This window comes from Dipodomys spectabilis, unplaced genomic scaffold, assembly GCF_019054845.1.
Source record: "Dipodomys spectabilis isolate Male_0828 unplaced genomic scaffold, ASM1905484v1 ptg000324l, whole genome shotgun sequence".
In the NCBI taxonomy this organism is placed as follows: Eukaryota; Metazoa; Chordata; class Mammalia; order Rodentia; family Heteromyidae; genus Dipodomys; species Dipodomys spectabilis.
Genome location: NW_024871001.1, coordinates 2321388 through 2465566, shown reverse-complemented (window position 1 = coordinate 2465566; position 144179 = coordinate 2321388). Strand labels below are relative to the sequence as shown.

At 37.3% G+C, this 144179-nt stretch overlaps 3 protein-coding genes and 1 non-coding gene across 6 annotated transcripts; 1 reads left to right on the top strand and 3 right to left on the bottom strand.

The window, feature by feature from the left end:
• Positions 1-5290: 5290 nt before the first annotated feature.
• LOC122128183 (ferritin heavy chain-like) lies at positions 5291-5851 on the bottom strand. The gene has a single exon (XM_042702466.1). It carries the CDS (start codon positions 5849-5851, stop codon positions 5291-5293), a length of 561 nt encoding a protein of 186 aa, XP_042558400.1.
• A 7460-nt stretch (positions 5852-13311) lies between these two features.
• On the bottom strand, positions 13312-14613 carry LOC122128181 (protein FAM47A-like). The gene has a single exon (XM_042702465.1). It carries the CDS (start codon positions 14611-14613, stop codon positions 13312-13314), a length of 1302 nt encoding a protein of 433 aa, XP_042558399.1.
• A 10540-nt stretch (positions 14614-25153) lies between these two features.
• Prrg1 (proline rich and Gla domain 1) lies at positions 25154-125685 on the bottom strand. Of its 3 annotated transcripts, none has more exons than XM_042702473.1 (4): positions 125664-125685; positions 72631-72680; positions 48573-48733; positions 25154-28413 (listed from the first exon to the last, which is right to left on the bottom strand). In XM_042702473.1, exons 2-4 carry the CDS (start codon positions 72638-72640, stop codon positions 27928-27930), a joined length of 657 nt encoding a protein of 218 aa, XP_042558407.1. In that variant the 5' UTR covers positions 72641-72680; positions 125664-125685; the 3' UTR covers positions 25154-27927. The 3 variants fall into 3 exon arrangements, with proteins under 3 accessions (XP_042558407.1, XP_042558405.1, XP_042558406.1); XM_042702471.1 differs by lacking the exon at positions 125664-125685 and adding an exon at positions 125319-125406; XM_042702472.1 differs by lacking the exon at positions 125664-125685 and adding an exon at positions 125237-125308.
• LOC122128194 lies at positions 54626-54732 on the top strand. Its single transcript, XR_006151384.1, has one exon. It is a non-coding gene; the product is annotated as a U6 spliceosomal RNA (small nuclear RNA).
• Positions 125686-144179: the final 18494 nt, after the last annotated feature.

The window sequence follows — 144179 nt, the reverse complement described above, 5'->3', positions numbered from 1 at the left end:
GGAAGATTACTCCAAGGGTATTTACTATCCATCCTTAAATTTCCTCCTGCTGTGACAGGGATTTTTCTGCCTCTGTGAAGTCCAAGTTTGCTCTAGGCTCTTTGGAATTCCAGACTCTTCCCTGAAGGCAGCACTGTTTATGCTCCATTTCTCCAGTGCAAGCCTCCCACATGGCTGACTCCTGGTTCCCTGGACACCTTCACTGCGCTTGCGTGGTTCAGTCTCTGCTGCCTTCTGATGTTTCTTCATGTGCTATTTATCCCCTCAGCTTGATCATGCCCTCCTCTACTTTGAGGACCACACCCTTTACCAGGTTTGCAGGTCCTCTGTGCCCAGCACAGCAAGGAACGCACAGTGGTTGCTCAGTAGATATTTACACATTGATTCACTTGGGGAAAATAACCTCACAGCTTCTCCACTTGAGCCCTTTCCTTACTTAATCACTCTGGGTGAATCTTTAAAACTTACATTCAATCTCTTGCTTCCTTTACGTTTCAAACATGTGCCTTAGGCTTTAGGCTAAGCCATCTGTGTAGAAATTTGAGCACCCCCAGTTCCCTGCTGAGTGAGTTTGGGCGAGGTGTCCATACTGCTTTGTGACTGGTTCCACAAATGGGAGCCCCAGGGTCTCAGCCAATGGATGTGAGAAGTCCAGGAGATGCTGAATGTATATGCAACCGGCAGATTCATGCCAGCCACCCTGTCCGCAATCAGTAAGTACCTGTCAGCTACTAAGAAACGGAAGGTGCTTGCGAGACCCCTGCTCCCTGTAGTCCCAGCTACTTAGGAGGCTTTGGTGGGAGCATGGGTGGATGCCAGGAGTGCCAGGTGGGGCTGAGCAACAGCCAAACCCCACCTCACGGCAAGCACCCCACAACCAAAAGTGAATGCATGCTCCTCGTTATCCGATAAGCACCCTTCTCCCGCTGCATTGTTTCTGTGCAGCACGTACGGATGTGTCCATGTTAAAACGTATCACTTTTCGCTCTGCCCACCCATTACATCACGGTTTCCTGACTTCACAGTGATTTCCCAACGGATCCCGGCAGTCCTATTCCATGTGGCCACCAGGTGGCTGTGTCGGCCCAGCCAGACGCCTACTCTGGCTGGTTCCCTAAAGGCCAGGGCTGCTGGGTTGACAGTTGGTCTGGGTCCCAGAGGTATTGGTCACGTGGCTTACCCGGGCGGGGCTCCCTTGACTCCACTGCCCTGGGCTTCTGCTGCTCTGGCCTCTGCCTGGAGCGCCTTCCACCCTGAGCGCCCCAGGCACCATGGCGTTCCCGTGGCTGAGGCGGCTTAGCCACCGCCCTGCCCAGGTGCTGGCCAGACATCAAGGCTTGAAAAGAGCCACCTGGGATTGATGGGTCACAGGGGAGCTCTATGTGGAGTCTTTTGAGGAGCCACTACACTACTTTCCAAAGTGGTTGAACAAGTTTACACTCCCACCAACAATGCAGTAAGGTTCCCTTCTGTCCACATCCCCTCCAGCATCTGTTGTTATTAGAGTTCTTGATTATAGCCATTCTACCTGGGGTGAGGTAGTATCTCAATGTTGTTTTGACTTGCATTTATTTTATGGCTAGGGAGGTTGAGCATTTCTTCATGTGTCTATTGGCCATCCTTCTTTCTTCTTCAGAGAAGTTTCTCTTTAAGTCTTTAGCCCACTTACTTATTGGGCAGTTGTTTCTTTGAGGATTTGTTGTTGGGGGATCCAAACAATCACAAACAAGACCATACTAAAGCTACCAGCACAACTATGTTTATCACAGCATTATTCACCATAGCTAAGATATGGAACCAACCCAGATGCCCCTCAGTAGATGAATGGATCAAGAAAATGTGGTATATATACACAATGGAATTCTATGCCTCCATCAGAAAACATGACATTACCCCATTTGTTAGGAAATGGAAAGACTTGGAAAAAATTAGATTAAGTGAAGTAAGTCAGGCCCATTAAACATAGGTCCCATGGTTTCCCTTATTTGCAATAACTAGTATAAGTTGAGAACAAGTAGAAAAAGTCAAAAGCTATGTACATATGATCATATAAGATGATGTTAAGTGAATGAACCCGAAACATTGGGACACAACTTGTTTTTTTTCTTTCTTGCTATTGTTTTTAATGTATCTAAAACGTACTATGTGAATTTTTTTTTGTTTGTCTTGTATGTTCTTCCCCCACCGTATAACCCCTGTTTTCACTGTATTTGATGTCGGTGCCCTGCATGTTGGATATGCATTTTTCTAATTTGGGGAGGGGAAGGGAAATAACAAAATGCTGAAACAAGGATACAGGTTGACCCATTGTAACAATGACATGTACAAGACACTATGTTGAAAGCGAAGTTTACAAGGGGGGGGGGAGAGTTGGGGAAGTGGGGAGGGAAGGGATGGATGGTAGGGGAGAAACAAAGGAGGGGGTAACAATGCTTGATAGGGAATGTAGTCATTACCTTACTCATGAACCTGTAATCCCTCTGCACACTATTTTTACAGTAAAAAACATAAAGAGTCATCTGTTCTGGTGCAGCTGCCTCATAGAGTTGGCTACTCAGGAGGCTGAGATCTGACGCGGTTCAAAGCCAGCCTGGGCTGGAAAGTCCGCGAGCGTCTTCAGTTAAATACCAGAAAGTATGGCCATGGAGCCTTGACCAAAAGAGCGTGGGACAGCTCCCAGCCCCAAGGTCAAGTGCCAGCGGATACCAGCACGAAAGAAAAGGGCAAAAGAAGGCCATCTGGAAAGGCCTAGAAAACTGAAGCACAAGTCGCTCAGCATTGGTTCCTGAAGAGACAGGAGAGGGCGGGCGGCGTGCAGGGCAGTCCATGGCGGCCAGAGCCACGGCGGCCAGGTCCACGGCGGCCAGGTCCACGGCAGCCAGCGCCATGCAGTGCGGCTTGCGAGTCAGCGCAGCGGGCCATGCAGTGTGAGGGGAACAATGGGCAGGCGAAAGTGAGGTCTTTGTCCGTTTTGGGTTAGGGCCCCCCACGTGTGCAGCCCCCCCGAGGCCCACCCTGTGTGTAGGCCACTGTGGGGTCCGTCACAGACCGCGGCTCCTCTTCCCCACGCGGACAGGACAAGCCCCGCCACCAGCAGCGGTGGCTGCAGCAGCCCAGCTCCCCGCCAGGCCTCTAGGGATCCCCGGGCATCACCCCACTTCCCCCTCTGACCAGGACACGCGGAGACCCCAGGGGACGTCACACAGTGCGCGGGGCACACAGGCTGCACGTGGGGAAGAGCTGGCCCTGTGCGGAGGCGTCCGCCTTCAAGCCCTCGCCCAGCCTCCAATGCTCTGAGCAGCTGGAGGCCGTCCATGCCCGACTTCAGCAGCTGGAGGCCATCCATGCCCGACTTCAGCAGCTGGAGGCCATCCATGCCCGACTTCAGCAGCTGGAGGCCGTCCATGCCCGACTTCAGCAGCCCAGAGGAGGCTCCGTCAGCCCGCACGCCCCCAGGCCCAGGCGCACCCCCTCTTGTCATCCCAGCTCACAGCCACAGAGAACCCACGCCTGGCAACTTGGCCTTCCACGCTGGGAAGGTTGGGGTGTTCTAAGCTAGGGCCCATCAGAAGCCACTCCAGGAAAGAGGCTCCATCCCGCCCAGGCAGGCATGTCATCCCAGGACCAGGCCATGTGGCCCGGAGTAGACGCCATCTTTGGGGCTTAGGAGCAGCCTGTACTCGGATGCAGAGCTGGGGTACCGTTCCCATGGGTCCTCAGTAACCGTCCACCGTGAATGGCCAGCTCTGTAAACGGTCCAGGAAGAAATAGATATTCTCACCTGAAAAGAGACAGGAGAGGAGAACAGGGACGGCTCTTCTGCAAGGGGTGGGGGGAGGTAGACATGCTATTTATGGGACATGAGTGCCCCACAAAGTCTGGCTTTGATCCTCAGAAAGCAGTGTCCACAGATTCTCCGTTCCTGCTGCTGCCACTGTAAGCTTCACCCCAAGTTCTGAGGAAGAAGACGCAGGAGCACACTGTGGTGATAGTTCCATGTTACTGCATGGTTTGCAGCAGTGAAAGCAGCAATTGGCCCTCCAGAATGGCCATATTTTTGCTGCTCACATCAACTAGGGACATCAAATAACTGATTATTAGTTGAATAATACCTGGGTGATGGCTTTTATTACAGGTCTTCAGGTTGGGACTATGATTGCTTCATTAGGCTTTCAGGTTCCCAACTTGTTGGACTGAGTAGCTACTGATTTCTACAGCTCATCAGCTTCCAGATGACCATTTTGGCACCATCCAACCTCTGACCTTACAAACCAATCTAGTCAATGTCCTCTTATATCACTCCTAAATGGTTCTCCCCTTCAACTGTCTTTACCTGTCCACATGATTGAAAGCAAGCAAGTCATGTGTGATAATTCATTCTTTTTTGTTCACAATTACAAATATGAATGTTGCCCCAAAGCTTCATGTTTTCCAATCGTTCTAGTAAGATAATGTAGTTTTTATGTGTAACTAATGGGCAAAAATCACACATTTAGCAAAAGTAGAAACAGAAGTATTGTGAAGGCAATGTGCATGTCCCCAGTCACTGTGAGCACCCTAGGTCACTCTGTGTCTGTGGGGAAAAACTAGCTAAAGCTCAGTGGCATTATCATTGTGGCTCATGCCACCTGACAAAAAAGGTTCTGTGCTGTGTTATATGCACATTCACATTTTTGTAAACTAAAAGTTCTAATACGCTTGAAGAAACTTTTAACTATGTTGTGTGTTGGGGATTCATGGACTCACATGCCAGACAGCATCCTATCACTAAGCTCTACAGGCAGCCAATGATCCCTTTGCTTCAATTCTGCCCAATGGACTTTCCTCTCCAGTGCTCTTAGACACACATTATGGTTTGGCAGTTTTACCATGCAGACACCAGAGCCCCAGACCACCTACCCCATCATCCCCCTTTATCTCTCACCATCCATAACTATCTTGGTTATAAGGAAGGAGTAGTCTAATTTTGTATATCCAGGGGCCCATGCATTGCCTCCCCACTCCTCTTGCTGGGGAGGCTGAGTCCCAAGAATGTGGGGCATAGTTGTGGAGGGACTCCTGGATACTCATTTTTAAACATACCTGAGGCAGTGCCATCATTCATTAAAGGTTATAGTTTTGTCCATGAGTTAAGAAGAGACACGGTTTTGCTCAGAACCAAGTAACTTTATTGGAAGTAGTGTTTAAACAGAAAGGAAAAGGTAGTGAGCATCAGGCCAGAATAAAGTAAGTGTCTGGCCTTGTGGCTAGGGAAGACCCTCCTCCTTGGCATTAAGAAGAGTCCCACAGTTCAACCTTTCTGGTCTTTGTCACCCAGGGTGAGGCGGTCAAAGAGGTATTCGCCAATCTTATCTCCCAGAGAGCAGACTTTACGCAGGTTGATCAGGAAATGCTCCAGCTTCAAGAGCATGTCCTGCTGCTGGTTCAGGAAATTTTCCTTAATGAAGCTGCACAGATGCTTGTCACCTCTGCCGTCGGCCACATGGTACAGATCGAGGAGGCTCTCCGCGATGGTCATCTCCAGATGGAAGGAACTCTCCAAGGTCTGGAGGCCACCATGCCAGTTGTCGCGATCCGGCTGGGCGATGTCGCGCAGATTCATGCGGCCACCACGATCATTTTGCATTTTCAGGAGCTTCTCGGCGCTCGCCTTCCATCTGTGTGACTGGCGCAGGAAGAAAGAGCTAAAATGTTCCAGAGCCACGTCGTCGCGGCCACAGTGGAAAGCCATGGACAGATAGACGTAGGAGGCGTAGAGCTGCAGCTGGATCTGGTTGTTGACCGCCAATTCACAGTCAGAGTGGTAATTCTGTCGCATCAGCACAGGGCTCGATGGCCCTGAGGTGGCCATGGGAGTTGGAAGGAGGACAGCGAGGAAGAAGGCAAAGGGGTCTTAAGCTCTGTGGCCCTAGGATGAAGTTTTGAACAGCAGCTGGAGGAGCTGGTGGTGGTTGTACCAGGGGGCAGTTGGCGAAGGAATGGAATGCGTCACAAGCCCAACCAGAAGTACGTAATTCCATCCGGGCATTTGGCAAACATGGCGGTCTGGGATTTCGTGTTACTGGCGTTCGTAGGCTCAGCCTTGGGTTCTGATTTCCATGCACAACCTTTACAGTCTAACCTATTTAATAAATGGAAAGACTTCGAAAAAGTATTTTTGGAAGTTTTTAATGAGAGCTGGGAGCCACTGCCTCACATCTGGAATCCTAGCCATTCAGGAGGCTGAGATCTGACAATCGCCTTTCAAAGCCATTCTGAGCAGGAAAGTCCTTGAGATGCTTTATCTCCAATTAACCAGCCAAACGCTGGAAGTGGCGCTGTGGCTCAAATGTTAAAGCTCTAGCCTGGAGCACAAAAAGCTCAAGGACAGCACCCAGGCCCTGAGTTTAAGCCCCAGGACCTGCAAAAGAAAATTATTTTGAATAATCACTTGTTTGATTTCGTTAACTAGTGTATTGGAATACTGATCAAATGTGATGATTTTATTAACTGATGATATTAGCTCTATTTCATACCATAAATCTTTTCTTTTAAAAATGACAGCTCTGTTCTGTCACTTCTATGAGAAAACTAATGACATTTCTAACGGAGGGCTCAGGTTTAGAACCAGAGATAAGGGTTATTGGCAAAAGTGCTGAGTTCCATTAGTAACCCAGGTCAATCTTGGCTGAACTTCTGAACTTTCTGATATTTAAAAGTTATTCATGAGCATAAATAAAACCTCCTCCTTGGTTCCTCTGAAAGCTTTTGATGTATTAGTAGAGAAAATACCATCAGCCATGTGGATAAACAAATCACCTCCAACCTTCATTTTACTTGCAGTAACGCACAAGACCTTTTTTCTTGTGCCAATTCTGGGGTTTGGACTTAGGGCCTGGACACTGTCCCTGAACTTGTTTGTTCAAGACTAGTGCTCTATCACTTGACCCACAGTTTCACTTATAGCTTTTTGATAGTTAATTGGAGATAAGAGTTTCATGGTCATTCCTGACTGGGCTGATTTCAAAGTGTGATCCTCAGATATCAGCCTCCTGAGTACTAGCATTATAGGTATGAGCTACTGGCATCCAACTATATTTTTGTCTTTTAAACCTTTATATACATTCTATAAATTATATCAGCATTAGTTATCTAGATACTACATTAATAGAACAGGGCAAATTTAATGCAAAACATTGTTAAGCTATGAGCAAAGAACAAGTACACCATGTATATACAACTTGATTGGGTGCTTGATTGGGCTAAAAGAAAAAATGAAGCTGGTTTCTTTCTCCTAGTCTGAGAAAAACAGATACTTACAGCCCACTGCATGGCAGAGCTGTTCAGAGTTGCTTAGTTCAGCGATGATTCTCAGAGAAAGCAGGAAGCAATCCTTTGGGACACAAACAAGACTCAGGTTGTTTTTATCCCAATTTTTTTTGTGTGTGTGTGTCAGTCATGGGGCTGGAACTCTGGGCCTGAGCACTGTCCCTGAGATCTTCAGCTCAAGGCTAGCACTCTACCACTTGAACCACAGTACCACATCCGGTTTTCTGGTGGTTAATTGGAGATAAGAGCTTTTCCTGCCTGGGCTGGCTTTGAACTATGATCATCAGATCTCAGCCTCCTGAGTAGCTACAGTTACAGGTGTGAGCCACTAGCATCCAGCCCCAATGTTTTTTATTAACACACATTAGTTGCACAAAGGGACTTCCACTGTGACATTTCCATAGATGCAGATGATAGGCCCCATAAACCTCCCCCTCTATCATTTTTTCTTATCACTTTCCCCTTTCTTCAAACAATTTCAACATGTTTCATTGTTCTGTTTACATAAATGCACAAAAACTACTTCAGCCATATTCACCCTTACCTTCTCCATTCAGCCTTGCCCCTCCTGTTGATACCCGCGTCCCCCAGATCCTGCTCTCCTCTCCTGTCATTTTTAATGTATATTTAATGTATCAAGAAATTTCACACAAAAAAGAAATTTCATCATGAAGAATCTAGGTAACTCTATCATATTATGAGCATATCTATACATACATAACATATGCTATGTTAAGCTAAGGCTAATATTGTACTTGTTCATTGTACTTTGTTCATTGATTGATAACAAAAACAATAGACATACTTTTTACAAGTAGGCTGTCCCTGAGAAATTGTCTGCTCATTATGTAAAACTCACCTTATTTTATTTCTTTTTAATTTTTCCTTTTGACAGTTGTGGGGCTTGAACTCAGGGCCTGGGCGCTGTCCCTGAAAACTCAGAGCAAGAACTCTACCACTTGAACCACAGCGCACTCCTAATTTTTGAGTGGTTAATGGGAGATAAGATTCTCATGGGGACTTTTCTGCCTGAGGCCAACTTTGAAACTTGATCTTCACATCTCAGCCTCCTGAGTAACTAGGATTACAGGCATGATCCACAGGCACCAACTAGTTTATTTTGTTTTTAATTGAGACTTTTATAATTCTGGAGGCACAATGAAACACACATTTTCTCCCTTCTGATTCTGAACTGTTTGATTTTCAGCTAATTACTGACATCTCTTATGTGATGATGCAGTTTTAAAATTACAAATAGCTTTCATAATCAGTAAATTCCAAGATTTGTCTGAGAAAAATAACTGAACTTCAAAATACATCTAGTAACATGCTAGAGATTACATGAGAGGATTTAAACAGTAAGTATTTTTTCTATGTAAGAATTTATTTTGCATAGAAAATAAGTCAAATTTGTTAGGAAAATGGAGGAGAATGGAAAAGGAATAGGCTAGACTTGATAGTCAATAGACTAGGACTTTTTATTGCCAGCAAGGAGGACAGACCTTCCTGAGGGTTTGGAGGTTGTGCAAGGGACTAGATTTTGGGGTGGACTTATATAGGGTTTAACAAGGAAGCAGAAAATAAAAAAATGAGCTGTGGTCTCTTGGAGGCCCAGGGAGGTATCCTTGGGCAGGCCTAGAGTGGAATGCTTTATCTGGAGTGAGGGGCATTTTCGGCCAAGCCTAGGTTGGAATAACCTGTCTGCAGACAGGCATATGGTCAAGCCTGTTCATGTGTACCTGGGGTCTTGCTTGTCCTGGGGGAATAAGGCAGGAATCAGTCCTTCAAAATTGACATATTGGGGCTGGGAAGGTGGCTCAGTGGTAGAGAGCTTGCCTTGCATGCCTGAGGCACCACATAAGCAAAAAGCAAAAAGCCGGAAGTGGCGCTGTGGCTCAAGTGGTAGAGTGCTAGCCTTGAGCTGAAGAGCTGAGGGACAGCGCCCAGGCCCAGAGTTCAAGCCCCATGACCGGACCCAAAACAAAAACAAAAACAAAAACAAAATTGACATATCTTTCTGATGCTTTTGAGTAAAAATATGTTTCGGTATACATTTTGATCCAATTGCTCTTACTGCATGATTTTATGCCCTATATTTTCATGATTGTAACTAATCAATAAATAATTTATAAATACAATTTGTTAGTGTGTGTGTGTGTGTATGTGTGTGTGTATGTATGTATATTCCAGTCCTGGGCCTTGAACTCAGACTGGACACTGTCCCTTAACTTTGTTGCTCAGATCTTGCACTCTATCACTTGAGCCACAGCTCCACTTCTGACTGTTTAGGTGCTTAATTGGAGAGTTTCATGGACTTTCTTGCCAGGGCTGACTTCTTACCTCAATCATCAGATCTCAGCCTTCTGAGTAGCTAGAGTTACCAGCTTGAGCCACTGGTGCCTTGCCACAATTTGTTCTTATTATCTTTCTTGTCACAGTAAAAAGAAGAAATGTACTCACTGTCTTACTTATATAACTGTAATCCCTTTGTACATCACCTTGACAATAAAATAAAAAAGAATTTGAATATATATAGTGTATAATTATTTTCAAATTACAAGAACATAGGATTATGATTATGTCTTTCTAGGCCACTCCCTATGGACATGTGTTAGTGGATATTGTAAAGGAATATATTTCTCATACCATTGGTCTTCTCATGTTTATTAAGACAATTTTTATCAAGGTCTTATAGAGCTGAAAAAAAACTATCTTATATTGCAAAGTACTATATTCTCCTGGATTCTTGGGAACAATTTTAGTTCTAATTTTCTATCTTGTCTAAGCTAATTTTATTTGAGAAATGACTGAATGGAAGAGGGAATATTCTATTCTTGAACATTTCTACTTAATTCAGCATTTCTTTTATCATATACACTCGATCTAGAATTAGAGAAATCAGTCTTTTCATAATGCATTTTATGTTTTCTTTTGAAACCACAGAAGTATTAAACATTTTCAAAGTGTCACTATCAACTGACAATGTGAAAAATGTGAGATTCATTGATGATCAAAAGTTTAATAAGCATCTGGCTTGATATAATCCATAAAGCCCCAGTGAAGTGAACACTGTTGTAAATTCATATAAGGAAACCATATCTGGAGCAATTTACCTCAGCCCCAGGATGAGAACATGGCAGTTCTTGGGTACGAACTCACTTCTAACTTGCTCCACAGGCCACACTCTTAATGTGCTTCCTAGACTCTCAGAAATAAAATATAATTCTCTTTGTCAGATAAAGAAAATAATTCATCTTACGTGCCCCTAGAACAGAGTTCTAACAGAGATGTTGTTAGTCTTAGAGGCACTATAATCCAATTGAATATTACAGCGGAATAAGTAATCAGTTCTAGCATCTGGCTGATCAGAGGTTTTCACAGCCATGAATATTCCCATAGGAAAATAGCATAAAGTTTATTATGGACAATTTTAAATTAATTCATGGTCCAAACACATGTTTCTTTAAAACAATCTTAATAAGGACATGAGGAACCTGTTTAGAAGTGTTTAAAAATGTGTTTTTTTAAAACAAATCAGAATTGTTGTAAATACAAAATGCCTAACTCTCCCCAAACATAGAAAAAGCTGACATATAATAATTTTCTTCTTTTTTGGGGGAGGGGAGGGTCCAGTCGTGGGGCCTGAACTCTGGGCCTGGGTGCTGTCCTTCAGCTCTTCAGCTCAAGGCTAGCGCTCTACCACTTGAGCCATAGCTCCACTTCTGGCTTTTTTCTTTTTGCTTATGTGGTGCTGGGGAATCAAACCCAGGGCTTCAGGCATGCAAGGCAAGCGCTCTACCACTGAGCCACCTTCCCAGCCCCTTCTTCTTTAGAAGAACATGATGTAACTAAAAAAGTGATGTTGTGGGCATGGATTACAAAAGAAAAAGTAGGAGTCCAGGTGGAGGACATCTGAAATCCCAGCACTCCAAAGGTTGAGTCAGGAGCATAGTTTGGGCCACATAGCAAGAGCCTGTCTCAAACAAACAAAAAAGCAACAGAAAAGAATAATTAGGAAAAATTACAGATTTCTCCTTTTTATAAAATATTAATCAGGTGTTGTTATTTCATTCTATTTTAATTCTTCCATGTGTTATCAAATTCTTCTTGATATAACTCTGCTGGATAAATAGGGCTGTAAATATTTTTCTGCTATGAAGGCACAGTTTTCATTATGAACAGTAGAGATTACTTAGCTAATCTCCCAGTAGATTAAAAAGATGATAATCGGGGCTGGAAGGTGTCTCAGTGCCTTGCATGCATGAGGCCATGGGCTCAATTCCTCAGTACCACATGAGCAGAAAAAGCCAGAAGTGGCACTGTGGCTCAAGTGGTAGAGTGTTAGATTTGAGCTAAAGAGCTCAGGGACAGCATCCAGGCCCAGAGTTCAGACCCCATGACTGACAAAAAAAATTATAATCTCTGTTCAACTGATATCAGAATCACATCACTTAGATATGACCATTCAAACCAATTCCATTTGGTTTGAGGCTTTTATCTCCTTCCAGGGCTGAATTTATTCTCATTCCTACTATATTAAGTTACTATTCCAGGTAAATTGGAAAAGTCAAGCTCCAAACACATGCAGCTATCTATGTTTTCTTTATTAGAAACACCAGGGTATTCTAGTTTCAGTGGAAGCTTATGAAGCCCAAAGTTTTAAAGTGAATAGTTCATTATTCGTACTGCTTAATGTCAGTGTGGAAATATGAGAACAGAATGAGATGTTTAACTCCAGACCTCATTTCTAATCCTAAGGAATTTAGTTCTTTGAGATTGTCTCAACAATGAAATGCAGGTAATCATGTTTTTCAGTCTTTTCTGTTTTGTAAGCATCAATCAGAAAGAAAGACCATAACATAAATAACAGGAGTAGGCTTTTGAAATCTTCATGGTCTAGACACACAATTAATTTAGCTTTCTTGAATTATCTCTCCTTCCAAAAGGAATATATTTGAGCCCATGTCATTTGAAATATCCAAATAGGCAAAATGCTGTGTGTGTGTGTGTGTGTGTGTGTAGGTGTAGGTGTAAATACATGTCAATGTGGCTAATGATAGCATAAAAATCCCCACATAGACCAGATGCTGGTGGCTTATGCCTATAAGCCTCAGAAGGCTGAGATCTGAAAACATTCAGTCTTTTTCCCCCCAGTTTTCTTATTTTTAAAATAATTTTTGAATATTTTTATTATCTTTGAGGAATTGTACAAAGGACTTGCCATTCACCAAAGCAGTTTATGAATATAGTGCATCTTGACCAATGTCACTCCTTTCAACATTTTTACTACCTCTCCCAACCCTCTCCTCCTTCCCTTATTTATTTTAATGTTAGGTTATGTACTGAATTTTTTGTTTTATGTAGTCTCACTATACATATACAAAGAAAATGAATTAAAATATTCGTTGCTTGAAAACGTGCTTTAAAAATAAATAAAATAAGCTTGTAAACACTGAAAAGATTTTGAAACTAAAAATTTTAACGCTAGTACATTTAGGAAGAATAAAAGTGCAAGAGAAGAAGGTGAACTCATTATTTTGGCTAGACTTCCAACTTTTTGTCAACATTGATTGACAAAATAATGACTATAACCATTCCAATAAAATTTTAACCTAAGTTGAGCTATATGTTTCCTTTTCTTCAGCAAAATTACGGTATTTTGAGATTCATCCCAGGTTGTAAATGACATCACTAGATCTCATTAAGAGTACTTTTGTTTTTATTAATTGCTTATCTCTAATTAGTTGTTATAAGATTATGGTATTCTCAATGCTACAAAGATGTGAAAAAGTCTATATGAATGTTGATCTCACAGTTGAAAAAATCCAAAATATGAACACAAAGCAAAAGTTCATTGAGAAATGTTTATAAACATTAGGTGTTTAAGTACATATGCTACCCACCAAAGATGTACATTTATAGTAGGAATCTTATCATATATTCTGATGTTTAAAATGAGGACAAGAAATTACCAAGCAGTGAATAGGAAAAACCATCTAGTTGTTATAAATTATAATAGCCGTAGTCATCAAAATCATCGAAGTCTTCATCGTCATCCTCATCTGCCTCCGCATATTTCAGTTCATGAGCTCTTACTACTCTCGGGATAGGAGTATTAACATCATGGTAATCCCATCCCTTCCTGAAGAAAAACTTCTCAAGGATAGCTGGCATATTGTAGCCTTTGCTCATGATGTAATCCTTAAATGCAATTGTTCCATAAAGTTCATCAATGATATCTGGGGGATAAGGTTTCTCAATGAAGACCTTGGGGTCAATCAGAGGCTCATCATTCACTAGCTTTTTCCACAAACAAGGTTTCAGGTACCAAGCTCCATACCTTATCTTCTCCCAGTGGATTTTATATGGATCAGGTGGCTTCCGGAATTTCTTCTCAAAATTGCTTTCCTGGATGGAAAATCTTATCTGCTTCACTCTGCTTAATTTCCTACACTGCCTGGCCTCTAAAGGAATTCTATTTATTTTCTTAATGCGACAATCTGTATAGATTGGTTTGCACTCATATCCAAGGTCAAAGTGATCCGCCACTAAGTCTTCATCAATGTCCAAGTCTCCAAGTGTCTGAATCCAGTCGCAAAACTTATAGACTGTTTTGGGTATGTATCTCCGCATGACCGCCTCAAATAATGCCTTTGGGACCTTGGTTTTTTTCAGAGGCACAAGATCTACACGGGTGCCAGGAATTGGGGGAGGATTCAGGCAAATTTTCATGGCTTTCGACTGTTTAGATGTCTTGATGGGTTTCTTGGACTTTTTAACTTTCTTGCTACGCTCACAATAATTCCAGGTACTCTCCAGCTTCCTTTCAGGGTCTAACAATTCCAGCACCTCCAGTAAGAGCTCTTTGGATATACCGTCTTCCAGATGCGGGTAGAGAGCCAACGGATGCTTCCGTGTCATTTTGGCTTCGAGGTTTTCCACAAATGCCCTGCGTGCTTGCTGGGATTGCGAAAGTGAAGAATACACATTTGCATTGTTGGGCATCTTTGTGGGACTCGTGGGGGAAGATTTGTGAGAAATCGTCGGGAGAAAGGGCCCCTTGGATCCTTCAGTGGTCAAATTTTCAGAAGGTGGTGAGGTTTTCTGAAAGTGTTCCAGTCCTTCCTTCACAAATACCCATTTTCGGCCATCTAGCGAAGTGGGAATCTTGAAAGTCTCCTTGTCGGGTGTGATCATACACTTAGCAGGCTTATTGTCATTGCGCCAGGGCTTGCAGGGCACTTGTGCCGGCGTTGCCCTCAGTACCCATGGCTGCAAGGAACACCTCTGTCTCCGGTCTCCCATAGTGGCCTTGGCTCAGAGACCACTGGGCCACTAAGAGATCCAAATACGTCCTAACGTGCTGGAATTCTCTCCTTTTCTATTCCATTCGGAGAGATTAGGAATGCCCCACCCCCCACCTTTTTCCATTCTATGACCCATTGTGTGGACATAACTCACTCATTCTTTTTTTTTTTTAATTGTGAAAATACTGTACAGAGGGGTTACAATTACATGAGCAAGGTAATGAGTACATTTCTTATCAAGCATTGTTGCCTCCTCCTTTGTTTCCCCTTCCCATCCCTTCCCATAACTCACTCATACTTTAGTTCCCTATTTACCCTCTTGTCTTTTGAGAACTTTGAGTTGCTTCCTGGTTTGCACTATCACAGAGAATTTTTCTATGAGTATCTATATTCACATCTTTGTGTGCATATATGCTACCATTTCTCCTGGGTAAACTTCACCTAGGAGTCTAATGCGGGGAGGGATCAGGAAGCAACCACCAAAACCTGACCCAACAGGTTGTAGTACTTTTAAATAAATTTGTGTTCATCATATTTAACATGATACGTTGAGGTGCATTTGTGTGTGTAAATATTAGTGAAATGATTAAATATAGGTGTTTTGCGTATGGATTACCTCATGAAGAGTTAGCATTATTTAATTGTACTGAGATTTAAAACCTAGGAAGCTCTCTTAATATTTTTCAAATATATGTTAGCAAGTGTCATCATTTTAGTCAACAGATCTCTTAAACATATTCCCACTACCTACTTGAAATTTTATAATTTTTGACCATATAATTTTACTACTTTGTATTCCCTGTGGAAGTGTATGACAATTTTAATTTCTTTACATACAGTACTTAGTAAGTTTACTCATCTTAATTTAGGCTAGTATAATAGGTTTGTAGTGGTACCTGACTGTTATTTTAATTTCTTACATGACTAGTGATGCAGGTTGGACACCTAGATCTCTCCAATTATGAAGTATGCTTTCAAAGATTTGTACATGTTCAAAGTATGTTGCTTGATATATAGGATACTGGGTTTTTAGTTATTTTGTTCTACTTTTGAGTCCATTATCAGCTATATCTTTTGAAAAAACTCCTCTCTATCTCTTGTTCTCTTATTGACTTATCATAGTTCAAAAATAAGATTTATAAGTGATAGACTAATGTGTTAATTTTATTCTTTCATGGAGTGCTCTTATTATGCTGTTTTTCACAGATTTGTATTCTTCCAGAACGTAGAATTTCAGATGGTACATCTGGACAAACAATAACTCTTGAACTTTTTGTTTGGAAGTGAGCTTTTTTTTCACTGAATGAATTACTTTTTCATTCAATAGAAAACTAGTTATCTGTATTTCACTAGATTCTTTTCTGATCATTAATTTGTCTTTTTAGCAACTGTACACTTCACTGGTTACTCTAGTATTGTAGTAAATCTTGACATTAGGATATATTAGTCAACCAATTCTCCAATTCTGTTCTTCTTTCACAAAGATTATTTGGCTTTACTACATTATTTGAATTTTTATAGGAATTTCAGCATCAGTTAGTGAAGTTATATACAAAAATATGAAGGGACATTAATGGGATTTCTGAATACTAAGGATTGATTTGAGGATTAATTGGCATGATTATAATAATGAGATTTTTTTTTCTGTGAGAGTACCATATCTTGGAACTTAGGGCTCTGGGTTCTCACTCAGCTTTTCTCTGCTAACAGTTGGCACTCTCCCACATAAGCCAAGCCTCCAGCCAAATATTGTTGATGCATATTTGGGGAAGAAATTGCTTACTGGGATAACTTTGAACAGTGATTCTGAGATCTCAGCCTTCAGAATAGCTAGGATTATGGACATGAACCACCAGTGTTTCTCGTAATACTGAGTTTTTTAACCCATGAAAAACTTACATGTCCATTTGCCTACATGTTCTTTCATTTATGTTTGTCATTTTGGTGTATGTCTGCCACATCTTTTTGCTGGGTTTCCCTACATATCTAAAGCTTTTAAAATTAGTATTGTGAGTGACATTGAGTGTATATTTGAGGGAAGGAAAATGCACTTACTGTACCACATGATTGCTGCTGATATTGTTTTGGTAGTACTAGTGTTTCAACTCAAGGCCTTGAGCCTATTAAGCAAGTGATCTATTACTGAGCTGTGCTTCTGAGCAGTTTTTCAGATGTTGTCTCAAGATATTTTTTGGAGTGACATGAAATTTTTCATCCTCTTTCCTCAGCATCCAAGTACTAGGAATATACCCCATACCTAGCTGGTGTTCTTCAACTTAGGGCAGGAACTGTATCTTTAAGCCACACCACAGCCTATTTTACTTCATATACTTTTTGGATAGTCTCATTTTTCTGCTTGGGGCTGGTTTCATACCATGATCCTCCTCCATATGCCTCTTTTTACCTAGGATAGCAAACATGAGTCAACACAACTAGCATGATGGTTGAGATGGTTTTTGGTAACTTTTTTCCTGGGTTTGTTTTGAACTGTGAATCTCCTGAGCTCCACCTCCCAAGTAGCTAGAATTACAAATATGTACCATCATGCACAGTTGTTTTGTTCTTTATATGTCTACAGATCTTCATTGTTTTCATGATTTTTAACCAGTACTGAGTTTTGAATTCAGAACCTCACATTTACTAGGCAAATATTCTACCACAAGCCTTTCTTCCAGTCCTTGTCTTGATTTTTGAAAGATATCTCTCTGCATATAAAATTTTAGGTTAAGACTTTTTCTCTATTTGTAATTGAAAGAAGTGAATCAGCTGTTTTCTCATTTGTAATTATTGGATGAGAAATCTTATGTCACCTTGACCTTTGTTTCTTTGCATTGAGTAAAACAGTCACTTTTACAGCTCCTGCGTGAGTGTCAGGTATATGTTATCTGTAATCTTTCTAGGGGTTCTTTTTTTTTTTTTTTTTTTTTTAAATTTTATTTTATTTTATTTGAGAACATACTGTACAGAGGGGTTACAATTACATGGGCAGGATAATGCATACATTTCTTACCAAGCATTGCAGCCTCCTCCTTTGTTTACCCTTCACCTCCCTTCCCAGCCTCCCCCCTCCCTCCCAACCAATCATACCCCCCCTTCCCCCCCACCGACATTGTAAAGCTGGTTTTGACATGACATTTTGTACTTCTCATTGTTGCAACAGGTCCACCTGAATCCTTAAACGACTTGTTTGTCCCCATCTCCTCCACATGTTATACTGACATCAAATATAGTGAAAGCGGGGGTTACACTGTGGGGGAGGGACATACAAAGCAACAAAGGAATAATCTTATAAATGCGTTAGAAATAATGTTTTTGTTTCTAGGGGTTCTTTTCATGGACCAAGTTGCTTGATTTAATATCCTAACCATAGTGAGACAGATTAGTGGTTTCTGACTGAACTCCCCTCTCTTACTCTGGGAACTCCTTAAGCAATTTGGGGGCAATATTAGGATTCAAATAATTTGTTTCACATTTCTAAGTAATCAGTATTTGCTGCCTAATGTGTTTTGAAAACTATTGTCTTATATATCCCCTCTCGCACTTTGTTTTTACCTCAAAGAATAAAATTGATCTGTTTATTTTGGCCTACACAGGAATATAATTTACTTTTTCTGTTTCTTTTTTGTGGAGATATTAATTACTTTTATTGGATAATGTCAGTTATATGGAAGGGGGATTTCTTTGTTACATATCCACATATGTTTATACTCCCCCCATCACATTCTGAAACCCGCTTTCTAAAAATAGCATTTCCAACAGGTTTCTTTATTCCATTTTCATAGCTTTACTTTGTACTTCTCTGTGATCAAAAGTCCAGTGGATCTGCTTTCCCTAAGGTCCCTGGAAACTCATTCATGGAATAGCTAAGCAAATGCTTATTGACTTGTTATTCAAAATTATCTATTATGTCCACAAACTATCTTATTTCTCAGATTTCTTGGATATGAGAGTGATTCCAGTCATTATTGCAACTAAGTGACCCACTAGAAAAATGTCTGATTACTGTTTCTTATACTCTACTTGCCTAAAAGTCTTCGTACCAGATGGGAGAATGCTTTATTGGGAGACACAATAATGATATATGATTAAAGAGACTATGTGTCAGTACCAAGTTTACAAAGGGTGAACTTAGTATAGAGGAAATTATATAAGCTACAAATCAGAACCATTACATCCAGGGACTTGTCCTCAACCATTAGTATTACAGATAATGGGTCTTAGTGGTCAGTATAGTGTACTTATTTACATTATTTTAAATTGACAATAATTTTACACATTTTTAGGGCAGTGTGTTAATCTGACACACATATGTAACATATAATTATCAATTTGAGTGATTAGCATCATTTTATTTTTTTTTTATCAGTCCCGGGGCTTGAAATCAGAACCTGATAGCTGTCCCTGAGCTCTTTTTGCTCAAGGCTAGCACTCTGCTACTTGGAGCCGCATCTCCACTTCCCGTATATGTCTCATGGGAATTTTTCGGAACTGGATGGCTTTGAAACAAGCTCCTCAGATCTCAGACACCTGGTTAGCTAGAGTTATGGGAATGGTGTCTAGCTATCTGTGTGTGTGTGTGTGTTTTAACATGGATTATTTCTTTGTGTCTTTTCCTTCTACTCCCCCTAGAGTTTTGTACTTTCTTCCTCTTTCCTTCCTTCCTCTCCTCTTCCTCTCCCCTTTCCTTCTTTTTTTCTCTCTCATTATTTTTTTCTTTTCTTATTGTTTCAAAAGACCTGTTTTCAAGATCAGAACATTTTTCTCCTGCTTGATGGAATCTTTTGTTTAGGCCATCTTTCTTTTAAATTTTTATTTTATTGCATTGTAAAAGTGCTATACAGAGGGGTTACAGTTCCATAAGTAAGGTAAGGAGTACATTTCTTGTTGAACATTGTTAATCACCTCATTTTTCTCCCACTGTCCCTCCCCTGCCCACTCTGAAGTTGTAAAGTTCATTTCCAACATACTGTCTTGTGAGTATCATTGTTGCATTGGGTCATCCTTTGTCCTGTTTCACCGTTTTGTTTTTCTCCTTTCCATCCCCAAATCAGATAAAATGTATATACAACATGCAGGGTACCAGACTCAAAGACAGTGATTGCCAGGGATAAATCAAGGGAAAAATGAAATAAAAGAAAAAGAAAAAACTTGATACAGTACATTGATGAAAACAAGGTCAACAACCAAAAAAAGACTTGTTGTTTCCAGGTCTTGGAGTTCATTTTGATTAGCATCATTTTATATGGTCAAATATACATAGATTGGGTTATTGTGAACCACCACTAGGACTATCCTAGACATATACTAATTATTACAAATGAAGGAAACCATGGGACCTATGTTTATTTGGGTCTGGCTTACTTCACTTAATATGATTTTTTCCAAGTCTTTCCATTTCCTAACAAATGGGGCAATGTCATTCTTCCTGATGGAAGCATAGAATTCCTTTGTGTATATATACCACATTTTCTTCATCTATTTATCTATTGAGGGTCATCTGGGTTGGTTCCATATGGTAGGGATGGTAAATAATTAGGCCATCTTTTATATTATTAAGTTTTCACTTATCATACTCTTCAGTCCTAATATTTCTGTTGGGTTCTTTTGTGTGTGCGAGTCCTAGGGCTTGAACGTAGGCTATGGGTGCTCCCCCTAAGCATTTTTGTTCAAGGCTAGGGCTCTTCAACCATGCGCCTACTACTTGATAAGCTATGCATGGCCTATGGTCCCTACATCTGCTGTTATTTCCAGGTACACCATATATGCCTAGCTGAGCATAGCCTAGCCTAGCCTAGCCTAGCCTCACTTCCAGCTTTTTAGTGATTAGTTGGAGGTGTGTCTCATGGATTTCCTGCCTGGGCTAGCTTTGAACCACAATCCTCAGATCTAAGCTTCCTGAATAGTTGGGATTAAAGGCAGAAGCTACTGGCACCTGGCTATTAGATTCTTTTTTTAGGTCCCTTAGTTGAATTTTTCATTCAGAATATACATTGTTCAAATTTATTTTATTATTCACTTATTTTTGTTAGTTGTAGGACTTGAACTCAGGGCCTAAGAGCTGTCCTTGTGCTTTTTTTGCTCAGTGCTAGTGCTCTAGCACTTTGAGCCACAGTTCCACTTCCGTTTTTAGGTCGTTACTTGGAGATAAGTGTCTCATGGACTTTCCTGCCCAAGCTGGTTTTAACCGTGAGATCTCAGCCTCCTCGAGTAGCTAGGATTATAGGCATGAGCCACCTGCACCTGGCTACACTGTTCTAATTTTTCTGAATCATCTGTATTCTCTTATATGATATAGTTTCTTAAAAATAATTGTTTTGAATTATTTAGCAGGTATTTCCTTGACCTTTCTTTATGGTCTGTTGATGAAGAATTGTGTTTTGGGGGTAGTGTCACATTGCCTTTCCTTTTTATGTTTTTTGTGTTTCACAATTGTGGACCTGTTGCAACAATGAGAAGTACAAGTCGTTATGTTGAAAAGGAACTTTATAACTTTGGGGGGGGAGGGGAGGATTGGGTGGGGGGGCGGGGGGAGGATGGGAAGGGATGGGAAGGGGAAACAAAGGAGGAGGCTACAATGCTTGATAAGAGATGTACTCATTATCTTGCCCATGTAATTGTAACCCTTCTATACAGTATTTTCACAATAAAAAAATTTGATATGTGCACATCTGGTATATCAGTTGTCTCTACTAATTTTATAGTAAAAGACTTTCACATGGAGATATGCCCTAGGATGCCAGTTAGGGAGGTGAAATTACATTTAATCTCAGGTAAATGCTGTAGTATAGCATCCATGTACTTTCTTCATCTGTAATGAATGGTAGCAAAGCTTATCAGGGCAGGTTTATATATAGTGTAGCACTTGCAGCTGCAGCATGAGTTGTCCATCATTTTCTCTGAGTATTATAGAGGCAGGGATGCTCTGGCAGCCTAGGCAGTGGAGACGCAGTGTGATAAACATATGAATGAAAAAGGTGCCAACATGGGTGGGGTCACTCCAGAGGGCTCAGGTAGGCATATATGGGGTACCTGGAAATGACAGTAGAACACCCATCACTATCTGTGAGCCATGCAGATGTAGGGACCAAGGACCATGCATAGCCTAGCAAGAAGTAAGCACGTGGTACCCATCAATGTCTGAAAGACTTATGGGGGCCAAATGGTAACTGCAAGGCCAGTATGCCCAGGTGGGCTACCTATCAGTGTCAAAGAGGTGGGGCCCTTCCAGTAGACTTGGGGAAGTTTAGTGTGATACAACCACTGGCAGTGGAGGGACACATATCCATGTCTAATAACTGTACACAGGTGGGATTGCTTTTGGACCTGGGGTGGAGTTATGGTTCACTTGTCAACTTCTGTAGGCTCAGTCTCAAAATGGTAGCATATAGTGCTGGCATACATGGAAAAAGGTACAATGTGGATTGGGATCCTTCTATTGAACCATGCAATACTCATATTCCCTTATAGCTCCTTAAACTGTGCTCAAAGCCCACAAGAGTTGCAGAATTCTCTAATAATAAAATCTTCAGCCATCCATGGTGTCAGTGGGGACTGCTGAGAGTTTTTAATTAACCATTTCCTCACTGTAGGAAGACTCACTCTGTTTCAAGCTCATCTTAACTGGGGCAAAATGGTAGTCACTGGGAAGTACTTTGTTCCTTTTCTTATAAGGCTTTCCCCAGGTGCCATATTTCATAGCTTCTTTGTTGCATCTGTACTGCACACCATCACTCTCCCCCCAAAAGTCTAGCAGCTGTTGTTTTAGTTGTTGTTTGCAGGACAGGAGCATGTCTGTCATCTATAGTTAGTCATCTTGACAGAAACACTTTCTGGGCCTTTGGAGTTGCCTTTGAAAAAAATGTGGAAGATACTTGCTAAATATGTTGTCATGTAATGGACATTTTACTCTATCAACTAAAATAAAAGACAAAGGAAGTTGCTGAAAAAATAAGTTCAAGTATAGTGTTAAAGTTGGGGATAACTGATCCAAAAATAGACCTTACAACTCCAAATAGTTCATAGGTGGCAAAGACTGAGCAGACTTGTTTGGAGTGGCAAGATGAGGAAGTATGTAATTGGATATCAGCAATTGTTTCATTATAATAGTTTTTCAGGTGTGTTCATAAATTTCATAAATTGCTGAGGTTACTTGGACTGACCTAAAGTCAAGAAGATGGATCACAAAGGGATTTAAGCCTCACACTTTTGCAGTCAAGCATAATTATTGTACTGGTTTAATATTCTAAGGTTCTGTGAGAAAATGCTTGGAGTTTATGTTCCATTGATGAAACTGATAAAAACTATACAAGGTTTGTGTTAGTGTTATGCTCACTTTTGGTCCTCAGTTCCACTCAGACCTGGGCCCCCCTCCCATTCGTGGAGTTCCCTTCATACAGCTGGCCCCTCCCTCTCTCCACCCAGACCCACATGAACTCCCATCTACCTCCCTTCCTATCCCTCAGACCCTCCTGCTAACTGGATGGTGATGGAGGCCATGTGCTCCCTCTTGGGGGAAATATGGCTCCTCTAATAAACCTTATAATAATCTTTCTCCTGTGCCTGCCTGCCTCTGCGTGGTCCCCTGGAATGGATGTGTCCAATCCTCTTTCAGTTTGTATGATTTAATGATTATTTATATCATGTGACTGGGCAAGAGGAATCTCTGTGAGCTAGAGAAGGATTAATGTTATAAACCTCTCTAGAAGATAATGATATTGTCATTTCTGTCAGGTTACAAAATTCACCGGATGAAAGCTATGGACATCATTACTTTCTAATGATGCCTTTAATGTCTCACACAAAGTAGGAATTTTGTTAATATCTATCATCTGAGTTATAGAAAGAAAAAAGGCTAGACAAGTTTGCAAGGTCTTATTATAATGGATTTGGGAGGCTATGAAAACCACAGGAATTGATTAAGTAAGTAAAGTTGCTGAGAACAAAATGTCACAGTACAAAGTTTAAGAAAAAGGTAAAATGTTAAGAGAAGAAGCATGAGGTGCAGCTCAGTGGTAAAGCCTGTGCTCAGCACACACAGGCCATGGCAACACTAAAAGCAAAAGAAAACAAAGAAAACCAAAATACTGTACTAGTAACAAGCAGAATGACAAAGCATTCTGTAGACCAGACAGAAAATGCTGATACTTCAGCAATTGAAAGGCTACAGAAAATAAGTCTTTATTTTTAGAGCAATTGATTTATATAGGAGAGGGAGTTAAGAGGATTAAACAATTTTTAAGGGTTAGAGCTTTAGGAATGTAAGAAGATTTAAAGGAAAGATGCAAAGAAGTAGTTGATTCCAAGGAAGGCCAAGAGATAGAAGAAGAGCAAAGAAACATCTAGCTTGAAGCTTTCTAAAGTGTCTTAAGAGCTTATACAAAACAAGGCAAGTCTGTATGGCAATAGCCAAGGATAAGCTTTACAAAAGCAATCTATTATGATAGATGAAAGAGGAGTGTTATCTTAAAGAAGGCATGAGATATTAAAAATATCTTGATATAGGAGTTGAGTCTCATGGCTGTGTTTATAAAGATGAATGTTTTATCGATGGAAGTTTAGAAATTGGTATATATTTTTGAAGTTTGTTTGTTTTTGGGGTGGCGGGTCCGGTCATGGGGCCTGAACTCTGGGCCTGGGCGCTGTCCCTCAGCTCTTCAGCTCAAGGCTAGCGCTCTACCACTTGAGCCACAGTGCCACTTCCGGGTTTTTTCTTTTTGCTTATGTGGTACTGAGGAATCGAACCCAGGGCCTCCTGCATGCAAGGTAAGTGCTTTACCACTGAGCCACCTTCCCAGCCCCATTTTTCTTTTTTCTTTTGGCTTATGTGGTGCTGAGGAATCGAACCCAAGGCCTCATGCATGCAAGGCAAGCACTCTACCACTGAGCCACCTTCCCAGCCCCTTCCCAGCCCCATTTTGAAAGTTTTTAATGCTTCATTAACTCTGAGGAGTTATCCTTTTAAAATGGATACTTATTTATAATTTATGTTTAAAATTTCTCCCAGAATACAGTCATTTTAATTTTTGTGTCATAGAGATCAACTCAACATTATGTTTTGCTTGGTTAATGAAAAGATGAACCAGCTTTTATTCTAAGGTAACTAAAATTAGGGACATGCCCTCGGGTCACAATGCTTTCATCTCGTGTTTTCTTTTTTATCTTCAGAAATATCAAAAGCAAGCTGTTCTGCTAAGCAGGAACAAACAGCTCTTGGGTTTCTGCAGCCACCACTGCTCTCAAGATTTGACAAACTGCACTGAAGAAGGAGATTAATCCATTCCCCTGCAGAAATATTTCTACTTTGTAAAACAAAAATCATGCCAGTGGCAGTCATAGTAGTATAGAACGTTCTCTTTGATGCCAAGAAAATCTTGAAGTTTTCACCAGATGATTTTTGACTTCTGGAGTGGTACTCCCTAACGAAAAGAAATATAATCACTCATTTTATTAAAAAAAAAAAACGATGAGTAAGAACTATGCAGCAAGTCTACCACCCAGCCATAATATGATTAACACAAGTCAAGGGAAATATAAACCTCTTGAGTTTAAAAATAGCTTTATTTAGCATACCAAGAACACAGAAACCTAAGAAAACCATATCTAGTATAAACATAAAAGTTAAATACCATAATTTAATGTAAACCAAGCATTTAAAATGTGAAATAGTATAATAAAATACATGCTACTTCAATAGTTATTTGATCAGGTCATCAATCTTAAAGAAGTCACTATTAGCAATAAAACACAAAATCTCTTATTTGCATTGGTCGATAGAAAACAAATACAATTTCTTGTGATATTTAGAGCAGGGAAGCAAAAGATGCCAGTTATAGAATTCTAGATACAACCACTGCATGTAAAGACTTAGAAATCACTCTACTGGAAGACCAACGAGCACATCCTTTTATTTAAATACAAATAGGTTGATTCAATTTAGTTACTATTTAAGTTACTATATACTAAATATATTTTGCAAAAATAAACCTTTATTAAAAAACGATCAAAAGCGAATGTAATATGAATCAGGTAAGAAAGGCAAAAGCACAAAAATATATATTATTCCAGATAAGTCCCTTAATTATAATAAATGTTCAGAAACTCGGTTTATAAAACCAGATAAGGTAGCAAAAGGGATCTTTGTAAAAAAAATAATAAAACGCAAACCATTCAAACAAAACTAGGATAATGTTTGAAGAAAGTGGTATTTTGTTTATTCTCTCATTACTATGCAAAAGCTGCCATGAGATTGTGGCCAATACAGTTGTTACTATGGAGTAGTGTTTTCATTAGCCATGTTTGTTTAAACTTTAGGTTTTTGCTTCCAGGATTAGCATTTGTTATTATACTGCAATTCAGGTATCTTTAAGATGCAGCATTAACTCAACATCAGGAGTTTAGAAAGTACAATAAGTTGTAATAAGATACTCAGTATGAAGAATTCATTTCTTTGTCTAATCTTGTAGTTTTCAAATTTTTTGGTCTCCTTCCAGAGTCCCTGAATGGCTTTTATGAAGGGTACTAAGGGTTCATTGGCCACACTTTGAAAACTGCTGGTCTTATATAAAGCTTAATATTAATGACAAACTATTGCACACTAAAGGGCCCTTCATTTTTCTTGTAAAAACAAACCATAAACTCCACACATGCCTACATAACTCACTGGATCAAACAATTCTACCTTCAGACTTAATTAGAAACCAAAGATCACCATGTATTTTATGAGGCTATTATTAAGATATAATCATTCTTAGTCTAGGAAAGCTATTAACTGCAAATTTAGCATGCAATCCAAAACTTTTCCCTATTCATACTGAGTTGGTAATCATCTTTAAACTGGCACAAGTCTATACAGACAAGATTATGGCCAAGTAACAGCTTGCACACTCAGATTAGGAAGATATTAGCTATTTTTGGAGCAATCTGCTCAATTCAACAATATAAAGAAATCTCTGGTTAATTTTAGGGAAAGAGAAGGAGAAGCTCATCCCAATATACCATAATAACATAATAATATTAGTGTCTTATACTTGAAAGATCTTCTTACTATACAAAGTACTTGTACACACATTGTCTCATTTCACGCTTTTATTTTTCTGATCCAGTTTCTGTTGGCTGTTCATTCGCAGCCTATTCCCTCTGCTCCAAGAGAAATGTAAAATTCCAACAGTTAGAAAAAAATCTGACAAAAATGCAAAATGAAATAGCTAATATAATGACATTGTTATGTGTTGGATCCATACTTAGATCTAGTGTGCACCTGCTACAACACACTTAGTATTCTTCTTCCACCAATTGAACAATACAAAAATCAGTTTTGAATTTAATGAAAAATTGTCTTCTAATAATCTTGGACAAATATTGCAGCCTGTACAAAAATATTAAGAAAGTAATTAAAAATTTTTATTCTAACTTAAATTCTTGGGTGCTTGAAGAATCTGTGATGGTAAAGACAGAATAAACAGTAGAGTAAAATACAATGAAACAGTGAGAAGAAAATAACTTTTGTCCCTTCCTAGTGAGAAAAAGTGTAAACCAACACTATCTACTGAATATCATTAATCCCTATATCCACTTTAGAAATTATTCCATGCCAGGAAATTCTCCCCATCAAAATGTTAGTACAAATAGTATGGGATGCTAAATAAGCATACTGTTTAATTAGAGTGGGGGAAGGCATCAAACAAGAAGAAAATCTCAAGTATAAAATGAGCGAAATACCATTAGTGACCAATCACTTTCTTGGCTGGAAGGAAGTTTTTGTTTTGAGCACTGTTCTCTTTCTGAGATGTTTCTAAAATGGAGAATGACTCTGAGCAGTTTTCCCTTTGAAAAGAAAAGAATCAGAAGGTTAAACCTGTAAGAATAAGGAAACCTTCTAAAAACAACCTTTTGGCAAATTTCTACAGCATGTTGCTCACTATCTGTTACGTAAGTTGTTGGTGCCTCTTTTTTTCTTCTTCCAAATTTAGTGAGTAATGCTGTCTTTATAGGTAATTTAGATGCGAGTGTTAATGGATGTGAAGACAATTGCACACATACAGGACTGATACACATGTGTGCATGTATATGCATATATTCACACATGAATATGCAGCTCTCATTATGTCACATGAAGATCTCTACTAATTAAGCATGAGTAACAATTATAAAATAGAAAAAAAAATAAGGAAAATCAAACCAGTTAAATGTGAAGTGGTATGCTGTAAGAGTCTAATAAAATAAGTCAATACACATTTATGTAGTGGTAAAGTGCTAGAAAGTTTTTTCATTAGTATTTTAAAAATGATTAAAGTAAAAAGAAGTTTGCACAGCTTCATTTGATGGTGGTTTCCACAGGCACCATAGCAATGGCACTGGCTGAGTTAGAGTTGACTATGTCTTCATACTCTGGGGGTGGATCTAAATGAGGCTCTGTTTCACTTCTTTGCAGGTTCACCTGGCCAGTGGCTTCCTCATAGGTTGGTGGGGGATCACAGTTGGACAGGCGAGTGGAGACAGAATCTGAGCGTCCAACTACATATTCCAGAAAACTTGGAGACAATCCACTGCCATCGAATACTTCATCTGGTGGGAGAGGTGGAGTGATGATATTAAGATGCTGTGGGAATGGAATGTGGTCTTCAGTCACTGTTTGTCTACGAGTTTTGTTTCTTAAGAAACATCTCCAGATTAGAAAAATGACAAGAAGGATAATAAAAAGACCAAAGATTAATGGAAACGTTAGATAAAACTGAAACCAGTCACTTCCTCTGTTAGTCTCTCCTTGCTGCGCTTTTGTGTAGGTGCTCCAAAACTCCCTCTGAAAAATACAAAAAATAAATCCAAAATCAGTATGCTCAAGAGAAAGGAAATAGCAGATGAACAAATGTCTAGGTTCAATGAACATTATGAACCAAGGAGCAATACTGGGTTTGTTGGTTCGATTCACCTACAGTCTATATTTTTCATGACAAGAAACTAAAAATACAGAACCTCCTCAGCTTAGGATGGGCTATATCCCAAGAAACTGGTGATAAACTGAAAACATCATAAAGTGAAATGCATTTAATAAACCAAACTAGTAAACACCACAGCTGGGGTTCACATGGCTGAGTGGTAGCAACAGCTTTCTGCTGCTGCCCTGTGCTCTCCATCTTAGTGCATAGCAGCAGCCCAAGGAAATAGCAAAATTTAAACTCTTAAGTATGGTTTTCCATTGGACAAATATCATTTTCACAATACTACAAAGTCAGAACAATTGTAAGTCAAACTATAATTAGTTAAGGGACCATCTGTGCATCATTGTGTCCATCTTGGATGCTCCCTAAAACAGTCAGAATCCAAGACTCTTTTTCAAGACTTGGGAGTTATTTACACTTTCAGCTATGCTATGTTAAGAGAACAAAACCACAAAGGTTTCTTCCTTTTCAGATCATATCAAATCATTTTCCCTTACAAATAAAAAGTCAGGCCAGACATGGTGGCACCCAGCTGTAATCTCAGCTATTCAGGATGCTGAGGTTCAGAGGAGTATAGTTGTAAGTTAGTCCTGAAAAAAAGTTAATGAAATCCCACCTTAACCAACAAGCCAGGCCTGGTGGTCATACTACATGGAGGCATATATAGATAAATCACAGTCTGGGGCTAACCTGGGCAAAAATAATTGAAAAATAACCAAATAAAAAGGTATAGGTATGGCTCAAGTGGTAAAGCACCAGGTTGAGTTCAAACCTTAGTACTACCGAAAAACCATTTAAATAACAAATATAAGACAATTGTCATTCTATATCTAACTCTGAGGTTCTCACTGCATGATTGCCATCATTATTAGTAGTGTGTGCTAGTTTAGGATACTGTAGATTTTTAATACCCAAACACTCTACAGATTGAGGTATCCTTCCAACAAACATTGTTCCTCAACTTCTCCAACTGCAGTGATTAGTACACAGATATTGGTTGAAAATTAAAATTATATATAATGAACCAGTGGTTCACATCTGGAATCCAAGCTACTCAGGAGACTGAGAGCTGAGGGTTGTGGTTTGAAGCCAGCTCAGGCAGGAAAGTCTGTATGACTTTTACCTCCACTAAACCATCAAAAATATCCAGAAGTAGAGCTGTGTCTCAAGTGGCAGTGAGCTAGCCTTGAGCAAAAGAAGCTCAGGGAAAGCCTCTAGGCCTCAGGACTAGCACTTAAAAGAATTCCATATCATTCCTAGGAGGGAGTTTAAGTCCAAACAGAAAGTGGTCTAGTATTTTAAGTCTTTAATACTTGTAGATAAATATTTAATTTCTGAGGGGTAAATATTTAAAAGACCTTTTGAAAATAATAAAATACTAAGCAAAATACTTAATATTTAGGAAACTATAACGGATTAATTGTGAGATCTGGGCAACTTAATCTTTTAAGCCTTAGTTTACTCACCTGTAAAATGGGGTAATATAAATACCTTATGGGTCGTCCAAGCACTAGATAATATTTACACGTCTAACTAATCATCTGATTATCTAGCATATATATATATATATATATATATATATGTATACTCAATATACATAAGCTTAATATCATTATATATATATATTTTCTCTCTATGTATATATACTCAAATAGTAGTGATTGTGATTAATTTTTACAGATTAAAACCAGTCTATGCTGCTAAATGACTGATTGATTTATATCCCATATCTTGGTACACAGGCCACCCTTAATCCTCAATGTATTGACTCTCTTCCCTTAAATTCTTCCCTTCCAGTGTGATAGTCATGCTTTCATCATTGAGACAATCAGAGATAAACAATTTAAAAAGAAAGAATTTAATGTGACTCATGGTTTCAGAGACTTCAGTCCATATGTTCACATTCACTGGTTCTGTGGCTTCTTAGTCATGTAAAGTAATGCAAAAGAAGGGTGTGGGTGAAGCACAGTTTATCTCCTCGTGGCGGTGAAGAAACAGAAAGATGCTGAGGAAGGTAGGTGTTTGGGACAAGATATAGCTTCCTAAAACAGGCCCCACACCCTATTTCTTCTAATATATCTTTCTGTTTTGAAGTTTCTCCCATCCCTGATAATGCCTTCAAATAATGAATCCTTCACTAGATTAACCCATTGATTAGATCAGAGCACTCATGGTCCAGTTACAATGTTTTTTTTTCCCCATCTTAACTATAAGATACACTAGCTGGAGAACAGGCTTCAACTCAGGAGTTATTTGGGGAATACTTCATATACAAACGACAACTCATTATTTTGTCAAAAAAAAAAGGAGGGACTGCTTGAACCAGGGCCTTGTGAATGCTAGGCAAGTGCTTTACCACTGTGATACATACCCAGCCCTTGACTGTATTTTCCAATGTTTACATTTAGTCAATATATAATAATTACATTTATTTTCAGGTATTACAAGTCATTGATACTAGTTAAATCTCTGGTACGAGGGAAGGAGACAAATTGGCAAAAGAAGAGCTGAAAAAGAGTCAGATCATTATCCAAATGAGAAAATTAAGGGAGTTGGACTACTTCAGAGATGTCAAACTCAGATATCCCATGGAGGTATGACTTTTACATAAAATACAGAATCTTGTCCAAAGACAGACTCTGAACACTAAAACTAAATGTTTTATAGTCATTCAGCTCTTTAAATTTTCAATGACAGAAAGTCCTCAGTGTTCTACTCCCTGATGCCAGATCTTGTCTAAAGTACATTATTCCTTCAATGTTCTTTGATTCTAAGATGTACTGGGATATGTTATGAAACACTATTAATAATTTACTAAACATGTGTACATGGTCATAATGAATTTTATTTTTAAAAGGAAATAAGAACATATGAGAGATTCAGTATTTTAAAAAGCCATAAGTAGGCCTTAGGCCTAGCATGTTAGACAAGCCTTCTACACTGGACTACATCTCAAGTCCAGTTTTTTTTTTTCTTTTGTTTTCTTTCTTTTTTCTTTTTTGTCAGTCATGGGCCTGAACTCTGGGCCTGAGCACTGTACCTCAGCTCTTCAGCTCAAGGCTAGCGCTCTACCACTTGAGCCACAGCGCCACTTCTGGATTTTTTCTTTTTTCTTATGTGGTGCTGAGGAATAGAACCCAGGGCCTCATGCATGCAAAGCAAGTGCTCTACCACTGAGCTAACTTCCCAGCCCCCTTAGGTTTTTTTTTTTTTTAAAGAAAACCCAGCAAACATGTTCTTAAAATTGTGCAGTCACTTTTTGTATTGTCACTAATATAATTAATAATTTTCAGGAAGTAAATCTTAATTATGTGAAAATTCACTAATGAATAAACAACTAAAAATGAAAACAAATCAATTATAATATTGTCACAAGATGTAAATAACTGTTAATATTCTGGCTTACATCATTTAAAAATGTTTTACATCTGGGATTTGTACCAGGGAAAATAAAACAGCAATCTGCTCTTAGTATATTTCAAGCCATTTGGCCACTTTCCTAGAAAATTCAATCTTCCCTACATGCTTAATATGTAATCAAACGCAAGCCTATTAAACTGGCACTTAGGAGACAGAGATAGGAAAGATTATGATTTGATATCAGCTTGTGCAAAAACTTACTGAGATTCTGTCTCAACTTAGCTTAGTGTAGTGGCACACATCTGTCCATCTCCACTTAGCAAGAGGCTGACATCAGGATGACGATGGTTCCAAGCCATCCCAGGCAAAAAATGTCATGAGACTCCTTCTTAAACAGAAAACTCAGGGCATGGTACTGGTTTCCTGTAATTCTATTTACAGTGGAAAGTGTAAATAGAAGGGTTATGGGCCAGACTGTCTTATGCAAAAATCAAGACTCTATTTCAAACTAACAAAAGGAAAGATAACCAGAAGCATGGCTCAGCTAGTAGATGCTTGTCTATCAACTATGAAGCTTTGAATTCAAAACCTAGTATTGCTAAAACAAAGCAAGCCTGTTTATGTTCCAATTAAAATATTTTCAAATAAGGTATTAATGATCTGAATATAGAGGCATTTACAGATTTATTTCTTTGGGAAGTAGACTAATCCATCCTTGAGATCAGAGAATCAGATAAAAACTGATTTGAAATCAACATTACTGTTGGCATTCAAACAAATAGACTCAGTGTATGTATCTACTGGGTATTTGTTTGGGTCTTCATCTTACAGAAAATAGACAAAAGACATGCAGAAAGAGCAAATAATCTCAAGACTTTAGTAGAGCAATTTTTTTCTTTTTGTTTTTCTGGTCCTGGGGCTTGAACTCTGGGCCTGCACATTGTCCCTGAGCTCCTTTTGCTCAAGGCTAGCATGTTCTACCACTTGAGCCACAGTGGCACTTCCTACTATTTCTGTTATTAATTGGAGGTAAGAGTCTCATGGACTTTCCTGCCTGGCTGGCTTCGAAATGCAGTCCTCAGACCTCAGACCTCAGACCTCCTGAGTGGCTAGGGTTACAGGCATGAGCTACCAGCATCTGAAACAGAGTAATGTTTTGTAAGAGAGAATGAATACTAGCTAAAAATTACACTTAAAGTGACAAGCTTTTGCATTACTCAATCAAGAACTATGATAATTAAATCATAGTTTTGAAGCAACCTTAAGCACAACATAAAGGATTTTTAGAGAGTTACTAAAGAAAATACATTGATTTTTTTATGATTCTACATCTTTACTTAGGAACTTTCAACCTGTGCCAAGGAGACTTAGTGTTTCCATTATCCCTTCCTGCCATATTTTCATGGTATTTGGTCTTACATTGAGGTCTTTGATCCATTTGGAGTTGATTCTGGTGCAGGGTGATCTATGAGGATCTAACTTCAGTTTTCTGCATGTGTACAGCCAGTTCTGCCAGCATCATTTGTTGAAGAGGCTGTCTTTTTTCCATTTTGTATTTCTGGCTCCCTTATCAAATATTAGGTGACTATAGGTCTGTGAGTTCATTTCTTTTTTTCTTTTTGTCGGTCATGGGGCCTGAACTTCGGGCCTGGGCACTTTCCTTGCGCTCTTCAGCTCAAGGTGAGCGCTCTACCACTTGAGCCACAGCACCACTTCTGGTTTTCTAGTGGTTTACAGGAGATACGAGTCTCATGGACTTTCCTGCCCAGGCTGGCTTTGAACCGTGATCCTCAGATCTCAGCCTCCTGAGTAGCTAGGATTACAGGCATGAGCCACCGGCACCTGGCCTGTAAGTTCATTTCTAGGTGTGGGCATCTATCTAGTTGACCACAAACCAGGCTACACATGACCACATTCATTGCAGCATTGTTTACAATAGAGAAGATAAGAAATCAACCCAGATGCTCTCACTAAATGCCTGGATCAAGAAAATGTGGTATATATACTCAATGTAATTCTATGTTTCCATCTGAAAGAATGACATCGTCTCATTCATAAGAAAATGGAAAGACTTAGAAACATTTATACTAAGCAAAGTAAGCCAGACCCATAGAAACATAGAGTGCATGTTTTTCCTCATTTCTAATAACTAGAATGTGCCTATAAATCTACAAGTAAATCTAATGCATACTAAAAGCCAAATAATTACACCTGGACATGATTAATTAAACAGTAGTCTAAACATTCACACAGTGAGAACAAGGAGGATATTCTTAGGAGAGGATCACAAGGGTTTAATAGCTATGTGCATAAGATCATATAAAGTGATGCTTATCAAAATGAATTCTAAGAAATGGAAGAGGTTTTTTATTGTAATGTTTGCAGTTCTTTTTTCTTTTCTTCTTTCCTTTATTTTTTGTTTATTCCCTTCTGTCACTATTTTTGATTTCTGTACTTATATGTAAGTTCATCTGATTTGGGGAGGGGAAAAGGAAGTAGAGAAACAGTGGGACAAGGGGTGAACCAATTCAGCTATGAAATCCACTAGATACTATGTTGGAAATGAACCGTACAACTTGGAGATGAGGGAAGTCAGGAGGGGAAAAACTAGGAAAGAATGAGGGAGAAGGTGACACTGTTCAAAAGGAAATGTACTCATTACCTGACTCGTGTAACTGTAACCCCTTTGTATATCACCATTACAATAAAATTTTAAAAAAAGAATTCATAATTTTAGAACAGGCTAAATTCAATTGCATAATAAATACAATTTGCAAGTGTCAAAGAAGTCTCACAACTAATTCACAGGGCGATGCCCCAAGAAGGAGGTTTTTCATCATGAGAGGGGAGTTATAGAACAAAACTCAGCAGGTGCAAGATTCTATAAAAATGTTTTCTTCCCTCTTACAGAATGCATGCTTTTCTGTTTTGAATTGTCTCACTGCTCTGTATGAATAGAATTTCAGTGACTCAGGCCCTAAAGGCCTCTATCCATAATCAGGAAGAGTGGAAATAAGCATGTTTTATCACTCTTAATTAATCAGCTCAGAACCTGTCTGGGACAGTTTCAAAAGTGGGTGATTTCACTATCAGTTTGTATTTTTTTGTCAGTTGTGGGGCTTGAACTCTGGATTTGGGCACTGTCCCTGTGCTCTTCAGCTCAAGGCAAGCGCTTTACCGCTTGAGCCATACTGCCACTTCCGGTTTTCTAGTGGTTTATTGGAGGTAAGAGTCTCACGGATGTTCCTGCCTGGGCTGGCTTTGAACCGCGATCCTCAGATCTCAGCTTCCTGAATAGCTAGGATTATAGGCTTGAGCCACCGGTGCCTGGCTCAGTTTGTATTGTTAAGGAAGAAGCAGGAGCATATATGCACAATATTCAAGAACATTCTCCCTTTCCTTGAACAAGAATGACAGAAAGACATAAGAGATTAGAAGTGAATTCATACTCAAGGAGTTACTTTGTCAAGAGAAGGTAAAAAAGATAAGCAAGTTGCAAATTCAAACAAGAAATTCAAAATTTCTTAAGTTTCAAATCAATAGGGATATCCTAGAGAAAATGGCTGGACATACACAAAATTCACTTAGCAGATATATCTAACTTGAAAGAAAAGAAAACATGTAAAGTGATATGAAAAGTAAGAAATTGCTTTGAAAACTGACTAGACAAGATAGTGAAATGCATAAAGAAATGATATTTATGCTAGGCAGGTTAAGTGTCAGTTCAATTTCTTGAAGACAAAATAGCTGGAGAATGCAGAAAAGAGTTAAAGTTGGTTGTGTTTTATTTAGATTAGTTTAGGGGATTCTTTATTTTTTTCTCACAGAGGCACACATCTTAAGGTAAAACTTCCTTAATTTAGCTGTGATTAGAAACTGTTAAGGCTTATCTTCAGGACACTTTGGTGAAACCAATTAACATGGGACATTTAGAAACTGTCCTGATATAAGAAGAAAAGGAAAGAATTCCAATAAGAAGAAAAGGAAAGAATTCCAAGGTTTCAAAAATATCACTGACCAGTACATAAAGTTGCCTGTTAAAATTTTATTCATTCAGCCAGGTGATAATGGCTCAATGCCTATCATCCTAGCTACTGAGATCTGAGGATGGAGGTTCAAAGCCATCCCTGGCAGACTGTATCTGTATCCAATTACTCACCAAAAAAGCTGGAAATGGAAGTATGGTTCAAGTAGGAAAGTAGCAGCCTTGACCTAAGGCTTTCTAGCATGCTGGTTATGAATTACAGCTTGAAACTGTAGACAGTTTGAAAGAAAACTTGTGTGTTTAGTGACTTATCTGCCAGAGGGTGTTTGTGGTAGGGAAATCCAAGATCAAATTGCAGTGAGAGTATTAAGAGTATAAAAACATGGGGCTGGGAAGGTGGCTCAGTGGTAGAACACTTGCCTTGCATGCATTAGGCCCTGGGTTTGATTCCTCAGCACCACATAAGCAAAAAGAAAAAAGCTGGAAGTGGCTCTGTGGCTCAAGTGGAAGAGCGCTAGCCTTGAGCTGAAGAGCTGAGGGACAGCGCCCAGGCCCAGAGTTCAGGCCCCACGACTGGACCCCCCCCCCAAAAAAAAAAAAAGAGTATAAAAGAGTTGAAAATTTAAAAATATTTCTCAGTTTTAGGTAAATTTAGGAATTTTGACAAGTAACTTATTAAACAGTGCAGACAAAGATTTTGTTTTAAACTAGATAGTAAATACTTTTAGACTTTAGAAGACAAGAAGTCTCTTCCTTGTACATTGAATCTAACTCTGTTGCAGGAACCAGCAAGAGGCAGTGTGTAAATGAATGGCAATGTGTCTGTTCTAGTGAAATTTTATTTACAAGAGCAGATGGGGCTATATTTAGCTGCTAGGCCATATTTTTCCAGCTCATATTTGTGATAAAACAAGTAAGCTGCCAAAGCATTTATAAAACAGAAATATCAAAAGCGTGCATGTGTGTGTGTGTGTGTGTGTGTGTGTGTGTGAAACAAATGGAAATCAGAGAAGGTTGGAAAGTTCCCCAAGTATTTGTCAATCTAATCATTGTTTTCAAATTACAGTCATCCTTCTGCTCTTGTTTAACAGGAATGAAATGGAAGCAGAAGCTTAGGTAGCCAAAGTAGAGAGAATAAACACAAAATATTTCAGGGATGATTTCAAAGGAAAACGGGTGGAGACAGAATGATGGAGAATACTATGGAAAGTTGACTCAACAAAACTCACCTGCTGTCTTGAGCCACACTTGCTGTAGTTAAAGCAGTAATTTGCTCTGGTGGGTTCTGGTATTTGGCAGCCAAAACAGAAAGAAAGGATTTCTCCCTTTCAACATGAAGGATGAAGCCGATGGTAGCAATGTAAGAAATACTCTCAGTGATAAAGTACAGATATTAACTATTTTTTTCCAAAGCATAGACAAATGAACCCAGAAGTGAGTGTAATATGATAATGGCCATGATGATGATAAAGCACATACAGCATTTATACCATGTCAGGCACTCTTAGGTTTTATACATTAGCTCATTTAATTTCAACCCAGTGCGATTGATGCTTTCATTATCTTTATCTTACATATGAGGAAACTGGGTTCAAAGAAGTTAAAGACTTTGTTCAAGTTCAGTCAAGGTGGTAAATAGCTGACCAAGCTAGTAAGTAGCAAAGCTGGGCACTAGTGGCTCACACCTGTAATCCTAGCTACTCAGGAGGCTGAGATCTGAGGATCGCAGTTCAAAGCCAGCCTGGACAGGAAAGTCTGTGAGACTCTTACCTCCAATAAACCACCAGAAAACTGGTAGTGGCGGTGTGGCTCAAGTGGTAGAGCACTAGCCTTGAGCTGAAGAGCTGAGGGACAGTGCCCAAGTCCAGAATTCAAGCCTTACAATCACCACCACCACCACCACCACCACCACCAACAACAACAACAAAAGAAAATAAGTAGCAAATTGCCTTTCCAAAATGGGAATTCGTACGATAAACTGAAAATTTTAAATAGTCACAAAAAGATGATTGCTCTTCCTCATATCTAGCAGAGAATGGTATATTGACATACCTATAAGAACAGAGAGAAATAGAGGGTGAAAGGGAGACACAGAGAAACCCAGAGAGAAGGCTGTTAAAATTTAAATATGAAATGGCTCCTACAGGCTCATCTATTGGGCATTTGCTTGCCAGCTGACTGACTTTTGTCCTCAGTGGATACTGGAAGCTTTGATATGTTGAACAGATTAATCCCTTGATGGAGTCACAGTAGGATGACATTATTAGAGGTGATAGAAAGTAGGAGGTGGGGCCTCGCTGGAGGAAGTGTAATAATGGGAGTGTGCCCTTGAAAGCTATATCTTGGTCCAGCCCCTTCTTTTCTCTATGTTTCCCAGTTGCTTTGAAATGAGCTCTGTTCCACTTCACCTTCTGCTCTGATATTCTGTCTTCTCACATGCTTAGAAACGGCTGACCATGGACTAAACCTCTGAAATCACAAGCCAAAATAAATAAATCTTTCCTCGTTACTCCTTTACATTCGTTCTGTCAGGTATTTAGTCACAGTGATGTAAAGTCTGACTAGCAATAAATGCTCAAAGCAGGCAGAAAAAGGAATATAGTGAGATCATGTAAGAGCAAGGTAGCAAAGGAGTAAAAGCCACTTTCTAAAAATGGAAAGATCCATTTTCATTTAGGGTCAGTGATCTAACATTTATCATTATGTATCAGAAATTCATAAAATTAAAATAATAATTGATTAAAAGGACACCATAGGACTTCACCATATGTTATATGAATATGGTGGAAGGCTGGGCCCTGAGGCCGCTCCTCTAACTCAGAGGCTGCTTGCCAAGCAAAGGGCCCCAACAAAGAAGTGTGTATTGTAAGGTAGGAGCAGGTTGAGAAAGGGGTCAGAAAAGGATAATATAAAGCCATAACCTGTCTTCTTGAAAAGAACTGTGCTGTGTGGAGGCATATTCTGGGTTGAAGTTCAACTGTATCTCCCTTCTTGCTCACAACTAAGCTCAACAAAGAATTATTGACAGCTAAGAAGAATCTATAGCATTAAGATTTAACAGTTAAGTTATAAACATTTACCATCTTTTCCTTCCTCCAGTTCTCAACATACTAAAGTAGAGAGAATTGACAATGTTTAAGCATTGCAAACCAGTGTCCCCTTTCCTATATCATGATCTTAAGGTCAGAGACTAACATCAGTTGGGACTGAGAAGGAAGAGGTAAACATAAATTACATTGAATACTGGTTTTAAATGGGTAAGAGCAGATTTACCATTTTTAATTATTATTTTAATTGTACAAATTTATGGTATACATTGTGATAATTCAATGCATGTACAGTGCGTAATAACTCCTGTTAGCATTTCATCTCCTTAATCTTTCACATTTTCATTAATATATAATAATTGGACACACTTACAAAGTAGTGTGATATTTCAAAACATGAATATAATATGTACTGAGAAAATCAGAGTAACTAATGTTCTCATCTCCTTATCATTAGTTTGTTTGGAGGTTCTGAGCTCCTCTAATCTACTTATGCATAAAATATATGTTACTCAGCCAGGTGCTGGTGGCTTGTACCTGTAATCCTAGCTACTCAGGAGACAGAGATCTGAGAATTCTGGTTTGAAGCTAACCTGGGCAGGAAAGTATGAAGACTCTTACCTCTAATAAAGACATAATATCATTTGCAGCAAATGAATGGAAATGGATGGTTTTTGTAAGATCCACTCCTGGATGGCTAGCAGACTCCACCCTCCTCGCAGCAAAGTCTCCACCCAGTACCTGAGTTACCTAGGCAACTGGCACACCTGGAAGAGGTCACATCTGCATCCGCTGAGGTCACATCTGAATTTGATGTGACCACACCTTTCTCCACCCATACCCTAGATAAGGCCTAGCCCAGGCCCAGAAGCTCTCTCTCTGCTCTTTTCTAGCTCTTTCTCAGTTCTTCTCTTCTCTTCTCTTTCCCAGCTCTTTTCTCTTTCCTAGCTCTCTCCCTTTCCCACCTTTCCCAGATGCTCTCTCTCTGGTCTTTTCTAGCTCTTTTCTCTCTCTTTCCCAGCTCTCTCTCTTTCCCAGCCACGTGGAGTGCCAACCTTGCCTGGTCCCAGCAGGTCTACTGAATAAACCTACCCCTTACCTGAATACCACATGCGCGGTGCTGTTCTTACTGGGCTACCTCTTTTTAAAAAAACCTAACAGTTTTTTATGCCTGAAACTTCCTAGGTAGGTATGAGAACTGCTTGTCTGTCAACAGGAGTTTAAACTATAGAAAGAATACAGATGTTGGGCTCTAGTGGATCACACCTATAATCCTAGCTACTCAGGAAGCTGAGATCAGAGGATCTTGGTTCAAAGCCAGCACGAGCAGGGAAGTCCATCAGACTCTTATGTCCAATTAATCACCAAAAAAGGTGCAAGTGGAGCTGTGGCTCAAACGGAAGAACAAGCCCTGAGTTCTAGCACCCCAGGACTAGCACCAAAACAAAAGCAAAAACAAATACAAACTAATAGTTATAAAAGGAAAGGTCTTCATAGCCACCTGACTCATCATTTAATATAACCTTAAACTTTGGTGCAAGGACCAATATTTCTGTAGATCTTTTAGGTTTCTACCAGATCAATGAGAAGATTTCATTAGCACATTAATTCTAACAAGACAAGACGAAATCTGAAATTCTGTATAGACCTTCAGATCAACCACACATAAATTACAACATCTGGAGGTTCAGCAGGGCATCCTTAACACTGCTGCTTAAAATATAGTTATACTACAGAACTAAAAAAATGGCAAAGCCTCCCATGCTCCTGGATTGGAAAGATTAACATCGTGAAAATGGCAATACTTCCCAAGGCTATCTACAAATTCAACGCAATACCTATCAAAATTCCAACCTCATTCTTCAAGGAAATAGAAGAGGCAATCCAAAAATTCATATGGAACAATAAAAGACCCCGAATAGCAAAAACGCTCCTCAACGGAAAGAACACTGCTGGAGGAATATCAATACCAAATTTCAAACTCTACTATAAAGCCATAGTAATCAAAACAGCTTGGTATTGGCATAAGAACAGACCTCAGGACCAATGGAATAGAATTGAAAACCCAGAAATGAACCTACAGACCTATAGCCATCTAATCTTTGATAAGGGAGCTAAAACAATAGAATGGAAGAAAGACAGCCTCTTCAGTAAATGGTGCTGGCAAAATTGGTTAACTACATGTAGAAAACTAAAGCTAGATCCTTATCACCCTGCACCAGAATCAACTCCAAATGGATCAAAGACCTTGAACTCAAAGCAGACACTCTGAAAACATTACAGGATGGAATAGGAGAAACCCTAGGTCTCCTTGGCTCAGGCCGAAATTTTTTGAATAGAGACCCGGAAACACAACAAATCAAAGAAAGGTTGGACAAATGGCATTGCATAAAGTTGCAGAGCTTCTGCAGGGCAAATGACACAGCTAGCAAGATTAATAGAAAGCCCACGGATTGGGAGAAGATCTTTACTAGCCATACAACGGACAAGGGTCTCATATCTAAAATATACTTGGAACTCAAAAAATTAAACCCCCCAACAACAAATCCTCAAAGAAACAACTGCCCAATAAATAAGTGGGCGAAAGACTTAAAGAGAAACTTCTCTGAAGAAGAAAGAAGGATGGCCAATAGACACATGAAGAAATGTTCAACATCCCTAGCCATAAAAGAAATGCAAATCAAAACAACATTGAGATATCACCTCACCCCAGTTAGAACAGCAAAAATCAAGAACTCTAACAACAACAGATGCTGGAGGGGATGTGGACAGAAAGGAACCTTACTTCATTGTTGGTGGGAATGTAAACTTGTTCAACCACTTTGGAAAGCAGTATGGAGGTTCCTCAAAAGACTTCACATAGAACTCCCCTATGACCCAGCAATCCCACTTTTGGGCATTTACCCAAATGTTTACAAACAAGACCACACTAAAGCTACCAGCACAACAATGTTTGTTGCAGCATTATTTACCATAGCTAAGATATGGAACCAACCCAGATGCCCCTCAGTAGATGAATGGATCAAGAAAATGTGGTATATATACACAATGGAATTCTATGCCTCCATCAGAAAGAATGACATTTCCCCATTTGTTAGGAAATGGAAAAACTTGGAAAAAATTATATTAAGTGAAGTAAGCCAGGCCCAAAGAAACATAGGTCCCATGGTTTCCCTTATTTGCAATATCTAGTATATGTATGAGTGAAGCGGAAAAGGTCAGATAATGTGATGTCAGGAAAATGAACCCTTAGATATGTATTTTAATGTTTTTTTCTTTCATGCATGTGTTTCTAACGCATTTATAAGATTATCTCTTTGTTGCTTTGTATGTCCCTCCCCCACAGTATAACCCTGCTTTCACTATATTTGATGTCAGTATAACTTGTGGAGGAGATGGGGAAAAACCAGTTGTTTAAGGTTACAGGTGGACCTGTTGCAACAATGAGAAGTACAAGGTGACATGTCCAAAAGGAGCTTTACAACGTCGGTGCGGGGGGGGGGGGGGGGAAGGGGGGGGGAAGGAGAAGGATTGGGATTGGGGGGGAGGGGGGAGGCTGGAAAGGGATGTGAAGGGTAAACCAAAGGAGGAGGCTGCAATGCTTGGTAAGAAATGTACGCATTATCCTGCCCATGTAATTGTAACCCCTCTGTACAGTATGTTCAAAAATAAAATAAAATAAAATTTTAAAAAATATAGTTATACTAAAATCTATGGTGCAGCTATTTCTACAAATGATAAGAAATGGACCTGTGTACCCCACCAGTACCAAATCTCTGTGGTAATGACTGAAAAAAGATTCACTGACACTAGGAGAGAAAATCTGCTTAGGTAACTTCAGGTCAAGGTTAACAGACTGCTTATAGGGGCAAAAAAGGCTACCACAGGAGTGAATACACTACTACTTTATTAATGCCACAAAGCCTGAAATCCTTCTAGTTAAGTTAGTACTATAACCTGAGAAGAACAACTGAGATACACAGAATATAAAATCTACAAAGAGCTCAATGGCCAAGTTAATAGTCACCACTATCTTAATAATACCAACAATGATAAAAAAATAATTACCTTAATTGGTCACACAAGAGGCAATGTGATGTCTGTCTGAAGACATTTTAATTTGTGAAGTAGCTCAAATTACCAAAATGATACATTTTGTCCCTGTTTAACTTATTCTCAAGAAGCCCCACATGAAGTAGTAAGAAGGCCTTTGGGAATACTAGGAAGACACCTGCATGAGTCTGAAGGGAACTACTGTATTCAGCTCACCCAGAGAGGTTGGGGATAGGTCTAGGGACAAGGCAGGAAGCTCTGGAAGGAAATTCACAGGATATGGCTGAAAGATGGCCATGGTGATGTTTCCAATTTGCCTGCTATATGTTTGTCCAGACTTAACTTCCACCTCCCGTCTTTCTTGAATTCCCTCAGCCTTCACGGGTGTTTAGTCACCAGGGATCAGGACCAACTTCTAAATATGGATCAAGAGCTATCAGCAGATCCTAAGAGGCTAAGTGAAATAGAAGTTTCCCTAACAGTGCCAGAGAATCTAAGTTCCTGCCTACAAGTGAAATGAGTCATCTCTGGGAACTTAGTGATCAATTCTTAAATATCTCATCTCAAACACTGAGCACTTCTTAGAATCACTTTCCCTGCCCCGAAGTGTTAATGTAGTACCTCTTGCCATGCACTTGAAAAAGTTACTACTGAGTCAGACACTGTTGGCTCTTGCTTATAATTCTAGTCCTCAAGAAGTTTGAGATCTGAGGGTTGAATTCAAAGCCAGACTAGGCAGACAGCTAGAAACTCTTTTCTTCAATTACTCAGCCAAAAGCAGAATTGTGGCTCAAATAGTAGAGCACCATGCCTTTTCAAGAAATTCAAGTAAAACATGAGGCCAGGAGGTTAAGCCTCAGTATCAACACACACACACACACACACACACACACACACACACACACACACACACACACACACACACACACACACACACACACACACACACACCACTATTTTCTTTATGGTAGCTTAAGTACAAAAATCCAAAATGCAGAGAAACCTTATGGTTCTATACTATACAGAGAAGAGAGAAAAAAAATGGTAGAAATTAAATGATTCTTCAATAAAGTAGCTATAACTTGGCACCTAGAAACTGGAATAAAATACACTCACTGAAGGCTTTGTCTATACTAGGCATTTTGTTGTGAGTATAATCCTCCCCCTTAATATTTTTTTAGGGGGTCCGGTCGTGGGCCTGAACTCTGGGTCTGGGCACTGTCCCTCAGCTCTTCAGCTCAAGGCTAGCGCTCTACCTCTTGAGCCACAGCGCCACTTCTGGCTTTTTTCTTTTTTCTTATGTGGTGCTGAGGAATCGAACCCAGGGCCTCATGAATGCAAGGCAAGTGCTCTACCACTGAGCCACCTTCCCAGCCCCCCCTTAACACTTTTATTAGCATATATTAGCTGTACAAGAGTTTCACTGTGACAATGTCTTATGAACCTTGTATTAAAATTGAGGCCTAGAAAGGTGAAATGATAACTTCAAAGCAATAAATTCAGTATGTGGCAGAAATGAGACACCAGATCAGATCTATCTTATTTTCAATAGAGAGGGTTCGGGCATGGCATTCAGATTACTGCTTTACTTTCTCTCCTTCAGCTTTACTGAAGTGTAAGTGAGAAACAGAAGAAACTATTTAACATACACAAGGTGTTCATTTCAGCCTTTGTGTATGTTATGTCTCTATCAGAGCTCAAATTCCATGGAGGAGGGGTTTTCAGTGTCCCATGTCTGCTACATGGCAGGTATTCACTAGATAACATCTTAGTAAATCTGACCCAATTTCTACATGTGGAGAATGAAGAATGTTATGCATGACACCTCTTCTCCCACTGTATAATTACACTTGTGTTTCAAATTAGGTAAAGAATTATAAATAAAGGGTCTACCAAATGCAGACTTCCAAAGTCATATAGTCCACTTTTGAGAGAGAAAAAAATGTGTCAATAAACAAAAATAAACAAAAAAGATAATAAGAATTCTAAAAGAATAAAAAGCCAATCACTTTCTTCACTGCCAAGGTTAAGATGAATCTGTGTTGTTCAATATTCGATCTTTCTTAGCACACAACAAACATTATTCTCTAATACCTGTTCTGAAGCAAATAAAGGATGAAAGCCACTATTTTAATACACCTTATTGCACATGGTATGATTTTAATGGCATAAGCATATCTAGATGACAGGTTTTAAACCATAAAGAATGGAACAAATCCATGCCAACATAATAAAAATCCATTTTTAAAGTCCACATCTCTCAGCCATCTTATGAACAAGGTTTAAGTCACTTCTTCCTATGCATTAAATGTACTTTGTAATATGATAATCCATTAGTCTATTCCTTTATTAAATATTTATTTAGCACCAATTATGTGCCAGTATTACTAAGGTCTGTAGCTATGAACAAAAAAGAATTCAAAATGCTTCTGTCATAGGGCTAATAGTCATGGGAAGAGAGGAAATAACAAATACAACAAATAGATGGCAGACTGTGATAAGTGCCAAGAAGAAAAACAATTCATGGAATGCAGTCAAGGGTGCAATTTATGACAGGATACTTCCTTATTGAGAAGGTAAAGTTGCACAAATACCTGGACCCGAGAGTGATCAGAAAGTTCAGAGAGACCCATCTGGAAGAGCTAAGAGCAATTGCAAAAGCCACAAGATAGCACTCCTGCTTTGTGTATGTGTAAAGCAGCAAAAGAAATCCGTAGCAAAGTGAATAAGGGGAAGTGTCATAGGAGATGTGGTAAAGTAATAACTGCAGGAGCATGCAAGTGTGGGATGGAAATGATTGTGCAGTATTATGAAGGTGATTCTCAGAACTTTGGCTTTTATGAGGGAGATAGAAAGCCATTGAAATGTTGAAGAGTGTGTGTGTGTGTGTGTGTGTGTGTGTGTGTGTGTGTGTGTGTGTGTGTGTGTGTGTGTGTGTATGTGTGTTTTAAGCTTTTCACTAATGTAGCCTAGGGATTTACTCTTTAGCTCAGGCTGTCCTCCAATGCATGATCTTCTTAGCTCTGCCTCCTGAGTGCTGGGATTACAGGTGTGCACCACCACACCTGGCAAGGGCAAAGAGATTTTTTTTTTTTTTTGGTTGGTCGTGGGGCCTGAACTCTGGGCCTGGGCACTATCCCTCAGCTGTTCAGCTCAAGGCTAGTGCTCTACCACTTGAGCCACAGCACCACTTCTGGCTTTTTTCTTTTTTCTTATGTGGTGCTGAGGAATTGAACCCGGGCCTCAGGCATGCAAGGCAAGCACTCTACCACTGATCCACCTTCCCAGCCCCCAAGGGCAAAGAGATTTTAAAACATCCTTGTAGATTATTGTTCTGAGAAATAATTACGGAGAGGAAGGTTCAAGAAATCATATGGATGTGAGGGGTATGGTGATGTGTTTAGTCAGACTTGGTTGCTATGACAGATACCAAAGATAGTTCAATGCAGATAGCTATATTTTGCCTCATGGTTTCAGAGGTTTCAGTTCTGTATCAGCTGGATCTACTGCTTTGTGACTGTGATGACGCAGACTATCATAGCAGGAGAAGTGCAAGGAAGAGGCTGCTTACCATATGGTGGCCAGGAAGCAGGGAAAGAAAGAGAAGGAGAATAAGGGGATCAGGAATAAGAGCTCCTTTAACAACACACTTCCAGTGCCCTATTTCTCTCAGTTCAGCCTCACTTCCTAAAGTTTTAGCACCTCTCCAAATAGTGCCATCAGCTGAGAACAACCTTAACAGGTGGCTTGGATATAATGTAGCAAGTAGACAAGCAGAGAGGTAACATGGTAACTAGGTTTCGATTGTATTTTCATGTTAGAACCAAGCATTGGCAGATGTAATGTGGGATATGAAAAAGAAGAATGAGAGATAGCAAACAGATGGGTGGATGAAATTACTATGGTAAAAGCAGAGTTGGGGGGGGGGGGGAAGAGGTACAGACTGAAAGAAATCCCAATAAAAATACTGGCAAAGCACTTTTTCTGGAGCTAGACGTTAATAATAAATTTTATATGGAAAAATAAGCATGGAAGAACAGCCTGCAAACCACAGAGAAACCATACTATGTATGAGAGAATCAATTTATACTAAAACATGCAACACATCTTCTATAATTCAAATAGTATGGTTTGATCATTTGAGCACAAAGTTGGACCAATGACCAAAATATTAAATCCTGAAATAGAATAAGTATATATTGAAATTAGGTATCCAGAAAGAGAACTTATTTTGCCAGAGTGAAGCGGAACTTTTTAGTGAAAGCCATGTGGAAAAATCAGATCCATAACTCAGACCATATTTAATAAACACCAACTGAATTAGTGAAGCTGATCAAGCTCACATTTTATTGGTCTAAAAACTGATTTTGCACCAGGTGCTGATGGCTTATGCCTGTAACCCTAGCTACTCAGGAAGCTGAGAGCTGAGGATTGTGGTTCAAGGCATGAAAGTCCATGAGATTCTTAGCTCCACTAAAGTACCAAGAAGTAGAGCTATGGTTCAAGTGGTAGAGTACTAGCCTTGAGCTTGCACTCAGGTACAGAGCCTAGGACCTGAGTTCCCAGAACTGGTACAAAATCAACAACAGATTTTGCTATGCTTTGTACACTGGAATCTAGCAATCAATCTAGTAATCACATATCTAACCATCTTTCCTTGAGCTCATTCATTCTTCCCAGGCTTGCAGAACATTTTTTAAAATCTTTTTTATAGCTTACATTAGTTATACAGAGGGGATTTCATTATGACATTTCCACTCATTTATAATATGTTCCAATAAATCTCTTTACCTAATAAAAGATCAAACTCCTCTTTAAAATTCTTTTACAGCTACTGCTTCTATGGAATATCTAATGTCCCTATAGCATATCAGACATCATTTATGTAGCATCTAATATTATTTTTATGGTACACAGAGTGGATCTTTATCTGTATTGTGTAAATGTTTTAAATTTAACTTATGCATAGATTAGATCTGCTCCCAATTTCCAACTGTGGAGAAGATCTATAAAATTGACACCCCTGCTTTGTGCCTTCTTATGCATTATCTCCAAAATAGCATGCTGTCTAGAGAAAGAAAGTTAAAGAGAAATATTGTCATGAAATGTAAAGGAAAATCTACTGGTCTTTCTTTTTGCATTAGAGAGGTGCACTATTTTTTAGGTGGGGCTCAAGCATTCTGAGCAAATATTTTAACATTTTAACACTCAGTTATACCCCTGGCCCAAGAGACATAAGACACATTAAAACACCATCAGTATCCATTAGCCTCTGCCTCTGTTTCTTTTTGATTCAGCATAGTAAAGTAATGATAATATTAACTTTCTAGCCCCAAGTCTTGTGTGAACTAGGTATTTTCCCCTTGCCATGATGGTAAATCTTAACTCACAAGTGTCCTATGGAATGGACCAATACACAGGGACATGAATCTGTGCCTCTCACACATTTCAGACTTCTTTACAAAAGTAATTTTTAACTGAGAGCAATGCACAAACTTTGAGAATGCAAGTTTCAGATAAGCATCAAAAAGGCAGGAAAATCTGTGAAAATGTTTTCAAGTGCTGATATACTTACTGTTTTTTCAATATTTTCAAAAGCTTCTCTGGCTTCTTCATATGTGCAGATTTCCTCTTTGCACTCTCGTTCAATGTTGCCCTGTCTGATTTCTTCAAAAAGGCCATTAGCTCTTGGGTAACGTTTTAAAACTGAATTGGCCCTTTCTCCTGTGAGGAAAACTAAAAAGAGATATAATAATAAGCATAAAACTGCAATAAAAATCCCATGTGATAAGTTAATATACAAGAAGAAAACTGCTAGATGCTCTTCAGAAAACACAGACAACATCCTAATCCTCTTGTCAGTTAAGTCAGAAGTGAAGCAACACTTAGCTCCAAACCAGGCATCTGCCAGCTTACTCATCATGTCACCATGTCCTCTCAGTCAAAGTTGCCCTAGGCAGGGGCAGTGACATACTTAACCATGTTATATTCAGACTTTACACATTCCTGCCTACCATGAATGTTTAAATATAGTAATAATGATAGCAATACTTATATTCACTACTGTAAGTGGATACCCCAAGGCATTCTGCTGTTGGACAGCAACAACCAAATCAAATCAAAATCCAGTCTCTAGACTGCAGAGACAGTCTTTGTCTCTCCAGCTAAAAATAAGTAAAACTCCAATTGACCTTATGAAAAAAGATGACAAAATAATAACGACAAGCTAAATTTGATCATAATTCATTTCAAGGGAATATTCATAGCAGTTATGTTCTAAATGAACTCAAGTTAAATATAATGTGGTAGCATTTTAACATACCTCAACTCATTTCATTATCATTAAGGAAAAAAAAATCCTCTTCCAGGATTTTTGGGCACTGCATATAAGCATTCAAAATGTACTCATGATACTCAGTAAAATACATTAAGCAGTAGTCCTATTTGACGCTACCCTGGGCTCCATAGAGAGACACTATCTCTAAACAAGAACAAAAATAACAAAAATAGGCATTTTTTTTGCTCATAAGGAATTTGTTTTATTTTCATATTCAACTACATTTTAAGCTCTATTTTATGTTTTCTATAAAAAGTGTTTTGCTTGTTTGAAGTCATAAATGTAATGCCACCAAAATCTTTGCTAGTGTAAGAATATTAGGCAATTCCCGAATTTTGTAAAATAGTAACATGTGAGAAGCTGTATTATGTATCTTCCAAGATAGTAAAAAAAACCACTCTATTTTACAAAACATATTCTGAAGTAAATGAAATAACAGTAATTTCTGGTTAAAATTAATATATATTTTAATTTTATTTTATTGTAAAGATGCTGTACAGAGGGAGTACAGTTACATCAATACGGTAATGAGTGCATTTCTTTTTTTTATTCTTTTTTTTGGGGGGGGGATCTGGTCGTGGGGCCTCAACTCGGCCTGGGCGCTGTCCCTCAGCTCTTCAGCTCAAGGCTACCACCTACCACTTGAGCCACAGCGTCACTTCCGGCTTTTTTCTTTTTGCTTATGTGGTGCTGAGGAATCGAACCCAGGGCCTCATGCATGCAAGGCAAGCGCTCTACCACTAAGCCACCTTCCCAGCCCCATGAGTACATTTCTTATCCAGCACTGTTGCCCCCTCCTTTGTTTTTCTCCTATCCCTTCCCTCCCCCACCTTCCCCACTCCTCCCACCCTGCCCCAAGTTGTAAAGTTCATTTCCAACATAGTGTCTTGTGAGTATTATTGTTGCAGTGTGTCATCCTATGTCATTATTTCAAAATTATTATATTAATGAACTCATTTAAATGTGTATTTAATTTTATAGAAGATAAACATTTATTCATAACTCTTTAAAGTATCCAAATTTATACCAGCTAGTTAAATTATCTACACTAGGTTGAAAATTACATATGGTTGGCCTTCCATAAGTATTTCTTCCTTTCTATACATCATGGGAGAAATCATCTATAAAAGGAATCATTGAGTCATACAGTATCATTAGAAGAAACCTTAAAAATACAACGTATGGCCAGACACTGGTGGCTCACATTGTCATACTATCTACACAAGACGCTGAGATTTGAGGACTGAGGTTCAGAGCCAGCTTGGGCAGGAAAGGCTATGAGATCTTATCTCCAATTAACTACCAAAAAAGCCCAATGTGGAGCTGTAGCTCAAGTGGTAGAACATTAGTTTTGAGCAAAACAAACAACAACAACAACAACAAAATCTTAGGGCTAGTACTGAGTTCAAGCTTGGTCCCTGAGTTCAAGTCCCAAGACTAGCAAAAAAATAAAAATACAAATTATGAGTCAGGTGCTGGGGCTCATGGTAGTAATCCTAGCTAGTCTGAAGGCTGAGATCACAGGATAGATCTTGGCTCAAAGCCAGCTCAGCAGGTGTCTTATGTCTAATTAATCACCCCAAATCAATAAAAACCAGTGGAGATCAAGTAGTAGAGTACCTGCCTAGACCGTGAAAGTTCAGGGATAGCACCAGGCCCTGAATTCAAGTCTCAGGATGAGCACAAAAAAATACAAATTATGGTAATTTTTTTCTTGTTTTTCTTTATTGTCTCTCATGGGGCTTGAACTCTGGGCTTGGGTGCTGACCCTTAGCTCTTTAGTTCAAGGATAGCACTCTACCACTTGAGCCACAGTGCCACTTCTGGTTTTCTGGTGGCTTATTGTAGATTAGAGTCTAACAAATTTTCCTGTGGGAGCTGGCTTTGAACCATGATCCTCCGATCTCAACCTCCTGAGTAGCTGGGATTACAGGCATGAGCCACAGGCGCCTGGCTCAAATTATGGTAAATTTTATAAAAGAAATCAACAGGATTGGTTGCATATCTTACCTTTGGTAAACAATGCTGCAATAAACATAGTTATGCTAGTAGCTTTAGTATGGTCTTGTTTGTGATCATTCAGGTAAATGCCCAAAAGAGGGATTGCTGGGTCATAGGGGAGCTCTATGTGGAGTCTTTTGAGGAACCTCCATATTTCATTCCAAAGTGGTTGAACAAGTTTACACTCCCACCAATAATGCAGTAAGGTTCCCTTCTGTCCATATCGCCTCCAGCATCTGTTGTTATTAGAGTTCTTGATTATAGCCATTCTAACTGGGGTGAGGTGGTATCTCAATGTTTTGATTTGCATTTCTTTTATGGCTAGGGAGGTTGAGCATTTCTTCATGTGTCTATTGGCCATTCTTATTTCCTCTTCAGATGCCCCTCAGTAGATGAATGGATCAAGAAAATGTGGTATATATACACAATGGAATTCTATGCCTCCATCAGAAAGAATGACATTGCCCCATTTGTTAAGAAATGGAAAGACTTGGAAAAAATTATATTAAGTGAAGTAAGCCAGGCACAAAGAAACATAGGTCCCATGGTTTCCCTTATTTGCAATAAGTAGTATATATCTGAGATAAGCAGAAAAGGTCAGATAAGATGATAAGTGAAATGAACCCTAAGATAAGCACACAAGTGGTTTTTTTTCTTTCTTGCTATTGTTTCTAACGTATTTATAAGGTACCACGTGATTTTTTTGTTGTTGCTTTGTATGTCCCTCCCGCACAGTATAACCCATTTTCACTGTATTTGATGTTAGTAAAATTTGGGGAGTGGGAGGGAAAAAACAAATTGTTTAAATAAGGATACAGGTTGACCCATTGCAACAATGAGATGTACAAGATGCTATGTTGAAAAATGAACTTTACAATTTAGGCAGGGAGGGTGGGGAAAGGGGAAATGTAGTTGTGGAGATGGGAGGGAAGGGATGGTAGGAGAAAAACAAAAGAGGAGGCAACAATGCTTGATAAGAAATGTACTCATTACCTTGCTCATGTAATCGTAACCCCTCTGTACACAGTATTTTCACAATAAAAAACTTATTGAAAAAGAAATCAACAGGAATATAATGAGCTGCAGAATATCAGTGGAACTTATTAGGAGTGATCTTCACATCTTAGCAGTGTCAAGAATTCTTAAAGACTCATTGTTAAACAGATTATTGGTATTCATTCCCATTTTCTAGTTCTATTGGTCTAGACCAGGTACAGGGCCAAGAAATTGCATTCATAATCAGTTTTCAGTGCTTATCCTAATGCCAGTTCCTTTGAAAATGAGTTTAGAAGTAGGAGTTTATGGAAAGCATAGGTAATTTAGAGACATCTTTTGGTATATGATTTTAATACCTATATATACTTGTGAATTTCCTGAAAAGGAACAAGGTACACATATTTTTTATATTTATTTCCAGGAACCACTTTACTGAATTACAACTTTGCAGCTTTTAGTGTTCACAATTTTTCTGGTGATGGCACTCTGGTTTAAATTCAGGCCTTTCATTTGCTATGCTGGCACTCTACCTGTTAAGCCGTGGCTCCAGTCCTTCTTGTTTTAGTTATTTTTCAAATGGGCTGCTACATTTATGCCCAAGCTAGTCTGGACCTCGATACCTCGATACTCTTATTTATGCTCCTCATGTATTAGGATGATAGGTGCATACTACTGTGCCCTGTTTTTGTGTGTGTGTGTGTTGAGATGCAATATTGTGAACTTTTTGCCTCAGCTGGCTTTGAATCATGATCCCCCAATCTCTTTTTTCTCTATAATTAAAGGCATTAGTGAACTCATCCAGCCCCTTAGTCTTATTTATATCCTCTAAAATGACACAGATATAAACCAACTAACATGAAAAAAGATAGCAACCTATTTTCCTTGGAGAGTCTTTTTTCCAACATAAACAGCTTCTCTTTCTTTATTCATTTGTCATATAAAGTAGATGTTATTTTCTGCATCATCTTTCTCTTATAAAATAGTGTCTTTTACTGAGTGCAAATCTCATTGTGTGCTCTGAATAGTACAAACTTGATCAGAATTATTAGCTTCCTTGTTTTTAAACACAATGCATATGCTAATGTAGTCTACGATAGTCTTGAGTTTTGGATCTGTTTTGCTAAGCATAAATAAAATTATCAACAATAATGTATTTTGAATTTTTTGTATTGGTACTGGTGTTTGAACTCTGGGTCTGGGCATTGTCTTTGAGCTGTTTTGCTCAAGGCTAGTGCTCTACCACTTGAGCCACAGCTCCACTTCAGACTTTTTTGGGAGTTACTTGGACATGAGTATCCTGGCCTTTCCTACCTGGGCTAACTTTGAACCATGATTCTTAATTCTCAGCCTCCTGAGTACCTAGGATTACAGGCACGAGCCACCAGTTCTAGGTTGTATTTTGAACTTTTAAGAGGAAAAAGATAAAATACTATAAAACAAAATTATTTTCTCATATCCTAGCTAAATGGATAAACAGAGTCAAGGAAAGTAGCTAATTCCTAAAACCAGAAATCACACTAATTGAGAAGGATAAGCAACTGGAAGATAATATACAAGACACAGATTTTCTAATCCTGGTCTAATCAAATTACCCAGAGCATTCCATAAATATCTCCTATGTATTTCTTGTTCCAGGAGGCAAGGTAATATAATACTGAGAACTCTAGATGGACCAAGCTGTCAAGTACATTTTATCTTGCTTGCCAAATCTAGTCAATTAGAAGGTACTACATGGAGCAAAATTCTGACCCAAAAGGAAAGATGGTATTAGAGATTAGTTAAGTCTGCTATGCATTAGGAAATAGACAATGATGTCTTTAAAAATTAATTTTCAGACTGGGGCTGGTGGCTCCCATCTATAATCCTAGCTACTCTGAAGACTGAGATCTGAGGATCTCAGACCAGGCAGGAAGTCTGTGAGGCTCTTATCTCCACTAAACTAATCCCCCCAAAAGTTGGAAGTAGAGCTCTGGCTCAAGTGGTAGAGCACTAGACTTGAGCAAAATAAGCTCAGTGTGGGGGCTGGGAAGGAGGCTCAGTGGTAGAGTGCTTGCCTTGCATGCATGAGGCCCTGGGTTCGATTCCTCAGCACCACATAAGCAGAAAAAAAAGCCAGAAGTGGTACTGTGGCTCAAGTGGTAGAGTGCTAGCCTTGAGCTGGAGAGATGAGGGACAGTGCCCAGACCCAGAGTTCAGGCCCACGACTGGACCCCTCGCCCCCCCAAAAAGAAGCTCAGTGTGAATGCCCATGTCCTAAGATCAAGCCTCAGGACCAGCACAAAAAAGTAATTTAGGTGCTCACTTCGACAGCTTATATACTAAAATTGGAATGATACAGAGAAGATTAGCATGGCCCCTGCACATGGATAACACTCAAATTTGTGAAGCGTTCCATATTTTTTTTTTTAATTTGGGGAGGGGAAGGAAAATAACAAAACGCTGAAATAAGGATACAGGTTGATCCACTGTAACAATGAGATGCACAAGACACTATGCTGAAAACGAACTTTACAACTTCGTGAGGAGGAAGGAGTTGGGGAGGTGGGGAGGGAAGGGATGGTAAGGGAAAAACCAAGGAGGAGGTAACAATGCTCCATAGGAAATGTATTCATAACCTTACTCATGTAACTGTAACCCCTCTGTACAGTATCTTTACAATAAAAATATATACTAAAAAAGTAATTTAGAACAAGTTGAAGGGAAAGGTGGCAGCTTTGGTGTATAGCACGAAATCAGATTGTCTGTTCTCATAATACTGAGCTACTTCGAGGCTGCAAGAAGGGGATTTTCCACACCATAGGGACTTTCATTACGACTTTAAAATTGAGCCTAGGGCCTCATCATCATCAACACACACACACACACACACACACACACACACACACACACACACACACACACATGCTCACACACACAACACACGCACATACATGCTCAAAAATTAAAGCAGTGATTTTTACCTCCTTCCCCTAAACTCTGTGAGTTATCCTGTAGCTAGCAGGTCACATGCCTATCTTACTCATGGATTACATGATGTGACAAGAATGCAGAATGTATGTGTGCTTTGAGGACATAATATTAAGATGTTATTTAAAAGTTTTCCCATTCAAAGAAATGAGAGCCAGGTACTGGTAGCTCACACCTGTAATCCTAGTTACTCAGTAGACTAAGATCTATAGCTTGAAGCCAGACTGGGCAGGAAAGTCCATGAAAATCTTATCCCCAATTAACCATCAAAAAGCTGGAAGTGGAGCTGTGGCTCCAGTTGAAGAGCTCCAGATTTGAGTGAAAAAGTTGAAATAGCATCCAGGCTCTGAGTTCAGGTCTCAATATCAACACACAGACACACAGACACAGACATAGACACACACAGCTCTAAACTTAAATTTTGTCTTCAGATTTAGTTAAAAAACATTCTAACTAAAGAAAGGATTTCAAACCTAAGATTGATACATACCCACATGCTCACAAAATAAGTATATTCATTTAAATTCATAATCACTTTTTCACATCTCAGAATAAGGTATCTCATGCTTTTGCTCCCAAATAATAAAAATAAGTGAAGAGGAATTCTCATGTAACGTTAAATTACTGACTTAACCAAAATATTTAGTTGTACAAATAAATTTGTCATATTTAAAACATACTTTAGATATTCAAAAATACTTAAACAGCAACAATTTAAATTGTTTGGGACTAATTCATTAATAAATGTGACTATTTGTTGTTTCTTTTGGCCTTAAATTGCTATGAAAAACATCCTGTGCCAACTAAGTGAATCATCAACTGAGACAGTTTGAAAGCCTATTATCTAGAGGCTCTGGAGTTTGACAGACTCTTGTCACTCCTCTCAAATCCCTTTAGCACTCTAGTCTTGAATGAAGTTACATCTCTGAGGAAGGAGATGGAGATTTTATTTGGAAGTTCAGAGTTATTTTTTATTACTGTGACCCTGAGTGAAGCCATCAGTAAAACAATATAGTATAGACTATTAAATTAACCAGCCACACCATGCAGTTATACGTAACGTTAACCTAGCCTTTTCTCAATTAGTTATTTTAAGTCTATAAGCTTCCTTCAAGAAGAGTCTAGGTACTGTGCTTTGGACATTGTTTACTCCCTGAGGTTCATGTTTTAGAGGCTTAGACCTCCATGAGGTAGTTGGAAATGGTGGATCCTTAAATAGTTGGATCTACTGAGAGCTTGCTAGATCACTGGAGGTCTCTCTGTAGCTTCCCATTTGGGATGTGATTCCTTTTCACATATACTTCTGCCATTGTCATCTGCTTTTACCAGAATCTACACCATATTGTTTTGAGCTTCAAATGCCAAGCTGTGAGATAAATAAACACAATTTCTTTATAAAGTTAGCCTGCCTTAAGTATTTCATTACAGTAACACAAAATAGACTAATAATACATTAGGGGAATGAAGACTTCAGCAACAGGGTCATCAAATACCTGAAATATTGAGAAACCAAGCCTTCCATACTATGGAGTTAGCACACTAGAGGGAAATGCTACATAGAAAGGGTTTTTCACAGCATTATAATTTATATCCAACCTGGTTGGGTACTCTATACCTCAGGCACTGTATTGATTCTTCTAGTGACATTAGATCTATTCTATCCTCAAAAAACCTAGTTTGGATACTCTGGGGTTTTTTTCTATTTATTTATTTATTTTTTACTTTTGGGCAGTAGTAGAGTTCGAACTCAGGGCTTTATGCTTGCTTACTGTTACGTGTACTTCTAACACTTGAGTCATTCCTCCATCCTCTTTTGCTTGAGTTATTTTCAGATGGCTCATTTTTCTTCGACAGGTCCTTGTACTTATGGGATAATAAGCACGCCACCATGTGCCAGTGTATTTTGTTGAGTAGGGAGAGGTCTTGCTAACTTTTTTCCTAGGCTAGCCCCAAACTTGGAATTTTTCCAATATCTGCCTCTCACAAAGCTGGGATTATAGTTATGAGCCACTGCATCCAGCCAAGGGATGTTGTTTATGATGTAAGATTATATACTAGCATCAACAGCGTGAACATTAAGAATAACAGAGAACAGTAACTTTCTACAAATGAACCTAGCATTCTAGTACCATCAATCTAGTAGCCAAGTAAGCCTATTGTGTAATTCAAGATTTCTTGGATTTCCTTTGGGGACAGAGCTGGAAAGGAAAAGTAGACATTTGTGCATTATAAGGATTGTATTTAAGTAACAAATGTGATCTCATTGATCCCAACTGTCAAGTGGTACACAAGTTAGAAAGTAATGCAAAGGGTGGTCAGATCAAAGAGATATATGCAGAAAACAAAAACCTTAGTATGACATCTTCTTCTGTAAATTTAGACTAATAACACTAATAGCAGTAATGTGCATAAACTGCTTTGTTCAGGGCTTGGCAAAGAATGAATTAAAAAGAATGTATAGTAGTATGACTGGTGCACTTATTTTATGAAAATTAAAACAAAGGACATAGAAAAATAAAAATAAAGGCAATTTTGCCAATACAGAATAAATGAGTAAGGGTAGAATTAACTTGAAATAAAATCTAAGTGCTTAACTCCAGGAGTGCTTGTGAGGTTGTTCCCTTTGCTAAAGTCTAAGATGAAATGTATCAGCTTTATAAAGTGCCATTTAAAGTATGAGACCCCCCTTATAGATAGTAAAATGTTTATCAATGCATTTTACTTGGTTCAACTGAATAGACAGCCAAATTTCAGCTACATGACCAGTGGAATATGAAAGATCTTCAGTATACTTGTGCCTTGGCTCTCCTGAAATCAAGATTATCTTCCATATATCTTGGTGGTTTGACAACTAGAAGAAAAATGTGTCGGGCTGGGAAGGTGGCTCAGTGGTAGAGTGCTTGCCTTACATGCATGAGGCCCTGGTTCGATTCCTCAGCACCACATAAGAAAAAAGAAAAAAGCCGGAAGTGGCGCTGTGGCTCAAGTGGTAGAGTGCTAGCCTTGAGCTGAAGAGCTGAGGGACAGCGCCCAGGCCCAGAGTTCAGGCCTCACAACCGACCCCCCCCCCAAAAAAAAACAAAACAAGAAAAATGTGTCCTATTCAACTAAAAATGGCCTTGGAAGCCTTTCTCCTGTTGCAACATATCTGTAATCATTATTAAAGTCTTATAAAATATATGGTGAACTAGGCAATGATGGCTCATACCTATAATCCTTAGTCACTTAGGAGGCTGAGATCCAGGATTATGGTTCAAATCTAGGCCTGACAGAAGGTTCATGAGACTCAATCTCTAATGAAGGAGCAAAAACCTGAACTGGAGGCATGGTTCAACTCAGAAAGAAGAAATGACCAAGATCATGTACTATAATTCATCTTATGACTTACCTACAGGAGAACCAGAGAACCCCAACTCTCTTAAACAAATCAAAGGTTAGTTTTCTCTCTCCAAATCTATGAGCCTGGCTCTGAGACTTGAAAGTCTCAGTGAATATTAATAGTGAGTAGAAGATGTCCAGGTCAGCTGAACTAGATCAATATTCTGACGGCAATAAGAACTGAAAGCTAATTAATTTGAAGGCAAGGGAAAAGAAAGACAGAAGCAGTAGACAGCAATGATTATATTTCATCATGGTGAATCTGAGTCACCAATAAAGGACCATATGAAGTTCAGGGTAATGTTTATATGAGACAGGAAATTTTATACAATCTAATTTAGATCTATTCCATAAAAAATAGTTTTTAAAAAAAATACTCTCATTGCTAGGCATAAAATCAAGGGCTTTGTGTATGCTTAGCAAATGTTCACCCACTGAGGTACTCTCTCAATCCAAAAAGTTTATTTAATACAATAAAAAGGTAAGCAATCAGTAATGAATAAAATATATTTATTCAAATGGAAAAAAAATCTGTTCTCAGATAAGGTTGGATAAATTTTGGTGTAACACAGACTAAATCTGTAATTAGTCCACCAACTAACCAGAAAGTTAACTTTCTTTTCTAAATAAATCTCTAATGTCTGGTTTAGTTGAAAATTTTTCACCCAAGACTATAGTATATGCAAAGCTGTCTGTTTATTCAACCCCTCTATCTGGCAAATGAAAGCTGTCTTTTGAGATATACTGAGAGAGCCAATATCCATTCATCAACCTGTACTGAGGCAAATGGAACTGTAGCATAAGACTAAAGTAGTAAGGTGAAAAGGTCGTGCACTATAGTTGGCATATATGCATTTTATTTTAGCTCTGTCTTGGAAACTGGTTGCATGACTCGACCATTTTTTACTTAACTTAAATATCTGACTAGCTTTCTTAATTTATGAAGCAAAGTTGTTTGATAAAAGTCCTTGGGTACTTTCAGTTGTAATAATAAAAAAGTTTTATCATTGGCAAGATTTTTTTTCTATTGGCAAGAATTTTTCAAATGTTGCAAAGTGGGAATATTGTCTCATATCCAAATCCTTCCAGCCAAAACAAAATTAACAAAACCTACAAATCAACATAGAAAAAGAAAAAATAATCCTATCTAATAATGTGTTTTGTATCTTTTTAAAAATCTTGAGAATGTCACACTCATAAGTCCTTGTTTTCCTCTTTACAAGCCATTGGGGTATTATCACTCAATTGGAACTGTATGCAATGCCTTCAAGTTTTATTTCTGCTGACATAGGAGTTAAATAAGTACTTCTCTGATAGGCCGAGGAAATACCTTTCTCCAGGAAAACAAACTCTCACATCCTAGGGTATTACACTCACTAAAAACTATGCAAACTATAAAGATATTACTTGGATCATCTTTCTGTCTTTACTTAGGATGGTGGAAAAATAGGATATTTCTCATTTTTCTTTCAACACTGTAACTTATTTATGGAAGTTAAGAGCTAAAATTTTCATGGCTTGTATATTTATTATTTAGAATTTATGGTATGATCGTGTACATATACCAGATTAGGTTGGCCAAAAACATATAGTTTATTTAGAATAACATAAAATATGTATTTATAAGGAATGAGGGAGCTGAAATCCACTTGAGAGATCAGGTATTTAAAAATGAATTTGAAGTTGTCATACTGACTCACAAGAGTAGGAAATATAAGGATTTGACCGAAGAAACAATTGTTATTAATAGTTTTAATACCCCAAACCTTCTTCTAAAGACAATGTACTGAAATTGATCATTACCAAAGACATTTTGAAAAACATCTTTGTACTGCTGGAGGCACACAATAAAATGCAGATAATAATACACATATTTCCAGGAATAAGTATGAATAATATGCCAGGAATGTATTTCTATAAGAGGGGAAACAAATAAAGCAATTCATGACTATAAAGCCAACATTTTTTAAAAAAAATGAAACAAGCATGATGTCCCCAGAGTGGTACTAACTACCCCAATATGGTTTTCTTAAAGGTCAAACTTTAGATCATATATTCAGCTTGCTTCTTGTCTAATGACTTTGTTTCATTAAAATATTGTGATACAGAGAAACAGGCTAATAGATTCTCTGACAAAGGAAGGTAAAATGCCAAATTTTCTTTGAAATGGTTTAAAAATGTATAGTTCCTCAATCAATGACAGATGACACCATTATTAGAAATTACACCAATGGGTTTAAAGATACAGCATTCTAATGTGATACTTGTGGACTGTAAGAAATGCCTTGAATAGTAATATAATATTAATAGTAATACAAAATAATAGTAATATAAAATTAATAGTCAATTTTTGCCTATTAAGCCCACAATCAGGTGAAGTTGTAAAGATGAGCCATTCCAAAGATGGCTATTTTCCTGTTATTAGTGTCTCAATTATATCTAACAGCTGTTACAACCATAAATCATCTTGTGTTTATAGATCTTACCTATAACTAATACTTCTATCTTTATAGAAGAACATGAATATAACTGTGACTAATAATGGTTTAATGGGAAAAGGAGGTAGATAAGACTTATCAGTTATAAGAGCTTTAAACATATACATAGTATAGTGATTGCTTCACAAACCAGCAATATAGGCAGTAGAATATGTATTTTATATGACAGCTGCAATCCAGACTCTAAGTGTGGATAATTTTCCTAGTAGGACACATAATATACTTAACTACAAAACCATGTTCCAAAAGTAGCTACCATAAAAACATTCAGCTACATTTCTCTCCAGCCCACAATAGAGCATAATGGATTTAAGAAATGCAGTATCAAGGATGAATTAATGCTTTTGTGACCACATGAATTTCAGAAATGGCTTTTCACTTGTGAAATCAATTTTTTTTAAATATGAGAATTTACTCTAGAAGTAAGTGATAGTATTCAGGTTATACTTGAATACAGTATACATATCCAAAGCTCTTCATAGGAATGGTGGCCAAGATGTGAGTTCTAGAATGTTCAGTACTTTTGATTGTTTTGATCTAAACTAGATAGACTAGTTGATTGTCATTACTAGAATGCTATCACATAAGTTTGAGATGAACTTTTCATCTGAGGTAATGTGTTAGGCTCTAAAAGAAGAAAGAAATGGGATTTTATGGAGCATCCAATGTTGACAAAGATATGGAGCAAGACTCATTGTTGGTGAGAATAGAAAATAGTACAAACATTTTGGAAGACATTTTAGCAGTTTCTCACAAAACAACATATTCATACTACGTGATCCAGAAATTCTGCTCCTTTTATTTACTCAAGAGCAAAAAACTTATCTCCAGAAAAAAAACTTGTACATAAATGCAAGACTCAGTAGTAACCAAGATGTCCTTCAGTATGTGAATGGACAACTTGTAATGCATTCAGAAATGGAATATTAATCATTGGTAACAATAAATAAGGTGCAAAGCCACAAAAGAGGGGGAAACATAAATGCATATTACAAATGAAAGAAGCCAGTCTGGAAAAGTTACATACTGCATGAATATATCTATGTGACATACCAGAAAATATAAAACTTTGGAAAAATAAAGTGATTAATAATTAATTACACATGGTAGCGAGGATGGAAGGATGAACAGGAAGAGCACAAAAGACTAAGCTGTGTGTTACAATAATAGCAGTAATTATGTCATGATACATTGACTAGTTATTTGCAGTAACTAGTATACATCTAGGATAATCTTACTAGACAAGCAGAAAAGGTCAAAAGCAATGTACATATTACCATATAAGATGATGTTAAGCAAAATGAACCCCAAGATAGGGACACAAGAGGTTTTATCTTTGTCACTGTTATTTTTTAATGTACTATGTGATATTTTTTTTGTTTCTTTTCTATGTTCTCCCCCTATAGTATAACCCCTGTTTTCACTGTATTTGATTCCAGTGCCCTGCATCTTGTATATACATTTTTCTAATTTTGGGAGGGGAAGGAAAATCACAAAACATGAAATAAGGGCGCAGGTTGATCCATTGTAACAATGAGACATACGAGGGGGTAGAGGGAGGAGTTGGGGAGGTAGGGGAAAAAAGGGATGGTAGGGGGAAAACAAAGGAGGAGGTAACAATGCTTCATAGGAAATGTATTCATTGCCTTACTCATGGAACCATAACCCTTCTGTACAGTATCTTTACAATAAAAAATACACGTAAAGGGCTGGGAAGGTGGCTCAGTGGTAGAGCACTTGCCTTGCATGCATGAGGCCCTAGGTTCCATTCCTCAGCACCACATAAGCAGGAAAAAAAGCCGGAAGTGGTGCTGTGGCTCAAGTGGTAGAACGCTAGCCTTGAGCTGAAGAGCTGAGGGACAGCGCCCAGGCCCATAGTTCAGGCCCCACAACTGGACCCCCCCCCCAAAAAAAGAAAAAGAAATGCAAATCAAAACAACATTGAGATACCACCTCACCCCAGTTAGAATGGCTATAATCAAGAATTCTAATTAAACAACAGATGCTGGAGGGGATATGGACAACCTTGGGGTGAGGGGGTCTGCTCTGCCTACTTTTGTCCATGTGAGTATAACATTTACTTTGGGGGGGGGGTCCAGTTGTGGGGCCTGAACTCTGGGCCTGGGCGCTGTCCCTCAGCTCTTCAGCTCAAGGCTAGCGTTCTACCACTTGAGCCACAGCACCACTTCCGGCTTTTTTTCTTTTTGTTTATGTGGTGCTGGGGAATCGAACCCAGGGCCTCATGCATGCAAAGCAAGCGCTCTACCACTGAGCCACCTTTCCAGCTCCACGTAAAAATTTTAAAAAGGAAGAGAACTCTAACTTTATAGCTAATAAATCATATTCACTCCCCCTCCAAAAAAAGACTTTTAGGGCAGTTTGACTAAGCTCTATGTTACAATAATAGTGGTAATTATGTAATTATATATTGACACAAACCATGAACTTTGAGTAATAATGATTGTGTCACTGTGGGTTAATGGACTGTAATATATATGTATTACATATGTAATATATTTCACACACATGTATATATTACATATATGTATATATTACATACATATACATATATATACATATATGTATATATTACATATATGTATATATATGTATATGTATGTTATAATATATAATATTATGTTATATATAAAATATATAAAACAATATATTATTCATTGTTTTTTTTTAAATTTTATTTTATTTTATTTGAGAACATACTGTACAGAGGGGTTACAATTACATGGGCAGGATAATGCATACATTTCTTACCAAGCATTGCAGCCTCCTCCTTTGTTTACCCTTCACCTCCCTTCCCAGCCTCCCCCCTCCCTCCCACCCAATCATACCCCCCCCCCCCCACCGACATTGTAAAGCTGGTTTTGACATGACATTTTGTACTTCTCATTGTTGCAACAGGTCCACCTGAATCCTTAAACGACTTGTTTGTCCCCATCTCCTCCACATGTTATACTGACATCAAATATAGTGAAAGCGGGGGTTACACTGTGGGGGAGGGACATGCAAAGCAACAAAGAAATAATCTTATAAATGCGTTAGAAACACATGCATGAAAGAAACAAAAACATTAAAATACATATTTGAGGTTTCGTTTTCCTAACATCACATTATCTGACTTTTTCCGCTTGACTCATACCTATACTAGATATTGCAAATAAGGGAAACCATGGGACCTATGTTTCTTTGGGCCTGGCTTACTTCACTTCATATAATTTTTTCCAAGCCTTTCCATTTCCTAACAAATGGGGAAATGTCATTCTTTCTGATGGAGGCATAGAATTCCATTGTGTATATATACCACATCTTCTTGATCCATTCATCTACTGAGGGGCATCTGGGTTGGTTCCATGTCTTAGCTATGGTAAATAATGCTGCAATAAACATAGTTGTGCTGGTAGCTTTAGTGTGGCCTTGTTTGTGATCATTTGGGTAAATGCCCAAAAGTGGGATTGCTGGGTCATTGGGGAGCTCTATGTGGAGTCTTTTGAGGAACCTCCATACTGCTTTCCAAAGTGGTTGAACAAGTTTACATTCCCACCAACAATGAAGTAAGGTTCCTTTCTGTCCACATCCCCTCCAGCATCTGTTGTTGTTAGAGTTCTTGATTTTTGCTGTTCTAACTGGAGTGAGGTGATATATATTATATATTACATATATTATATATGCAAGATATATAATACATATGTAATATATATATATTACCTATGTAATACACACACACACACACACACATATATATATAAATGTATATATCAGTCTGGTTGGAAGGGTGCTGAAAATGAAGGAGGCTATGCAAGGTTTTATGACAGGGGGTGTCTGGGAAATCTCTATGTTTAGCTCAATTTTGCTAAAAACATAAAAAAAACTCTAAAAATTGAAGCATGCCTTAAAATGATTTATTTATTTAGTTAATTTATTTATTTTTGGTTGGTCATGGGGCTTGAACTCAAGTCCTGAGTGCTTTCCCTGAGCTTTTCACTAGTGGCTAGCACTCTATCACTTTGAGCCATAGCATCCCTTCTGGTTTTCTGGTGGTTAATTGGTTATGAATGGCACACTTTCCTCCCCAGAATGGCTTCAAACCATGATCCTCAGATCTCAGCCTCCTGAGTAGCTAGGAATATAAACACGAGCCACTGGCACCCAGATAATTAATCTTTTTATTTGTTATACAAAATATACAAATAATTCTTAAATCTCAAATGTGAAAATGAAAACAAATTACTGGATTAAAAAGTTGGCCAAAGACCTTAAACAAACACTTCATCAAAAATAATATTTTTAAAATATTCTAATATATGAAGTTTGGCTTATCTTTTAAGATTACTTCTCCTTTATTCAATTTTAGTGATTCTCAATCATGGGTGATTTTCATCTCATCATAGAATATGTGCAATGTCTAGATACATTTCTGCCTGGCACACTGTAAGGGCAGGGGCACCATAATTGACACCAAGAACAGAAAAGCCAAGGTAAGTGTTAAACATTTTACAATGCAAAAAACAATGTCCACTAGAATGAATTATATATCCCAAATGTTAGCAGTCACTTTAGATGTATACTCAAAAGAATGGAAGACAGAGAATCAAATAAGAATTTGTATTTTAGTATTCATAACAGCACTATTGACAATAGTCAAAATATGGAAATTAGCCAAATACCCATCAACTGATGTATGAATAAATAAAATTTGTTATATTCATACAATGTGATATTCAGTTATAAGAAGGATTAAATATGAATACTAATATAACATTGTAAGCCTCAAAAGTGTTATGCTTCTCAGCATGGTTGCTGGATTGGTAAGAATCTGGGAAGATCACAATTTATAGTCACTCAATCACAACAAAAGGAATGCTGGGTGTGGTGGTAATTCCAGCTATGTGGAAGTGTAAGTAGGTGTTTTATGGTCCAGGCTAGCCACATAGCCAAAAAATAAGGAAAGTCAAACAGTACTTAGCAGCTTCTTTCAGTTGATGAAAATGTTTTGAAACTAGATTGTTGTACAACATTTTGAATGTATAGAATAGTACTGAAATATTGTCAGTAGTGTTAAGTTTGGGAGACCAATGAAAACTCATGTATCAAATGTTATATTCTTTTAAAATTTAACTTAAAAAGAGAAGTTATTGCACCAAAGATAAAAGCTCACTATAACGAATTTTTAAAAGTAGTCCAATCCTTAAATATGAGATCATGTTTTTGTAGTGGAAAACACATATGGCAGGAAAATAATGGTAGCAGTTAGCTTATGAAGATAAGTCTAAATAAATTGCTGGTATCATCTATACTACAGAAGCATGAACATGCCACCATAATAAAGAAACACTTGGATCTAATATAGGCCACAAAATAGGATACTTAATTGACTTCAAATGCATGCCTTCCCATGAACTATAAACCAGGGAGCTGTCAAATAAAATCAGGCACTATGTTACAACAATGTCACTTTACAAGAGTTGTCAGTTTGAAACATTCATTTTCTATTTGAAAATATGGAGCTTTATACTCAGTTAAAATTCAGAGTAGGCCTCAAATGAGTAGTTGTTTCACACTAAATCAGAGAACTTAGAGATTTGCTGTGGTGGCTGCAAACCAACTTTATTTACACTAAATCTTCATAGGTTGGGAATATACTTGGGTACTTTGGGCTAAAGAAACCACACAATCCACAAACCTAAAGAAGTTATGTTGTAAGTCCCATGGTTTCCCTTATTTGCAATAATTAGTATATGTCTGGGATAAGCAGAAAAGGTCAAAAGCTATGCACATATGACCATATAAGATGATGTTAAGGGAAATGAACTCCAAGATGGGGACACAAGGTTTTTTTCTCTCCTGCTATTGTTTCTAACATATTTATAACATACCATGTGAATTTTTTGTCCTTAGTATGTACCTCCCACACAGTAAAACCCAGTTTTCACTATATTTGATATCGGTGCTCTGCATCTTACATATGCACTTTTCTAATTTGGGGAAGGGAAGGGAAAAAACAAAATGTTTAAATAGCGATAAATGTTGACCCATTGTAACAATGAGATGTACAAGACACTATGTTGAAAAATAAACTGTACAACTTGGGGGGGGGGTAAAAGTGGGGAATTGTAGTTGTGGAGGTGGGAAAGAAGGGATGGTAGGGGAAAAACAAAGGAGGGGGTAACAATGCTTGATAGGAAATGTACTCATTACCTTGCTCATGTAACTGTAACCCCGCTGTACAATAAAAAAAGTTAAAAAAAAGAAGTTATGTTGCCATGGTTCAATAAGAAAATTAATAAATGGTCACACTTCATGCATAACTATACATTCATTTATATCAGAACACCAAGTCTGTTGTAATTATGTATGGAAAATGAAGTCAGAAGCCGACTTTTCAGATTAAGATTTTATAGACTTAAGTTTTTCTTCCAAACTTTGAACTCTGCTAATTGTTTAACCACTTGAGTTGTTTTAAAAGGATAAACACAAAAGAAGAAACTGAGAAAATGTTATCTTCATCTTTTTAGTTTAATTGTTTCACCAAATAATAACCTGTCCAGTGGCAATGAGTAAGCTGTCCCACATATACCATTTTCTAAGCAACAAAGCAATATGAACCCTTTAGAAGATTCATGACTATTATATTTTTTCAAGTACTAGGATTTGAACTCAGGGCCTCAACTTTGCTCAGAATTTTTGCTTGGCTGGCATTCTTAACATGCCTCAAGCAGAGCTTTGCGAAGGTTAGTTTTGGAGATGAAATCTCATAGGCTTTGCTGCCCAAGCTAGTTTCAAAATTTGATACTCCAAGATCTCAGCCTCTTGAGTAGCTAGGATTATAGGCATGCAATTACTATTTCTAGGTTTATTTTATTTTTATTGTGAAAATACCGTAGAGAGGAGTTATAATTACATGGGCAAGGTAATGAGTGCATTTCTTATCAAGCATTGTTGCCTCCTCCTTTGTTTCCCCTTACCATCCCTTCCCCTCCCCCCCTTTCCTCAACCTCCCCCCTCCGCCCCAAAGTTGTAAAGTTCATTTTTGACATAACATCTTGTACATCTCATTGTTGCAATGGGTCCACCTGTATCCCTATTTAAACAATTTGTTTTTTCCCTCCCCCTCAACAAATTATACCAACATCGAATACAGTAAAATCAGGTATACCATGGGGGAGGGACATACAAAACAACAAAGAAATATCTTATAAATATGTCAGAAACAATAGCAAGAAAGAAAAATATTTGAATACTTATCTTGGGGTTCATTTCGCTTAACATCAACTTATCTGACCATTTCTGCTTGTCTCAGAATATACTAGTTATTGCAAATAAAGGAAACCATGGGACCTATGTTTCTTTGGGCCTGGCTTATTTCACTTAATATAATTTTTTTCCAAGTCTTTTCATTTCCTAATAAATGGGGCAATGTCATTCTTTCTGATGGAGGCATAGAATTCCATTGTGAATACAGGATCTTCCTAGGTTTATTATTTCTATTTTGTAAGGGAAAGTCTGTAAGTATGCGTGGCAACTTGGCATTATTGAGACATTATGATCAACTTCTTCCAGAAGCTCTCTTCTTTTTTTTTTTTTAATAATCTGAAGCTCTGTTCTCAAGTTGAAAACAGTGATTAATCAATACCATGGATTTCTACTAAAGCACTTAGAAGATACAGTGTTATGAGATAGAAGAAGACTCATGAATAGCAGATATATTTTCAATTTGATTCTACTTATGTGCTATAATAAAAGCAATAATCCAAGATGTTTTTAGCAAGAAAACATGCCAAAGTTGCTTTGTGGGTAAAGATAATACTTATTGGAATTACTTAATTTGTTATAATTTATTTTCTTTTTAAATATTTTTTTTATTGTAATGATACTCTAGAGGGGTTAGTTACATGAGCAAGGTAATGAGTCCATTTCTTATGGAGCATTGTTACACCCTCCTTTATTTTTTCCCTACCATTCCTTTCCTCCTCACCTCTCCAATTCCTCCCTCTCCTCTCCCACCCCCAAAGTTGTTAAAATTAGTTTCCAACATACTATCTTGTACATCTCATTGTTACAATGGGTCATCCTGTATCCTTATTTCAGCATTTTCTTATTTCCCTTCCCCTCTATAATTTATTTTCATGAATATAATTCTTGCTCAGGGGAAGAATGGAAGGCTGGAATAGAGTTTTAAGTTCTACCTGAAGAAAATTAAAGATAAATAGTTTACTATTATGAACAAAGTAATTTATGAACCCAAATACATACACACTTGTAATATCCTCATTTTGTTTTATATGTGAAAATGTTAATTTTCTACTGAAATAGATAAAATTGTATTTATGCTTGTCATGATTTTTTTGAACCAGCTTCTAATCTTGTTATCTCATTGTGTTCTGGTTTTCTATGTGTTATACTGTTTGTGTATAGAAAAGGCACAGAGATAAAAGTCACCAGTCAAAAGGGTTGACTTTGACAAAGACCAAGTAAGCAGTGTCAAGCCCTTTCCTTTAGATACCTTCCCTTGTGGAATGTGCAGAGCAAACCTTCTGAATTGAATTATCTTCAAATCTATTTTGACCATTGACAATTGGTCCTGCTGGCTTTTGAATTAGTGCAGCCATGAGTCATTGTTGCTGAAAGGATTTTTATTTTTTGAGGTAGCTCATTGTTTGATATATGTGCTTTACCTTTCACCATACATGCTGATGGAGACTGAGCTATTTCCCTTTGCCTTTCTGTGTACTCCCCCATGATATATGAAAATCCTCATAGATCTTAGAAACCATTTCTTCTCTACCCTTTATAGCAACAGAGGGCTTCTGTTTTTAATCCACTTTACACATTACTAATGATTAGGGTACTCAGAACATGGCTTCTCAAATGAAAAGAAAAACTGAATATGATATAAGATCATCTGGTTTTGCATTTTGGTTCTCCATTTTAGTCTGGAGACTATAAACAATACTTTTTTATTAGTCTCAGTTTTATAATATGTAAGTACAAATAATTATATTCATATTATAAGGTTTTCTTATAACTCAGATTAAAAATGTAAAAAAAAACATACTATTATTTACTTAGGAATACTAAATAAGAAGCCCTAACTAATACTTTATATTAATAAGTTGTTTTTTTCAATGCTGTACACAATAGAAATTGGTGGTGAACTAAGAAGAAATTAAGGATGGGGTACAGTTAATGTGGTAGAGGGCCTGCCTAGCAAGTATAAGGCCCTAAGTTCAAAAACATTTGTTCTCATCACTCCTTTTCAAGATTTAGATTCTGTTTATAATCTTTCATGTCACATAAAAAAAGGATAATTCTAACCTGTTTTTAATTTCATCATCTTCTTCAAAGAAGCCTAAAATATATTTATCTCAACTTTGTTTTAATTTCTTTCCCAAATCACATAGTTCTCTTGCTGTATTCTTTATTTTTAGGGATTTCTAATTTACATAATGAGTCGGGTATCCTATCTTTGCAATATTTCCTTTTGTGTCCCTTTGTATGACACAATTAAATGTACTTGTGAGAATCTTTGCTAAATTCAATTTAGAAAATTATTCTATAGCACCAGAAAAGAAAAATAAGTACATAGTAGCATCTCTTAGTTTATATTCTCTAACAGTGTCAATATTCAACAAATATAATCAGGAAAACTAGGAAAAGGATTGGAAGATAAACAATAAAGTCTCTTTGATATGTATAACATTAAGAATGCTTTCCTAGTAGTCACCACAGCAATCAAAATGCTATTACTGAAGTGAGGGAAGGGCTGTGTTGGGAGATGTGGGTGAGAATACTGAAGGGGTGACATTGATCAAGATTCACTGTATTCATAAACTGCTTTGGTGAATGGCAACTCGTTTGTACAACTACTTAAAGATAATAAAATATTCAAAAATGCTATTACTGAAAATGTCTATGTTTGTTAAAACATCATTATGTGAAGCACTTCCCTTATCTTCTCTCCAGGCTGTAAATACCCCCCTCTTGGCAGATATATTATCTTGCCCTATCCTTTAGCAGAAACTCTATTATATTAGCAGGACCATTTGAGCAAAAACATGCTGAGTTCTCTTTTGAAGTTTCTACCTAATGATGCCATTGCCAGTAGCTGATAATCAGTTCTGAGAACAAAAGAGAAAACAAAAAAGAGTGAGTTGCTTCAGTCAGTAGAGCTCTCTATTCCATATGGCTATGGTTGTAACAACTAGAACATTCTCCAATAGAAGCCTTTGAGATTGACTGATGGCCAAGTCAGAGTGAGATACTCTGGAAGTTTCCATTGACAATTGACTTTAGGGCAGAACATGCTATGGATTAGTCCCAAGAATTTGCTGAGTTTCTTTAAAAGTTTTACTTATGTTTTAAAAAATTCCTAAACCATCAGGGTTTGGCAATTTTTGAGGAGGCTTGGAAAGAACCAGAATCTTTCAGACTAATTTCTAAGAGAAGTTCTGGAGAACAAAAAGTTGACTCAACAGGCTCAGGAATATAATTTTCTTAATTGATATGAGGGCTATGGAGAAGGCACACGGGAAGGCTGGCAAGAAACATAAGGAGAAACTCTCAGTGATTCAAATTTCTCAGAGTCTCAAAACACTAACACAGATTTACTATCAGATCATGCAAAATGCAACCTCCTAATGCTGGAAGTACAAAGACCTGTAATCCCACTTTAAGGATGAACAAAAATGTTTACGGAAGCTTTGAAATTTAACTGAAGTAGTAGATAAAGAACTTTTGATTCTGCCTAATACTTTTTTTTTTTTTTTTTTTACCAAATTGCGCCACACAAAGTTTTCCTTTAAAGTCTTTTGTAGATCTTTGATTTTTATGACCTACAGTAATTAGAAATTACTTGTGAAGTCACTGTGGTAGTTGGTTAATATTAACAATGAAATGACCTTATGTTATTGTCTATTGGTCATAAATAGTCTTCTGAGAAAGCACAAAGAATTCATTTAATGGTTCTTAATACTAGGCTTTCATATTTTCAGAGAAATACAAACCATTTACAAATTATCTTCATATGAATATTTTACTACTGTTAATTTGTTGGACAGAAGAATGTTTTTGATGTGTTTGTTGTGTTACTACTAACCAAACTGAGAAACCAATGAAGCATATGAGTAAAAAGAGGTTTTGAGAAGTTTTTAAGAGTTTTAAAGAAGTTGGGATTTAGGCAGGTCTATGTGGTGTCATATATAATGTCAAGTTTGAGCTGTCTCTCTCTATGCTGAGTTATATGCACAAAAAAATCTGAGGAAATTAAAAGCTTAGTGAACAACATGTGATAGGTATGTTAGTCTTTCTTGAAAATGAAACTTGCTAGCATCAACAGGAAATACAACTGAGGTATCCATAAACTTGGAGTTACAGATTTAATTTTCTGACTGCAGTGGAATTAACATGGAGTGAGTCTTGATCACTTAAAAGAAAGAGAAACTTACCTCTGCCCATGTTTTCTTATGGCCTCTGGCAAGATCTGGATGATGATTGCCTATACAAAACAGAACACATACACAGTCAGATTCACAGAGGCTGAGTCACATCAGATAAGCTCCATTACAGCTGATGTGGTCAATGTAAGCATTTCATCTCAGTGCATCCAAGTGTCGTGACCTTACAAAAATATTTTCTCTAGCACACATTACCTAGTCTGAGGATAGAAACATAGTATTCTGAAAATTATGGGCTCTAGATTAATTGACTGTGACCTTCTTTACCTGGTATTAGTCTCTGCCCTAACCCAAACCGAAATCATAAAATTGGCCACACATGCTTATCTTGTAGGAAAAAAAAAAGCAGACAAAATGCCAAAGGCCCAATGCTAATAACCAGACTAGCATGTGGTGTCCCTGGCTTCTCTTCAAAATCATTCTGTGACAAATCCAATACCCTTTATGATGTAACATTTTCCTGAATGGTGTCAAATAGCAAGGTTCCAATCAAATTATCCCTGAGGCATAGCAGCCTACAGAGTTATTTTAGTATGATTCAATGGTCATGAACTACTGACAGTAGAAACCAGAAGAGACAAAAGAAAAACACAAACTGAAATTGCAGAGTAAGGATGTGAAGGATGAACAGCAATTCTGCTTATAAAAGATGTAAAAAATATACATATAAGGAAACTAATCTATACCATAAGACTTCATTTCCTTAGAAGTTTGAAATAAAACTACCATATGCTTACCAGTCACTTGTCATGTCCCCAATAAAAAGCTATGTACTTTAGCAGTTAAGCTATAAAATAAAAAGCTACAAGTCCAACAAGGAATTAATAACCTACTTGAAGAAAAGCAGGTAGGAACAAATTAAGGGATAAATACCAGACTGAGATCCAATCACTATCTGTGAAACCCTGGATAGATCATTTTCTATTTCACATTCTTTGTAAAAGGGAAAGAACTATATGAATATTTTTCAAGTTATACTTCAGATGTTAAAAGTGTGTTGGCAAATTTATTAGAGCAAGAGAGAAGGACTGTGGAATCAGAGAAAGGGGGACATTAAACTGTGCTGAAAACCGACAAAAAGTTTCTTAAAAATGGCTTGAGTCTAAAATGACAAAAAGAATCAGATGGGAAAGTGAGACAGCACAGGAAACATCACAGCTAGAAAGGCATAAAGGTACATTCAAGAATTGAGTGTGGCTGGGTTCAGCCATGTGCCATGATTATTTTAGTATGCCTTCACTTTAGGCATGTAGCTAAACTGTGAGAGATTCTAACAGTGGTCAATCTTTTCTCCTCCCAACAAAACACCAAAAATTAGCTGGGAGAATTGTTTTACTTGCTGGTTGGGTCACTTTTACTGTCATTCCAAAAGAAAAGAAAAATCAAGTCAATTACTTCTATAGAACAGTTAAGAGCTAAATGTGATTTTAACACTGTAGTCAATGGTATTATAAATTGATAATAATTCCTATAATGAATACTGCAAATAATAAGATAATATTCTGAAATTTAACATCTATTTAAAGGATTCATGCATTAGTCTAATTTAGTCTTTTAACAATAAGAAAAACCATTTGGTTTTTCTTTTTTATTGTACTATTTGGATTCGAATTCAGGAGATTGCACTTGCTAGGCTGGCACTGTACCACTTGAACCATGCTGCAAGCCTTGCTTTTTGTTGGCTATGTTGAGGAAGGAGTCCAGCAAACTTTTCTTCTTGGTTGGCCTTGAATTTGAGGCTGGATTCATAGGCATGTGTCTCCAGTACCTGACAATGTTTAATGTTCAGTGTTTAAGTGCTTAAAGTTCTGTTTCCATCAATTTATTATATTTATTGTTTTTAGGCTTTTACTTACCAACGATGTATTCTGGGGTATGTTCCATTTACAATAATGTAAATGGAATGTATGTTCCTTTACAATGATCTGTACAAATTATTTTGAATAACATGAAAAGGTGTACTATTCAAAAACAAGGATCTTTAAATAAATAAATATAGGAAATGTTGACTTAAGGCTACAAAGTTTTCTTTATTATCAGATTTTTAGAGACTTTAATATGCTATTGAATTGGAGGATATCTTAGAAGGTAGAGCATCTGCCCAATAAGTAAGACTGAGACCCTCAAACTGCAGTAATATCTAAAGTAAATAAAGTATTTTAAAAGTGCTAATGAGTAATTCAAGGAACAATCTCAGCCTATTTTAAGTTTTTTTAGTTGTTATTATATGAATGTTTCTCAGAAGTCCTATTGTTTGGAGTTCATTTTGGGAAAAAATTAAATAGGATAAAGGCACTTATAATTTTGTAATGCTATTATTTTTCTTGCAAGGTGCTAATTATATGGAACAAAATTAATATAAAGTGATCAATAAAGAAGAGGTTTGGACTCGCAGAGAATTTGGGAGCTGAAAGGAAGTGTTTAAGTGTAAACAACGTTTAGAAATCATCTCGTAATTTCTTATTACACATCTTTTACTGAAAGCAGTAGGTAGTCCTCAAAAAATCTTATGCAAGGTACCATGTGATTTTTTTGTTGCTTTGTATGTTCCTCCCCCACGGCATAACCCCTGTTTTCACTGTATTTGATGTCGGCATAATTTGAGGAGGGGAAGGGAAAAAACAATATGCTTAAATAGGGATACAGGTTGACCTATTTTAACAATAAGAACTGTGCAGATTGAAAACACATTGGTATTTTTTTTTCTTTGAGGAAGCCTGGCTATATATTAGACACCCAGTACTACAGAACCTGGCTATATATTAGACACCCAGTACTACAGAACCTGGAACTAAAGTCCAGTCACCCTCTGACCCCTCAGATGAGACTTCTGGGAATGCTTTAAGAAAGAGCTAAAACTTTTACATATAGTTATAAGTAGGATCTTCACTTTACCCAAATATAATCTCATTTTCACTATAAACCCTCCCCAATCCAAAAAATTAAATAATCACTTTGTAAACAGAATTATAAACCCTTGGTTACTCCAGGGAAAACCATAATAAAATCAACGTATTAAAGGGTAATCCAAGTGCAAATGAGAAGACATGAAAGAGTTAAGCAGGGAGGTGATATAGCTAAATTTGGATTTTAGAAGATAGCTGTGGAAATTAAAGGGAAAGGAGACTGGAGAAGTTAGAGGAGCTTGCCTAGGGACAGTGATATACGAAATGCTACCAAAAAAATCTGGCAGGACTTCTGGTATCTTATTTCTTATTTGTTCTTTAATATTTAATCATGTCTGTTTTTGCAAAGAAGTGAGCTTACTTCAGTTATGTTAGTGGGAACCACAAAGGAAAGAGCTGCCAGTAATGGACCAGGACTTTCAAAGAGGAATTGCCTCACTAGATGACAGCATGGTGGAGACAAAAGGTGTCACTGGACGCAGCCATTTTCTGAGGGAAGATGAAACCATAGAGCAACAGTTAAGAGGACTACCTGTAATGCACTTCATGTAGCCTTCGAGGAGTAAACCTTCAAAGATCAGAATCTTGTTTCTAAAGAAGACAATTTTCTTAACAGATCATCCAAAACCTCAAACTCTGCGTCCTAGGTTATCTCCTTGCTGCTTCTGTTGCCAGGTTTTGCCAGTTCTTTTCACTCTGACTCCTACTGTTCTAGTCTCTAGGCTTTCATCTAGTGAGCAAGTGTGTATATTACCGGTATGGGTATTGTATGTGGTGCTTCAGGGTTTATACTTCTCTAGCCCAAAGTATTCATCAGTCTTGATTCTCAGTCAGATCCCCATCCCAAATTAAACATCTAAACACCTCTAAAGCAATGGGAATACACTGGAAAACATCAACAAAGGATCTTTGGACTAGATGCTGAGATGTGTAAATAAAATAATCACTATTGCATGGATTTACCCAGCCTAAAATGAAACACACTCTACAACCAGGCTCCTCCTTTTTTAAAAGCTGTATTACACTCCTGTCAACCCAGCCTCTACTCATCCCTTAAATATGCTTGCAACTGTCACAAAGCTATGCCTTAGATCATTACCTCTATATTATCTACTACTTTTTTACACTATACTTTTTAAAAAATACATACTTTTATTGTAAAGATACTGTACAGAGGGGTTACAGTTACACGAGTAAGGTAATGAGTACATTTCCTATTGAGCATTGTTACCCCCTCCTTTGTTTTTCCCCTACCATCTCTTCCCTCCCCACCTCCCCAGCTTCTCCTCCCCACCCCGAAGTTATAAAGTTTGTTTACAACATAGTGTCTTCTACATCTCATTGTTACAATGGGTCAACCTGTATCCTTATTTCAGCTTTTTGTTATTTCCCTTCCTCTCCCCAAATTAGAAAATGTATATACAAGATGCAGGGCACCAGAATCAAATACAGTGACAACAAGGGTTATATCATAGGGGAAGAACATACAAAAGAAACAAAAAAATCACATAGTACATTATAAGTACATTAAAAACAACAGCAATAAAGATAAAAACTCTTGTGTCCTTATCTTGGGGTTCATTTCACTTAGTATCATCTTATATGGTCATATGTACATAGCTTTTGACCTTTTCTCCTTGTCCTATACATATACTAGTTATTGCAAATAAGAGAAACCATAGGACCTATGTTTTTTTAGGCCTGGCTTACTTCACTCAATATGATTTTTTCCAAGTCTTTCCATTCCCTAACAAATGGGGTGTGTCATTCTTTCTGATGGAGGCATAGAATTCCATTATATATATGCATATATGTGTATATATACATACATACATACATAAATGCATACATACATACATATACACCACATTTTCTTGATCCATTCATCTATTTGGGGGCATCTGGGTTGGTTCATCATCTACTCTTACAAATATTCTATTCATTTTTCCATATCTAGTGAAGACTTCCCTCATTGCATGAACAAGTAATATTTGTACTTTGAACTTAGGGAGCTTAAATCCTATCTCATACAGATGAGTATATCTTACATTATCTATACGACTGTATAATTCTCAAAGGGTAATAAATTTATCTGCTATACCCATAGTTAGTCTGCGCTGAGTCCTAGGTTATTCCCATGAGGGTACTAGGGGCTTACATAGACAGAATTAGAGGAAGCTATGCTACCAGCTACCAACCATGTTCATTACACATTATCTTTGCCTAGTATAGATAAATGCTTCAAATTCCAGTTGTTCACATGCTATTTTAATTCATTTTATGATTTTTTGCAATATATATTTATTATCTACACTTAAAATACTCTTTCAATTAAGTTTTTCTTACTTCAATGTCTACTTTGGCCTCATCTTATAAATTAGTATATAAAGTCAAAGATTTCATGTGTTATACATTTCTCAAATGCATCTAAAATTACTAATTTGAGTAGAAGGAATGTTTCCAAGGTCTATCTAGATGTGTGTAGCCTATCAAACGTATTTCATTTTGTGTAACACTACTTATTCTTGTCTTCAGTCAATCAAAAAATATGTAGTGTCTTTTATTTGCCAGATATTGTTCTATTCTTCAGGGCAGTGATTTTCAACTAGTGGTAACCAAGGACAGTTGGCCCTGTGTGGAGATAATTTTGTTTTCCACAACTGTAGAGGCATGTGCCAAGCATCTAAAGAATTGAGGGAGGGATACTGCAAAAACATCCTACAATGCAAAAGCAGTACCACACAAGAAAATATTAAGTGTAAATATTAAGTGTAAAGGTTGAGAATCTGTGCTTTTGGGAAATAATCGTAAGCAAGAGAAGTCACAAACTTTGGTCTGTAGGTGATTGCACTATAGAATCTTACAGATGATACTTTCATTTAGTATACTCAAATAGGAGTTGTAAGTCTACAGTGCTCAAGAACTTTGTTTAATCTGGGGCAACGTGTATGGAAATCATGCTGGAATATCAGATTTTTTTTTAAGTTTTGAGTTAAGATGTTATTGATTGCTGTAAGAGTCATACAATTTAGAAGAAAACAACTTGACAATTCAGAAATATAAAGTTCAGTACGATACTTAGGTAGACAAAGCTAGCAATCTTGCTGTTAGGAACCCAGTGTCATTAAAACTCTCAAAGAACTATAAAAAGGAGGTGCATAAACACCATAATACAAGTGGACTTTTGCAAAGTGGACACTGCATTTTGTTTTGTTTTGTTTGTTTATAGTACTGAGATTACAATCTAGGGCCTGGTACTTTGTAGGAAGGTACTCTACTGGTTGAGCTATACCTTCAGTCATTTTCATTATTTTTCTAATAAAGTTTCTTTTCAACCTGGGCTAGCATGGAACATGATCCTCCTGTTTACATTTCCCATATACTTAGGACAACAGGTGTTTGCTGCTATGCCCAGCTTTTTTATTGATTTAAATGGGGTCTTTTGAACTTTGTCCCCAGGAGTCATACAATGACTCAAGTAGCTAGAATTATAGGCATAAGTCACTATGCTGGGCTGCTACTATGTTATAGATGAAGGTCCAAACTAACCTCACATCAATGTCTTGTGATCTTTTATTTCAGTTCAGCAAATATCAAACACTATTTTTAATTTTTCATTTATTGTTGTTTATTATATTTAAGTAGTTGTACAAAAGGGTTATAATTCAGTAAGTCAGTCTATGAGCACAATGCATGCATCTTGATCATAATCACCACTTTTTTGGGGGTGGGGGATCTGGTCGTGGGGCCTGAACTCTGGGCCTGGGCACTGTCCCTCAGCCCTTCAGCTCAAGGCTAGCGCTCTACCACTTGAGCAACAGCACCACTTCCAGCTTTTTTCTTTTTGCTTATGTGATACTGAGGAATCGAACCCAGGGCCTCATGCATGCAAGGCAAGCGCTCTACCACTGAGCCACCTTCCCAGCCCCATAATCACCACTTTTTATTATGGATTTTCTTTACTGTTATTATAGAGGTGATGTAGAGAAAGATTACAATTATTATGAGTCAGGCAATGAATATATTTCTTTTCGTACAACACCTTCTGTTCCCTCACTCTCTCCCAGTCCCTACCTCCCATGAGGTGGAGACACATGAACTATCAGTGTCCCGTGATCTCCACTGCTGTACTTTCTACCCTTTTCCCTTTGAGTTCTCTACCCTCCTCTAACCCTTCTAAAGATGCACACTTGAATATACTATACAATGTAAATAACACAGAATCATCAAAAAACTAAAAACTAAAAAAAGAGAGGAAAAAAGATGTCTCTTGTTTCCATATCCTGGAGTTCATTTCAATATGTATATTATTTTATATACATATGAAGAGGCCCCTTTCAACATTCTCCCCCATCCCTCTCAACCCCACTTATTATCCTTCAATTTTCGTATTTCATGCACACACACACACACACACACACACACACACACACACACACACACACACACACACACACACACACACTGAATATTTTGACTGCATTCCCCTCACTCCTCTTCATTGGTCTACTCCCTTCCCATTATCCCCCACATATTTGAAATGATGGCTTCCTGGTATTCATTTTGTTAGACTTACAATAGCTGTTGAAAGGTGTTACACCACTAGAATTCTCCTTTGATTATACCATACTTCAGTTAATACAGGCCATATGACCCTGTATGTTTTTTGTAATAGTAGTTTGAATGTCAGTTGAATTATTCTAGATAATATACTAGGTAAGGTGCTAGATTTTTATGTGCTATTCAGGAAGCTGGCTAAAATTTCCTCAATTCCGAAAAAAACAACAAACAATAAAGAACATGTCGTAGTTTGTCCATGTTTTTACCTTTTTTTTTAATCATTTAAGGTCTTCATCAAGATCTTTTGCTTCCTTTCAGTCTGGCCTTTTTGATTATAGTTATTCAACGATATATAGTTAAGGTATACAATGTGATGTTTTAATATACTTGACTTGACAGATATATAAATATTGAGGAGGTAAACTGTAGTCAAGTATGGCCCTTTAAATAATGACAGGTTACAAACATTCGGAAGAGTTCTAACAACAGGTCAGAGCATAGGCATTGCCACCATGCATAACTGAATTTGAGATCTGGCTCACAAATATTACCTAGTTGACACCTTGGGCAAGTTATTTAATCTTTTTAAGCTTTGGTTTCTTCAAATATATTAGTTATTAATTGGTAATTCTACTTGATAAGCTTTGAGGGGAGAATTAAATGAGAATAGCACTTATAGTTCTTGATATTTGTAAGGAGGACTTTCTTGTTCAGTCTTGTTCTTGTGGTTTTGATTTTAGTTGGTCAATCTGGTTCAACACAATAAGTGTAACTTTTACTACTTAGACAAAAGTTTACATATATATGATATATATGCATATACAGTGAGCTGAATTTTGAAATCTTGATTTGTATCTTTTATGTTCAGCTGAGCTAACTGTTTATGATGTGTATCCACCATTTTTGTATCACTTTCACGCACTCCTTGCTTTCCCTTCTCCTAGGCTTCCTATGACAATCACAGTCTCAATGAAAGCTCCTATTCTTGGTATTCTCCCACTAATCCTCTGAGATTTGATTATAGCTAGCTCTTTTGTAAGTTTCAGAACACTGCAGGCTACATTTTAATTTGTAGAGACACACTTCCCTGCTGGCTCTACTTTTGTGCCACAAGGCCACAAGGCTTGTTAGATAGGTCAATCATCTTACTGTCCCCAACTGTGCTTTAATGCACCATTACATTAACCTCTGACCATCCCAAGCCTTTGCCAGTCTTAATCCCCAGCTGTTCTCCAAGCTCCAAGACCATACTAATTTTTAAGTGTGAAAGAGCTCAAGGACCATGTGGCATACCCTAGATACTCTCTGGAGTCATTCCTTTCGCATGGAAAGGAAAGCCATCTCCTTTTTTTGTGCTAGTCTTGAGGCTTGACTCAGGGTGCTGTCCCTGAGCTTTTAATGCTCAAGCCTAGTACTCTACTACATGAGCCTCAGTTCCATGTCTGGCTTTTTTTCGCTGATTAATTGAAGATAAGAGTCTAATGGATGAAAGTCAACCCAGACTAGCTTTGAACTATGATCCTCAGAATTCAGCCGCCTGAGCAGCTAAGATTACAGGCATGAGCCACCAGCACCCATATCAAAAGCCTTATCTCTCTTTAGCTGCCAGGGAGCTATTCTGTAAGTGAAAAGCATACGCTATTAGGCCTCTGGGAGCTTCACTTGTGCATATTTTCTGATTCTCTAGCCTTCAAATTATAAAGATTTACCAGGCATAGTGACTTATGCTTATAATCCTTGTTACTAAATTTGAAAAGGATCATGGTTGGAGGTTATCCTGGAGAAAAAGTTCATGATACTCTATCTTACCCCCAAAAGTTGTTATGGTTTATATCTGAAATCTCAGATGCCATGTGCTTAAGTCTGTCAGATGATGGTACTACTGAAAGGTTGGAAAATTCAGGAACTGGAGCCTCATTGGAGGAATGAGTTACTGGGTGCATTCCCTAAAGAGTATATGCCCTTGGCCCTTGCCCTTTTTTCATGATCTCTGTTTCTTGAGGTGTGCAGTTTTCTTTTCTTTTTAATTTAATTTTTTTTTTTGTGAACATACTGTACAGAGGGGTTACAATTACAATGGCAGGATAATGCATACATTTCTTATCAAGCATTGCAGCCTCCTCCTTTGTTTACCCTTCACATCCCTTCCTAGCCTCCCCCCTACCCCCCCACCCAATCATACCCCCCCTCCCCCCCCCCCCCCCCGCACCAACGTTGTAAAGCTCGTTTTCGACATGACAACTTGTACTTATCATTGTTGCGAGGTGTGCAGTTTTCATCATGCGCTTCTACTATGTTGCTTTGCCTCACCGCTTGTCCAGAAACAACAGTCAAGTGAACATTGATCAAAACTTCTAAAACTGTGAGCCAATATAATCCTTTTTTAAGTTGATTCTACTCAGGTATTTTATAACAGCAAAGAACAGCAGATTAACACACATCTATGTAATGGGGCTCCAGAGCAAGTTTCAGAATGCATTTGAGATTTTTTTGTTGTTGTTGGTACCAGGATTTAAATCTACAGCCTCATGCTTGTTAGGCAGGTTACAAGAAAAAAAAAAGAACAGAGATTATTTAAATAATAACTGTGTAATACAATCACATCACTTCTGTTTCTTTTTTGTCAGGGGTTTGAACACAGGGTCTAGTGCTTGCTATTTAGGTGCTCTACCACTTGAGCCACATCCCAAGGCCATTTTTTGCTTTATTTATTATTCAGATAGGGTTTTGCATTGTTGCCTGGTACTGCTAGTTTAGAACTACAACCCTCCTACCTTTAGCCTGCCATGTAGCAGGGACTACAAGAGTTGTATTTTTTTTCTTTCTGGTCTTGGGGCTTGAATTCAGGGCCTGGGGGCTGTCCCTGAGCTTTTTTGGCTCAAAGCTAGCACCCTACCACTTGAGCCACAGCACCACTGCCACTTCCTGTTTTTTCTGAGTAGTTTATTGGAGAAAAGAGTCTCACAGACTTTCCTGCCTAGGCTGACTTCAAACCACGATTCTCAGACTTCAGCCTCCTGAGTAACTAGGATTATAGGCATGAGCCACAGGCACACAGCAGTAGTTCTATTTTTTTTTTTTTTTTGAGACACAGTCTCATGTGTAGCACAGGTTGATTGTGAACTTCTGATCCTCCTACCTCAGCTTCCCTGGGACCACAGGCATTTACCACTATGCTTTCATAACACTTGCATTTTACTACATTACTTGCTATATAGTGGTTGGTGTACATCAGAGGTTGGCAGAATTTCTCTACTACTATTATTTTAGACTTCATAAGACTCTATTATGACAGCTTTCAGGGCAAAAGAATAGCCATGGAAGTCAATTTGTGTGTGGATTTTTACAAAAGGTTTTTATTAGCATATGTTGGTTTTAAAAATGTTTTTCGGTGTCATTTTCATAATACATACATGCATATAGTATGTCTCATCAAACTCACCCCTCCATTTTTATCTTTCATCCCTTATCTCTCTCTTAGACCCCGTTCTTTTTTTAATGTTTTATCTTTAAGTAATTGTACAAAGGCACTGCCATTCAACAAATCAGTTTATGAATATAACACATCTTGATTGATTTCACTTCTTTCATCATTCTCCCTCATCCCTCCCAACTAAATAAAACTTTATACAACTATTTGAAGATAATAAAAAAGAGGAGAAAACTTTAAGGACAGTGAAATTTGCACTTTACATAATTTTTATATTTCATGCAATATACTTAGATTTTTCTCAATCATTTAAAAATGGAAAATGCATTCTTTTCATGGAAATACAAAAGCACGTAGCAAGCCAGTATTTGTTCACCCCTGGTATAAACAAGGAAATAATTCACTTGAATTTTTATTTATTTTTATTTTATTTTTTATTTTTGGGTCCGGTCGTGGGCCTAAACTCTGGGCCTGGGCATTGTCCCTCAGCTTTCAGCTCAAGGCTAGCATTCTACCACTTGAGCCACAGCGCCACTTCTGGCTTTTTTTTTTCTTTTTGCTTATGTGGTGCTGGGGAATCGAACCCAGGGCCTCATGCATGCAAGGCAAGTACTCTACCACTGAGCCACTTTCCCAGCCCCTCACTTGAATTTTTATAAGTAACCAAGTCAAGAGAGATACAAAGAAGCTAAGTATAATTATTATTGAAACACAATGATTCAGCATCGTCAATAATGACACTTAGGATTCTATAATAACTTCCAAGTGAGAAATATTCACTTTATATGACAATGGATCATAAAAATATATGATAAAATATTAAAGATAATGGTATAAAGCTCTAAATAAATCATATGAATAAACACCTCAGTGAACAAAATAAATCATTGCAAACTAGATCACACAATCTAGGTGTCCTATAAATCACTTGAAGTCAACCATATTTCTTAACAGTAAGATTAGTTTATCTATAGCAATGTTTCAATGACCACTTCTATCCCAACAAAACACACACATACACAACACACACATATATGTCTTTGATCTTGCCCTGAATGCCACAATTTCAAATGCCTCAGAAAGAAAAATCCACACTTAGATACCTTGCCATTATCTTAAATATTGGGAACATTCAAAATCTTATTAGCTCTTCTGAAATATTCAATTACTTTTTGTCAACCATAGTTAGCCTACCATGCTGTATAATATTAGAAGTTACTCCTCTCCAACTATACCACTGTACCTGTCTATCATCCTCTTTCAATTCCTCACTTATAGCTTTTCCAGATGCAGCCACTAGTCTGTTCACTAATTCTTCTATGATAAACTTCTTAGCTTCCACCTGTGAGAATAAAGAGGCATACTAATTTTTAAAAATCTGTCAAAGAATTTAATTAGTATGTATTCAAAGACTAGCTGTTATATATGTATAACCTTTACTATCAAAGTGATTTCAAACAACTTTTACTGTAGAAATGCAATTGGCATTTTTGACATCTCAGTCTGTAAGGTTTTAGGTATTTTAAAGCATCCTATTTAGGTGTCTTTCAGCATAGACAATATTCCGAAGGTCCAATTTTCCAATATTAACATAGTATAGCATTAACTGCATGCCTGTTATCTTCACCAAGATGCTCAAAGGAAGGAGATATTGAAGTGACAGTGAAAAGGAAGAGATGTTCTGGTAGGCTATTTGAATACAACGCTCTGGTCAAACACAGCTTTAGTATCATCAGAAGATATTGAAAAAAGGCTTTTAGCACACTCCCAAACGAGAAAAACAGCAGCAGATAATAACATAGTACAATATTACCAGATCATTTTTATGTATAATGCTTTCTTTCATCTTTGCAATGTTGTGACTTAAATAGAGCATGACTACACTTCCATTTTGCAGATTAAAAACATTATATATATATATATATATATGTTAAACATTTTTTCCAATGTCATATAAATTATAAAATGACAGAGCTAGAACTATAGGATATCTGGCTCAATGATATATTGTAACACTGCATCAATGTTATATGCTGGTGTTGGGAGGGGGGCGGTTTCTACAGTTTAACCCCAAAGTTAAATTAAATCATCTATGAGAAAACTTAAGTATCCAGTTTAAAGATACCCAATAACTGCAAGTAACATTTCTGAGCCATTAAAAGGGATGAGAGGAAAGTTGGTAATTCTGGCCCATGCTTGTAACACCAGCATATTAGAGGATGAAACAGGGGAATCATGAATCCAAAGCAGTCCAGGATTTGCAGGAAAGCTTTGTCTCAAAAAATGAGATTACTAAGGGACAGAAAAAAGGAAACTCTGGGGACTAAAAGAATACTTATTTTTATTGTAGTATCAACTTCATGGATATATACATATAAAATATGTCCAATTTTATACTTTAAATATAAATATGTATGCTAATTGTGAATTATACTACCATACAGCTATACAGAAAGGGTGAAACATGTCTACTGATGAGCTTATCATAAAAATTAATAATACGTTGGACACCAGTTTCTCACACCTGTATTCATAGCTACTCAAAAGGCTGAGATCTGAGGATCATGGCAGGAAAGTCTATGAGACTCTTAGCTTCAGTTAATCACAAAAAAGCCAGAAGTGGGCCTGTGGTTCAAGTGGTAGAATGCTAGCCTTGAGCACAAAAGCTCAAGGGGCAGTGCCCAGGCCCTGAGTTTAACCTTAGGATTGGCACAAAAAACAAATTAAAAAGATGTCTACAAAGTATTTAGTAAAGGAAAAGAAACTATAAAGTAGTTTTCATGGTATCATGTTTATATATATATATATATATATAAACATATATATATATATATATATATAGTCACATGTACAAACATACACACACAGTCCATGACTTAAAATGGTTCGAGTTTCCAATGGTAAGAAAGTAATACATGTTAGTGGAAACAATACACAGAATTTCCAATTTGGATTTTATTCCAAGCTAACAATATGCGGGGTGATTCTTTCTTAAAAATGCTGGGCAGCAGCAGTAAACCATAACTTTTAGTCAATCAAGAAATAATAAAGAGAAATAACCAACACTTTAAAGTGTATTTGTTGCAATAGCCTAGGCAAATCTTTCAATCTCATTAGATAATATGTCTGACCTTGAACTTCCAATACTCCCTCCTCAGCCTCACAAGTGCTGGAGTGACCAGCCTGTGTCACTGCTCTAGCATGGTTTCACATGTTTCTGAAATTAATTTAAATGGAATCATAGAGTACAGTCATTCAGATCAAACTTCTTTTGTTCAACATCTCAACATCATGTGAGATTCTTCTATATAGCTATGTATCTCTGGAGTTCATTCATTCTTACTATTGATTCCATGTTAGGCATATATCTTTATTTACTCATTCTACTATTGCTGCACATTTGAGCTGTTTCAAATTGAGATTAACTATATACATTCTTCTAAACATCTTTTTTTTTTTTTATCAGTTGTGAGGTTTGAACTCAGAGCCTGGGCACTGTCCCTGAGCCTCTTTGTGCTCAAGGCTAACACTCTACTACTTGAGCCACAACACCACTTCCTATTTTGGAATGGTTAATTGGAGAGAAGAGTCTCACAGGGGCTTTTCTGCCCAGGCTGGATTTGAACCACTATCTTCATATCACAGCCTCATGAGTAGCTAGGATTACAGGTGCGAGTCACTGGCACTGGTTTTTTAAACATCTTTTAATGAACCTTTATATGTTTCTTTTGAGTATATGTCTAGAAATGGAATCATAGGCATGCTCTTCTCACTTCTGTTGAACAGTTTCCCAGTGTAATTTTAAAGCTAACTGACACTCCCAGGAGCAGTACAGCCGAGTTGCAGTTGCTCTACATTCTTGATGACTTTGGTATTATCTTTCCTATCCTCACTATTCTGGTAGAAGGTAGTGACATCACATTGTGTTTCTGCATTTTCCCAATGAATGATAACATTGAACTACTTTTTGTATATTAACCTGCCTTTTGGACATCTTTTGAACACTGCTCGATCCAAGATTTCCCCACAGAAAAACATTACCTTTGTTGTTGCTGTTGTTGTTGCCAATTCTGAGGCTTGAACTCAGGGCCTGGGGGTTGTCCCTGAGCCTCTTTGTGCTCAATGCTAGCACTCTACCACTTGAGCTACAGTGCCACTTCCAGCTTTTTCTAAGTAGTTTACTGGGGGGAAGAGACTCATGGATTTTCCTGCCCAGGCTGGCTTCAAACTGCAATTCTCAGATCTCAGCCTCTTGAGCAGCTAGGATACAGGCGTGAGCCATAGGTGCCCCGCTGCATATATTACTTTTAAGATCAGCAAAAAGTCATACTTTTCTAAACTAAGGAGTTCTCTACAGCACTGTGAAAACAAATGCTTTTGAATATAAGAACAGTAATTAAAAAGAAAAAATAAGAGTAGTGGGAATACAGTTAAGTGACCCTTTAAATCTAGAAATATTTTAAGAAGGCTAACAAGGAAAGCAGTAAGGCAAAATAACCCTTAAAGAATGAAATAAGGTGAGACAAAGGACAAAGTGAGAACCAATGCAACAGCAATATCACAAGAAAATATGTTGGAAATGAACTTTACATCTGGAGGAGAATTGGGGGGGAGGGAAAGTGGGAGAAAAACAAGGGAGGGGGGTAACAATATTCAACAAGAAATGTACTCACTACCTTATTACATAACTGTAAGCCCTCTGTACATCACCTTGACAATAAAATTAAATTTATAAAAGAATGAGATAAAACAAAGGAGAAGGCTATTATAAAGATAATTCATAGCCAAGTGTTGGTGACTCACAGCTATAATCCTAGCAACGCAGGAGGCTGAGATCTGAGGATTGTAGTTCGAAGCTAGCCTAGGCAAAATAGTCTTTGTGAGACTCTTATCTCCAATTATCTGCTTAAAAAAGGGAAGTGGAGCTGTGGCTCAAACTGGTAGTGAGCAAAACAACTCAGGGATAGCACTGGGGCCCTGAGTTCAAGCTCCATTACCAAAAACAACAACAACAAAAGATAATTCATGTGGGTAGCATTTGTATCTTTTTGATAGATGGAAAGCCAACCACATACAGGAAATTTGTTAGCCATTCTGTTCAAAATTTTTTTCTGAGGAAAAGAAGGGGCACAGATGTCTTTAGCCCTATTAGGTAGTTCAAAAATATTCCAGACAGGTTGATACTAATAGGCTAAGAGAATAAATATTCTATAAATGGAAAAATGTATCACTTGCAAGTGTGATCCCATTACATCACACTTCTCAAGGGACCAAAAGGTCATTTATATATACTCTTGGATAGCCAATAAGTATATACTAACCTTCTTTTAACCTCACAGGCCTATATTAGGCTATACTTCCTTCTTTTTCTTTAATGAGTTACCAGAATGTACTATAGCATTAGCTATTTATTTTTAGTTTACTGATTAAATTTTAATAAGACTCTTCAGATAGCAGAACAATCAGTTAAAGAAAGTTAATATTGCTGGAAAAGATCAATGCATAATGGACACTATGTGTGAGTGAAAATGTACAAGAATCAACAATGTGGCTTTGGTTCATTATCTTAGACATACCACAGAACAGAACTTGAGGCCCAAATGTAACAGACTGGTTTTTTTAAATGTGATCATATAAGAAGTTCAGATAGTCTGATATTTAAATAAGATCAGTAACAAGAGCTCAGCAAGATAATTAACATAGAAAGAAATGGATCCTCATATTTTAAATTGTCCTATGATTTCATTATTTATGCATATTATAAAATGGCACCAAGAAATACCTGCAAATATCATATAGGATAAATTTTATATGCCTCCAAGGCCTCAAAATGTTATTTCTTTCTGTGACATGTATTAATATTGTATCACTAACAAATCATGTCACTAAAATGAATATGTTTAAGAATAGTAAACTAAAACTATCAGGAAAGTCAAAGTTTAATGGTCTGATGCACAAAACTAAAACATTACACTCAATTCTAAAGAATTTTTCTTTGGAAGGATGAAGTTCTTAAAAAATTACTATAGTCAGATAAGATGATGATAAGTGAAATGAACCCCAACATAAGGACACAAGTGGTTTTTTTCTTTCTTGCTATTGCTTCTAATGTATTTATAAGGTACCACATGATTTTTTTGTTGCTTTGTATGCCCAGCCCTCACGGTATAACTCCTGTTTTCACTGTATTTGAAGTTGGTATAATTTGGGGAGGGAAAGGGAAAAAACACATTGTTTAAACAGGGATACAGGTTGACCTATTGCAACAATGAAATGTACAAGATGCTATGTTGAAAAACAAACTTTACAATTTAGGCGGGGAGGGAGGGAATATAGTTGTGGAGGTGGGAGGGAAGGGATGATTGGGGGAAAACAGAGGAGGAGACAACAATGCTTGATAAGTAATGTACTCATTACCTTGCTCATGTAACTGTAACCCCTCCTCTGTACAGTATTCTCACAATAAAAAACTTACTTAAAAAAAGAGTAAACATAAAACAAAACTAAACAAATTGCTATAGTTTCTTCAGTAAATAATGTTTCTCAGCAAAAATACTTTTCCTGTAAGAATCTTTAACAATATTTTAAAGGAAACATCTCAAAATTAAACTGATAATGCGGTACAGACAGATTTATATCCTACAAAATTATGGCTGTAGGTTTGTTTATGAAGAAAATAATTTTAAAAACTCACAGACACACACAGTGAAACCAAAGGAGGATACTCTTAGTGGAGGAACACAAAGGTACAGTGCTTATGTGCCTCTGATCATATAAAATACTATTTATTGAAATGAACTCCAGGAAATGTAAACAAGACATTTTTCTTGGTTGTTTTCTTTTGTTTTGTTTATTCATTTATCTATCTTTGGGAGGGTAAGGGGGCATAGAAATGGAAGGACAAAGTGTGTATAAATGCAGTAGTGGTACTCACTAGATACTATGTTGAAAATGAACTATACAACTTGTGAGTTGGGATGGGAGGAAGACATCTGGAGACAGTGAGGGAAGGAGTGACATTGTCCAAAAAGAAATATATTCATTACCTGAAGTATGTAACTGTCACCCCTCTGTACATAACCTTTATAATAACCATTAACAATTAAAATAAGTAAGTAAAATAAAAATTAGCCCCCCAATACTATTTTCCTTTACAAGCTAATAACTTCTAGGAGGAGCTGAAGTTATTGAGCAACACTAACCACAGAGACAAAGAAAATTTAAAGACGACGAGGTTTGCGAGGCTTGAATTTTCTACTGCTTTAGTTTTTTAAATTCCTTTGCTCAAACTAATTGAAGTAGAAAGCTATCTCAGACAAAAAGTAGGAAAGCAAGGAAGGTCTTAGAAAATCTATGAACTAATTTAATCATACTGGAAAGGTAGTTATTGGGATTTAACTTAGTGCCTTTTGCTGCCTAGCCAAGCACTTCATCCACTTGATCTATGCCCCTCTTCCCCCCGCGGAGTTCTTTTGCTTTAATTTTATTTTTCAGATAGGGGCTTGTGAAATTTGTCATTGCTGACCTTGAACCTCACCTCTGGGCCGCTAAAATTACAGTCATGAGCAAATACTTGTGGCTCCTTAATCACATTTTACTAAAAATTACCAGTTGTCAAAGGGAGATTTAACTTCACAATGATGTCTTACTTCATTTAATATTGGCAGGAATTATATGTATTTTGTTTGATTCTACATCCTTACATTCATCACTATTTTTGACACACACTAGATGTGCAAAATTTATGGAATAAAAGATATAAAAAAGATATATGGTAGCAAATGTAGATCATCTGATATTCCATTTTATGTGCTACTGTTTCATCCATAGGTTTAAAGAATCTTCTTGTAAAGTTAAAATCTCACAAGCATGCTTTCTTAGTGGCTGTGTTATATTCATGTACCATGTTGTAACCATATCCTGTTTTGTCATTTCTAATAAACTCTGTTACATTTGCACATTAAAAATTTAGGCAGCCCTAAAGAATTGATTCTATTTTACTATTTAAATAATATAGAAATACATCTTTTAAAATACAAATTAATATCCTCATTTCTGGTTATTTCTTTAGTGTTAATTAATGTAAGAGAGTAATTTGGAAATCTGCTTTCTGTAGACAAAACCATCTAGCCCTATGAAGCAAACAAGCATACTGGGAAAATTAAAAAGTGCTATCAGCTCTATATACACATGTAGATTAACCAGCTTGCTTCCTAATACCTATCTGAAACAGATACCAAAATTTGAAGTTATACTATAGTGAAGTGGATAGATATGGCATGATAGTCAAAGATTTGGACTACAGAGAATAAGTGTAGAGTAATTGACACTGGTGAGGCAATATCTACCAGTTCAATCTGTTCTGTTCCCTTATCACTTGTGAAACAGTTCTGGAACTCTGTTTCTTATAAAATATTCCATGATAAAATCTACAGATATTTATGGAATCTTGAGAAGGAAGAGTCAAGGTATAATATTTGTGCATCTTGGGATGTTCATTGAAGAGGTTATTGTATGCAGAAGATCAGTTGCTGTTTTGAACCTCAAAGTATCTTATCTAAAAATCTGTTATATAGTTGTATTATCACAGTATATTGTAAATTATATACAATATTATACATATGCTGTGTTATCACTAAATCAGGAATAAAAATGAAAAATATACACCAATGAAACACTTTAAACAGTGTTTCAGTATCAGTTCCACTTTATTTCCTTATATCCTACTTAGTTCTGAGAAGAAGTAAGGATAATTTGTATAAAACGTATTATAAAAGTAGATAAAGTTTATAAAGATTTGAGTAAAACATGACAAACCAAAAAAAATAATAAAAAGAAGAGTACTGAAGTATATATATAAAGAGTGGCTAAAGGGTTCTGTAGTTGGATAAAAATAGAGATCAACCTACTAGCTTCCAATTCCAAGGAACATTATTAGTTACATGATCCATACACTAAGATAAAAACAAACCAGTCGCCCAAGACATTCAGTACTAATTCAGTGCTAATTTGAGATTAGAGAAATTTGAGAGTGGAGATTATAGAGGGAAATTATCCTAATATCCTTGAAAGTAATGTAGTAAACAATGTTTCCAACATTCATATACTAAATACAATAGCACATTTTATAGTATAATTTCTTAGAGCCTCTATCATAAGTAGGTCAATGGTGCAATAGCACAGAAGCAATGTACTCTGTATTTGTATAATATATTTAGAAATTGGCCTACACAAATAGCTCCCTAAAACTGCCCAGACACACAATTGAAAATACACTCAGTGTTTTTTTTTTAACCTCTGATTACCTCAAAGAAACTCATTGCACCTAGCTGTTCCAGACTAAAGTCTGATGGCCAGTCTATAAAGAAAATCTAAAATATCTGACTCACTCTGCTGGCCTTTCTCCAAAAAGAGCAGCCAACAGTCCTGAAAGAAATGCTGATAAGAAAACCCATGGGCAGAAAGAATTCAGAATGTCATTCTGTTCTAAACTATTACGAGCAATATTTATAGTCATTAGTGGGTAGACTTTGGGTCTGTAATAATTATTATTCACTAGCAGCAGACTGTGGAAAGCTTGTCAAGTTCTTTTATCAAATCATTAGAAGCGTCAGGGGAACCAACCAAAAAAAGCAAAGCAGGATGTGTGCTATTACAAAGTTAGAGCTAGAAAACAACCACAAAACTTGCTGTTGGAGTCTAACTGCCAGGAGACAATGTAGTGAAGGTTCTAGTACTTTTACTTTAGTACTCCCTTTTCAGATGAGCTAAAGTATCTGTACAAACTATTTTTCTCTTTTTTTTTTTTTTGGGTCCGGTCGTGGGGCCTGAACTCTGGGCATGGGCACTGTCCCTCAGCTCTTCAGCTCAAGGCTAGCGCTCTTCCACTTGAGCCACAGCGCCACTTCCGGCTTTTTTCTTTTTGCTTATGTGGTGCTGGGGAATCGAACCCAGGGCCTCAGGCATGCAAGGCAAGCGCTCTACCACTGAGCCACCTTCCCAGCCCCTATTTTTCTCTTTTAATTAGAAAGCTTTTCATAAAAAATGAGGTTACGAAACAGAGTGGGAATGATTTGTTTTTTCCCTTCCCCTCCACAAATTATACCAACCTCAAATACAGTGAACGCAGGGGTTATACCATGGGGGAGGGACATACAAAGCAACAAAGAAATAATCTTATTAATGTGTTAGAAACAATCACCTGAAAGAAAAAAAAAAACATTTGAATACATATCTTAGGGTTCATTTCCCTACAAGTCGTTTGGAAAAAGGTACTTTACAACTTTGGGGCGGGGGAGGATTTGGTGGGGGGATGGGGGAGTATGGGAAGGGATGGGAAAGGGAAACAAAGGAAGAGGCTACAATGCTTGATAAGAAATGTACTCATTACCTTGCCCATGTAATTGTAACCCCTCTGTACAGTATTTCCACAATAATAAAAAAAAGAAAACAAAAGAAACAGTAGGAAGAAGGGATTTTGTCTAAAGATTATTTTCTATTATTTGGTCAGCCCTACATCATGAAGAATATTTATATCACTTTACTTGATTTGTACATTAAGAGCCCTGTGAAATAGGAGTGGTGGTACATATCTCTAATCCTACCAGTTGGGAGACTGAGGCAGAATGTCAGCCTGGAGCTTGGGCTTCATAGCAAGGTCTCATCTCAAAAAAAAATCCTGAGTCAAGAAAGGTAAATAATAATATACCTGTTTTCAGATGAGGAGACTAAAGTTTGGTTTGCCTGGAAAGGAACTGCTTGGTTAGAACTTGTACCACATCACAGTTGTCATTCTTTCTCTAATGCTGTCCCCACTACAGTATTGAACCCAAAAGGGAAAAAGTTCAGGTCTTGTCTGAAAATGTATGCTCTATAGCGGCTTCTACTATTGAAAAGGCCATTTTTGTTTGTTTTTTGTTGTTTTACACATCATAGTTAAAAGCAACAATAACACATCCTAAAGCAAGACTAGTTCTGGCGCCATTCATTTGCTTATTAAGAGTACTATAGTTGAGTCAACCTAGCTCTCTATATGTACACACTTTCCCACTTTCAAGCATTTGTGTTTTTTGTTTTTACAGTTTTTTATTTTTGTTTTGTTTTTGTTTTTTGTTGGTCGTGGTGCTTGAACTCTGGGCCTGAGCTCTGTCCCTCAGCTCATCAGCTCAAGGTGAGCGCTCTACCACTTGAGCCATAGCAGCACTTTCGGTTTTCTGGTGGTTAATTGGAGATAAGAGTCTCACAGACTTTCCTGCACAGGCTGGCTTTGAACCTCGACCCTCAGATCTCAGCCTCCTGAGTTGCTAGGATTACGAGCATGAGCCACTGTTGCCCAGCTTCTTCCAAGCATTTGTTAACAGCATTTCCCTTCCTTTATTTATTTTTTCCCAGAGCTAAAAAAGACTCCACTTTTTATTATTAATATTTTTATTGAAAAAATGTTGTACAGAGGGGTTACAGTTACGTGAGTAGGGTAATGAGTACATTTCATAGCGAGCATTGTTACCTCCTCCTTTATTTTCCCCCTACCATCACTTCCCTCCCCACCTCCCCAACTCCTTCCGCCTCCCCCCCCCCCCCCCGAAACATTGTAAAGTTCGTTTTCAATATAGTGTCCTGTACATCTCATTGTCACAATGGGTCAGCCTGCATCCTCACTTAAGTGTTCTGCAATATCCCTTCCCCTCCCAAAATTACAAAAATATATATAAGGTACAGAGCACCAGCATCAAATCCAGTGAAAACAGGGGTTATACCATTCCCTTCCTTTATTTTTGAATGTTTTTTTCTTGTAAAGTTGCTGTATAGAGAGAAATTACAGTTATATCAGTAAGGTAATGAGTACATTTCTTGTCAGGCATTGTTGCCCCCTCCCTTGCTTTTCTCCCACTATCCCTTCCCACCCCTACCTTCCACACTCCCCACACCCAAAGTTGTAAGGTTCATTTCCAACATAGTGTCTTCCAACATATCATTGTTGGAATAGATCGTCTTGTGTCCTTGTTTCAGTGTTTTGTTATTTCTCTTCCTCTCCTCAAATTAGATAAATGTATATCCAAGATGCAAGGTACCAAAATTAAATATAGTGACAACAGGGAAATACCATGGGAGGAAGAACATACAAAAGAAACAGAAAAAAATCACATAGTATGTTAAAAATAACAACAATAAAGAAAAACCTCTTGTGTCCATATCTTGGGGTTCACTTAGCGTAGCATCATCTTATATGGTCATATGTACATACCTTTTGAGCTTTTCTGTTCATCTGATAAGATTATTCTAGACATATACAAATTATTGCCAATAGGGGAAACCATGCTATATTTCTTTGAGTCTGGCTTATTACTTCACTTAATATTATTTTCTCCAAGTCTCCATTTCCTAACAAATGGGGCGGTGTCATTCTTTCTGATGGAAGCATAAAATTCCACATATATATATGGAATTTTCTTGATCCATTCATCTATTGAGGGGCATCTGGGTTGGTTCCATATCTTAGCTATGGTGAATAATGCTGCAAAAATTAAATCCCCAAAAACAAATCCTCAAAGAAACAACCCCCCATTAATAAGTGTTCTAAAGATTAAAGAGAGACTTCTCTAAAGAGGAAATAAGAATGCCAATAGATACATGAAGAAATGCTCAACAACTCTGGCCATAAAAGAAATGTAAATCAAAACAACATTGAGATTCCACCTCATTCCAGGTAGAATGGCAATAATCAAGAAATCTAATAACAATAGATGCTGGAGGGGATGTGGCCAAAAGGGAACCCTACTGCATTGTTGGTGGGAGTGTACATTTGTTCAACCACTCTGGAAAGCAGTATGGAGGTTCCTCAAAAGACTCCACATAGAGTTCCCCTAAACCCTAGCAATCCCACTTCTGGGCATTTTCCCTTCCTTTATGCTGTTCTGGACTCAGGTTGTGACTCCAGTGGTAGAGTATCTGCCTAAAAGCATTGTTTCTTACTTTTGAATTCTTTGAATCCTAAAGCCTTATTAAAAATGACATTTTAATCCCATTCCTCTTCAGACATACATCTCCACTTTCCCTGCAGGACTTCATATCTGTACTCTGAATTTCTATAGGATTCTAAGCTATAGTACTTAAACATTTGCTAACCAGTTTTTTAAGTATTCATATTTTCCTGCCAGATTGCAAACCGTTTAGAGAATGAGGCCATGCACTACTAGAATCCAGGTGGGTACCTGGCACTGAGAGAATGCTCAGTAACTGAGTGAAGGCACCAATTCCCCTAAACAGTCAAAATAAATGAGTGGCCTGCTTTATTATCTTACTTTCACTGTAAACTCCACCAGTCTTTTAATTTTCCATTTTCTCTTTTATTTTCCATTTTTGACTTTATCTCTAACATAGAACCATATATTTTAGACTAAATTAAATATATGCTCTTGTATGATATGTACAGGGAATATTTGCTATTTGCCAAACCAATGTACTGTATATTTAAAGCTAGCAACTAGGGAAGTACATAAATATTACTTGCTCTTGCAAAATCCACTATATGCATATTTATTATTTATTTAACAAGTCCTCTATTAGTGATCATTTATGATGGCTTCATTTCTCCACTATAAATAGTGCCAATAAATATGCTACTTATTATCTTTAGACACAGGTTATTATTTTCTGACATTGAATCCATAAGGCGAATAATTATTGCTAACTTTTCACCTTAAAAGATTACACCAGGGCTGGGAAGGTGGCTCAGTGGTAGAGCGCTTGCCTTGCATGCATGAGGCCCTGGGTTTGATTCCTCAGCACCACATAAGCAAAAAGAAAAAAAAAGCCGGAAGTGGCGCTCTGGCTCAAGTGGTAGAGCACTAGCCTTGAGCTGAAGAGCTGAGGGACAGCACCCAGGCCCAGAGTTCAGGCCCCACGACCGGACTCCCCCCCCCCCACCAAAAAAAAAAAAAGATTACATCAATTTCATGCTCTTCACTAGTATGTAAGAAATGTCTGGTTACAAATAGTGTCTGGTTAAGACTGGTAATGGGATTGGGAAATTGGCAGTAGAGGAAGAAGGAATTAAGGAAACCAGATTAAAAATAACTTAAAACAAAATGCTGGACACAGTTTTCCATTATATTGGCTTCTCTACTTCTTGTGTATGCTGATGTTTTATAACTAAAAAAAAACTTTTAGGGGCTGGGAATGTGGCTCAGTGGTAGAGCGCTTGCCTTGCATGCATGAGGCCCTGGGTTCAATTCCTCAGCACCACACAAGCAAAAAGGAAAAAAAAAGCCAGAAGTGGCGCTGTGGCTCAAGTGGTAGAGTGCTAGCCTTGAGCTGAAGAGCTAAAGGACAGTGCCCAGGCCCAGAGTTCAGGACCCGCGACAGGACCCAAAAAAACAAAAAACCTTTTAAAGACTGCCTATTCTGTATAATTTTTTGTGGTGTATTGTTAGCATTTAGTTTTTCAATTTAGTGAATTCAACAAGGTAAAAATTGTATCTCATTAATTTAGTTTATAATTCCTTGATCCCCATTAAGATTGAGAAAATAATATATGATATGCATGAGCTAGCTGAATTTTTATCTTTAATAGCTTTTGGATGAAATAGTGTGTGTTCTTTGTTCTTTATGAGTGAGGTCCATTCTCTGTTCAAATTTCAAAAACATGCAAGAACATTTTCTTCTCAAAAAATTGAACTGCTATCCCCAAAGAACTATCCTTTTTAGTACAATCTTAGTGTGTGTGAGATCTTATCTGATTTTTTTCCTCTTCAGATATGTGGCACTCATGAGAAAAAAAGCTCTACTAACAAAGTGGACATTAATTTCCCAGAAATAAATGAAAAATAGAAAAACATTTAAAAAAAAAAAAAAAACCTTCCTTTCCTAGAACAACTAAAAGGAAGGCCTGTGAGGAAAGCCTGGTCTTGGAAGAAAGGGATTTCTCTAATACATTTCAATGTGAGATTTTACTGTTAATGTAGTGAGAATATAAAAATTTTGTGGCTAACCAAATATTCTATGGTTGGAAAAAGGAAGAGACATTAAAATTGACAGCTATCAACAGAACACATAAAGGACATATGTAAACTTGTGAATCAGAAGGAGGAGTGTTTTAAGGCAATGGGAAAAAAGCAAGGGATACTATCAAAGATTCAAAGACCCTAAGGGTTCCTAACTACACCAATACTTTTTAACCAGTTTAAAGATAATATCCTGATAATTAGAGATTCTCTTAATATATAAATTACACACACACACTACAAATAAAGAGACACCAACTGATGCAGTCAGGAGGAATGAATTGAAAGCTAAAAAGCATTTAGGAATCATATAATTTTAGAAAACATACAACTTATTTACAAAATTATTTACTGCTAAGACCAATATGGACTTCTTCATAACTTACATAGGTAAATGATTTACATATAATTGAAGCCAAGTTCTTCAAGCCATATTCTCCTGCATTATTTTTAATGCCACTCTTTACCATATCCTTCATCTTCAAAATGATAAAGTCATTTGAAAACATAAGCAAGACCACACTTTTTAAAATAGATACCACGAACTGGAAGAACAGCAAGGAAATAGATTTTGTCCTTGAGATTTAAGGTGGTGAATCTACTTCTAAAATATGCTTCATAGGTAACATAACAGACTGGAAAAATGCCAAGATATTTTATGAAGAACCCTATATAAACATAGTACTATAAACCACCTACACAAATACCACCTACAATGGTTTTGTTCCTTGTTTTTTTGTGGCATAAAGTATGGAAAGAAAAGTAAACTAAGGGTGATCATGTGATCAAGTTCTGATCAAAGTCAAATAAAAACAAATGTCTTCTTAAGAGGATATACTTCTGGCAAACCCTTCTATCACTTGCCCTCTTTTTTCTTGCATGGAATACAGATGTGGAATATGGAGTATAGCCATTGTACAATTACAAAAATGAGAACCATATGTTAATCTTGGGAGACTGGAAAAATAATATATTCATTCATGATTCCTACCCTGAACTATCTCCGAACTTTCTCTGAGATAGCTATACTTGTATCTAGGTCCCTATTAACTGCACTGTTAGTCATATCTAAACATTTTGTGCTAATATACTAGTGATATATAGAAAGATAGATGAATAATAATTGTGCTCTCTACTGCAGTGGCATTAAAATGCACCATAAACCAGGGCTGTAAGTCAGTGGTGGAGTACTTGCCTAGTATCCTGAAAGCTCTGAACTTAATCCTCAACACCACAAAATAACACTTCATAGATGCTATGAAAGAAGTAAGAATGCACTGAGAGAAGAATAGTTAAGTTAGTTGTACTCAGGAAAGATCATGAAGACTTCACAGACAAGAGGCTACACTTACAAGTCTGGAAAAATGAAGACTTGCTTTCCAAGTGCAGAAGGTAAAAATACCTTACTCCACCTCCTGTCCGACATTACTACCTCTGTTTCCATGCAAAGAAGAAACCTAGAACTGCAATGCAACATAACTTCTAATTATTCCAACAACAACAACAAAAATTAACATGACTCACCACAGGCAACCATTATGCCAAGACTCAATGATTAGCAAAATGACATAAAACCTGAACCTACCTGGGTGCCTGTAATCCTAAACTACTGAGGAGTCTGAGATCAGAGGATCACAGTTTGAAGCTAGCATGGGCAGGAAAATCTATGAGAATCTGATCTCCAATTAACCACACGAAAAGCTGTAACTCGAACTGTGGCTGAAGTGGTAAAGAACTAGCCTTGAGTAAAATGCTAAGGGACAGCACTCAGGCCTTGAGTTCAAGCCCGAGTATCAACACACACACACACACACACACACACACACACACACACACACACACACACACACACACACACACACACACACACACACACACACACACACACACACACACACACACACACACACACACCTGACTTGACCCTGTCTGCTCCTAGTTTAATGGCCATCTTCAAGGTTATTTCAACAAACCAACTAGTCCCTACTTAGTGGCTACATAACTATCTCAGCTACACTGCTATGTTTAACCTGAAGTTTGCTCTTCCAAGTCTTCCAAACTAAAACCTATTTCTCATCCTATAGTAATTACCTCATTCCGCAAATAAAGAGAAAGTCATCATGTTGTCATTTGTGATCATTAAAATCTCAGTGCAATTACGAACCTGGCAAAGATTTCAAGAGATCAAATCAGTCTATTGTGTAACTCACAGCTTCAAAGACTCTGGAGACAATCAGGATCCAAGCACTTATAAAAATTACCTCACCACCTATTCACCTCCTTGGAAACTGCTTCTGAAATATCTAGCTGCAGCATTAGTGAATGAAGAAAGCCAATCTTGGGAGAGACTCCTCACACATACCAATGCAACTACTGATTTAAAGAGAAAATTTTTGCTCAAGCATTTCAAAACTTAATACAAGCATTATAAGATTCTAAAACCTTGTATTGTGAATTTTAAAATAGATGTTCTTATAAAAGCACTGAAATATAATAGTCCTTTTAAAATATCAGCTCCTTATTTCCCATTAAATTGAAGTTATTTCACTTTCTCAGAGATGTTAATACTAAGATAAAGCATAGTAATGAATGTCGTCTGGTACATAATTAACAAGAATACTGTAGAAACCTTAGAAGAATCAAACACAAAATCCATTAAATTATAAATGAATCTTTCAGAATCATCTGGAAAAAATATCCTGCTGGCAACATGCACAAATATCCATAAAAATGTTCTTTAGCCTTACCTTGTTATTCTGGTCTAAAACTGTTTTTCACATTTCCAGTGTTCACTCATGCAATTAAAGCCTCAAATCAGTTCAGAGCATTGGATTTCAACCCAGCCTGCCTCAGGGAGAAAGAGGCTACATGTACATTGATCCCTACATGTAGGTTGTGGGTCACTATAGCCAACTGCAAGATGGCTACCATAGCTCCTTAATGAGCAAGAGAAATTCTTTATCTTTTACAGGTTCCAGCAGTAAATGAGAGACCTGGTGGCAGAGCACCAAAGGCAGTTTCTAAGTTATAATCCTGAATAATTGAATAGACCTCAAGAAGGAGTTCCATACTAACATCTCTTTTGCAATAATCAGCTTAAGTCAATGCCAAATATCTAATTTTAGTGAAATGTCAACAAAGTACTTTGATTTCATTCCCATTCAATATGCATAACATCTACATTAAGACCTGCCTAGTTTAGCAAAATGATACCAAAACTTCATATAATTTTTGCATGGACATTAACAAGAGAATAATGATCTAAAAGTCAAAAGTGTAGCAATTATATTTAGGTGAATCTCCAGAACACATTAACCCTTATGGTAATTTCTACAAGCCTTCCAATTTCTTTTCTTTTTCTTTCCTTTTTTTTTTTTTTTTTGTCGTGGGGGCTTTAACTATCTGGGCCTGGGCATTTGCCCTGAGCTCTTCAGCTCAAGGTTGAGTACTCTACCGCTTGAGCCACAGTGCAACTTCCGGTTTTCTGGTGGTTAGTTGGAGATAAGAGTCTTATGGCCTTTCCTGCCCAGGCTGGCTTTGAATCATGATCCTCAGATCTTAGCCCCCTGAGTAGCCGGGATTATAGGAGTGAGCCACCAGCATCCGGCAAGCCTTTTAATATCTATGTGCAGCTTTAAGGAATTTCTGTTAATCTCATTTACTTTGACTGCTATGTGAGGCAGAAACTACAAAATGAGCTTCATTTAATTACCTATCTCTCTATTCCCTAAAGCCCTTAAACAAATGAGTTAGATACAAGTAGGAAACACGATTAAAGGGACCTCCCCCCAAAATATAATTCATATAGAACTATTCAACAAAGTATATCATGGCAGATTGATCTTTTACTTAAAATAGTTTCAAATATGTTGGTTGTATATCTACATGAATCTAAGAAAAATATGCAAATTCTTCCTTTTTCATCTTACTTCTGAGATAATTAAAATGTTCACATTTAGCTAATTTACTAATGTTGTATAATTTATTATGCTGAATTTAACTTCATGACCTCCACTAACATTTATTGGATACCTAACTTCATGGTAGACCTTCGATCAAGCACAGGAAAAGAAATCAATCATTTGGTTCAAAACAGCTATAAATAGTTTTTCTAAAAAAGAATCTTCAGATTTTATGAAAAGTGATCCATATTTCAACACAATTTAGGGAAGTAGGGTTGTACAGATTCTTCTTTTGGATTTTTTATACAGTTTTATTATGTAGTACAAGCAAGCCTCGAACTCATGATCCTCTGCACAAATGCTCAAGTTTTTAGGTGCATATCACTATTCCAAATCTTCCTTATTTTTATTGCTGTTGTTTAGCCTACAAGAATTTCAATTCTTTGTTAAATATATTTTTATGTGTTTTATTTTTTCTAAAGATATTGTAAGGGAACATTTCATCCCCTCAGAATGAGATTTCATACTCAGAAAATAAGTATAAAACTAAAATAAAGTTAAACTACTGGTGAACTATAGTGAACTATAACATATGGAGTCTGAGGAGGAACCACAATTGCTAGGAGAAATAGAGACTAGGAGCTACATAAATTAAGTTTTCATCACCTTGGCTTTTAGTCCGGGCTAAGTGTAGCACTTGTGGTGAGCAGCAGCTAGTGGAAGAGGAGGCATGCAAAAAAGAAAGAAAAAAATCCTTCATTTTCTGGCTTAGAGAATCACATTTGTATGGAACAAATACAAAATGAAAGAATAATTCTGAAATGAGACAAATTACCTCCTTGAAGCTACTCTAGTGAGTGAAGACAAGCAGATAAATGGAGTATGTTAAAAAAAACCTAAATTATATGATGTTTACAGGCTATGCATTTTAAATATGAATACACAGAGAGGATAAAAGTAAACAACTGAGAAATATATATCAAGTAAAGTGGTAGCAAAAGAGTGAGAATGGGCATTAATCTCAGAATACAAACACCAAATCAAATGTGTAAGGAATAAAGGATACTTCATAATTCCAAAAGGAAAGACATCATGGAATGAAATGGTTTATCTCACCTAAACAGGAGATCTGTTATAAAAGTCAATTTGGTTTTAGACTTTTATATGCTCCTCTCTATGTATGACACCCTGCACTGACCTGCTAGTCTATAGAAAGTTTCCACCTATGAGAAGACCTCCACCAACCTATAGCCTATTGACCTTGGTTGGGCCTTCCAGCCTCCAGAAATATAAGTTGAATGAATTTTTTTCCTTCATAAATTATCTAGTCTATGCTTTTCTGCTATATCAACTACAATAAAACAATTAGGTAAATCAAATGGAGCTAGACAGGTTGTTTTTTTTTTTTTTTTGGTCGGTCATGGAGCTTGAACTCTGGGCTTGGGTGCTGTCCCTCAGCTCTTCAGCTCAAGGAAAGCACTCTACCGCTTGAGCCACAGTGCCACTTCCGGTTTTCTGGTGGTTTATTGGAGATAAAAGTCTCATGGACTTTCCTGCCCGGGCTGGCTTTGAACCGTGATCCTCAGATCTCAGCCTCCTGAATAGCTAATATTACAGGCGTGAGCCACCGGTGCCTAGCTAGACAAAAGTTTTTTATGTATACTTTCTCTCTAATAGCTAATTAGAAGAATAAGTACAAAATACTTACCTTGAGGCAAGCAGAACAACATTTAAATCTCAGCATAAATGGTTTCTGTTGAGGGATGGTAATGAAGGTAGTTCATGCTATGCAACTAATCATAGTAACACAAATTCATAAATAAGGTGCATATTTTGGGGTTGGTTTTTAAACCTTTTTCCTTGACTCGGAGCCTCACACTTGCAAGGCAGGTGCTCTGCTACTTTAAGCCACACCTCCAGCCATACATCATTATTCTTGATGTATGTACAAAGCAATTTTGACCAAAAGGTATATAATGTATAATCTATGTCTTCAGACATATAAAAAATAATCAACCATTGACATAAAAATCATCCTGAAGGCCACATTCCCAGGTGTTGTCTGAGACAACAATGATACCAAATTCTCCACAGAGATGTGAAGGAGAGGAGGGGAGGAAAGGGAAGTAGAGGAGAGGAAAAAGGAGGGAAGAAAAGGAAAGATGGAGAGGGAGGAAGGGAGGAGTGTAAGTGCGAGAGAAGGGAGGGGAGGAGAGGAAAAGGGAGAGGAAAAAGGAGAGAGGAGAGGAAGAGTGGAGGGAAACAGGGAGAGGAGGGGACAGGAGGGGACAGAGGGGGACAGGAGGGGAACAGAGGGACCAATATGAAAACCATAAGAAACACCACATGTTTGGAAAGTAAGTGACACAACTCCAAATAATCACTGGATTGAAGGATAAATTACAAGAGATAGAAAGGTTACAAAACTTTGGACTCAATAATAATTAAAATATGCATCAGACATTGATCAAGATAAATTGTATTTATAAACTGCTCTGTTAAATGGTAACTCTTTTGTACAGCTACCTAATGATAATATAAATAAATAAAACACACAGAATCTGGAAGTGCAGTTAACATAGTGCTTGTCAGGAAACTTTAAGCTCTAAATGCCTATGCCAAAAAGTAACAATACAGAATTGACAAGTGTTTAAGAACTTTTAAAAATTGTTATAATTTAGGAGGCTAGGAAGGTGGCTCACTGGTAGAGTATTTGCCTTGCATTCATGAGGCCCTGGGTTCGATTCCTCAGCACCACATAAGCAGAAAAAAAATGGAAGTGGTGCTGTGGCTCAAGTGGTAGACCGCTAGCCTTGAGCTGAAGAGCTGAGGGACAGCGCCAAGACCCAGAGTTCAGGCCCACGACCGACAAAAAAAAAAAAAAAGTATAATTCAGAAATTATCCTTCATATTTACCTCTTGTTTTTTTTATTCCAGATATGATGCTAGAATAGGAGTATTATACAAATGAGTGTATAGTGAAATATTTAGGTGTTTTTGAAACCCTAAACCATCAGAGCCTAAAGAGACCACAAGATTGATTAGTAGCAGAAGACATATTTAAGGCGTACCATTCAGAATAGACCCAAACATTATCATTATGCTTCCATTCCCATCATACAGAGGTGAATATTTGTGCAAGGGTGGCTTCAGAATTGACATGTATGTCCAAGTGTATTAAAAAATACCTTCTAATAGGGCACTGGTGGCTCATGTCTATAATCCTAAACTACTCAGGAGACTGAGATCTGAGCATCAAGGTTTAATGCCAATCTCAGCAGGAAAGTCCATGAGACTCTTATCTCCAATTAACCACCAAAAAGCAGATCTGTGGTTCAAGTGGTAGAGTAGTACCCGGTATAAGGACAGTACCCAGGACATGCCCCAGAACCAGCACCAAAAAAAAAAAAGTAATTAAAATAATGTTCTGAAAAGGAGGGCCTTAGTATTTCTTGAGTTTAACAATGTGATAGAAAAACAATCAAGAGTAATTCTAATACAAAACCCTTACCTCTATCCACCTGCCAAACCTGTGTTCCTATTCTGTCAGAGATGAGTACAAGGTTCAAGGAGTATCTCCCAGTACCCATGCCAGCTGGGTGTTTGGCAGCGAATGTTCCACTATGTCACACAAACATTCCCAAAGTAGCAACATGGTGGCTAACAAAGTTACATGTATTACTACTGCAGCTGTTAGATTAGCTTGCCAAAGTTATGCTACTTTGACTGGTAAGGAGATAATTTATTACTTACATCGACAGCAAAAGCAAAATCAGCATGGTATCAGTTCCCGGAATCTCTAGTCTCACATGGTGACACCAAACTGTAGGAGCCAGATGGCCTAAGCAATAGGTCATTTGATGGTTGAACAGCCCAAGGTATTAAACTAAACCCAAGATATGTTATATACTTACTGAAACCCATAGTTTTACTTCCATGTGGAAGAAGTTAAGAAAGTCCTTTGTTAAACTATGAGATGGGAGGGTAAGGCTTGATAGTAGCTTTCCATATTACCAGGATGAGACATACTTCTCACCAGGTTTCTTATTTTCCTTATTTTGTCAAGAATTGTGGTATATTTCACTAAGACTTGGGATCTTCTATTGACTCTGTGGCTTATATGAAATCATTTAGGATTGAGTTGTCAGGGTGCTACTCAATCAAGGTATTCTACACTATATTGAACTTATCTGCTTCCCTGTGAACAAGATGTAGTAGGATGATATTCAGTACTAAGATTTTTCTAACCTTTTTTTTTGCTAGTCCTAGGGATTAAACTTGAGGCCTGGGCTTTGTCCCTAAGCTTTTTAAAATTTTTTTTTTTTACTCAAGGCTATCACTCTATCACTTGAGCCATAATTCCATTTCTGGCTTTTGGGAAATTCATTGGTGATAAGAGTCACACACATTTTTCTGCTTGAGCTGACTTTCAACCATGATCCTCAGATTTCAGCCTCCTCCATAGATAGGATTACAGGAGTGAGTCACCTGTACCCAGCTTTCTACATATTAAAGAGGAGACTGCTTCAGTAGGGCCCTGGACACTGGATTAATGAGAAGAAAGTGGCAATGGAGTAAAGTGTGAAGTTCTTAGTAGAATATCCTGTCACATCCCTTAAAGTCTAAAGCAAGTAACCACTCAAATTGCAGGTACTGAGGAAGCAGGGGAACTATCTGTGAAGGTTATTTGCTCTGCACAGGGGAGAAAGCACTTGAATAAGCTAACTGACTTCCTTAACTACCTACCCATCCACAGAATGATACTTATAAGGTCTGGTAATATTCTCTGGAATTAATGCTATTGTTCCTGGTCAAAAAAGAATAAGCTCAAATCAAAGACTATGGTTTTAAAACAGTCAGGGCACCATAATCAGAAACATCTACCCAAGACTTTTCTAGAAACTGAAGACTACAAAACAAAGCCAACTTAAGAGGTCTCTGAGGCACTCTTCTTGATCTCTAGCTGGCTTGGAAATCCAACACTAAAATGAGTTTGAACTGTACTTCTTAAAATACAGATAAAGATAAGGGGTAGTTATAAAGCAACTAAGACTTTCCTATGCCAAAATGCTAGAAGTGCATTAATTTTTGTATCTTCAAAAAACAGATTCCAATAATACCATATACAGATCTATGTTAAACATATAACTAAATGTTAAAAAGGGCACACATGAGATTTCTTTGCCAACATTATAGAGATAAGAGATGACAATTAATGCTCTTGGAAACAATCTGCATACTTTTAGATAAATTAGTCCCAATCCGTATGTGATGAATACAAAAGAGAGGCAAAACCACATGTCAATATAATAGTATAACAGGAAACAAAAACAATATCATCAGCTGAAGTCCAGTAACTACTCTTTTTTTTTTTGTTGGTCATGGGGCTTGACCTCTGAGTCTGGGCGCTGTCCCTCAGCTCTTCAGCTCAAGGCTAGTGCTCTACCACTTGAGCCACAGCACCACTTCCATTTTTCTGGTGGTTTATTGGAGATAAGAGTCTTACAGAGTTTCCTGACCAGGGTAGCTTTGAACCGCAATCCTCAGATCTCAGCCTCCTGAGTAGCTAGGATTACCGTCAGTAACTATCCTAAAAGAAGGATAAACCATAAACTTTCTCTGAACAGACCCAGAGATAGAGGTTAAGAGCGGACTGCACAGTGTTATGGCAAGGCCTTCATTTGATGACTGGAAGGAATAAGAAAAAGCATCTACATAACAAATTGTGGCCTATTGTTCAGCTGCAAAAAAGTGAACCACAGGGAACAATTCACACAAAATATGAAAGTTCCAGGGGACCTCAATGTAAGTTCAAGAAATTATATCTGCTTTCACTGATCAATAGTTACAGATAAACCATAGGATGTGCTAAACATAATGCAGCAATGCTCTCAAAGAAATTTGTTAAGTTATGACTATTGAAGCCAATGGAATTTTAATTATCAGACCAAAAGTAAGATGATTTTCATCTTAAAGTTTGCATTTCAGATATGTTTGTAATGAGCATTATATACATGACAATCAAAGTATTTCTCTCAAGATGTTATGCTCAAGTTAAAGACATAATAAATGACAGCTTCTTCTCTTCCTTTATTTCTACATGTATTAGGAAGGAAAAACAGAAGAAAAGCACTAAAAAGCATAAACATATTTGGAAGGGATGACACAGATTACTTGTACCCCCTTAATTTAGAGGTCTTAAGCCCAGGGCCACAGCTATGAGTTTCCCAAAGAAGCAGTTAAAGGTAACTATGTAATCATATTCTTGATTATATCCTGATTGTTTTTTAGAAAGAGATATGAATACAAAGCCTTTTTCTCATGGAAAAAAATAAGACAGAAGAGAAAAAGGAGACACATATGTAGAGTAGAAGTCAGGAGGAGTTCTGTTTTGGACAATGTATTTATTTGTGTGTGTGCCTGCCCACATAAATGCATTTGTGTGGTAGTATCAGAGTTGGAACTCAAGGCTTTAAGCTCTTGCTCATAAGCACTTGCTCTTCATTCACAATGGTGTCCTACCACTTGAACCACATCTCCAGTCTGACATTTTACAGATGAGTTTTGTGTTTAGACTGGCTTCAAACCAAGATCCTTGGATCTCAGTCTCCTGAGTAGATAGAGTAACAAATGTGAGCCACTGGCATTTTGGACATTTTAGTTTAAGGCAGACAATCATGTATATATTTCTGAATCTCCATGAAAAAGTCTGACTGGATAAAAGTGGAAAATTTTCTGTGTGCAGAATCAGTCTGAGGCCATGGATCTAATGACATCATACAGAAAAAAAGACACAAAAGGATTTTTAGGAAATCAAAGCCTTAATAAAATAAGATAGGTAAACAAAAGCTTCATCACTTGATATCAAGAACACTGAGATAGCCAAAATTGTGGAAGGACATTAAAAAATCATTTTACTCTCCAGAAGACTGGATCTGTTTACTCACATTCATAATCATCCTCTGTTCCAACAGAAAGGTACAGTGGGTAATATTATTAATTCAACAATATCTGAGTAGATAACCTTATGAATTCAATAAATATTTTGAGTACTTACCACATGCCTGCCATTTTACTAAATACACAGTGACTTCCTTTCTAAGTAATTTACATGGTATTTCTTCATTCATTCATTTGACATTTATTAAGTATTAATCCTAGTCCATAATTCTTGGTGCTTGAGATGCACACACAATTGCCCAATATACATTTTCTCTTTGTAAACACAGTTTTATTCTATGTTTATTGTGTGAAACTTAGAAAGGGAAGAGGCATTGGGGCTTTTGAGGAAAACCTCATATCTCCAATGTCAGAAAAATCTGGACAGGAATCATTACAATTTTATCATATGCCATTAGAGTGACCTTGGACACTTACATCTTTTAAAATATAGTGTCCTTACTATAAAATGGGATAAATAGCATATACTATATGGGTAAGAAAAATAATAAAATATCCAGTAAAATGCAGAGAAGTTACTGTTATTGTTATTATACTTATTATTACTAAGAAAGATAATGTATGGCTTTGAGTTGCTGGAGAACCAGAGTGAATAAATCATTTGAGCCATCTTCTGAATAATGCACTATCATTATACTCGTGTGGAACCGACTATTAGGAGGGAATTTGGGTCTCACAAAAAAAGAGATAATTTCATTCCTAAGGATTGGTTCCAAGCTTTTCCTGGTATTCTGAGGACTCTAACAGACTAAAATCCACCCATGTAGCTGGAAGGATTCTAGGTATATTTAGCATCCTGATTCCTGGTGGTAGAAACTAGGAAGAGAACAATTAGAGTAAGGGAATAGGAGTGTTCTGACTAGTAAGGCTAGGATTCTGGCAGAGAAGTAGCTGTATTTTAAAAGGTGAAGGACAGAAACTCAAAGGAATAAATCAAATAGAAAAACAGAAGAAACATTAGGCACTACAACTTTTCATTGAGTGGGTCAGTTTAGTCTGTACGGGTATTAAATGGTGCTTTCTAAGTACACTGAGAAGTGTGGGGCCACCAGGAGGAAGATTTCAATATTTGTGGATGGGAAGATTTGGGTGAAGAGCAGGCAAAAAAAAATTACTGGGCAGATGAGTTAAGAAGATATGAGCTAGGTGCTGATGGTTCACTCTTGTAATCCTAGCTACTCAGGAGGCTGAAATCTGAGGATCATGGTTTGAAGCTAGCTAGGGCGGAAACATTTTGAGACTCTATCTCCAATTAACTACCAAAAAAGCTGGAAGTAGAGCTGTGGCTCAAGTGGCAGGGTACTAGCCTTAAGCAAAACAGCTCAGAGATGGCACCCACGCCCCAAGTTCAAGTTCCATGACTCAGAAAGGAAAAAAAAAAGCCAGAAGTAGGGCTGTGGCTCGAGTGGTAAAGTGCTAGCCTTGAGCACAAAAGTTCAGAGACTGGCCCCTCAAGACAAAAGACTGGAACACACAATAAACCATATGTCTATAGAGTGTTACTTAGGAAAGAAGGAATGCTGAACTTGAACAATAGCAGATACAGACTATTAAAATTTATCAAAGATCAATTCTATTATCTGGGTGAGCATTCATAATTTAGAGAGTAAAATATGAATAAAATACTACTCATAAATATTACCTATTATTTCCATTTGAAGTTTAAATTTAAAGAATAGTTAATTTTATAATATTGTTTAATGCTTTATTTTTTCCACTACTGAAACAATATTTTTTGGTAAATCTAAGGGGAAATGAGTGAGATACTGAAGCAGAATAAAATTACATATGAAAGTAAGTATATCCTTGCCAAAATAATTATTCTGGTCCCATAAGTAATACTAATATAGGAAAAGAAACTTGAAATATATTCCATTAAATCTTTTTGCAGTGACAGCAAATTCTAAAACTAGGTTTATGTTTCTAACTTTTCCTGCTTTCTCCCTAAAGCAAACATGTCAGAATGGATTACTGTGGTAAGTAACTCACATAGACCTTTTTTTTTTTTTTTTAACAAAGCTGGAATGCATAACATTAGGGACCAAACCACAAACATTGGGCACATTGCAGAGAAATATACAAGATTTAAAGAATATACAGTGCTTGGTGTAACAAGACTTTGTCACAGAAATGGAGCTTTTTGATTAATGAGGACTCCAGAGAGTAACATGTATCTTCTAAGACAAAATTTTGGAGGAAAAAAAGAGAGCATAGGGTACTAACCTCAAGTCAAGTATTTATAATATAAACATTTTCATTTTTCTCCTTGTTTATAACTTCTTTGAATTTAGGTATCTCCTTTCACAGAATTAAGCATATAATAAATTCAAAATCCAAAGTCCTTAACCCCTGGTATTAAGTAACTAAGTGTGCTAAAGAACTGGCATTAAGAAGGACATCAAAAGCTGTAGAACTTCCATGAAACAACATATGCACAGATTTTTCCAAGCTGTGGTAATGTAATGAAGAGCAGAAAACATTTTGGGCAAATTAAATAGTTTAAGTTATACCAACTAAATAATACTTTGACAGGAAAAACGTAGATTGTATATTGTCATACTTAAATGCTTTACCACATTTTCTAAAAGGAATGATTCTAAATTCTGAATCACCAAAATGTGTCTGCAAATTCAAATCATTATTTCCATTGTGGTCTATTTAATTGCCAAGACTTCCAATAAGATAATAAGTGTTATCAATAATTCATCACTAGTATTTGAATGAACTTAAAAATAACTATGTCAATTATTACCATGCAATAATGGAAAGAACAAAGCAACTATGAACATATTAAAGAGCTGAGATTACCTTAGTTCCTTGGCTCTTTGACTGTTATTTCATATGTCTGGTAATATTTTAAAGAAGAATGTAGGTTTCCAATTTAGAAGGATAAAACTTGTATATATACCACTTAACTAGCAAAATGTTAGATAAATGTTGAATTAAAATTGAACATATAACATTCATTTCCTTAGGAGACTTAACAAATCACCTTGCAATGACAGTATTGTTTCTATGGTCCCTAGGTTTCAGGATAATCAAATCACCTTTCCATTGTAGGAAACATGCTGCAATTAAAAAAAACAAAACAAAACTGGCTTCTGGCTTCAAAGAAGAACCAAAACAAACGAGCAGGAGCTAGTAGTTCCTGTTAAATCCCTAAAGGAAAGCTTTATATCTTGTCAATTACTCCCCCATAAATGCAAATCAACACACACACACACACACACACACACACACACACACACACACACACACACACACGCACGCACGCACACACACACACACACAGAGGCACCAGTTTGTCTTGTTTAACTTTTACTTAAAATAACCTGTACATTGAGTCTGGTAAAAATCTTGTGTACAACTAAAAAGGCAATGCGAGAAATGTTCCAGGAATATATTATAATTTTACTCAAATGATCAATTTACCTACTGATAACAACATCCATTTTAAATAACTTGTCTCCTCTTAGCTCCCATCTTGGGAGAAAATATTTGACTGATAAATAAAGCACATTTTTTTCAATTTCTTTCCTTTTCCAGGTAGAAAATCTGTACAGTAAATACTTGCAATATTTAGATCATATTAGGTAATTGAAAGTAAAATGATGAAAACCTTAGTATTAGCAAGTATTGTCTGTTTAAAAGTAACATCAATATCAGATGGACTTCTGAGAAGGGAAAAATCCCATTGGCCTTTTCAAAACCTCCTGAATCAGAACCTGTACTTCAGTAGGACCTCTAAGGGATTCATGTCCACCCCCATGTCAATCAAAATCATCATCAGTCAATTGGTTGTTTTGGACATCTTGAGCTATTTCATGCAACAATAGCAGGTTACATATTTTTCTAAGCTCACGTGGAACATTCACTAAGATAGCTTTATGAGACATGACATATCTTAACAAATTTAAAAGCATGCAATGTATGTTCTCAAACAAGGAATTAAGCTGAAATTAATGACAGAGCATGGCCTGAATGCCCCTAATATTTAGATATTAAACAATAACTTTCTAAAATAACACATGGATCACAGAAAAATCTCAAGAGAAATTCAAAAATATTTTCAATGAAGTTAAAATTAAAATATAACTTATAAAACTAATTTGGGGTAGAGCGCTAACCTTGAGCACAAAGAGGCTCAGAGAATGCCCAAGTCCTGAGTTCAAGTCCTATATCACAAACCTTTTTGTGATACAGAAAAAGCAGGACTTAAAGGGAAAATTACAGCTTGAATGCATATATTAGAAAATAAGATCTAAAATCAGTCATTTAAGTGTAGTAAGCTAGAAAAAGAAGAGCAAGTTAAATCCTAAGTAGTAAAACATAAATAAAAACAAGGCATAAAATAGTAAAACTGAAAACAGGAAATTACCAGAGATAAACCAAAGCAAAAGCTTATTTTTTTGAAAACATCATAAACTCAGTAAGTCTTTATTTAGGCTAATTAATAAAAAAGACACAAATTACAATGATCAAAAACGATAATCTCACCAGAAAATAAGTTCCAAGGAATATGTCTTAACCTATACTATGAGGCCAACTTCTGCCTAAAGTTAAAATTAAAGACATTACTAGAGAACAAAACTACACAACAATATCACTCATGAGCAGAAAAGTTATCAACAAAATATTTCCAAATGAATCAAAAAATATCCACATAGAATACACACCATGACCAAGCAAAACTTATGCCAAGACAAGTCTAGTTCACCATTAGAAACCAATAAAGTAATGCAGAAATCAATCACTAAAAATGAAAACCTGTATGATCCTATCAATAGATATTTGACAAAATACAAATCTGATTCATGCTTTAAAAAAATAATACCCTCAGCAAACTTGGGGTAAAAAGTATGTGAGTTTTGTCACTGTTGTGACACAATACCTGAGTAAAAGAGTTTAAGGGAAGAAAAATTTATGGTGACTCAGGGTTTCGAAAGTTTCAGCCCACTGTCAGTTAGTATCATGTTTCTGGGCCTGTTATAAGACAGAATACCATGGCAGAAAGGGAATAGGTGAGGAAAGCTCCCACACTCACTACAATCATGAAGTAGAAAACATGTATCCTTTTAAATCTATCTAGATCCATAGACAATGAGATAGTGCTACTCACATAAAGGCCCTATCCTCCCCCCACCTTTAGTTAATCCTCTCTGGAAATATCTTCACAGATACACCCAGAAGTGTGCTTTATTGATCACCTAGGCATCTCTCTCAATTCAATCAAGATGACAGTCAAGATTAATCATCATCTGCCAGAGGATAGGGTTTGTGGCTGGTCCAAGTAAAAAAATGGTTGAGAGAACTCATCTTTGCCAATAAAATCTGAGTGTGATGACACACGTCTATCATCTCATTGACATCAGAAATATAAATAGGAAGGTCATGATCTAGGCTTGCCCAGGCATAAACATGACAGTCTTATTTGAAAAATAACTAAAGCAAAAGGGGCTGAGGAATGGATTGGGATATGGCTCTAGCAAGTGAAAGGCAGAGTTCAAACCTCAATATCAAAGAAAGAATTTGTTTGATAAAGAAAATCCACTTTTAATAATCTACAGAAATAGTCAGGCGCCAGTGGCTCATGCCTATAATGCTAGCTACTCAGGAGGCTGAGATCTGAGAATTAAGGTCAGAAGCCAGCTGGGGCAGGAAAGTCCATAATAGTCTTATCTCCAATTAACCAATTAACCACCAAAAAAGCCAGAAGTGGATCTGTCGTTCAAATGGTAAAGTGTTTGCCTTTGAGCAAAAAAGCTCAGGGACACCTCTCAACCCCCAGGACAGGCACAGGCACAGGCACATCTCTGTGTGTGTGTGTGTGTGTGTGTGTGTGTGTGTGTGTGTGTGTGTGTGTGTGTGTGTGTGTGTGTGTGTGTGTGTGTGTGTGCGTGCGCGCGAGCGCGAGCGCGTGCATGCATGCGCATGTATGTGTGCGTGCACGTGTGTGTGTGTTTGTATGTGTATGCGTGCACAGGTACAATCTACTGAAAGCATCATAATTAATGCTGAAAAACTTTCTAAGACAATGAAATGATGAAAAAGCATTCTAGGGCACAAAAAATGCAAAGATGTCAGCTTTTATCTCTTCTTTCAACGTATGCTGAAAATCCTACCTACTGGGATTAGTCAAAGGAAAAGAACTAAAATGTATACAAAAAAGGATTAGAAGAAATAAAGCTACATTTGTTCAGAGATAACATGACTATCTGTATAGAAAATCCCCCAAAATGTACCTTACTCATGTAACTGTAACCTCTCTGTACAGTATCTTTACAATAAAAAAATTAAAAAAATAAAATACCCAAAATGATAAAAGAATAATTCCTAGAACTAAGTATATCAAGATTGCATCATATATGGTTAATGAATAAAATTAATCTTCCTCCTATTTACTAGAAATTAACAAGTGGAATTTGAATTCAAAGCACTTTATTGTTTATATTAGATTACCACCAATATTAAATACTTAAGTAAAAAAATCTATAAAAACTCTGATAAAGAAATCAAAGGGCTTGGGACTGGGAAGTTGGCTCAGTAGTAGAGCGCTTGCCTTGCATGCATGAGGCCCTGGATTCGATTCCTCAGCACTACATAAGCAGAAAAAAAAAGCCAAAAGTGGCGCTGTGGCTCAAGTGGTGGAGCACTAGCCTTGAGCTGAAGAGCTGGACAGCGCCTAGGCCCAGAGTTCAGGCCCCACGACTGGACCCCCCTCCCCAAAAAAAAAGAAATCAAAGGGCTAAATAAATAGAAATAAATTCCATGTTCATGGATAGGAAGACTCAACATTCTCAAGATGTCACTGCCTTACAACTTGATTTGCAAATTCAATGCAATCTTAATCATACAAGCAAAAAGTTACATTGTGGTTATGAAAAATTATTCTGACCAGGCAGAGTGGCAATCCCAGCTACTCAGAAGGAGAATACTGGGAGGACTGTGGTTCAATAACAGACCAGAAAAAGCTTACAGAGACATTCATCTAAATAAATGAACAGGACAAGGTGACTGTAACCCCAGCTATACAGAAAACACAGATAGTAGGATTTGAAAAATAACTAAAGCAAGAAGGGCTGGGGGACATGACTAAAATGATAGAGGTCCTGCATAACAAGCCCAAGCACTAGGTTCAAACCCCAGTACTGCAAAAAACTTTTTTCTGAAGTTTAGAGGGAGAAGCAAAATATTCAGAACAACAAATATAATATTGTAAAAGAACAAAGGCAGTAGACTGACACTACCTAACTTCCAGATTTTCTACAAAATCACAATAATGAGAATAGTGTGGTATGGGAAAAAGAAAATCAAAAATATATATTAATTTAATGAAACAAGGGCCCAGAAATCCAGATAAATACTGTCAACTTGTCTTTGCAAAGAAGAAAGGCAATACAATCAGTGGCTCACACCTATAATCCTAGCTACTCAGGAGGCTGAGGATCTCAGGAATATGGCTCAAAGTCAGCCTGTACAGAAAAATTAATGATACTCTTATCTCCAGTTAAACACCAAAGGAAAAAAAGTTGGAAGTAAGCTGTGGCTCAAGTGGTACAGTACTATCCTTAAGCAAAAAAGCTTAGGGACAGCTCCCTGGCCCTGAGTTCAAGCCCTAGGACCCTGACAAAGAAGGGAATATCATGAAAAACATGTTTTTGAACAAATAGTATTACAACAATGAGGAATACAGACATGAAACACTTAGTAAGACCTCAGTGTAAAATACAGAACTATAAAACTCCTAGAAAAATATAAGAGAAAATCTAAATGCACAATGACATGCTGATGACTTTAGTTATATCACCAAAGGTATGTTCTATGAATGGAATATTTTTTTGGGGGGTCCGGTTGTGGGGCCTGAACTCTGGGCCTGACACTGTCCCTCAGCTCTTCAACTCAAGGCTAGCACTCTACCACTTGAGCCACAGCACCACTTCCAGTTTTTTTTCTTTTTGCTTATGTGGTGCTGAGAAATCTAACCCAGGGCCTCATGCATGCAAGGCAAGCGCTCTATCACTGAGCCACCTTCCCAGCCATAAATGGAATGATTTATAAAATCATTTTCATTGAGACAAAAAAGTCATCTCTAAAATCAAATACAGTAACAATAGGGGATAAATCGAAGTGGGGGAAAAAAAGAAAGAAAAAAGAAATAACTTCACACAGTACCTTAAAAACAACAACAAAGAAAAACCTCTTGTTTCCATATCTTGGAGTTATCTTGCTTAGCATCATCTTACATGACATTTACATTCTTCTGAATTGGGGAAAGGAAGGGGAGCAACAAAATGGTGAGACAAAGGACAAAGGGCAAATCAATGCAACAGCAATACTCACAAAACAATATGTTGGAAATGAACTTTACAACTTGGGGCGATTGGGGAGGAGGGAAAGAGGGAGAAAATGAGGGATAGGATAATAATGTTTGACAAGAAATGTACACATTACCTTACATATGTAACTATAACCCCTCTGTACATCATCTTGACAATAAAATTAAATTTTAAAAAAATCAGCTCTACTAAATATACTGTAAGGAAAATGAGAAGTCAGGCTACAGAGCATGAGAAAATATTTGTAAAAGAAATACCAAATTAAGCTGAGTGTTGGTGGCTCACACCTGTAATCAGAGCTACTCAGGAAACAGATCTAAGGACTGTAGTTCAAAGCCAGCTAGGGCAAGAAAGATTCTTATCTCTAATTAACCACCAAAAATCCAACATGTAGCTGTGGTCCAAGTGGTAGAATGCTAACCTGGGGTGAAAAAAGCTAAGGGACAGATTCTAAGCCCCAGTACCAGAAAAACAACAACAACAACAAAAAACAAACTAACAGCTATTATCCACAACATAAAAATAAGACTTAAATGTTAGCAATGACAGAATAAATAACCTGATTTAAAAACCAACAAAAAGTATGAAGAGATACTTTGCCAACAAAGATATATAGATGGAAAATAAGCATATGGAAAGATGGTCAATATTATATGCTATCTGAAAGCCGAGAGTTAAAAAAAAAAAGGTAAGATACCATTACCACCACTATGCACCTATTAAAATATCCAAAATACAAAACACTGAGTACATCAAATGTTGACAAGGATGTGGAGTAATTGTATCTACCATTCATTGTTTCTGGGATTGTAATCTTGTAGAATAACTACAGAAATAATCATTTTCTTAAAAAACTGACACACATTACTCTTATCATATGATCCAGCAATTGTGATCCTTGTTATTTACTCGAAGGAGTTGGAAACTTACTGTTACACACACACACACACACACACACACACACACACACACACACACACACACACACACACACCTCACATAGATTAAAATAGCTTTATTCATTATCTTCAAAACTTGATTGTGATAATGATGATTTCTTAATAGGTGAATTGATAAACTGGTACATCCAGACAATGAATTATCTAGTACTAAAAGAAAACAAGGCATTAAGCTATGGAGGAAGCTTAATGTATACTAAGAGAAAGAAATCAATCTAAAAAGGCTACTTACTGTATAATTCCAACTACATTGTATGTTGAACAAAGCACAACCAAGGATCAAGGTTGCCAGGGCCTAGGGGAAGGAAAAGGATAAATACATAGAACACAGATGATTTGAAAGGTAGTGAAACTATTTTGTATATCAAAATAGTGGACAGAAGTCTGTATGAATTTGTCTAAACCCTTAGAATGTTCAAGTAAACCCTGTAGAAACAATGAACTTTATGCGATAATTTTTCAGTATAAGTTTATCAATTGTACCAAATATACTTCTGTGGCACAGAATATTCTGATAGCACAGGAAGTTGTGTGTGTGGGACAGAACAGGAGGTATATGGGAGTTCTCATTGCTGCCTAATTTTTCCATTAATCTAAAACTGCTATAATTTGATTCATGGCTAGAATTTCCTGCTTACTCAAATCTATGAATTTTAGCTGGATATGAAACTCACCTCCAACTCAACATGTCTATCACTTAATCTTCACTATTACAAACTTTCTCCTACAACCTTCCATATTTCATTAAATGACTACTCAATTCTCCCAGTTAAAAAGCTGCATTTTCTTGCAATCATCCTTAATTCTCATCTTCTGTTACATTCTACTTCCAAATAATCAGGAACTCTGATTGCTTGCCTCATTATATACTACCTTAATTCAAGTTACTATAATCTCTGTTCTAATTTGTCTCTGTTTTGTTTTACTTTCCACCAATCATCCAACTTGATCTGTGTAAAATGAAAATTATGTAACACCACTCCTCACTTTAAAGCCTCTTATGTCTATCCTTCACACCTTACTGGGCCTTCCTAAAAATGAGCAAAATGGTTTTCTGCCTGAGCTGGCGTCAAACCATTATCCTCAGACCTCAGCCTCCAGAGTAGCTAGGATTACAGATGTGAGCACCTGTTATGTAATTTAGTACCTTCTAAAAATCTATTGCCTAGCCGGGCACCGGTGGCTCACACCTGTAATCCTAGCTATTCAGGAGGCTGGGATCTGAGGATCGCGGTTCAAAGCCAGCCCGGGCAGGAAAGTCCGTGAAACTCTTATCTCCAATAAACCACCAGAAAACCGGAAGTGGTACTGTGGCTCAAGTGGTAGAGCTCTCGCCTTGAGCTGAAAAGCTGAGGGACAGCGCCCAGGCCCAGAGTTCAAGCCCCACAACCGACCAAAAAAAAAAAAAAAAAAAAACAAAAAACAAACTATAGCTCAGTAAATACATAAACCAGTAATAGTGTTGTATTGTCAAATTATCAAGTGATAATGTACTATACAATATTGCACTGCTACACTTTTATAGAATTGAAAACACATTACGTTTGCTAACACCAGTATCACCACAAATGTAATGTGTTATACTACAATGTTACTATGCATATCATATTATTAAGTGATAGTAATTTTTCAGCTCCATTATAACCTTATTGGACCAGTTTTTACATAGAGTCTTCATTGACCAAAGTGTCACCATGTACTGTAGTGGTGTATATACACATGCAAATAACTGCATATACAAATAAATGCATGTGTATATATATATATATATATAAGCATACATATCTTCTATTTCTTCTATTTTATTTTATATGTACCCCCTCAAAAAAGATGTAAGATACTTATGGGCAGAAATCTGTGATAACGTATAGCTGTTTTATTCAATGCTGTATCCCCAGTTTTATCCTTAGAACATTCCCTGGCAATAGATAGGCACAGAGATATCAGTTGAATAAATTAATTAAAAACATGTAAAAATTTCTGACATAACAATCTTGTACTGAGGGCTGGACAATATAATTATAACATAATATATGTACAATTAACTTTAAAAAATCTGAATATGAAAGTATGTGGAAAAGCACAATAGTGTGACCATTAGATGTATGTATCTTAGCTGAAACTGATTCATTTGCTGACATTATTCAGCCAAAAAAATCATTTCTAAGTAGAGTTTAAGGAGGATTAAGATCCACTGAAGAAAAGTAGTATTCAAATAAACCTCTTCTAAACAGAATTCATCCAGCATTACTTATCTTATCTGTAATTTTTTTCACTTAATTCCACATCTTCTTACTCTATCATACAACACACCATCAGATTTATCCTCTTAGCATTACGCCTCTTAGCATTACTTCCCTGCTCTAACAGGTTTATCTTTTATAAACATTGTCATTGTCCTGATTCCTTAAACTCTTCAAAATCCAAACTTTTCCTCTCCTTCTCTCTCTACCAACAATTTAACAACAAAAGTAGTCTGCTAGCCAGGAGCCTGTGGCTCACGCCTGTAATCCTAGCTACTCAGGTGGCTGAGATCTGATCATCATGGTTCAAAGCCAGCCCAAGCCAGAGGGTCCCTGAGACTCTTATCTCCAATTAACTTCCAGAAAACCAGAAGTGGCGCTGTGGCTCAAGTGGTAGAGCACTTGACTTGATCTGAAGAGCTCAGAAACCCCCACGACCCACCAAAAACATAGTAGTTTGTTTTCACTGCTTCCACATGTTGATCACCATTGATTAAAGAAGAGTTTTTTAGGGAGGGTTAACATCAAAATTTCCTGGATTTTTTTTTCAGGATCCACAAGCAGAATTTCTGATATTTGATATGTTCATCAGTAGAGGTGCTCTAAATATATGTACACTGGTGGAAATAGCTCCCTAGGAAAGGCTAATGGACACACCTTATTAAGAACTATTACCTCAAATACCTGCATTTGTTTTTTTGATTGTAATAAAAATAATATTCCATGATCCGGGGATATAATCAATCTGATTTAATACATCAAAATATGTGACATACAAAAATAAACATAAGGAAAACCTCTCAATTAGGAAGTATTTTCTTTTAGTCCTTTCTTATACATTCTTTACAGGAGATGATACACACATCCTTTAAGACACTTTGTTCTAAACTTCAGAATTAGAAAAACAACAGAAATGCAAAGAGGGAAGTTTAAGTAAAGAAATGTTTAACAAGGAAGCTACAATCATAATGGCTTGCTTTGTATTATCTTTTCAGTAGGTGGGCCTATAGGTTACAGAAATGAAGAACTTCACAGTAAGAAATTTCATCCAACACTGGTGGCTCATATCTCTTTTCCTAGCAATGCAGGAGGCTGAACTTTGAGGATCATGGTTCGAAGCCAGCATGGGCAGAAAAGTCGAAACAACGCCAATCTCTAATTAATAAGTGAGAAGCCAGAAGAGGAGTGAGCTGTGGCTCAAGTGGTAGATTAGAAGCCTTAAGCAAAAAAGCCAAACAAAAATGCAAAGCCCTGATTTCAAGTCCCACTACTGGCATACACATACACAATAAAAGGAAATTTCCAAGTACACATCTTCTCTGGGTCTCAAATTTTCTTTGTAAAAACCAGATACTAACTTGAAGTCACATTTTTTGGAGGAAGGGAGGTCACTGTTATGAGGAAAAGTGATGTATAAGGTAAAATACTTTTACAGATAGGTGGATGGAGTTGAGCTTAAGTGACAGAAGCAAATAGAGTTTACTAATGACCAGAATAGGTTCTCTGATTTACAGGCACAGAAACCTGGACTAACAAAACAGTCAATCCTGACTCATTTTTAGACTAAAGAATCAATTCCATTCTTTTACAAAATGAGTGATCATAAATTCATTCTTGAGATGAAAGCTGGGGATAGGAATGATGAGATTTGAGTCGATCTAGTGAAAAGCATGAAGAAGTTAATTCTTGTTTTATGGGCTACAGGTTACTGGAAGGCTAGGGATGCAGGTGGAACTAAATGAGATATCAAAGACAAGATGGTAGAAATGATCAGACTAATTATACCACAAAATATTATAAAATGAAAAGAGATCCAGCAGGGTGCCTGTTGCTCATGCCTATACTCCTAGCTACTCAAGAGGCTGAGATCTGAGAACCATGGTTCGAAGTCAGCCAGGGCAGGAAAGTCCATGAGACATTTATCTCCAATAAACTACTCAGAAAAAGCCAGAAGTGGCACTGTAGCTCAAGTGGTAGAGTGCTAGCCTTGATTCAAATTAGCTTAGGGACAGCACCTAGGCCCAGAGTTCAAGCTCTAGGACCAACCAAAAAAAAAAAAAAGACAGAGATCCATTAGCTAAAAGCTATTTAGAAGTACTGTATAATACAATTAATTATGCTACAGCTTTCTTTAGATGCTTTAGCCTTTAGAAGATAGCATTTGTCAAGCTGGATTCACTTGTAGCACTTCCTAAATTACAACAACACCCTATTTTTGTCCTTCTGTAAATAGTTAACTTTATGTTACAAAAAGTTGACTTTTCACTAGTTTTGGTGTCCGAAGTTAGCCTTGATCTTTTTCTGGTCCTTATTTTTCCTTATCTGCTAAGTGTTTATACCTCTTTTGTAACAATGTACTATGACTAATACATGGGAACACATTTCTGTCTTTATTCCTTCTCCATATCCAAAAAATGTTACTCAAATATTATATACAACTTCAGCATTCAGATTTTTCCTATTATCAGATGAATTTATGCAGAAAAAATTATCTTTCTAACAGTATTTATTAACACATACCTCTTTTAGCTTTATTAGGCACCCTCACATGCCCAACTGACTTAGGTATAACCCAAGACAAGAGAATCCTGTTTCAAAGACAGGCCAGGCAGAAAAGTCAGTGAGATTTTTTTATCTCCAGTTTTCCAGCAAAAAGCCAAAGGTGGAAGTGTACCTCGTGTTGTAGAGCCCTAATCTTGAGTGGAAAACCCGAAGAAACAGTATGAGGGCCTAAGTTCAAGTCCCACTACTAGCACAAAAAAATAAAGATAAAATAAGTCTAGTGACATCAGTTTTACAGACAAGGAGATAATTATTTCACTGTGGGAAAGGTGGCAAATTTTTCTGGGACGTGAACTGTGCTAAGTCTGAAAAGATGAATTAGAGTTAATCAGGTACCGTTATTACCATAAACCTAGAAATAACTAGAAGATCGAGTAAAATAACAAAATTTTGCTCACTTCATACCTAAGGGAAAGTAATTATATCTTTAAATATGCATCAGATTTTAAAGTAAATGTTTATAAAACAGGATTGACAACCAAGGGAAAGGAGTGGAGGAAGAGGAATTTCAATTCATTTTGTTGTATTAAGTTAAAACAATGGGTGAAAATATCAACATCTATGATTGGGAACATACACACCATATTTTTAAAAAGATTCTAAAATTAAAAATTAAAGCCTATGAAGTCATATTTAATATCACAATATTTTCTCTAGTGTTTTCTATTCTTGATATCATACTTAAAAGTTCTGAGTCTGCCCAAGTACTTGGCAGCGATCTCCCAATAATATACTCTTGATTGAAACCATCAACAGTCCTTTACTCAACTTTTCACTTACCCAGACTTGTGCAACTTCACATCCTTCAGTTAGGCTTTCTATTGTGACTACCAAAAGGGAAGAATCGAACTTTAAGATTTGTCACTGTACTTCTTCTCCCTCCTATTCAATTATTTCCTGTCAAATGCCATTAGTTTCGTTTTTCTTCTGCAAATACGTGTATAACACAATCACAAAAGCAATGTCTGCACAAGAGCCTGAACTCACACACACACATACACACACACACACACACAAAATCTACTCATAAACCTCTGGGGCTTTTCCTACTACTAATCAAAATCGCCGGACCAGGAAGACGGAAAAGGCTGAAGCAGGAAGGTTGTTTTCTTCCTTCCACTCCACCACGCTACCCCCCCCCCACCCCATGATTCCCAATCCCCTAAGGCCACACCACGACTTTGCAAGCACCCCTCCCACACACACCCGCCCCCGCTGTCACCAGCCACAGCGTACGAAACAGTCATAGCCTTTGTTAAAATGTCCATGAGCACAATGGACCAGAAGAGGGACACATTCCCCCGGACGCGGTTAAGGAAAGTAACAAGAACGCCACGCCCTCCTGGGCAATAATCCAGGCCGAGAGCCCACCTCCCCTAAATCTTTACCCCAGTGATGGGGAACGTTCCTGGCAAATCTGTACCTCAAGAAGCCAGAGCGGGAGCAAAGGGATAAGCCTGGGACGCCTCTCAGGGGGCACCAAGCCGGGGGACTGAACTTGAAGCTGGGCTATGCTCCAGAGCCTGGGCGAACCTCCCGATTCTGCCAAGCTCGTGTATGGACTTCCAGCGTCTGGGTTGCCTCTCTTCAGTTTTTCTCCTCAAACACACCCTCCTCCTCCACTCCCGCCACAGCGCACTCTGCTCCCCACGCGGCCCCAATCGGCACACTCCAGTAGTTGAGCTACCAACATTAAAAAGCACGTCTGAACAGTTTCTCCTCACCCACCGAACTCACCCACGTCCACCTCGATCCTTCCTGGTAAGCTCGCCTGGGACGGCGTTCCCTCAGAGGAGCCCAGCTCCGCTGCCACACTTACCACGGGTCCCGCTCCGCTACTCCGCGCTCAGCGAGGGGCAAACCGCGCCTGCGCTCTCACACTACTTGCCAAGCCTTGCGGGAGCTAAAAGCCAGGAGCCGACGGAAAGGGCTGTGGGAAGCAACGGGGCCGCCTGGGGCGGGGTTAGGAATGAAGGGGCGGGGCCGTGAAGGGGTGGGAAATCAGGGGCGGGGCCCAACGGAGTGGGAAAGGAAGGAGTGAATCTTCTGCCACCACCTTCCCCTCTGAGGGAAAGCGCCTTCCACTGGGGTCCTTCATCGTGTTGTCTGTTTATAACACTGACAGAAAAACTGATAAGGCCCTTTTGTGCACCCCCACACTTACCATTGATCGAACCTGGCTTGATGCACAACCATGTAGTCACCCTTTGGGGTCTCCCCATCTCTCCCTCAAAGCCCCGTGTTCCTACCCACATTTCTTCCTTTTGACACATTTTGTGCCCATCTCATCAGGCATTCTTCTTTGCCGTAGTCATTTTTCCCCTCATTGTGCGTAGTCCTCAGCCTTCACGAAGCTGGAGGCATGGAGATTTTTAATTCACAGGCCTCTGATGTAGGACTGTGTGTAAGCCCCGATCATGATTGGTAACTAGCCAACCATTACCCTCTGTTACAGCTCAGGAATTGCCCTTTCCCCAGGACAAACTTTTGCTGCTGTTTCTGGACAACTTTGGAGAACAGCAATCTGCTTTCACTTAGAAAGAATCTTGATCAAACCTATAGAAGCCTCTTGGAAAGGAGAACTCAGGTTGTCAAATAAAGCCCAACTTTGGTTCTGCTTTTTAGATAGATATCTTTAGAACCTTAGGATTCTGAAAACCTAACAGAAAATAAGGCCGTGTTTTCTGATGTTAAGCACTTTGAGGAACCTACCTTGATTATTATTCCATGCTACATGTGCTTAATATTGAGCTCTATACTCTTCTGTTTAAGTTCTGCACAGCTGTGGCAAGACATCTTGCATGCCTTCAGATCAGCTATGAAAATAAACACATCTCACTGAATACAAAGTGAATTGGGTGTTGGCCTAAAGTGATTTATTCATATTTTCCCCTTCTATTTTTTTGTGCTTCAGTCATGATAGAATTAAGAAACATTTAGCTTAACAAAGGAATTGCCACAGAGCCACACCAATAGTCATTGCCAGTAAGAATTTTTGTGACTCGTTCAATCAATAATGGTAGTTACCAGACTTTCCTAATCTCTTTATAGGAGAATCTGGGAACTGCCATTAAAGAACTAAATATGGTGAAATTCTTCCTATTAGCTTCTTTGTGTCTTCCATTTGTGTATATTTTATAAAGCAGATGCTCTGTCCTTAAGAGGCCTTACTACAGAAAGATATGCTGGCAAATATAGACACAGATTTCAAAGGTCATATAAATCTGCAAGTGCATGGGCACAAGATCACCCATGTCATATACATTCTTCATAGATAATGGATTTTAAAGACAGAGGATTTGTAAGATAATCTTTGCATTTTTAACAGAGGTGTATATGTGGGGGGGCTAAATTTTAATCTGATTTCTAAAATTAATTTTCTTCTTTTTGCCTGAAATTTGTCAGATTACTGCAGTTTGATTAATAAATAGTAAATTGAAGTAGCTTAGGCAAAAAGAGAATGCTATTGTGTAACCCAAGTTGCGAAAGAGTAAGTCTATTATTGGCCTTGGGAATAAATGGAACCAGAAAGTAGAATGTTTCAAATTCCAGCTTTCAATCTTACCTCTCTCAGACAGGGTCATTCTTTCAGTACTTCTCAAAGTCACATTCTGCATGTTTAGAGCCATAACCTCTGACAAATAATAGGCTGAAGCCTACCAAGTGCATACCAGATAGAAAGTGTCCCACTTTCCTCACTTCTAGTTTTTGAAAACTTCAACTAAAGAGTGTGCCTGGATGGGGGTGAGTATGGTAACCACTCTTGGAAGTAAAATGTATGTGTAATCTAAGAAGCCTCCCCCCTTCCCCCCGCAAGAAGTATATCTTTAAGCTGGGATTAAAATATAGTTCTTCAGATAACTTCACTGTTATTGTAAAGATACTGTATAGAGGGGTTACAGTTCCATGAGTAAGGTAATGAGTACATTTCCTATCTAATATTGTTACCCCCTCCTTTGTTTTTCCCCTGCTATCCCTTCCCTCCCTACCTCTCCAACTCCTACCCTGACTCGAAGTTGTAAAGTTCGTTTTCAACATAATGTCTTGTACGTCTCATCGTTACAATGGGTCAACCTGTATCCTTGTTTCAGCATTTTATTATTTCCCTTCCCTTCCTCAAATTAGAAATATGTATATACAAGATACAGGACACCAGAATCAAATACAGCGAAAACAGGGGTTATACCATGGGAAAGAACATACAAAAGAAACAAAAAAAAAATCACATAGTACATTAAAAAAAACAGCAACAAGGAAAAAGCTTCTTGTGTCCATATCTTGGGGTTCATTTTGCTTAGCGTCATCTTATATGGTCATATATACATAGCTTTTGATCTTTTCTGTTTGTCTGGTAAGATTATTCTAAATGTATACCAGTTATTGCAAATAAGGAAAACCATGGGACCTATGTTTCTTTGGTTCTGGCTTACTTTACTTAATATAATTTTTTCTAAGTCTTTCCATTTCCTAACAAATGGGAGTGTCATTCTTTCTGATGGAGGCATAGAATTCATATATATATATATATATATATATATATATATGGTATATATAATATATATGTGGTATGTAATATATAATGCAATATATAATATATATTGCATTATATATAATATATATTTTCTAATGCATCTCCCCCTTCCCCACACACTAGGATGTTAAAACATGTCCCCAAGAAAAGTCAAAGCTCAGTTCTCATGCCTACCTTGGATTATAACCAATACTAATATATATTATATGTTGCATTATATATTATATAATGTATATATATTATATATACATTTTATATATATATTATATATACATTATATAATATACATTATATATGCCACATTTTCTTCATCCACTCATTTACTGAGGGGCATCTGGATTGGTTCCATATCTTAACTATGGTGAATAATGCTTCGATAAACATAGTTGTGCTGATAGCTTTAGTATGATCTTGTTTGTGATTGTTTGGGTAAATGCCCAAAAGTGGGATTGCTGGGTCATTGGGGAGCTGAATGTGTAGTCTTGAGGAAACTCCATACTGCTTTCCAGTGTGGTTGAACATACTCCTACCAACAATGCAGTAGGGTTACCTGCTCTTGCTTTTAAACAATGAATATCCCTTTCAGTGCTAAAGGCTGTAATTCTTAAAACTTTCCTATTTTCTTTCTTCATAGTCTGAGTAATGTGTTGGTCATTCTGTCTTCAGCTCAAAAGTATATAATAATCTGAGCTAAATCTCTTAGGTGTGGGATAAAAGAAGCCAAGCCTCCTTTCATCCCTAAGAAGAAGCCCAACAGTATCTACCTTTAAAGTATTTTATATTTTCTTCCATGAGTTTTCCCTTTGGATCAAAGACTGTTGCCCTTGGGATATTTTTCCCTGTTCTGATATTAAAAAAACACAGGGAAACATTTCGTGGCCAAATAATTACATGTTTCCAAAATAAACATTTGAGAAAAGACCAATCTCTAATTACTAAAACTTTTACCACCTAACCAGAAGTAGTTATGATCTTAGAGAAGAAAAGACAAGTCTGATTTTTTCCAGGAGATAGTGATTTATTGCCCTATTTTCTAATCAGTAGGATTTTTGAGTGACTCTTGGCCATGCGTAGACTAGTTATCAGCATACTTCTAACACCAAGCACTTGAAGGAAAAGTAACAACAGAGATGCAACAACACTAAAATTGTTGATAGTAAATATGAAGGGACTCTTCCTGTACTAGCTACACAAAGTAGTTTCAGCTTGAAAAGACCTTTGTATGTGGAGTATATTAAAACAAAACTGTCAAAGTGAGACAACATACTAATCAGTAAAAGATTTTGGGCTTTGAGTTTTCTGAGGCATTTCCCCTGTCCCCCACACACTAGGATGTTAAAACATATCCCCAAGAAAAAACAAAGCTCAGTTCTCATGCCTACCTTGGATTATAACCAATAATAATCTTGGCAGCCTCAAAGGCAGCAATTGTGGTTGGTCTCCAGTGTTCCTAACTTGACACAGGTTGTAGATTACCTTTATGATATAAAAATATTTTTATATTAACACTGTGCAGTCTATATTGCTATTGTAATAGAAAGCAGTTTGCTAATTGGACTACCTAGAAAAAAAAAGCTGAACAAAATGTCTGAAACCCTAGAAACTCCCAAAATATTCTGTCTATGAATAAATGCATTACTCTTTGTTCTTTTATTCATTTTGGAACAACTCCATGAATACATTTCTGGGATCATTTTGATTCTACTAATGTTCTTGGTAATATAATGCAGAAAGTGATAACTGTGGAAAAATAAAGCAACATCTCTCTTTATTGCAAAAAGAAAAGTAAAAATTGTCTCTTGTTCTTGTTCTAACCTTGACTAAAAGGAGAATGTGGGATAGAGTGCCATGTATTATCCATACTATTATTTCCCCTGGACATATAGAAAGATGGCATTCCTGACCTCATTTACAGATGAATTGAGACCATTTCATTAAAGTCTAGCAAACAAGAACTAGACAGGATTTATATGCCTTTTCTAATCTGGCTATTAAAAAAAATACCTAACTTGTGTGTAGCTATTGGCTTCTCTTTCCCTGTAGCAAGAGTTCTGCAAGTCACCTTACTGACATGCCAGATATTTTTACTATTTTCCCCACAAAATAGTGGGAAGATGGATCCCTGTATCATATAATGAAAATGATACTATGCCAACATACATTAAACTTTAAGGGACAAAATGTATACTATAAGGTCTAATGTTTTTATCTGTAATGAGTTAATGGTCCCAAACCTTTAATTTATTTATCATATCAAGAAAATATCAATTTTCTTCTTTCAAATAATCCTAACTTGTAATATAAATTACTAAATATCTTTCTATTTACTTCTTTTTTTAAGTTAATGGTCTTGAAAAATCCTGTTTGTTTCTTATTTTAAATAACTTATAGTAAGGCAGTCTCTGCATACTCACCTTTTATCAGGTGGATGTTTAATTTATTATTTGTGTGTGTGTGTGTGTGTGTGTGTGTGTGTGTGTGTGTGTGCCAGTACCAGGGTGGCTTGCTTGTTTATGGGCAGTGTTCACTCACTTATGCCAGGTCTCCAGCATAGAAGTTTGCTGTTAATTGGAAATGGAGTCTTGAGGATTTCTCCATCGTGGCTACTCTGATTTGGGGCTCCTTAGTAACTAGGATTACAGATTATAGGCATGAGCCACAGGTTCCCAACCTGTTTAAATTATTTTATTACAGCATTTTACAAGTGAAACTACCAATAGAAAATTTTATTTTACAGTTGTAATATAGGAAATGCAATTGAGTTGTAGAGTTTGGTTATTAGTGTAGCTGAGAAGCTCAACAATATTCAATCTTGACACAGGAAATAATTTTAATTTCTGGAAATCAGTATGAATGTTCCTTAAAAGACTAAAAATAGATCTACCATATGATTCTCTGCCAATGTATCTTTCAAATTCCAATTATGGGCTAATCATTGAGCCAAATCATTTGAGAATGTGGAGAGGAAATTTTAAGAGTGGTGATGAATTCACTTCAGCTTTAGAAGAATTTAAGTCCAACTCTTAGAAATAATGAAGCCTGTTAAAATTTGTTTGGGAGGAAATGGAGCTGTGGCTCAAGTGGTAGTAGAACACTAGCCTTGAGCAAAAAGAAGGTCAAGGTCAGAGCCCAAGCCCTGAGTTCAAGCCCTAGGAAAGGCCCAAAAATTTTAGTTTGAGAAAGTGGAAAAGGAGAATGAGGAAGAGTGACCAAGCAGGTCAGTCTAATCAGGATATAGAGATATGTTAAAAAAAAAAAAAAAACTGGCATAACTAAAGGATGCCCTAACAATGTGGAAAAATATAATTTAGTGAAGTCAAATCCATATACCATTATTATGAAGAGAATAACAGAAAAACATGTCTTCATGGTTTATATATTCTAAATGAAGTGAAACTATGGGTAATCACTTAAATGACAATGGTAACCTTATTTGTTAGGCACAGTTATTTATCACATGACTTATATTTTAATGTCAGCTCATGCTGACATACTTACTATTAAATTAGAATAACTATGCCAGTGATAAAAATCTATAGTTCTCAAACTAACAGTCTTACTGCCTAGCTTATTTGCTTTCTGTCTTCATATAATTTTCTTTCAAATCTATTGCCCTTAAGGCCAGTCTTTTAATTTCTCTTTGTAAAGATAAAAATAAGTAGATAGCAAGATTAAAGGCAATGGGAACAGATACAAAGGATACACAAATGTCACAGGAATCTTAGAGAACAAGAAGTCTTTGGAGCCATATTCTCAATAGATTAAATCTTTCTCAAATGACTACTCATTTTCTGGAAACACTCTGTTAAACTACATATAATGTGTTCAACAATGTCATAACATTGCATTTCACACATCCTAAACAATTCACATTGCTTTAGTGGATGGGGAAAAGTTAAAGTGATGCTCAGAAGATGTACATGGACTTATTGCTTCCCAACATTTTATATTACAGATTGTAAGTCTTTTTGACATATTTATTATAGACTGGTAATTTTAATTCAGCTTGATGGCAAGAACATTTTTTCCCTTGTATTTGATGAATCTCTGTGAATACTGATTACGATTTTTGTTTTTTATTTAATTTCAAAATATATGGTGTGAGTACTTTTCTTTGTTCACAAATATTCAATCAAAAGTCACAAAGAAAATCTGAAAAGAACAAACAACAATGCTACAACGAAGGTGATGTTTTTGCAATTTGAAAGACAGTGTTAATAGAAGGATCCCTGTCTGTCTGTGCCCACTTTCGTGTTCAGCTGTTACTTTTGGAAATCCATGGGACATTTTTGCATGGCTTCATAGATTTTTCCCCTTACAATTCTCAGTACAAAGGATAATTGTATCCCAAAGCTGAAGAAACAATGGCACTTGTGCTTATTTTTATTTAAAAGTGAACTATTGTTTCTACTCTGTGCATTCACTATCTTCTGATTTCCTTCCAGAGTTTCTTTCTGTGTGTAAAATATTTGTTGAAAACTGATATATTAGAATCACAGGTTACAAATTGACTTAGAGTTATATTTATCTTATCAATGCAGGTAGCAATGCCACATCATTCAACAACTTTGTGATGAAACACATTGCTACTTAAATTCCATGATACAGCATGCCTGTGGTAAGTGGTTGTATCAAGGGTTTTCAGGACCACTTCTCCATTTGAAGATTCACTAGAGAGACTCGTGGGACTCAGAATATAATTGTACATATGACAGCGATTTATATGCTATAATCACAGCTATATCATAAAGGGGAAATATGGAAGATTCTACATGTAGGCCTTTTTATGCTCGCTTCCTCCTATGAGGGGCCAAAAAGGGTAAATTCTCCCAGAACCAAAAATGCAACAACGTTCATATAATATTTTTCCTTAGGGAAGTCCATTGGAGACTAAATACTCTGGATTTTTATTGTAGTCTGATCATGTGGATAGTCTCTACCAATCATCTACCAAACATATCAGACTTTTTAAAGAAAATCCAGAGTTCAGCATTAGCTACGTGGTTGGCATGAACAGTTTTAATACACTGAATGACTTTTATAAGTTCTGAGATTAGAAGGCTCCCAGATATTAGCCAAGTACTAATCTTAATAAACACCGTCTGTAGGATAGCACTTTCAGGCATGGCATCTTAATTGTTTTTCTGCACAATGGCTAACCAAGTCTAGCCACTGCAAATGGAAAATTCTTGTGCACTAGCAATTTACATGCAAATAAATTCTCATTCTATTGTAGGCTATGTACCTCAGAAAAGTTATTATTGTAACAATTTATTTTCTGTTTACACATGTAGATTCCTCCCATGTAATTTATCAACTTTTCCTTATAAAGGAAATATAAACTGAAAATCCACAATAAAAACAATTGATCTTACAATTTTCTGTCAATGGTTTCATTAACCAGCTTCTCAATGAATTTGATTAACAAGTTGTGGAATTAATCTAAGTTAAAATGTAATTCCTGTCTGATCTTACTGAAAACAAAAAGCCTATTTTGACACTTTAGCTACTATATTTGTTTTTTTTTAGCATGCTTTAATTTTCACATTTTAATAGGTGAGTGGAAGCTACTGTACATTCTTTACTACTCATCTCTCATCTCTACTATTAGTAAGGAAGCCTTTAATACACATAGTACCTTAACTTAATTCTTTTTATAGTTAATTTTTATCATTAAGAATTCAGCTGCTGGGGTTGGAGTCGTGGCTCAGTTGATAGAGCACCAGACAATGGGCAAAAGCATCAGATATCGAGTTCAAATCCCAGTCTGAGACCTAAAAAAGAAAACAGTAGAATTCAGCTGCTAAAAGGCCAGATGTAGTAGTACACACCTGTAACCCTAGGTGCCCAGAAAGTGAAGATGGAAGAATCAAGCCACCCCTGGTAAAAGTTACCAAGACCTCTATCTCAACAAATGAATATGGTAGCATGCACCTGAGAAGGTGTAGGTAAAAGGTGTAGGTAAAAGGGTGGCAGCTTCAGGCTGGCCCCAAGAGAAAACCTGAAATCCTCTCTGAAAACCTACTAATGCAACAAAACAAAACAAAACAACAAATACCTTGGGATATGGCTCATGGAGTGCCTGCCTAGCACACATAAAGCCCTGAGTTAAAACTCTAGCACTATTGAAAAGTAGTTAAAAAGTTTTATCTTTCTTGCTGTTGTTTTTAACGTACTTATAATGTACTATGTGATTTTTTTGTTTCTTTTGTATGTTCTTCCCCCATGGTATAACCCCTGCTTTCACTTGATTCCGGTGCCCTACATCTTGTATATACATTTTTCTAATTTGGGGAGGGGAAGGGAAATAACAAAATGCCGAAATAAGGATATAGGTTGACCATTGTAGCAATGAGATGTACAAGACACTATGTTGAAGATGAACTTTACAACTTCGTGGTGAGGGGAGAGGAGTTGGGGAGGTGGGAAGGGAAGGGATGGTAGGAGAAAAACAAAAGATTGGGTAACAATGCTCCATAGGAAATGTACTCATTACCTTACTCATGTAACTGTAACCCCTCTATACAGTATCTTTACAATAAAAAAATATATATATTAAAAAAATTAGCCAGGACCCGGCAATTGCCTGTAATTCTGGCTACTGAAATCTGAGTATCATGGTTTAAAGCCAGCCAGCACAAGAAAGCCCATGAGATTCTTCTCTCCAATTAACTTCCAAAATACCAGAAGTGGAGCTGTGGTTCAAAGTGGTAGAATGCTAGCCTTGAGCATAAGATCTCAGGGACAGTGCCCAGGTCCCGAGTTCAAGCCCCACGACTGACAAAAAAATAAAAAGTAGTAAAATAATTTAAATGAAGAGATGAAAATATTTGAGAAGAATAATTATTTTACTTATAGTACTTAAAGAAGTTTTAAACAAGGTCTTAAAATGTACTAGCTGGCTCAGAACAGTGATCCTCAGATCTTAGCCTCCTGAGTAGCTACATTTATAGACATGAGACACTGAAGCCTAGCTTTTAAATCAGATTTTTATTGGCTTATATTAGTTATGAGGGAGATGATTTCATTTTTATATATTCACATTGCAATGCTGTATTGCAATCAGTTTCACTTTTAAAAAATAATTCATTTTTGTGGGTGTGGTATTTTTTGTTTTTTGTTTGTGATCCAGTCCTGGGGCTTGAACTGAGGGCCTGAGCACTGTCCCTGAGATTTTTTTTTGATCAAGAGTAGCACTCTAATATTTGAACCACAGCTCCACGTCTGGTTTTTTGGTAGCTAATTGGAGAAACGAGTCTTATGAGCTTTTCTGCCTGAGCTGGCTTTGAACCACAATCTTCAGATCTTAGTCTATTGAGTATTTAGGATTAGAGGTGTGAGCCAGCAGCACCCAGCAAATGTAGTAAATAATTCTTATTCACCAGAAATAAGAAGGTTGTAAATGCAACAGGAAAAAAGGAAGAATTACCTTCATAGTTATACCTAGAGATATATCTGAGCAGATAAAGTGTTAACAGAGCAGGCCTGAGACTGTACTTCTTAGAAAGGCCTGTAACTTAGTTTCCCTACATTGATATGTAACTTTCCCCAAATGATGAGAATGACTTGCTATACCTAAACTGTTGGCGCAAACAGTATAGTTTGTGCAAACACTTGTTTACTTCTAATAGTCTATAACTTTAATATGTAACAGGTAGAGGGTATATATATGACTATACTCCAAAAGTAACTGGATACCAAGTCACAAATTTTAGATAACCCTTCTCATGAGTTGTCATAACTTGTTGCTGAAAGAATTGTGTCAAGTGTGACCCCAGTACAAGAGGATGCTGGGAAGCTGGCACTTGGTTTCTTTTGAACTTTGTTTGCCCTGTGAACCTTTTCCATTTGCTGATTTTATTTTGTGTCCATTCATTCTACTAAATGCTAGCACAACTGCTTTTTTCATTCTTTCTAACACCTGCCACACATTACTTATATACATATATATTATTTTACTGTAAAGATGCTGTAGTAAGGGGTTACAGTTACATGAGTAAGGTGATGAATATATTTCTTGTTGACATTGTTACCCACTCCTTTGTTTTTTTTCCTACTATTCCTTCCCATCTCTTACTTACATTTTTTTAAAATAAGTTTTTCCTACTTACATTTTTAGAAACATCATTGTATCAGATTCATCCTGCTATTGGATAGAGGATAAGATATATTTATTCTTATGTCACTGGAATATATTTTGTCTGGCTGTAGATGAACACTTCAGTATTGTTTTTAGGGATTCAGCTGGATAATTAGAATTTTCTGACTTATTCTGTGGGGCTTGTTCAGAGACTGAGCATAGAGTAGTAGTTAAGTGGATTTACTCTCATGTCAGGTAAACTGAGACTAAAGAGTTCTCTATGCCACTTTCTGAATATGTGACCTTAGATAAGTTTATTAATGTATCTTCAATTTTCAAATGTGTGTAATGAGGAAAATAATAGCTCCTACTTCTGAGCTTATTCTGGATAAGCTCAGAGTTGGCTTTAAACACATTTGTACTGCGTAGCTGGCATTATTGATATTAATTTTAGAATCTACACTCCATACTTAGAACTTGATAGACTTTCTCAAAAATATACTTCTTAGATGTTGTACATAGGTACAAACAACATTGGAAATAAAAATATTACAGAAAATGTTCACTAGGAATTACATTTGTGTGAATTTCAAATAATACAAACAATTCAGACAAAAGGTTTCTTGTCTATGTCCTAAAAGTGGGAATGAGACAGTAAGGTTGATACTTTTGTTCAGTTCTCTCTGAAAATATTGAGATGTCTGGAAAATTAGGTAATTCTGATTGTGATTATGGTGTTCAAAAATTATACTAATCATGTAAATAATAAAAACTGAAAAACGTCTAATTTAAATAATTTGCATTATACATAAGAATAACTGAATATGCTGAGAGCATTCATTTCAGACTTTGGGGTTTTGTATTATTTAGTATCAAATATTATAATTATTTTGAAACAATACTTTAAGTACTTAAAATTTTTAGAATGTGACATAAAATAATGAACCCTATGATATTGTCTTTGAGGGAGTTTTGAGTCAACATTTGAAACTATAATTATCAATGTCAAGGCAAATTAAAGTTAAAACTAAAAGAAAAATAATTTAAGTTACTAGAATGATAAATGTTTGAGGTAATAGATATGATAAAAATTGCCCAGATTTGATCATTACACATCTATACATGTACTGATACAGTACATTTTATTAAATAAGATGTATAATTATTATATTATGTCAGTTAAATAATGATTTAAAGAATAGCATACAAAAGCAAATAGCAAAAACAGGTCTGAAACATGTTCTGGTAAGCATAATTCTAAATTTCTGAAGAGAGTTTCTTTCAAAAATTGAAATTTCTCTTCCCAGGAGATTGAAGCAGGACTGGTTGACTCAAGTGTTTCAGCCAAGAGCCAAGTTATAACAAAAGCTTATCTTTAAGAAAAAACAATAATAAAAAAACCAAAAAAATAACAATAATAATTCTTTTTTATGAGTGTGTGCTGGTATAAGAGGCTTGATTTCTGGGCCTGGGTACTGTTGTTTAGCTTTTTTTCCTAGAAGCTGACACTCTGCCACTTGAGCCACAGCTCCACCTCTGTATATTTGATGGTTAATTGAAGATAAGAGACTCATGGACTTTCTTGCCCAGGCTAGTTTTGAACCCTGATACTCATATATCAGCCTCTGAATTAGGATACAGACATGAGCCACCAGTACCCAGCTTTTAAAAATGTAATTTCTAAATGAATACATCTAATATATATGGTCATTGTTACTCAATGAATATTGTCATGGTTTCTCATAAAATTACCATGAGTAAAGGTTATCAGGCAGGGCATTGAAAACATTCATTCTAGAGGCTGAGATTTGAGGATTATAGTTTAAAGCTAGCCTGGGAAGGAAAGTTCCTGAGCCTCTTATCTCCAATTAACCAGCAACATCTAAAAGTAGGGCTGTGGCTCAAGTTGTAGAGTGCTAGCCTTGAGGTAAAAGGCTCAGGGACAGTGCTCAGGACCTTAGTTCAAGCCCCAGGACTGGCACAAAAATTATTTGGTGTTTTTGCTAATATTTAATTATATTACTTGGGCTCATTAGTTTTCTGCATAGTTGGGTATATTTTTAAGAGGACAGAGTTTTTTATGTGCCTGATTTTGTTAGTTCATTCTTTCTTACTTTTTGTTTAATACTGATACTAGGCAACTGTTTACCACTGAGCTACATCCTCAGTTCAAGAATTACTGTCTAGGGCTGGGAAGGTGGCTCAGTGGTAGAGCATTTGCCTTGTATGCATGAGACCCTGGGTTCGATTCCTCAGCACCACATAAGCAAAAAGAAAAAAGCCGGAAGTGGCGCTGTGGCTCAAGTGGTAGAGCGCTAGCCTTGAGCTGAAGAGCTGAGGGACAGTGCCCAGACCCAGCGTTCAGGCCCCACGACCGGACCAAAAAAAAAAAAATGCCAAGGGAGGATGTGAGGCCCAAGCTCAAAGTCCCAGTACTGTCACACATAAAAATAATAAATAAATAAATAAATAAGTATCTACATTTAAAAAAAAGAATTACTGTCTAAACATTGATCCTTTTCTGTCTTCCATGTGTGTTTTCTTTCTGTTTTTTTAAAATTATCATCAGCTTGTCTATTCACCACTAAATAAGTTCTATTTATACCACTAAATAAGTTCTGTCTTACATCTTTCTTAGATATGTCTCTATTTAGGTGTAATTCAAGATGTAGTTCTAAGTGCTTGACATTTATGAGCTCATTGAACTTTTATTTTTTATTATTTATTTATTTTTTGGGTGTGGTCGTGGGGCCTGAACTCTGGGCCTGGGCGCCATCCCTCAGCTCTTCAGCTCAAGGCTAGCGCTCTACCACTTGAGCCACAGCGCCACTTCCAGCTTTTTTCTGGGCCTCATGCATGCAAGGCAAGTGCTCTACCACTGAGCCACCTTCCCAGCCCCTCATTTAACTTTTAAAATAACCTTAAAAGATAAGAATTATTATATTTTATAGAGAAAGCACTGAAATGCTAAGTGATTTCCTTAAGTTTGGAAATGGCTGAGGTAGGATCCAAGCATCTCTCAGAGAATATATTTCAAGAGTTGCTGCTTGACTGGATCAAAATCTGCAAATGGAACATGTAGAAAAGTCATCTCTTTTGGTCTTAGATCTTCCAGATCTACCACGAAGGCAAAACAAAACAAAAACCAAAAGGAAGTTAATCATTATTTACTAAGGAAATATAAAGAAGATTGTTTCACTTCCCCTATACACCATTCATTTCTCTCTTTCTAGAGTACAGGAAAATGTATGATTTTAATATATCCTTGACCCCTTCTGCTCCCTCTACCAACCTTTGAGTCACAGTGAATTTTCTTTACTCTGATAGGCCAGGCAGGTTGCTTTCACATCCAAATTCAAAAAAATACGAAAATTCACCATGTAGAAAGACAAGGCTCACTTTTGCTTAGAACCTTAATTTTATACTGCACTTGCCATTACCAGATAAATTGGTAATGTAGCCATCCATACCTTTAATCATGAGGAAAACATTGGCAGATGTTTGTTTCAAGAGTCTTAGGACAAAAGCCTGACCCCTTGGATCCTAACAAAGTAAGCTCAGTCATTCTCCCCGCCCCCCCAAAAGTGAACAACAACAAGAAAAAACAGGCAGAAAAGTTGACAGTGAAGCAGGAAAGGAAACTTAAATTTCAATGTAGCTACATTAGGAGGACAAGTCTAATGGGTTTCTTTGGAGTTCCAATAGTGACCTTGAGGTTATATAGTCCGGGAAGGACAAAGCTAAGTTGAGTAGGTTTTCAGAGTACACCAAGTTTTATATGTGCCAGAAACTATTTACAAAGGAGTCAGGATGTAATCTCCACTTGCTTCTCAGGATGTTTATCTACCAAGCTTGAGGTCCTCCTGAAAGACAGTGATCTCAATTTGCCATGCAGGATTGCTTATCTTCAGAACTGTGAACCTAGAATTTAAGATAAATTGAGTGCAAGAGCAACTCCTAAAAAGATAGGCCAGAAGACAAAATAGTCAATTAGAGTAATAATTGGATTCTCTTTCAATCTGAAGGGTTTTGCTCAAATAATTCAGGTATTCTTCAATTCAGGTTGGACAGTTGGATGGAATGCCCAAATTGAGATGCTCTCCTCAGTGGCTTTCACTAAAACAACAAAAGGGATGAAATTGATCAGAAATTCTCTGGAGGTAGCTTTCAAAATATAAATATTCTTGCTTCAATGCACCTAGTATTACCTAGAGTTGTTGTTACCTAAAGATGTCCCCGAAAATTTTTGACAATAAAAACCTCTATTCTAGAGGAAATCTTCAGAGAGTTACGTCTTCCATGCCCAGACCTCCTTAGAAAAAATTATTAACACGTTGTCATTATATAAAAATCTACTCTTGGGCTGGGAAGGTGGCTCAGTGGTAGAGCGCTTGCCTTGCATGCATGAGACCCTGGGTTCGATTCCTCAATACCACATAAACAGAAAAAAAAAGCCAAAAGTGGCACTGTGGCTCAAGTGGTAGAGTGCTAGCCTTGAGCTGAAGAGCTGAGGGACAGAGCCCAGGCCAAGAGTTCAGACCCCACAACCGAACACTCCCCCCCAAAAAAAAAATCTACTCAAAAGGCCTGATGTTTGACATTCAATTATTACCTTCTACAGATATATTTCTTTTGATTTCTTCTATAATATCATGTTCTAACTGAAGGGAATCTTTTTTTTTTCTTTTTTGTCGGTCATGGGGCCTGAACTCTGGGCCTGGGCGCTGTCCCTCAGCAAGGCAAGTACTCTACCACTGAGCCACCTTCCCAGCCCCCACACTGAGCTTATTTTGCTCAAGTCTAGTGCTCTACCACTTGAGCCAGAGCTCTACTTCCAACTTTTTGGGGGATTAGTTTAGTGGAGATAAGAGTCTCACAGACTTGCTTTCCTTGGGTGCACCAATTTTCACAATTGTGATCTTGTGATAGGATTTCTAGATTCCACTCATGAAAGAAAACATGACATTTGTCTTTCTCCGTCAGGTTTATTTCACTTAACATGATTATATCTAGTTCCATCCACTTTCCTACAATTGGTATAGTTTTATTCTTATCCTTCCTCTGTTTGCTTTCTTAGTCTTGTATTTTTTTCCCATAATTTAATGCCTTTAACTGTACCAAAGTCTTATCTGCTCTGTTGGTGTTCTTTTTTATCTTGGCTCCGAAGGATACTTTTAAGATTTAAATTGTACAGATGCTTCTTGCTATTCTTTTCTTTTTCTTTATTTTTGTTTTTTCAATAGCAAATGTTTTTACTAAAATGGGTTTTTAGTGTGCTTTTTTGTAATATGTTTCTATGTAATAGCATTGCAAAATTGTCGCATATTCAGTCCCATACATTTTGAAAAATTATATTTAACTTTTAAAAATTATTATTAATCCCTTTATACAAAGGGTTTTAATTGAGCATGTCATTTTATGAATGGAATTCATCTTTTTTTCCTGGCTGTTTTTCTTTTTTTTTTTGTATATATTTTTTATTGTACAGATACTTTACAGAGGGGTTACAGTTACATGAGTAAGGTAATGAGTACATTTTCTATCAAGCATTGTTACCTCTTTCTTTGTTTTTCCCCTACCATCCCTTCCCTCTCCGCCTCCCTAGCTCCTCCCTCCCCCCCAATCCTTTACTTTTTTCTTACATGTTGGCTCTTGATGGTGTCCCAACTGTATTTTCCTTCCTTTTACTGTGGTATGCCCTCGAGCATTTACTTCTTATATTTATCAGAAGACAATTTGAATTGGGACGAGATTGTCACAGTAGAAATACATTTTTAAAAGATATATACTTTTTGAGAAAAGACTTACAAAATAAACAGAAGGAAAGTGAGAGTAGGAAAAAAAAGATTTCTTCCTTGGGGAAGGAAGGGATGGTAGGGAAAAAACAGAGGAGGAGGTAACAATGTTTGATAGGAAATGTACTCATTACCTTACTCATGTAACTGTAACCCCTTTGTACAGTATTTTACAATAAAAACATATATTAAAGATTTCTTCCTTTGCACTTTTCTAGATTTCTAAACAAAAGCATATTACTATAAGAAGAGTACTTAATTTAATTTGCTGGCTTTTGTATTTTTACTTTTTTTTAATAACTGGTCCTGAGGCTTGAACTCACGGCCTGGACACTGCCACTGAACTTTTGTGCTCAAGGCTAGTGCTCTACCACTTTAGCCACAGCTCCACTTCTTGTTTTTTTGTTGGTTTATTGGAGAAAAGAATCTCTTAAGTTTGAAGTCCAGCCTGGCTTCGAGCCACAGTTCTCTGATCTCAGTCTCCTGCCTAGCTAGAATTATAGGTGTGAGCTACTGGTGCTTTCTTTGCAGTGCTGGGAATTGAATTTATGGACTTATACATATGAGGTAAATTCTCCATCATTGAGGCATACCCTCGCTCCTATTTAATGTAAGTTTTATGTGACATGAAAGTGACCTGTTGCAACAATGAGAAGTACAAAATGTCATGTCAAAACCAGCTTTACAATGTCGGTGTGGGGGAGGGGGTATGATTGGGTGGGGGGGAGGGGGAGGCTGGGAAGGGAGGTGAAGGGTAAACAAAGGAGGAGGCTGCAATGCTTGGTAAGAAATGTATGCATTATCCTGCCCATGTAATTGTAACCCCTCTGTACAGTATGTTCTCAAATAAAATAAAATAAAATTAAAAAAAAAGAAAATATTTAGAAATGAACACCTGAAGACTAAAGGAAAATGACATGTATTTTATGCTAAGTCTAATAAGTGAATGGTTGGAAGAACCATAATGAAATGGGGGTAATGATCAAATAGTCATAAGCTAGGAGTGAGGAGTGGAAGCTTACAGGGCCTATTTGTTTAAATTCTTAGCATGCCTATGTGACATTTCATGGTAAGACTACACAGAATGAATTTCATGACCTATTTTCAGGGAAAAGTCACTTAAGTTTTATTAAAAGGAAAATGAGAATTCTGTTCTTTCCTTAAAATGGCAAGTGTCGTACTTTGAGATAACCCATCATGAAATCCATGAGGAGTCACAGTATTCATGAAGAAATAGATGGTTTTGCTGGTCACTGGTGGCTTACGGTTACTCTGGAATCTGGGATCTGAAGATCATAGTTTGAAGACAGCATGGGCAGGGTAAGTTCTTTAGACTCTTATCTCCAATTAACCACTAGAAAGCTGGAGATGGACCTGTGGCTCAAGTGTTAGTGCTATCATTGAGCTAAAAAACTCAGGGACATCATCAAGATCCTGAGTTCGAGCCCCAGCACAGATATACACGAAAATAGAAATAGATGGTTTGGAATATTTATGGGTTCAAAAATCGCTTTTTTCAGTTGAGTTTTTAACTTCTCTCTTTAGCCCTGGTTAATATAAAATTGGGTTTCTGCTTGGATGCTATCAATCTCTTCTCCTGTCAGCTTTCTATTTTCTTTCAGGAGTGCCAATCCCACTGTATACTCTGTTGGGAATTAGAACTCCTTTTCTCAATATCAGAGATTAATGGTCCATAGATTATGCTTTCAGATGCAAACCTCTTCTATTCTACTACCATTTTTGAGCCTTAGCTTCTTCATATGAGTGCGTATTCTGTTTCTTTTTCAGTATTGACTCTGCCTGAACCAAACAGGGGAAAGTTCAGTTACTGAGAGGGAAGTATCTCAAATGAAAAAAAAAAGTATTCATTAAAGATTTCTTTTTTATATGATGGCCATAAATTTATCACCCAACACATTGCACAGTTTAGGGAATATTACTAATTATCACACTAGGAAAAACAGCACAATTTAAACTGTCTTGACAAGCTAGTACAAATGTCCACATAGGCTACATTACAAGAGATAATGGAGGGTTTTGTATTAAAAGAGTGAACAACATTCAAGGCACAAATCACAGGAACCAAAGAAGCAGGATGCCTGGTGTGTGGAGGGTTACGCAGATCACTGTGAAATCTTTGCCTTTGACAGAAATAAGAACATAAAGGAGGTTATGACTCTCTACAGTGCTAATGATCTGATTCTAATTTCTAGAATATCTTTACAGCTATTACGTTGAAAGTAGACAATGGAGTCCAGAGTGGAAGCAGGAAGA

What these genes read in the sequence shown, in the direction of transcription:
- LOC122128183 (XM_042702466.1), bottom strand. Translation starts at nt 5,851, where the DNA reads ATGGCCACCTCAGGGCCATCGAGCCCTGTGCTGATGCGACAGAATTAC.
- LOC122128181 (XM_042702465.1), bottom strand. Translation starts at nt 14,613, where the DNA reads ATGGGAGACCGGAGACAGAGGTGTTCCTTGCAGCCATGGGTACTGAGG.
- Prrg1 (XM_042702473.1), bottom strand. An exon ending in TTGAAAATATTGAAAAAACA is followed by an intron (nt 28,414 to 48,572) that starts GTAAGTATATCA and finishes TGTATTTTTCAG; the next exon opens with AGGGAGTTTTGGAGCACCTA.